At 43.5% G+C, this 102,952-nt stretch overlaps 1 protein-coding gene across 47 annotated transcripts; it reads left to right on the top strand.

Annotated features, from left to right (window-relative positions):
• Positions 1–34,094: 34,094 nt before the first annotated feature.
• LOC110515443 (DNA-binding protein SATB1) lies at positions 34,095–88,131 on the top strand. Of its 47 annotated transcripts, none has more exons than XM_090229141.1 (14): positions 34,095–34,475; positions 48,014–48,258; positions 50,166–50,342; positions 52,524–52,650; positions 55,346–55,394; positions 59,559–59,670; positions 61,893–61,970; positions 64,156–64,646; positions 66,408–66,620; positions 68,559–68,630; positions 69,062–69,292; positions 84,166–84,375; positions 84,562–84,603; positions 86,047–88,131. In XM_090229141.1, the coding sequence occupies exons 2-14, from the start codon at positions 48,039–48,041 to the stop codon at positions 86,641–86,643; spliced, it is 2,619 nt and encodes an 872-aa protein (XP_090085267.1). In that variant the 5' UTR covers positions 34,095–34,475; positions 48,014–48,038; the 3' UTR covers positions 86,644–88,131. The 47 variants fall into 47 exon arrangements, with proteins under 47 accessions (XP_090085267.1, XP_090085260.1, XP_090085256.1 ...); XM_090229134.1 differs by having other exon boundaries at positions 68,556–68,630; XM_090229130.1 differs by having other exon boundaries at positions 66,408–66,635.
• Positions 88,132–102,952: the final 14,821 nt, after the last annotated feature.

Here is a 102,952-nt window from a genome sequence, read left to right as displayed (position 1 = left end):
TTTCTGAACGGCCTTTCAAGTTATGTCGATATAGGACTTGTTTTACTGTGGATATAGATAGACCTGTTTCCTCCAGCATCTCCACAAGGTCCTTTGCTGTTGTTCTGGGATTGATTTGCAATTTTCGCACCAAAGTACATTCATTTCTAGGAGACAGAACGCGTCTCCTTCCTGAGCGGTATGACGGCTACGTGGTCCCATGGTGTTTATACTTGCGTACTATTGTTTGTACAGATGAACGTGGTACCTTCAGGCATTTGGAAATTGCTCCCAAGGATGAACCAGACTTGTGGAGGTCTACAAAAAAAAAATCTGAGGTCTTGGCTGATTTCTTTTGATATTCCCAAGCAAAGAGGCACTGAGTTTGAAGGTAGGCCTTAAAATACATCCACAGGTACACCTCCAATTGACTCAAATGATGTCAATTAGCCCATCAGAAGCTTCTAAATCCATGACATCATTTCTGGAATTTTCCAAGCTGATTGAAGGCATAGTCAACTTAATGTATGTAAACTTCTGACCAACTGGAATTGTGATACAGTGAACTATGAGTTAAATAATCTGTCTGTAAAAATTACTTGTCATGCACAAAGTAGATGTACTAACCGACTTGCCAAAACAATAGTTTGTTAACAAGAAATTTGTGGAGTGGTTGAAAAACTAGTTTTAATGACTCCAACCTAAGTGCATGTAAACTTCCGGCTTCAACTGTACACTTCAAAGGCGTCCTCACTCCTCTCCCTAGCCCCCCAAATGTCTCCTTTCCTGTCTTTAGATAATTACCCGACTGGTTCCCAAGCACTTTTAGATTGCGGTTATGGTGACATAATTCATTAGTGTTGGCCCAAAGAAATGATTTAAACTCTTTAAAGTGCTCCTCCAAGCAGAATAGATATTACTGGAGCCATATGCACCAGCTTAAGTATTAAACGGTTTGTTGAAGTCAACTACGGTACAAGAGATGATAAACATAAATTATGGCTAATATACTGCACCAGTGGTTTTTAGAAAAAATGAAATGTTACTGACACAGGGAAAACACTTTGGAGTCACCGTCGCAGCAAAACTGCCCTTCTAATCTGTGACTGGTGAAGCGAGTGCCTAGAAAACACAACACAACATGACACCGCGTCACCTTGAACATTCAGACGGGTTACTGCATCGTTTATGCCTGGGTACACCAGTGTGATTAGTGACTCCTGGTTTGGCGCAACTTTGATTTGTTGAGATATCTAGGAAAACATAATTAAATAGAATGTATGAATTCTATGTTTTGGGTTGCTCCTAGTAAATCATATTCTACCCTCAATCATATTGTGATGAAAGTGAAGAATGCCAACTATCACCGTCTTGTACGTGTGGTTAAGATTGATCTAATTATTATCCTAAAAAAAAAAAATCCCCTAAGTAATTATGTGTTTTAAATGTCAGAGAAGAAAGGTATTTTTATCATTTAATAGCAGTTACAGTGCCTTGTGAAAGTATTCGGCCCCCTTGAACTTTGCGACCTTTTGCCACATTTCAGGCTTCAAACATAAAGATATAAAACTGTATTTGTTTGTGAAGAATCAACAAGTGGGACACAATCATGAAGTGGAACGACATTTATTGGATATTTCAAACTTTTTTAACAAATCAAAAACTGAAAAATTGGGCGTGCAAAATTATTCAGCCCCTTTACTTTCAGTGCAGCAAACTCTCTCCAGAAGTTCAGTGAGGATCTCTGAATGATCCAATGTTGACCTAAATGACTAATGATGATAAATACAATCCACCTGTGTGTAATCAAGTCTCCGTATAAATGCACCTGCACTGTGATAGTCTCAGAGGTCCGTTAAAAGCGCAGAGAGCATCATGAAGAACAAGGAACACAGAGGAACAACGAGATACTGTTGTGAAGAAGTTTAAAGCCGGATTTGGATACAAAAAGATTTCCCAAGCTTTAACGATCCCAAGGAGCACTGTGCAAGCGATAATATTGAAATGGAAGGAGTATCAGACCACTGCAAATCTACCAAGACCTGGCCGTCCCTCTAAACTTTCAGCTCATACAAGGAGAATACTGATCAGAGATGCAGCCAAGAGGCCCATGATCACTGGATGAACTGCAGAGATCTACAGCTGAGGTGGGAGACTCTGTCCATAGGACAACAATCAGTCGTATATTGCACAAATCTGGCCTTTATGGAAGAGTGGCAAGAAGAAAGCCATTTCTTAAAGATATCCATAAAAAGTGTCGTTTAAAGTTTGCCACAAGCCACCTGGGAGACACACCAAACATGTGGAAGAAGGTGCTCTGGTCAGATGAAACCAAAATTGAACTTTTTGGCAACAATGCAAAACGTTATGTTTGGCGTAAAAGCAACACAGCTGAACACACCATCCCCACTGTCAAACATGGTGGTGGCAGCATCATGGTTTGGGCCTGCTTTTCTTCAGCAGGGACAGGGAAGATGGTTAAAATTGATGGGAAGATGGATGGAGCCAAATACAGGACCATTCTGAAAGAAAACCTGATGGAGTCTGCAAAAGACCTGAGACTGGGACGGAGATTTGTCTTCCAACAAGACAATGATCCAAAACATAAAGCAAAATCTACAATGGAATGGTTCAAAAATAAACATATCCAGGTGTTAGAATGGCCAAGTCAAAGTCCAGACCTGAATCCAATCGAGAATCTGTGGAAAGAACTGAAAACTGCTGTTCACAAATGCTCTCCATCCAACCTCACTGATCTCGAGCTGTTTTGCAAGGAGGAATGGGAAAAAATGTCAGTCTCTCGATGTGCAAAACTGATAGAGACATACCCCAAGCGACTTACAGCTGTAATCGCAGCAAAAGGTGGCGCTACAAAGTATTAACTTAAGGGGGCTGAATAATTTTGCACGCCCAATTTTTCCGTTTTTGATTTGTTAAAAAAGTTTGAAATATCCAAGAAATGTCGTTCCACTTCATGATTGTGTCCCACTTGTTGTTGATTCTTCACAAAAAAAATACAGTTTTATATCTTTATGTTTGAAGCCTGAAATGTGGCAAAAGGTCGCAAAGTTCAAGGGGGCCGAATACTTTCGCAAGGCACTGTAAATCAAGTTTCAACGAGTCTATCGCCACGTACTTTCAATTATTACTATTGTATGATTAAATGACACTGATGTTCTACATTTGCTGTTCTACTCAGAGAGATGGAACGGTATTCTTCTAATGTTAACTGACGTGTATAACTTTGTATCCCACACTTGAACTGTTTGTTCTTCTATTCATCATGATGATCATGACAGTGAATGTTAGCGTCAGAAGGGTCCAGTAATTCTTTCTCTTATCTCCTCACCTTGTAGCTGTACCTTGTCACTACAGCCAATCAGTCATGACATTTAGTTCCAATAATTTCCAGTGATTCTGAGGGAAAAACTAGAGGGTACTTAGTGCAGGTTCGCTATTATGAGGGAACTGATGTGACCTAGCAGCCACTCCCAGTAGCTGAGGGATCTTTGTGAAGGCCTGAGGTTCATTGTCAGCATGGCCTTACTATTACCATATACAAGCATTCATGACTTTGTCTCGCCTTTGTGTGTATCTCTTTTTTAAGGGAACTGCAGGAATTATTAAAGGCTTAGCATTGACAGGGCCTCTAAGTAGCTTGAGGGGTGTAAACCTCTTCCCCAAGTCAAGGCCAACATGCACACTCTGATCCCCAGTCCTATTCAGTGATAATGCACATGTCAGCGGGGACATGCAATGATCCCGCACTTCTCCATGCTAAATGATCACTCTCTTTCTTCCCCTCTTTCTTTCATTTAACTAAATCCATTCCCCTAAAACTCACAGCAAATATTAACATGTTCCCAAACAATAGTCCACAGAAAGCATGAATCAGCAGACAATTCCCAATTCCAGGCACACAACAGGGGACTGTGTAGGGGAGGGGGGAACTCTGTCGAAGCTTCCATCTTAAAAAATTCCAAACTCCGGAATAGGGGGGCTTTTGATCCTGGGAAAGCCAAAGCGAGTTGCGAGCAGTGCCGCACAACTCCGTGTCTCCAGACGGCCTGATTTGGGAACGCCGTGAAATCCGTGGCACCTCTCCTGCTTCTCCGGCTGAATCGGTGCCATATCTGTGATGGACTGAGGCAGGAGAAGGAGGCAGCCAGGGATGAATACGGCTTAATCTTTACCCAGGCCACATGTGTGTGTATGATAACATGGATGCTTTCTTCCTGTGCAGGGCAATACTCAGCCAGCTGCCAGGTTGCTGCTTCACTGCGATATTTGCTCACACTAAAAAGAACTATTGCACCTAAGGAGGGGGTTAATGCATGTTTTTGGAATAGGAGGCTCAAATGGTGGTAATTCCTGACACATTTCGAGAGACAGATAGGGTTGTCTTATGGCTACTGACAATATGTAAAAGCAACTACACATGCCGCTTTCTCCCGTCTAGGTCCTTATATCTGATTTGTGCAGATCACCTCACGTGGGGTTATTTTTGTACACAAGTGACGGTGTTGCCATAGATGCTCTTGTCAATTAGAATAAATACGACGTTTTAGTCTCGACACACGAGGGGAAATGCTACCTGCAGCGTAACACCCCACCAGGATTCTATGGAGAATAAATGTAGGCCATGTTCTGTTCACCTTAAATCCTCTGAGTTCTCAGAATGTAAACAAATGTGTACTCCTAAGCATGTATGGTGCATTAACAAAATACCTTTGTGTGTGTGTGTGTGTGTGTGTGTGTGTGTGTGTGTGTGTGTGTGTGTGTGTGTGTGTGTGTGTGTGTGTGTGTGTGTGTGTGTGTGTGTAACATTTTTCTCCGCATACTTTCGCCTATATGCAGTAGTCACTTGGACAGCTTTGTTTAAAAAAATGTAAACTGCCTCCCCATTCCCCGCCCTTTTCCCACATCAAGTCCCCCCCACTCCCCACCCAGCAACAAAAGCCATTTATTATGATTGCATTACCATAAATGACTTTATAACATCTGCTTGTCAATAATTATCGTACAAATTCCCTTACCCTCTGACCCCTGGTTTGGATGAACCCCAGGTGTATGCCACAGTCAGGCTAATGAGTAGTGCGGAGCTAGCACATTGTCCCCACGTCACTGCACACAGCCACATAGCCACTTCAATTAAAACACAGTGTGGGCCTTAATATTAAGAGGAAATGAGGAATCATGAGCTAATTGAAAACAACACATTCAAGAGATACTGTAGCTTCGGAACAAAAGACTAGGATGTTTCATCTAATATTCCTCAAATAGCTCACCAGTAACACATGGAAAGATGGTATGTATTGTATGTGATAGTTACAACAAGGGGATGTATGAGTATTATTTATTTTATTGATGTATTTTATTTAACCTTTATTTAACTAGGCAGGTCAGTTTAAGAACAAATTCTTATTTACAATGACACACTGCCGTTCAAAGGTTTGGGGTAACTTAGAAATATCCTTGTTTTTGAAAGAAAAGCACATTTTTTGTCCATTAAAATAACATCAAATTGGTCAGAAATACAGTGTAGACATTGTTAATGTTGGAAATGACTGTTGTTGCTGGAAACGGCTGATTTTTTTATGGAATATCTACATAGGCGTATTGAGGCTCATTATCAGCAACCATCACTCCTGTGTTCCAATGGCACGTTATGTGAGCTAATCCAAATGTATCATTTTAAAAGGCTAATTGATCATTAGAAACCCCTTTTGCAATTATGTTAGCACAGCTAAAAACTGTTGTCCTGATTAAAGAAGCAATAAAACTGGCCTTCTTTAGACTAGTTGAGTATCTGGAGCAGTAGAATTTGTGGGTTCAATTACAGGCTCAAAATGGCTAGAAACAAATAACTTTCTTCTGAAACTCGTCAGTTTATTCTTGTTCTGAGAAATGAAGGCCCATCAGAATGGGTGTTTCAATGTGAAGGATGGAGGCTGCAGTAGATATCTCAGATAGGGGGGAGTGAGACCTAAGAGGGTTTAATAAATAAGCATCAACCAGTGAGTCTTGCGACGGGTATACAGAGATGACCAGTTTACAGAGGAGTAGAGAATGCAGTGATGTGTCCTATAAGGAGCATTGGTGGCAAATCTGGCTGAATAGTAAATAACATCTTGCCGCACGAGAGCACCCTTACCTGCCGATCTATAAATGTCTCCGTAATCTAGCATGGGTAGGATGGTCATCTGAATCACACCTGTGGGGAGAGGGGCAGTCTTCTTCTTCTTACCAAACCACTTTACTTTTGTTTTGGAGGTGTTCAGAACAAGGTTAAGGGTAGAGAAAGCTTTTTGGACATTAATAAAGCTTTGTTGTAGAGCATTTAACACAAAATCCAGGGAGGGGCCAGCTGAGTATAAAACTGTATCATCTCGCGCCCAGGCTCTGTCGTAACCGGCCGCGACCGGGAGGTCCGTGGGGCGACGCACAATTGGCCTAGCGTCGTCCGGGTTAGGGAGGGCTTGGTCGGTAGGGATGTCCTTGTCTCATCGTGCACCAGCGACTCCTGTGGCGGGCCTGGCGCAGTGCGTGCTAATCAAGGTTGCCAGATGCACGGTGTAGCCTCCGACACATTGGTGCGGCTGGCTTCCGGGTTGGATATGCGCTGTGTTAAGAAGCAGTACGGATGGCTGGGTTGTGTATCGGAGGACGCATGACTTTCAACCTTCGTCTCTCCCGAGCCCGTACGGGAGTTGTAGCGATGAGACAAGATAGTAGCTACTACAACAATTAGATACCACAAAATTGGGGTATAAAAACTGTATCATCTGCATGTAAATGGATGAGCTTCCTACTGCCTGAGCTATTTTGTTGATGTAAATTGTGAAGAGCGTGGGGCTTAGGATTGAGCCTTGGGTTACTCCCTTGGTGACAGGCAGTGGCTGAGACAGCAGATTTTCTGACTTTATACACTGCACTCTTTGAGAGAGGTAGTTAGCAAAGCAGGCCAAAGACCCCTCAGAGACACCAATACTTCTTAGCCAGTCCACGAGAATGGAATTTAATTAAATTTTTTATTTTACCTTTATTTAACCAGGTAGGCAAGTTGAGAACAAGTTCTCATTTACAATTGCGACCTGGCCAAGATAAAGCAAAGCAGTTCGACAGATACAACGACACAGAGTTACACATGGAGTAAAACAAACATACAGTCAATAATACAGTACAAACAAGTCCATATACAATGTGAGCAAATGAGGTGAGAAGGGAGGTAAAGGCAAAAAAGGCCTTGGTGGCAAAGTAAATACAATATAGCAAGTAAAACACTGGAATGGTAGTTTTGCAATGGAAGAATGTGCAAAGTAGAAATAAAAATAATGGGGTGCAAAGGAGCAAAATAAATAAATTAAATACAGTTGGGAAAGAGGTAGTTGTTTGGGCTAAATTATAGGTGGGCTATGTACAGGTGCAGTAATATGTGAGCTGCTCTGACAGTTGGTGCTTAAAGCTAGTGAGGGATATAAGTGTTTCCAGTTTCAGAGATTTTTGTAGTTCGTTCCAGTCATTGGCAGCAGAGAACTGGAAGGAGAGGCGGCCAAAGAAAGAATTGGTTTTGGGGGTGACTAGAGAGATATACCTGCTGGAGCGTGTGCTACAGGTGGAAGATGCTATGGTGACCAGCGAGCTGAGATAAGGGGGGACTTTACCTAGCAGGGTCTTGTAGATGACATGGAGCCAGTGGGTTTGGCGACGAGTATGAAGCGAGGGCCAGCCAACGAGAGTGTACAGGTCGCAATGGTGGGTAGTATATGGCGCTTTGGTGACAAAACGGATTGCACTGTGATAGACTGCATCCAATTTGTTGATTAGGGTATTGGAGGCTATTTTGTAAATGACATCGCCAAAGTCGAGGATTGGTAGGATAGTCAGTTTTACAAGGGTATGTTTGGCAGCATGAGTGAAGGATGCTTTGTTGCGAAATAGGAAGCCAATTCTAGATTTAACTTTGGATTGGAGATGTTTGATATGGGTCTGGAAGGAGAGTTAACAGTCTAACCAGACACCTAAGTATTTGTAGTCAGAGCCGTCCAGAGTAGTGATGTTGGACAGGTGGGTAGGTGCAGGTAGCGATCAGTTGAAGAGCATGCATTTAGTTTTACTTGTATTTAAGAGCAATTGGAGGCCACGGAAGGAGGGTTGTATGGCAATGAAGCTTGCCTGGAGGGTTGTTAACACAGTGTCCAAAGAAGGGCCGGAAGTATACAGAATGGTGTCGTCTCCGTAGAGGTGGATCAGAGACTCACCAGCAGCAAGAGCGACATCATTGATGTATACAGAGAAGAGAGTCGGTCCAAGAATTGAACCCTGTGGCACCCCCATAGAGACTGCCAGAGGTCCGGACAATAGACCCTCCGATTTGCCACACTGAACTCTATCAGAGAAGTAGTTGGTGAACCAGGTGAGGCAATCATTTGAGAAACCAAGGCTGTCGAGTCTGCCGATGAGGATGTGGTGATTGACAGAGTCGAAAGCCTTGGCCAGATCAATAAATATGGCTGCACAGTAATGTTTCTTATCGATGGCGGTTAAGATATCGTTTAGGACCTTGAGCGTGGCTGAGGTGCACCCATGACCAGCTCTGAAACCAGATTGCATAGCAGAGAGGGTATGGTGAGATTCGAAATGGTCTGTTGGTTGACTTGGCTTTCGAAGACCTTAGAAAGACAGGGTAGGATAGATATAGATCTGTAGCAGTTTGGGTCAAGAGTGTCCCCCCCCCCCCTTTGAAGAGGGGGATGACCCGCAGCTGCTTTCCAATCTTTGGGAATCTCAGACGACACGAAAGAGAGGTTGAACAGGCTAGTAATAGGGGTGGCAACAATTTCGGCAGATAATTTTAGAAAGAAAGGGTCCAGATTGTCTAGCCCGGCTGATTTGTAGGGGTCCAGATTTTGCAGCTCTTTCAGAACATCAGCTGAATGGATTTGGGAGAAGGAGAAATGGGGAAGGCTTGGGCGAGTTGCTGTTGGGGGTGCAGTGCTGTTGACCGGGGTAGGAGTAGCCAGGTGGAAAGCATGGCCAGCCGTAGAAAAATGCTTATTGAAATTCTCAATTATGGTGGATTTATCAGTGGTGACAGTGTTTCCTATCTTCAGTGCAGTGGGCAGCTGGGAGGAGGTGTTCTTATTCTCCGTGGACTTTACAGTGTCCCAGAACTTTTTTGAGTTTGTGTTGCAGGAAGCAAATTTCTGCTTGAAAAAGCTAGCCTTGTCTTTTCTAACTGCCTGTGTATAATGGTTTCTAGCTTCCCTGAACAGCTGCATATCACGGGGCTGTTCGATGCTAATGCAGAACGCCATAGGATGTTTTTGTGTTGGTTAAGGGCAGTCAGGTCTGGGGAGAACCAAGGGCTATATCTGTTCCTGGTTCTAAATTTCTTGAATGGGGCGTGTTTATTTAAGATGGTTAGGAAGGCATTTAAAAAAAATATCCAGGCATCCTCTACTGACGGGATGAGATCAATATCCTTCCAGGATACCCCGGCCAGGTCGATTAGAAAGGCCTGCTCGCTGAAGTGTTTCAGGGAGCGTTTTACAGTGATGAGTGGAGGTCGTTTGACCGCTGACCCATTACGGATGCAGGCAAAGAGGCAGTGATCGCTGAGATCTTGGTTGAAGACAGCAGAGGTGTATTTAGAGGGGAAGTTGGTTAGGATGATATCTATGAGGGTGCCAGTGTTTAAGGCTTTGGGGAGGTACCTGGTAGGTTCATTGATAATTTGTGTGAGATTGAGGGCATCAAGTTTAGATTGTAGGATGGCTGGGGTGTTAAGCATGTTCCAGTTTAGGTCGCCTAGCAGCACAAGCTCTGAAGATAGATGGGGGGCAATCAGTTCACATATGGTGTCCAGAGCACAGCTGGGGGCAGAGGGTGGTCTATTGCAGGCGGCAACGGTGAGAGACTTGTTTTTAGAGAGGTGGATTTTTAAAAGTAGAAATTCAAATTGTTTGGGTACAGACCTGGATAGTAGGACAGAACTCTGCAGGCTATCTTTGCAGTAGATTGCAACACCGCCCCCTTTGGCAGTTCTATCTTGTCTGAAAATGTTGTAGTTTGGAATTAAAATTTCTGCATTTTTGGTGGTCTTCCTAAGCCAGGATTCAGACACAGCTAGAACATCCGGGTTGGCAGAGTGTGCTAAAGCAGTGAATAGAACAAACTTAGGGAGGAGGCTTCTAATGTTAACATGCATGAAACCAAGGCTATTACGGATACAGAAGTCGTCAAAAGAGAGCGCCTGGGGAATAGGAGTGGAGCTAGGCACTGCAGGGCCTGGATTCACCTCTACATCGCCAGAGGAACATAGGAGGAGTAGAATAAGGGTGCGGCTAAAAGCAATAAGAATTGGTCGTCTAGAACGTCTGGAACAGAGAGTAAAAGGAGGTTTCTGGGGGCGATAAAATAGCATCAAGGTATAATGTACAGACAAAGGTATGGTAGGATGTGAATACAGTGGAGGTAAACCTAGGTATTGAGTGATGAAGAGAGAGATATTGTCTCTAGAAACATCATTGAAACCAGGAGATGTCATTGCATGTGTGGGTGGTGGAACTAATACGTTGGATAAGGTATAGTGAGCAGGACTAGAGGCTCTACAGTGAAATAAGCCAATGAACACTAACCAGAACAGCAATGGACAAGACATATTGACATTAAGGAGAGGCATGCTTAGTCGAGTGATCAAAAGGGTCCAGTGAGTGGAGAGGTTGGTTGGGGGTCACGGCGATTTAGACAGCTAGCCAGGCCATCGGTAGCAAGCTAGCATAGGATGGAGGTCTGTTGTTAGCCACCTCTTGCGTTCCGTCAGTAGATTAGTGGGGTTCCGTGTGGTAGAGGGGATTAATCCAAATCACACAACAACAACAAAAATAAGAACAATAGATATAGTTATAGAGGCCCAAGAAGTAAACATAATAATAATACAAATAAATAAATTGTCCGATTGTCTATTCAGATAGCAGCCGGTGAGACAGCTAACGGTTAGCAGGCCGCAGATGGGCGTTCAGGTAACGTCGCGACGGAGGAGCCAGCCGGATCTCCTTCGGGTAGATAACGTCGGCAGTCCAGTTGTGAAGGCCCGGTGGGGCTCCGCGTAGGCAGTAAAACGGGTCCGGATAGGTTACATGCTGCCCCGGAGGGATTGATGGAACTCAGGACTGATTGACGGAGCTGGCTAGCTCCGGAATAATTGATGTTTGCGCCGGAATCGACGAAAGCCGATAGTCACACGGATAGCAGCTAGCTAGCTGTGAGATCCGGGTATGAATGTCCAGAGAGCAGTTGAAATCCAGGGACATGGAGAGAACAATTGGTCTGGTGTGTTCCGTTCCGAGCCGCGCTGCGCCGTACAAAACTGCCGATAGATTTTCGAGCTAAAGGATAGCTGATGACCACAAACCGTGGTTAGCTGAATACTAACGATTTGCCAGTAAAGAAGCTAACTAGCTTCTGGATTAGCTTCTGGCTAGCTCCTGGCTAGCTTCTGGCTAGTTTCTGGCTAGCTTCTTGGAGTTTCTGGCTAGCTTCTTGGAGGATTACAGATGTGAGGTAAATAATACTTTTTTATAAATGTAAATTGGTGAGGCGGGTTGCAGGAGAGTGTTTTGAAGATGAGTTGATGGAAAATAAAAATAAAATGTATGTGAAAAAAGTTGTAAATATATATACATATACAGGACACAACAAGACGAGGACAAAAGACGTCTGAACTGTTATGCCATCTTGGTTATTGGAATGGTCTTCTGTATCAAAAGCTTTGGCCAAGCCAATAAAAATAGCAGCACAACATTGCTTAGAATCAAGGACAACGGTGACATCATTGAGGAGGTTGCAGTGACACATCCATAACTTGAGCAGAAACCAGATTGCATACCAGAGAGAATCCTATAGACATCAAGAAATCCAGTCAGTTGATTATTGACAAGTTTTTCCAACACTTGATAAACAGGGTAAAAGTTGTGTTTTAAATAAAAAACAGTGCTTGGATTTAGGATTTCATTAGTGTTCACTGGATTTATAACTAGCATTTTCCAGACTCTATGTCAAGTTGAGAGCTAATAGCAAACATATTTTGGAAAATTACAATATCTGACAAAGTTTCAAAGCACAACAATGCTCACAATAAAAAAAAAACATCTTTCAAATGCCTAAATAGTGCAAAGTGTGTCAATCTATTACCCAAGTCTCCCTAAACAGCAGTCTAGTTGCTTGACTAGACACCACGGCAATGTCAGATGCAGCACTAATTGAAAAGTTAATTATCTTTTTTAAGCCATCAGCTGTCATTTCGGCAGATCAGATTCTAGCACAGCCTCCTGGGACCAACTTTATTTTCTTCTTAATGGTTCGGGGCCTTCCATTTAGCTGTGTGGGAACATTTGGTCATTGAAAGTACCAGCATTGTTTAATTAAAGTCAAATTAAGAGAACTGTATTCAGAATGACATTTCTGTATAAATGATTGTCTAAAAAACTGGGTGCAACTTAGATAATCAAACTTTTCATTATCCTTCCCATCTCTCGAGGTACATCTGTTGTTTCGCTGACGCCTCTCTGCATCTTGTTGACGGCTCCCGAAACATAAATTAGAGGAAATCACCCAAAATGCTCTGCATATCTCTTCAATGAATTTGTTTTTTTGCAAATACCTTTTCCAAAACATGAAGTGAAATGGGTTGTGAGAACTTGTTTATCTAATTTCCTTGTCAAAAATGTAGCCCTCCATTGTATCACTACAAATGAGGTTTAAGTCTAGAGAAGATAACTGTCACCAAAGTGTTTAAATCAGTGGCTATTTGAAATTCCAGAGGATTTAGGTTTGCAATCCATTTAAGTAAGTAAGGATTAAGCCATCACGATTACAAGGGTATAACAAAATGCATTCTGCCAAAGTTTGAGAGTGGTTTGGACCCAAAACTGCATTATTGAAATATCATTACAGTGCATTGTGTACAACATAAACTCACAGACTATTTCCTCCTGTTCTTATGGTTCACATCATGACTTTAGAAAGGCCTTGCATTGAAAAGTTGCATATTCCATCCCAAATGTTGTCTTGAGACAAATGTTTTTGTGTACCACCTGGCTTTTCGTAGTCACATTCCTTCTGAGGGTCAGCTTCAGTGTAATTGATTTTGCTTCTTCATATTCCATTTGGTATTAGGGCCACATCGCTCTCCATGGGAACGCCTAATTGGTCTTCCCAGGTGGCCACTTGGAGAAACAGACAGAGTCAGTCTAGCAGTCACTCCGTGTCCAGTGGGACAGCAGCTGATAAAAAATGGACTTCATCTTGCAACTATAGGATTCTGCCAGTGTTGCGCTCACATTACAGTATCTCGCTCAAATGAGTTGTGTTTTTTGTTTGTTTTGAGATCTGCATTCGTGTCAACCAATGTTCCCTCAAATTTTTTCGCCACTGAGTACATTTCTTCTGTGCAACTTCCAGCGCAGGAGGCTGTACCCGCTTTAAATTACAGTTTCACCAGTGACCAAGTAGGCTACTGTGGCTATTTGATCATAATGTGGGCCTACCAAAGTGGCCTAACATCAAAACAATGGGGAAAATGCATCCCATAATAACATGGAATCAGCTGTTCTATCATTCAGCCTACAGTAGCAGCCAATGTGTGGTCTTCAATGTAGCCCTACATTCCATGAGACTTTTGAAAAGAACATGCGGGGCTTGACATTAAAATGTTTATCCACTTGTTCTTCAGACAAGGAGGTGACTGGAAATGTTGTTGTGTTGTTTGATGCAAGGAACCACTTTACGAAACAAAATGCATTATTATTCCCATAACATTATTACAGAGAATCAGACAAATTATGTTAGCTACCCTCTGCCTATTGGCTACTTAGTATATTCAAGCATTTTTCAAAATGATGATGTAAAATCTCTTTACCTGACTCACATTTCAAAGTTTTGTGCTCTTGTAGGAAGCAATCACTCCCCTATTGCTGACTACAAATGATCTATATGTGGGATAATAACTCACTAACTAGAAAAGGATATGAACAAAATAATATAGGCCTACTGCAGCTCTGATTGGTTATGCCGCACTGGTCTGTGTAGAGTGTGGGCTAAGTCGGGCTGAGTTGTGCAATAGAATCCTACTCCAATGTGTTCCGCCTACAACAAAATTACATAGTTTTGCATTCGGTGTCTTGCATAGTTCATATTGTTTCGGTATGTTGCATTTAAAGTGGATAATATTGCGTTGATTCAATCACCATTGCCACAGCAAAGGGAAACATTAATAGTGTTAACTAACAGTGAAAACTAGAAAGTTCAGTGATGTTCAATCTCGTGCTTCTCTCAGTAGACTTGTATTTCTTCTGCTTTCTTCTACAAGGCAGTCCCAGTTTAAAGGGAACGTTGGTGTCAACCATGTTCAATGTCCTCGTAAGGGGATCTTTTTTTGTCGAATAACTTAGTTTGTATGTACACACTACACTAGGGTGCAATTTGAACAGATTGATGCTTGCGATCATGCCTTACTTTATAAGGTAGATGGGTGACGACGATATGTGTACATTTATCATTTGCGATGTGTAGGCCTATAGAACACAGTGACATTTTCAGAAGGTCAGAGAGAGTAGCTTGCAAAATGTTTTCTAATATAACAACATTAAACTCTGTAACTGTTTTAAAATCTCCATTGGCCTCATGGTGAAATCCCTGACAGATTTCCTTCCTCTCCGGCAACTGAGTTAGGAAGGACACCTGTTACTTTGTAGTGACTGGGTGTATTGATACACCATCCAAAGTGTAATTAATAACTTCACAATGCTCAAAGGGATATTCAGATATTTTAGTAATTAAGTGCTCTTTGCGAGGCATTGAAAAACCTCCCTGGTCTTCACTACTCAACTGGGGAACCTTACAGATAATTGTATGTGTGGGGTATAAAATAATGTTCACCACTATCCTTGAACACGGAATGAATCCATGCAACATACTTTGGGATTTGTTAAGCACATATTTACTCCTGAACTTATTTAGGCGTGCCAAAACAAAGGGTTTGAATACTTATTGACTCAAGACATTTCAGCTTTACATTTTTTATTCATTATAAAAAAAATTCTACAAACAAAATTCCTCTTTGACATTATTGCGTATTGTCTGTAGATCAGTGACACAACATCTCAATTTAATATGTTTGAAATTCAGGCTGTAACACAACAAAATGTGGAAAAAGCAAAGGTGTGTGAATACTTTCTGAACACACTGTTTGCTCGTATTACTTAGCCAACTAGAAGGATGAAGTAAGAAGTTAACCTTAAATGGGGCCTTCCTCAGCTGGAGCAAAACATTGGATACGAAGTTCTCATAATGACTTTGCTTTACAGTAGGCTACTGAGACAGACAGTGATGTGGCGCTCAGTGGTGAGGCTGAGGCAGGCTGCAATCACTGAGGAGCTGGAGACTGCATCCAAGATGTCCAATTGTTGTTTTCAAGGCAATCTACTCACGTTCTCATATGCCGATTCATGGACCATGTATATGTGGGTTGACCAACATCACATTAGCCCTAGCATCACATCATCTAAAAACCTGACAGACATTGGATGAATATAAAATGTGAATATCTTCGACTGTGAGTTATGAAGAACAAAAATAGGCCTCAGCGACTATTATTTGAACAATTAAATTGATGTTTTGTGCACGGAGGTGATGACTAAAGTGTCTTATTAGGAATTTTCTAATCTGACTTCTCTATGTGTCCGTCTATGGAAATGGTTTTTCTGGGCCGGGCGTCAGTTAAACTGCAGTACTGAAGCAAAACTATAGGAGCATTTGAAACCGTGCTTCTAAACCGGAAACCTGGCTCCTTGGCTGCAATACATGCAGGAGGAAGCAGAGGAGACAGAGAGAGAAGAAGCAAGCAGAGATAGAGGTTAGTACAGTGGTTCTGAATTGAACAAATACTTTCAACTTTCCCATACTTTGTTGTGGCAGTAATTATTTTCAGAACGCCCTCAATTTACCTGAAGTACCTCAACACAATTGTTCCAGTACTTTGCTAGACCACAAAGAATTCAAGGTACAAAGACAAGTGAACTGAGAAACAGAGCCCAAAACGTTTCTGTTTATTCCTCACATGCCATTCTGTGTAAAATAGCATGGGTTTATTCCATGAAATCACATCAAACAACACAAAATGAGAAGAGATTGTGAGATTTGTACAGTGGTTCCCAAACTCGTATTTGGGGCCCCACGTGGGGCGCCTAAGAAATTCTGTTCTAATCTTATCAAACAAGTCAGGAACAAAAAATTAAGAAGATATGTTTCAATATGCTATCTTCTCCGTAGGCCTACTTTGAAATGCAATCAAACAATACAGTTCGAAAAAATGTCATACGATTTCATTTAAATTGGTGGTTGTTCACCCTATCTCGATCACCCACTGGAGTTTATACAGTAGTTAACCCATTACCCACCTTCTTTTTTTTTACCACTACATCACTGATATTAATACTGAATCATAAGTAATATTCGAATACATCATGTGAATGTGATAATGCGATCATCTGTGTGCTCCGTTGATGTCTGTTTGTGCGGAGTTTGATTAGAACCCACACTCCCCCTTTTCCAGACCTGACTAAAACTCAATCCCTGGTTACAGTCTCATTTGCCACGATTACATGCAACTTCCCTCAAATTCAATGTTGCCCAGGTAGCTACTGTTTGTCTGTCTGTCTGTCTGTCTGTCTGGTGCATCGTGGAACATTGTTCTCTGAGCTCTTTATCTGCTTCCTGTCACAATTGTCACAAAAATGTCCTCGGTAGCAAACTTACAATTTAAACTTACACAATCATTTCTCACTCCTCAAATATATCATTACCTCTGCAAACAAAGCAGAGGCTTGGTATCCCATTAGACCTATCAGTCATGATCAAGCTACATAACTGGGTTTTTTTCAAGTCTGGGTTAGGCTCTGTTCATATAATCTCACAGTTTATTGATTTTAACCTTTATTTAAATAGGCAAGTCAGTTAATAACAAATTCTTATTTACAATGACGGCCTAGGAACAGTGGGTTAACTGCCTTGTTCAGGGGTAGAATTGTTACGGTGCGTGAATGAGGACCCAAAAGCGAATCAACTTAAACAGAGCTTCTTTAATTACCAAACATAGGTAGGCTCAGATGGACCGGCAGATTCTGACAGGACAGGACAAGGTTACAGCAAACATGATGACAGTCTGGTTCAGGCATGAATGACACAAACAAACAAGAATCCGACAAGGACAGGAGCAGAAACAGAGAGAGATATAGGGACCTAATCAGAGGGAAAAAGGGAACAGGTGGGGAACGGGGTGAATGGGTAGTTAGAGGAGACAAGGGACAGCTGGGGGAAAGCGGGGGAGAAAAGGTAACCTAACACGACCAGCAGAGGGAGACAGGGTGAAGGGAAAGGACAGAGACAAGACAACATGACAGTACATGACAGTACCCCCCCACTCACCGAGCGCCTCCTGGCGCACTCGAGGAGGAAACCTGGCGGCAACGGAGGAAATCATCAATCAGCGCACGGTCCAGCACGTCCCGAGAGGGAACCCAACTCCTCTCCTCAGGACCGTACCCCTCCCAGTCAACTAGGTACTGATGACCACGGCCCCGAGGACGCATGTCCAAGATTTTACGGACCCTGTAGATAGGTGCGCCCTCGACAAGGATGGGGGGGGGGGGGGGAAGACGAGCGGGGGCGCGAAGAACGGGCTTAACACAGGAGACATGGAAGACCGGGTGGACGCGACGAAGATATCGCGGAAGAAGAAGTCGCACTGCGACAGGATTAATGACCTGAGAGATACGGAATGGACCAATGAACCGCGGGGTCAACTTGCGAGAAGCTGTCTTAAGGGGAAGGTTCTGAGTGGAGAGCCAAACTCTCTGACCGCGACAATATCTAGGGCTCTTCGTTCTACGCTTATTAGCAGCTCTCACAGTCTGCGCCCTATAACGGCAAAGTGCAGACCTGACCCTCTTCCAGGTGCGCTCGCAACGTTGGACAAAAGCCTGAGCGGAGGGGACGCTGGACTCGGCGAACTGAGATGAGAACAACGGAGGCTGGTACCCGAGGCTACTCTGAAAAGGAGATAGCCCGGTCGCAGACGAAGGAAGCGAGTTGTGGGCGTATTCTGCCCAGGGGAGCTGTTCTGACCAAGACGCAGGGTTGCGAAAAGAAAGACTGCGTAAGATGCGACCAATAGTCTGATTGGCCCGTTCTGCTTGACCGTTAGACTGGGGGTGAAAGCCGGAAGAGAGACTGACGGAAGCCCCAATCAAACGGCAAAACTCCCTCCAAAATTGAGACGTGAATTGCGGACCTCTGTCCGAAACGACGTCTGACGGAAGGCCATGAATTCTGAAAACATTCTCGATGATGATTTGTGCCGTCTCTTTAGCAGAAGGAAGCTTAGCAAGGGGAATGAAATGAGCCGCCTTAGAGAACCTATCGACAACCGTAAGAATAACAGTCTTCCCCGCTGACGAAGGCAGTCCGGTGACAAAATCTAAGGCGATGTGAGACCACGGTCGAGAGGGAATAGGAAGCGGCCTGAGACGGCCGGCAGGAGGAGAGTTACCGGACTTAGTCTGCGCGCAGACCGAACAAGCAGCCACGAAACGACGCGTGTCATGCTCCCGGGTGGGCCACCAGAAACGCTGGCGAATGGAAGCAAGCGTACCCCGAACGCCAGGGTGGCCGGCTAACTTGGCAGAGTGAGCCCACTGAAGAACGGCCAGACGAGTAGGAACGGGAACGAAAAGAAGGTTCCTAGGACAAGCGCGCGGCGACGGAGTTTGAGTGAGTGCTTGCTTTACCTGCCTCTCAATTCCCCAGACAGTCAACCCGACAACACGCCCCTCAGGGAGAATCCCCTCGGGGTCAGTGGAGGCTACTGAAGAACTGAAGAGACGAGACAAAGCATCAGGCTTGGTGTTCTTAGAGCCCGGACGATAAGAAATCACGAACTCGAAACGAGCGAAAAACAGCGCCCAACGCGCCTGACGCGCATTAAGTCGTTTGGCAGAACGGATGTACTCAAGGTTCCTATGGTCAGTCCAAACGACAAAAGGAACGGTCGCCCCCTCCAACCACTGTCGCCATTCGCCTAGGGCTAACCGGATGGCGAGCAGTTCGCGGTTACCCACATCATAGTTACGTTCCGACGGCGACAGGCGATGAGAAAAATACGCGCATGGGTGGACCTTGTCGTCAGAGAGGGAGCGCTGAGAAAGGATGGCTCCCACTCCCACCTCTGACGCGTCAACCTCGACAACGAACTGTCTAGAGACGTCAGGTGTAACAAGGATAGGAGCGGATGTAAAACGATTCTTGAGGAGATCAAAAGCTCCCTGGGCGGAAACGGACCACTTAAAGCACGTCTTGACAGAAGTAAGGGCTGTGAGAGGAGCTGCCACCTGACCGAAATTACGGATGAAACGACGATAGAAGTTCGCGAAGCCGAGAAAGCGCTGCAGCTCGACGCGTGACTTAGGGACGGGCCAATCAATGACAGCTTGGACCTTAGCGGGATCCATCTTAATGCCTTCAGCGGAAATAACAGAACCGAGAAATGTGACGGAGGAGGCATGAAACGTGCACTTCTCAGCCTTCACAAAGAGACAATTCTCTAAAAGGCGCTGGAGGACACGTCGAACGTGCTGAACATGAATCTGGAGTGACGGTGAAAAAATCAGGATATCGTCAAGGTAAACGAAAACAAAGATGTTCAGCATGTCTCTCAGGACATCATTGACTAATGCCTGAAAGACAGCTGGAGCGTTAGCGAGGCCGAAAGGAAGAACCCGGTATTCAAAGTGCCCTAACGGAGTGTTAAACGCCGTCTTCCACTCGTCCCCCTCCCTGATGCGCACGAGATGGTAAGCGTTACGAAGGTCCAACTTAGTGAAAAACCTGGCTCCCTGCAGGATCTCGAAGGCTGAAGACATAAGAGGAAGCGGATAACGATTCCTCACTGTTATGTCATTCAGCCCTCGATAATCTATGCAGGGGCGCAGAGACCCGTCCTTCTTCTTGACAAAAAAAAACCCCGCTCCGGCGGGAGAGGAGGAGGGGACTATGGTACCGGCGTCAAGAGCTACAGACAAATAATCTTCGAGAGCCTTACGTTCGGGAGCCGACAGAGAGTATAGTCTACCCCGGGGGGGGGTGGTTCCCGGAAGGAGATCAATACTACAATCATACGACCGGTGTGGAGGAAGAGAGGTGGCCCTGGACCGACTGAACACCGTGCGCAGATCGTGATATTCCTCCGGCACCCCTGTCAAATCACCAGGCTCCTCCTGTGAAGAAGAGACAGAGGAAACAGGAGGGATAGCAGACATTAAACATTTCACATGACAAGAGACGTTCCAGGAGAGGATAGAATTACTAGACCAATTAATGGAAGGATTATGACAAACTAGCCAGGGATGGCCCAAAACAACAGGTGTAAAAGGTGAACGAAAAATTAAAAAAGAAATGGTTTCACTATGATTACCAGAAACAGTGAGGGTTAAAGGTAGCGTCTCACGCTGAATCCTGGGGAGAGGACTACCATCCAGGGCGAACAAGGCCGTGGGCTCCTTTAACTGTCTGAGAGGAATGTCATGTTCCCGAGCCCAGGTCTCGTCCATAAAACAGCCCTCCGCCCCAGAGTCTATTAAGGCACTGCAGGAAGCTGACGAACCGGTCCAGCGTAGATGGACCGACAAGGTAGTGCAGGATCTTGAAGGAGAGACAGGAGTAGTAGCGCTCACCAGTAGCCCTCCGCTTACTGACGAGCTCTGGCCTTTTACTGGACATGAAGTGACAAAATGACCAGCGGAACCGCAATAGAGACAGAGGCGGTTGGTGATTCTCCGTTCCCTCTCCTTAGTCGAGATGCGGATACCTCCCAGCTGCATGGGCTCAGCACCCGAGCCGGCAGAGGAAGATGGTAGTGATGCGGAGAGGGAGGCGACGGAGAGCGCGAGCTCCTTTCCACGAGCTCGGTGACGAAGATCAACCCGTCGCTCAATGCGAATAGCGAGTTCAATCAAGGAATCCACGCTGGAAGGAACCTCCCGGGAGAGAATCTCATCCTTTACCTCTGCGCGGAAACCCTCCAGAAGACGAGCGAGCAAGGCCGGCTCGTTCCAGCCACTGGAGACAGCAAGAGTGCGAAACTCAATAGAGTAGTCTGTTATGGATCGATTGCCTTGACATAGGGAAGACAGGGCCCTGGAAGCCTCCTCCCCAAAAACAGATCGATCAAAAACCCGTATCATCTCCTCCTTAAAGTCTTGATACTGGTTAATACACTCAGCCCTTGCCTCCCAGATTGCCGTGCCCCACTCACGAGCCCGTCCAATAAGGAGAGATATGACGTAGGCGACACGAGCAGTGCTCCTGGAGTAAGTGTTGGGCTGGAGAGAAAACACAATATCACACTGGGTGAGGAACGAGCGGCATTCAGTGGGCTCCCCAGAGTAACACGGCGGGTTATTGATTCTGGGCTCCGGAGATTCGAAAGCCCTGGAAGTGGCCGGTGGATCGAGGCGGAGATGGTGAACCTGTTCTGTGAGGTTGGAGACTTGGGTGGCCAGGGTCTCAACGGCATGTCGAGCAGCAGACAATTCCTGCTTGTGTCTGCCTAGCATCGCTCCCTGGATCTCGACGGCTGAGTGGAGAGGATCCGAAGTCGCTGGGTCCATTCTTGGTCGGATTCTTCTGTTACGGTGCGTGAATGAGGACCCAAAAGCGAATCAACTTAAACAGAGCTTCTTTAATTACCAAACATAGGTAGGCTCAGATGGACCGGCAGATTCTGACAGGACAGGACAAGGTTACAGCAAACATGATGACAGTCTGGTTCAGGCATGAATGACACAAACAAACAAGAATCCGACAAGGACAGGAGCAGAAACAGAGAGAGATATAGGGACCTAATCAGAGGGAAAAAGGGAACAGGTGGGGAACGGGGTGAATGGGTAGTTAGAGGAGACAAGGGACAGCTGGGGGAAAGCGGGGGAGAAAAGGTAACCTAACACGACCAGCAGAGGGAGACAGGGTGAAGGGAAAGGACAGAGACAAGACAACATGACAGTACATGACAAGAATGACAGATTTTTACCTTGTCAGCTCAAGGATTCGATCTAGCAGCATTTCGGTTACCTGTCCAAAGCTTTAACCACTAGGCTACCTGCCACCCCAATGGTATGTCAAATTTGACAGTAGATAGATTAATACTAATACCATCCAAATGTCAAAATGAACTCTGAAAATGACACCCCACCGCTTACAGGACCTATGGTATGACTCAACATATGAATTGAACAAATACTTTCAACTTTCCCATACTTTGTTGTGGCAGTAATTATTTTCAGAACGCCCTCAATTTACCTGAAGTACCTCAACACAATTGTTCCAGTACTTTGCTAGACCACAAAGAATTCAAGGTACAAAGACAAGTGAACTGAGAAACAGAGCCCAAAACGTTTCTGTTTATTCCTCACATGCCATTCTGTGTAAATTAGCATGGGTTTTTTTCCATGAAATCACATCAAACAACACAAAATGAGAAGAAATAGTGAGATTTGTACTTTAGGAAGTTGTTTTAGCATATGTATTTTTTTTACATGAGATAGAGGTCTCAACAGTAACATGGGCTTGTGAAAGGTTTTCAGTACTATCTTTCTTCCCGACAAGAAATATTGATTTGAAAATGAATGTACACATGTTTGGAGGATACAAGAAGAGCACATTTTATTAAAATGCATCAAAGTTTAAAATTACAATATCTGAATACAGAAATCACTGTGGGTCTCCATTGCCCAGCTTTAGCATCTCAGGGTTAAACAGTATTATCTGTTGTGATTAAGGACTGTGTAAAGGATACCTGATCTACCACTGAGACAGCCATGGGTGTCAATAGGGCTAATTAGCTCATTACACTGCTATTTAACTGTGCCATAATCATTCCATGTCATCACTTAAGCCTTGGTAGAGCATTGGGGCTCTGAGGGCTGAATACCCCGCAACCTCTGAAATGATCTGAAATATATAGAATACTTAAGTTTGAGTGACTGATTAACAAGTTTGTTTGAATAGCTTTTATGGACTTCTGTTTTTTCTTTCAGTGTCCCTTCCAGCAACACACCCTCACAAAGAAAATCACCCCAAAAAAGTCAGATGCGATGCTCATGGCTTTCTCTGTGATAATAGCACACGTTTGGGCAAAACATTGGACAGAAAAGTTTCAGTGCAGTCACATTGATGTATTTATCAAACCTTTTACACCCCTCTCTTTTTGTCAACCTGCCACTTGCATAATTCTGTTGATTTAATTCAACATGTGATCTTCTCATATCCCACATATTCCATAGGACAGTCATGCCTTCACTGACAGTTTCTAGTTGAGGAGAAGGGGGATGACTTCAGGGCCTGAGTGCTGGCATGGTGTTGACCGTGCCTCTGTTCTCTGTGAAAGGAATGTGTTTGGTGTGGCATCAGCTCACTGCTGGCATCTAGGAGATGGGCTGCCAGTCCCCCATCAAATGCCACCTTCACACACACACACACACTCACTCACATACACACACACACACACACACACACACACACACACACACACACACACACACACACACACACACACACACACACACACACACAGACACACACACACACACACACAAACACACAGAAACTGACCGTCACACTCAGCTCTCACCCCGTGCAGGGTAGTGATAGCAAGAGGAGGACGACTGAGGCTCCTTATCGACGCCAATCCAGATGAACCTAAAGACACGCTCCCCAATATCCCAAACTCACTCGCACTGTATTTGGCCACCATTAGCCATCTTTTAGCTTCAGCAGTTCTAAGGCAAGGGGGGCCCCACTGCCAAGGTGCTCTCGTGATTTGCTGCTTCTCCCTGGGCTACGGGGCCTGTGGGCTTCCTGGCCCATGGAGACTTAAGCCCCAGCCTCCCAGGGGGCTCTCGGCCAACTGAAGCGCTTGGCATGGGCTGAACCACCCCACGGATCCTTCCCAGAGCAGTGGATGACTATAATACTATCCTTTCACCGAGGGCCATGTCAGTCATGTGTCATTTGAAAGGATGAAGGGAATGTGTGGAGCTGGCCTGCTGGAGAGAGGGAGTTCACCTGCCTACACATCACATCCCTCTCTCATAGGGTTCCAGTCAATGATGGCTTAAAATGGACCCATACTTAACTCTAGAATAATTGCCATTTTGGTATTGAAGTGTATAATGTACCCATGTCATTAGTGAGGCCTGGTTCAGATTATAGTGCAACTGGCTTAGTTGACAGTTAAAGTCACATTACCAAGTACAATGAAAAGCACCTGTTATTTCTGAATCTAAATGCACTCACTGAATCAAAGGTAGTTATCAGCATTGAGTTTTCTTCGTTGTCTGCCTATTGCAGTAGCAACGGCTTTCTCCTTTGTGAGACTTAATATTCTTATAGATAATTACTTGGAGACATATATCATTTCATAAGAACTGTCACAAGTAACAAAATAATTCAACCGAGACTGCGCCACTTCAACACGAATATATCCAAGGAGTTACAAACACATTGAGGGATTACTGTCGTTTTTTATTTAGGCATGTTGTTATTTTAATTCTCTCCGACTGCTTTGCCTTGATGGTTTTGATTAATATCTCTAGGAAGTGTTTGTGAGTAAGACGTATACCGCGATTCATCTGCAAAATAATCCAATCATTACCAGCTAATGACAGGGGGGTGAAAAATGACGCGTCTACACCGGTACTCCCCAGCATGCGCGATGGCCCAATAGACATGGTGGATGTGGGCCCCACCTGTCACAGCATTGCAGTAATTGCGTTGTGGGTCCTCTCGCTCTCTCCTCTTGTCACTATCTCCCTCCATCCTCTGCAGTTCAGCTGCACAGACAATACTGGTCTTAATGAAGTCGTCTGACGAGGTGGCAATTACAGACTTCTGTCGCCGTCACCGGGGGCAACCAGGAGCAGGGGAGGGGCGTGCTGATGCCCTGAGGGCCCTCCACACCCCCTGGTTGGGTTTAATAGGAGGGAGGAGGGAGGCTAAGCTGCTGTCAGAAGCAACTTGGAGCATAGAGGGATGAAGGGTTACTGTATGGGTAAACCAGAACAGGATAGTGTTAATGTGGAGATGGCTGGACTGAAGGACTCAGCAGGACCCAGTGCGATGTAACAATACAATCAGCTTGATACTGCTGTGTAAAACCTTCATCTTTGCATGTTGACTTAACGCGTATGTGATATACAGTGCTTTGAAAATGGATTAAAATTGTTGTTTTTTCTCTGACCCAGCTAAACACAATACCCCACAATCACTTTTTGTGAATGTATTGAAGATGAAATACAGAAATATCTTCTTGATGCACTACCGTTCAAAAGTTTGGGGTCACTTAGAAATGTCCTTGTTTTTGAAAGAAAAGCAGATTTTTTTGTCCATTAAAATAACATCAAATTGGTCAGAAATACAGTGTAGACATTGTTAATGTTGTAAATTACTATTGTAGTTGGAAATGGCAGATGTTTTAATGGAATATCAACATAGGCGTACAGAGGCCCGTTATCAGCAACCATCACTCCTGTGTTCCAATGTCACATTTTTTTATTTTTTTTTAACTAGGCAAGTCAGTTAAGAACAAATTCTTATTTTCAATGACGGCCGAGGAACAGTGGGTTAACTGCCTGTTCAGGGGCAGAGTGACAGCTTTGTGCCTTGTCAGGTAGGGGGGTTTGAACTTGCAACCTTCCAGTTACTAGTCCAACGCTCTAACCACTAGGCACATTGTGATAGCTAATCGAAGTTTATCATTTTAAAAGGCTAATTGATCATTAGAAACCCCTTTTGAAATTATGTTAGCACAGCTGAAAACTGTTGTCCTGATTAAATAAGCAACAAAACTTTAAGACTACTTGAGTATCTGGAGTATCAGAATTTGTGGGTTCGATTACAGGCTCAAAATGTCCAGAAACAAAGACCTTTCTTCTGAACCAGTGGATGATTTTGCTTGTGCTTAGCACAATTCAATTTCTTTTTTATCCTGAAAAACTCCACAGTCCTTAATGATTACAAGCATATCCATAACATGATGCAGCCACCACTATGCTTGGGAATATGTAGAGTGGTATTCAGTAATGTGTTTTATTGGATTTGTGTTCGGGACAAAAAGTAATACTGCTTTTCCACATTTCTTGCAGTATTACTTTAGTACCTTGTTGCAAACAGGATGCATGTTTTGGAATATTTGTATTTTGTACAGGCTACCTTCTTTTCGCTCTTTCAATTAAGTTAGCATTGTGGAGTAACTACAATATTGTTGATCCATCCTCAGTTTTCTCTTATCACAGCCATTCAACTCTGTAACTGTTTTAAAATCACCGTTAGCCTCATGGGTTTTATCCTCTCCGGCAACTGAGTTAGGAAGGACGCCTGTATCTTTGTAGTGACTGGGAGTATTGATAGACCATCCAAAGTGTAATTAATAACTTCACCATGCTCAAAGGGATATTCTGTAACTGTTTTAAAATCACCGTTAGCCTCATGGGTTTTATCCTCTCCGGCAACTGAGTTAGGAAGGACGCCTGTATCTTTGTAGTGACTGGGAGTATTGATAGACCATCCAAAGTGTAATTAATAGCTTCACCATGCTCAAAGGGATATTCTGTAACTGTTTTAAAATCACCGTTAGCCTCATGGGTTTTATTCTCTCCGGCAACTGAGTTAGGAAGGACGCCTGTATCTTTGTAGTGACTGGGAGTATTGATAGACCATCCAAAGTGTAATTAATAACTTCACCATGCTCAAAGGGATATTCAATGCCTTTTGTATTTTTTGAGGTAGTCATTCAAAATAATTAGGGTAAACATTATTACAAGTGAGTCCATGCAACTTCTTTTTTTTTTGTACCCCTTTTTTCTCCCCAATTTCATGGTATCCAATTGTTGTAGTAGCTACTATCTTGTCTCATCGCTACAACTCCCGTAAGGGCTCAGGAGAGACGAAGGTTGAAAGTCATGCGTCCCCCGATACACAGCCGCACTGCTTCTTAACACAGCGCGTATCCAACCCGGAAGCCAGCCGCACCAATGTGTCGGAGGCTACACCGTGCACTGTTAGCGCGCACTGCGCCCGGCCCGCCACAGGAGTCGCTGGTGCGCGATGAGACAAGGACATCCCTAACGATCAAGCACTCCCTAACCCGGACGATGCTAGGCCAATTGTGCGTCGCCCCACGGACCTCCCGGTCGCGGCCGGTTACGACAGACCCAGGGACTCTGATGGCACAGCTGGCGCTGCAGTACCACTGCTGGCGCTGCTTAACCACTGCGCCACCCGGGAGGCCCATGCAACTTATTATGTGGCTTATAAAGCAATGTTTTACTCCTGAACTTATTTAGGCTTGCCATAACAAAGGGGTTGAATAATCATTGACTCTAGACATTTCAGCTTTTATTGTGAGTAGGCCAGTGACCCAAAAATCCAAATTGAATACACTTTAAATTCAGGCTGTAACACAACAAAATGAGGGAAAAAGTCAAGGGGTGTAAATACTTTCTGAAGGCACTGTAAATACTATGTTATGGATCATTTAATACTACTTTGGCATTTCATGTTTCATGTTCTGTATGATTGTAGAGTACAACAGTCTGGCATAACATATAATAAGGCAAAGTATGGAAGCAAAGAAATGACCTGCCACATAGTATTTATATCGCACAAGTCTTACGTCAACATGCAGCGACATTTAAAGGTTTTACACTGGAGTTTTACACTGCTGATAGTTGCATCATTGCAATGGGCAAAGTATGGAAGCAAAGATAAAGCAAAGAAAGTATGGAAAGTAAGAATTGATTAACACGGATACCTTTTATTCTCTCAATTATTTATCTTCTAGGACAAATGTTAATTGAATCAGGCCTTAAATGCTAGGCTGAAGTGTTTTGATGACTTTAATGAAGCTGACACTTGCGACACGTTCACTCACCCCCCCCCCCCCCCCCCCCCCCCATCACGCCATCCCACCCCTGATTGGCTTCAGGTGTGCCCTGATGCTTACAGACGTTGCCATGGTTACATCATGCATTCCACTCCTATATTATTATGTGGAATAACTTGACGTGGCTCCTCAACACAACCAAATAGTGTAAATATATCTCTCAGTACGTTCCACTCTCCTCACAGACTTCTTACTCTTCTCTCTCAAACAATTTGAGTGATGTGATACAATCCATGTCATCTGGAGTGTAGGCTACTTTATATTTAGTCAGATGTGACTTCACTTAATTGACGCTCTTACTGTCTCACATTTTGACAAAATAAAAACAATGACATGAATGAAAGTAACTCTTGGTAATTGCATGAGTAAACTATTGGAAGACATATTGGCGACCTCATTACTTTGAATAGCGAGTCACCCAATAACATACGAGGGCATATTACTTCATGCCCTGGCAGAAGTCAAGGTCCTCATTTTGTTCTGAGATAAGATAGGAAGACTATTGTTCAGAAAAAATCCAATGCCCGGGATATCTTGAGTTTAGCTGGCCCTTTAGTAATGAGTTCATTGTTAAACGACTTCAACAACCATATCCTGAGTTGCAGGAGCAGAGAAAGTTCAAATTGTAACTCAATGTGCTCCCCTGTTACTTTTTGGAACTCTGTTAATTTGCAGAGATACTTCTGGCATTCTCAATACACTGTATGCTACTGTACAACTAATGCACTGTACTGTACTACTACTGTACTGTAAATCTTTATTTTTCACAGTAAGTAACACAGTCCAGTATGTGTTGGTAATTGGGAGTCAGTTGAATTGAGTGATGACTCATTTTCCCTCAATAGCAAGGGAAATTAGGTCACATGGTCAAGCAAAACTCCTGGCCATAGGCTTAAAGTACCCTACCCTCAATGACTCACTCACACTCTCAATGACTCACTCACACTCTCAATGACTCACTCACACTCTCAATGACTCACTCACACTCTCAATGACTCACTCACAATATCAATGACTCACTCACACTCTCAATGACTCACTTACAATCTCAGTAACTCACTCACAAAATATGACTCACTCACACACTCAGTGACTCACTCACACACTCATTGACTCACTCACACTCAATGGCTCACACACTCTCAAGGACTCACTCACACTCTCAATGACTCACTCACCCTTTCAATGACTCACTCACACTCAATGACTCACACACTCTCAATGACTCACTCACACTCTCAATGACTCACTCACACTCTCAATGACTCACTCACACTCAATGACTCCAAACAAATCAAAATCATGACAGAGAGAAAATCTCCTTTGGTGTTCATCAGTCATTGATTGTCAGCATCCTTTGGGCCCACCCAACATATGTTTGACAAAATGAATGTAATTTGCCAGTCGCAAGTTTTCTTGCTTACAATATGAACATGGCTTGTTCCATCAACCTTTTTCCATTGTTAGTTTTACAAAATCTGAAAAACTTCAGATACAGTAGGCTACATCCCAAGCATTTAATTCACAAATAGACACATTATCAACACACAAGCTCTCAAGCTCAGCGAGGAGCGTATTACTGTGGAATAGGTAGGCCTACCATTACTAATGTCTAGCCAGGGGATGTGGCAACACTACTCCTCTCATGGCCGCTTCCTTATCAATGATTCAGTCGTGTGAGTTTGGATCTGTCTAATTACATTAGTTTAATTAAGCACGGCTAATAGACTCTCCTGGAAGATATGATGTCTTGCTGTGACTGGAGCGCCGTGCTGAGATGCATGTCAAACACACAGACAGGGGCATTGTGGGGACTCCAAATGTTTTGTATTGGCAGACATGTCAGACCAGGCAGCTCGGAGTGAAGGGCTGCGGGTTAGATAAAGTTCAACTACTAGGAGAGTTAATCAACGGAACTTACTGTCATTGTCTATGGCATGTTTCAGCATACTGTAAACTCAGCTTGTAGCCTACCAATAACTGAGCAAGTGAGTATTTACATGTAAATGGGATTGCAACAACTGAAAGATCATTGTTTTGTCTTGTTTTTCACTTACAGGAAGCATAAAGGTGACAGTAAGTATGGATTTAGCCTCAGAAGCCCAGGCTTCAACTAGAAGAGGTTTGGAAGGATGGTCTCACATGACTAATTTGGATGACATGGGAATGAAATGCACTGTTGAATGTTCTGTTATTACAACACCTCTCTGACTGAGTTGGTAGCCATACACTTGGGGCGGTAGTTAGCCAACGGCTACAGAGTTGGACTGTGGCCAAAAGGTGGCAGGTATGAAACCCAAGCCAGGCGCTGGAAAAAACGGTCGGAATTGATCTGGCAACTGAAGGGCTGCTGGGTTCACATCCTCAAGACATTCCCCTATCGTTTATCCCTTGGGCAAGGCCCTTAACCCCACAACATGCTCTGCACTGCAGCTTAACGCTGTGCTCATCTCACCTGTATACGTGATGTCTAGGGGGTGGGGGCGGGGGGGGGGGGGGGGGGGGGGGAACAGAGCGGAAGACACATTTCTGTTGTTCGCTGTAACTAATGGACAATAAATTGTATTTGATACACTTTACTGACATTTAGCAGCCATTAACAACCAGTGGGTAAACAGACGTGATAAATACTTTTACTGAGAACCTAGGACTGCGAACCTGACTGACTGACACACCATTAGTGCAGTAGGCATATTAGGCATGTGCAGTTTGGATAGGGCCTCTGTGGGTCAGCTTACTGTTCTGCTTGGTTCTCCTCTTCAGAGTCCTCCCTGACGGAGCACAGCAGCATCTTGAGGGAGCAGATGAATGAGGATGAATAGCGTTTTATCTGGGCTGTGAGCATGTTTAACACAGCAGAACACATCCAGTTAGACATGATGGTCCCATTGCCACATACAGAATTGGGGAAAGGTAGAGGCTGCAAAGAAGGGAGGGTAGGGGGGGATTGAGTTCACATTCCCTATTTGATTTGTAAGGGGTGAAAATAGAGTACGCCCTGTGAAATAGTGAAGTTATCAGTAAACAACATGAAATGCTGGAAAACACAAGTGCTAGTTTGGATTCCTCAGGAATTCATGTTAAGCATAAAAGGTGATGAGAAGTTAATTATGAAAGAGAGTAACTCAAGCGAGCAGTAAACAGTAACCGCAAAATCAAAACAATAAAACACATTCCAGATTTAGACGAGACGTCTGACTCGTGGCTCAAGGCATATTTTTTTAGACAAATTACATTCAGTAGAAAATAGTCTGTAATTAAAATAGACCCACTTGGTGGAAATGCAATGATGTCTTGCTATTAAGTTGGTTGGAAACATTAATTCTGGAGTGTTGAACCCTTGTAATCTTAAAAGTACTGTTTACTGTCTTCAGAAAAACACAGACAATTAAAATGTTTAATGGACCCAGCCCATGGTGTTGCTTGATCATGATTTGTGTTAACTTCACTTCTCACATCTCTGTTATTTTTAACCATATTCCTAGCAAGAGAGGTCTCCATGTTACTATAGCTCAGTGCAGAATAGTTGATGATATGCATTATCATTGCTATTTGGAATATACGTAATACTTCTCCAATACTCACAACTATCAAAGTGTAATGTCTCTATAGAGAAAGTTATTATACAGTTATTACAGTTTCAAACATATTACCATTACATTTAGTAGTTTTGTAAAGTTAATGTGTGGTTTTTGGTCAATGAGATGAAAAGCAAAATAATTGTATAAAATGTCCCCAAACTGATCAGTGAGAAATCAGCATTATGGAGAGAAAAGGTCATCACTTTTCTGCTTCCGTCCTCTGAGTTCTGTCATCTGTCTGATGCCAACGTCATAGTAGTCCCCCTTGTGGCCAAAGTGGGAAAAACACATCAGTGCTTCAGCAACTAATAAAGTTGAGGATAGCCTACATTTGAGTAAATACTTACATTGTTTGTTATCCATGTCTTTAAATTCTACTGAGGCAAATTACAAACTTAAACATAAAATAACAGTAAAAAACGTAAACTCCGAATCCCTTTAACTGTAACTTTGGAACCCACTTCATTCTCCCATGAGAGTGCAGTAAATGTGCGTGCAATCGTGAATCATATGGAGAAACTGATGTTTTAAATGTAGGTTTCAGATATAACTCATCATGAAACCAAAATGGCTTTTGTGGATTTCCAAACCCACAACAAAAACACCTTTCTGAGAAGTATTTCTTCCTGTGCCTTACAATAAACCTGCATCCATATATATCCTGCAACCAGTTGAAATAGTTAACGTTACACTCAATCTTAATTGTTACAAAGTAGTAGGCCTACCAGTGAAGTAATTGTTATGATACAACTCCTTGACTTCTGTGATTTTAGTTTAGTTCTTTATGTTGAGCTGCAGCCACTGGTAGCTCTGTGTGCACATTAAAATAATAAATCAAAGATCAAATTGTCAATCACTTAGTCCAGACAATGTATTCTACACTCACACATGCACGCACGCACGCACGCACACACACACACACACACACACACACACACACACACACACACACACACACACACACACACACAAGAGAGAGAGAGAGAGAGAACATTCTGTAACTATCATATAGGACTATATAGGACTATCATATAGGATTAAAAAACTGTCCTCATTACATCATCCTAGAAGTACCTTAAGCCTTATTACAAAAAGGTATTAGTAAACAGATTCTGAGGAAAAGGCAATTATATAATGAAATGACCACGTCTTCTTGCCCATAGGCTACATAGTTTGGTCATGTTATACAACCACTCTGTTCCTTTGAATGTTTACAAATGCATTCCCTTTGCAGTGCATGGCCATCATTGACTAGTCTTTCGATCACTCATTTTTAAGTCACATTATGAAACATACCAAAGTTACCTACATTTATTTACCTATACTTTACAAAGTATTACGCACGTTTTCACATTGGCAAAATGTTTTCAACCCACTGCATTTATATTTTCAACCCACTCCTTACTATATTTATACATGTGAAACTATAGGATTTAGCTAAACTCATTTAAATTGTTTAACTATAAATTTGAGAAAACCTCTCATATAGACTGCAATGAACTTTTAGCAAATTAAATACACGTACATTTTCTTTTTTTCTCAACACTTATCCCTCCAACCGCATTTTGTTAAATTGTTAACACATTTTCAAACAGGCATAATCCAATAACCTAATAGAGTAAAATTAGATAGAAAATCTAATTCAGTATTTTATTAGCTTTGGACTAATAAAGCCTTATAGGTGGCACTCTATCGACCACAAGACGATTTTCAATTCGATTGTGCCATACAGCAGCCATCAATGCGCAATTTTCGGCTACTGTATTAACTATGGCTGAAGCAACAGCTTGTTATCTTAAGTGATTTAAATGGTAGGTATAGAATGCCAAAGGCATTTTTCTTACATAGAAAGTAGGCTATATTATTTATATGTTATTATTGTTATTTTTTACATTTTATTCGTTGTAAATGTAATTACTGTTATTTTTAAATGTATGTGTGTGTGTGTGTGTGTGTGTGTGTGTGTGTTATCTTTGCAATGCAAAAGCCTTTCAACAAGTTTGTCTCGTATAGCAGTTTTTATGATCTTTTCAACAGACATTGATGGAAATGAAACAATGAAGTGGTTATTTTATCGCGTGTATGGTTAACCATGGATGAAATGTTAGGCTATGATAACCGGTGCTGTAATTGATTTGATACTTGATGTTGTGCTCTGAGACCAGGTTGGATACCAACACTACAAACCACTGCCTAGGAAGCCTCTATGGTTCTATATTATCCGGCAGGACCAATTTGAGAGTTTGGACAATATAATGATCCGTTTGCCGTGCACCATTGTTAAAAAAAATAGGCTATGTGCACCCTCAAACACATGTATCTTATGAACATGCAATGTTTTATATTATCAGTCGTTTTTCTTGACACCCAAACATGTGGCGTATAGATATGAAAATGAATGAGTGTGAACGCTCTCCTGGCAGTCGGCTCCTATCTGCTACTCCCGCGTCGAGCTCCCTGGAGACCCTGGAGAGCGCACCAGGAGAAGAGCGTTGTAAAAACCAAAGTGGGGCACGAGACAAGCTGCGCCACAGCTGGCAAATCATCGATTTGAGCATCAGAAACGGGGAGGGGCGGTTCGTTTACCTGCCACCCTTTCAAAGAAACCCTCCTCTCATGCCGAGACTCAAATCTAGCACACTCGCGCAGCACACGTTGCTCGCATTTGCGCTCAATCCTGGCTCTCCGAAGTTCAGCTTTGCGCAGTCTTTGCGAGTGCAGTTTTGACAGCTCGTGTGTCCCTCTCAACCGTAGGAATTTCCTGAGCAGTTTTGGATCCGTCAAGGTGGAGCAGACTCTTATTAGAATTCTGAACTTTTGATGGAAAACAAGAGGCTTCACGGTAACTGCTAACTTTGAAGGTATTGTGACATTTTCTCCTGAATTCATTTTTTTCTCTCTTTCAATTCAACAGAACCTGCTTATTTTTGCTATATGCTATTTTGTAGGCTACCGACAGACTGGAATGTCCACCTATTTTAAAAATGTAACGTTAGGTGTGATCCTTGAATGAACGGAAGTAGACTTTGACAGTAAGCATTTAAGTCAGTTGACCAACAGTTTTCAGGCCCTTCTCGATAACCGACTAAAGGCCAAAATGCATCTAAATATAGGCACATTTATGTCTTCTATTTAGAGAAGACAATCTCTACGTTCTGAGTGCATGATTTATGATAGGCTATAGATGTAATACTAGAATAGGCTATAATAAGTAAATTACTATACTTTTGTGTCGCGTTTAGTTAAATTGTAAATAATAACTCGGCATATTCCAGACTTAATAGGCACCCATGAATGAGGTTAAACCGATTCATGTATATTGCGCATCTTGAGGGAACGCACCAACTCTGTGCTTCCTTATCTTTTCAGTTCCGTGATGTAGCCTATAGGCTACCTGCAGACTTGGCTAGAAAAATGCATTACATGACCAGTATTTGTTTTGAGTGATGTCTTGGAATAACCACAATAGAAAAAACATTAGTCACCTTTATTGTTATACAACTGTATATAGGCATAGATAACAGTGTCTTTGACAAAAGTACATTTTTTGTCGCGCCAATTGTTTGACATGCTGTTAGATTAATTATATACATTCTGAACGTGACAGTATGCATCGCGTGTTAATAACAAGTAGGCTAAGTAGTCTATTACCCTGTACCAACAGGCCATGATTGCCTACCTTTTTTTTTGCCAATGGGTGTTTTATGAAGTCAAGTGATAATCGTTCAAACTTGAATCTATGCTTATTTTAAGACAGAACTCACACATTCCAATTAATCCATATAGTTTAAGATAGTTATCCAGATAACTTTATATTTTCCAGGATTCAAACAATAGGTGAGCTTTAGTAGTCAGAGAACATAGTTATTCTACCGTACTACTTATATAGCTAACGCTGCACTTTATTAAGAATGGCTTTATAATAGCTTCATAATCAAATGCCTTGTAGTCTAATGGAACTCAAATAATAAATTAAGAAATCAAGTGGATTGCGAACATATTGAATATCCCCTTTTGCAATGGTTGAGTTGACAACATGTATTGCAGCTGATAGTGAGCATATTGGGTAAAAGTAGTAATGATGGCCTTGAGTTTTTGTCTAATTGAGGTTTTTGTAATTGTGCTGATCAGGTGTTTTCATTAAGATCCAGATGAGTGTGTGTGTAAGGGCAGTTATGGGAAGTTGTAGTGTGCCATTGTGTAATTGTGTGGGCATAGTTGTGTTGTGGTTTTGTTCAGGTTCGACAGTCTCTTTCATATATCTCAGTACGGCTTGGATTCTTGACAAGCCATAATCACTAGCATTGCTGCTGACAAAGATGAATCTGATCTGATTCACTGATCACCAATAGGTAATCAAGCTGTCTACTTTCTCAGCCCTGAAAAATGTTATCGTGTCTTTATATCAGCTAATATTAGTAAAATAATGCTAATTGGAAAACATGTATTTATTAAAACAATTATTCCACAGGTACATCAAGTAAAATCAGCATGAAATGGGGAATTGCATTTACCATAGTTACATTTTAAGTCATCTTATAGTTAGGTTTTAAGTATTATTTTAAAGGAGAAAATGTTTGTATGTCTAATATTTCTAACTAGCCTAATAAGCCTATGCAATATGTTATAGAAGAAGTTGATTAGACTAAACTAGAGCGTAAACATTTTGCTTTCCACTACTGACTGTGTTATAGTCCTGTACGCTGAGAGTCTGATAGTCCTGTATGCTGAGACTCTGATAGTCCTATATGCTGAGAGTGTGATAGTCCTGTATGCTAGGACTCTGATAGTCCTGTTTGCTGAGAGTGTGATAGTCCTGTATGCTGAGAGTCTGATAGTCCTGTACGCTGCTGAGAGTCTGATAGTCCTGTATGCTGAGAGTGTGATATTCCTGTATGCTGAGAGTGTGATAGTCCTGTATTCTGAAAGTGTGATAGTCCTGTACGCTGAGAGTCTGATAGTCCTGTATGCTGGGAGTGTGATAGTCCTGTATGCTGAGAGTGTGATAGTCCTGTATGCTGAGAGTGTGATAGTCCTGTATGCTGAGAGTCTGATAGTCCTGTATGCTGAGAGTGTGATATTCCTGTATGCTGAGAGTGTGATAGTCCTTTATGCTGAGAGTGTGATAGTCCTGTATGCTGAGAGTGTGATAGTCCTTTATGCTGAGAGTGTGATAGTCCTTTATGCTGAGAGTGTGATAGTCCTGTATGCTGAGAGTGTGATAGTCCTTTATGCTGAGAGTGTGATAGTCCTTTATGCTGAGAGTGTGATAGTCCTGTATGCTGAGAGTGTGATAGTCCTGTATGCTGAGAGTGTGGTAGTCCTGTATGCTGAGAGTGTGATAGTCCTGTATGCTGAAAGTGTGATAGTTCTGTATGCTGAGAGTTTGATAGTCCTGTATGCTGAGAGTGTGATAGTCCTGTATGCTGAGAGTCTGATAGTCCTGTATGCTGAGAGTGTGATATTCCTGTATGCTGAGAGTGTGATAGTCCTTTATGCTGAGAGTGTGATAGTCCTGTATGCTGAGAGTGTGATAGTCCTGTATGCTGAGAGTGTGATAGTCCTGTATGCTGAGAGTGTGGTAGTCCTGTATGCTGAGAGTGTGATAGTCCTGTATGCTGAGAGTGTGGTAGTCCTGTATGCTGAGAGTGTGATAGTCCTGTATGCTGAGAGTGTGATAGTCCTGTATGCTGAGAGTGTGATAGTCCTGTATGCCTGTATGCTGAGCGTGTGATAGTCCTGTATGCTGAGAGTGTGATAGTCCTGTATGATGAGCGTGTGATAGTCCTGTATGCTGAGAGTGTGAGAGTCCTGTATGCTGAGAGTGTGATAGTCCTGTATGCTGAGAGTGTGATAGTCCTGTATGCTGAGAGTGTGATAGTCCTGTATGCTGAGAGTGTGATAGTCCTGTATGCTGGGAGTGTGATAGTCCTGTATGCTGAGAGTGTGATAGTCCTGTATGCTGAGAGTGTGATAGTCCTGTATGCTGAGAGTGTGATAGTCCTGTATGCTGAGAGTGTGATAGTCCTGTATGCTGAGAGTGTGATAGTCCTGTATGCTGGGAGTGTGATAGTCCTGTATGCTGAGCGTGTGATAGTCCTGTATGCTGAGAGTGTGACAGTCCTGCCATTAGTAGTGCTCATGCATTTTTTAAGATGTCAAAGTGGGACAAGCTGGAGGAAACCAGGTTATGGTTTTAATAGAGGTGATTGTATCTTGTCAAATCTCTCACTGTTTGAGGAGCTGTTGTGGTTAATCTGGTCACTATTTCACAGAACAATGTCACAGCCCTTTTCCTGTTTGAGCGACCGTGTCACTTCTTGTAAGTCCTGTTTAAGATGAAAGACTGAACGTTGAACGTTGAGCGCTGCTGTTAGCTCTCTCAGTCTCACTTTCTACTTACTAAAACCAGTCTTAACACTTAGCTAGCCATTGTGAAAGTGGCACACACACACACACACACACACACACACACACACACACACACACACACACACACACACTCCTTGATCTTTTACCCAAATCTGTTACTTAACCTTATTTGACAGGAACGACACAAGTCAGATGGCGAGCACAGTGCTAACAGTCCAGATACCTAACAGGACCCAGATCCAATAGTCATGCTCAGAAGAAGCCTATCATTGTGCCATAACTGTTTCATTTTCACATACCCTTTTGCAAATTCCTATGACATGTAATAAAGACCATAAGGCGATCAATTATCAAGAATAAATGCAGAAGAAATACCAAGACATTTAACTGCCTGTCTTTGCCTATAGATGTTTTTGAGGTTATCAAAAGTCGGGTTATATTTGTCAGTGCACCAAAGTGAAAGTAGCGCGCGTCTTTGTTATTGACTGCTCTGTAATAGCAGGAAATCATCCTACTGTTTGAGAACTGTTAGAAACACACCTAGAGGGGATCTCTCCCTCTCCTCTCCACCCTACTCATCTTGGTGGCACTTTTACCTCACATCGCCAATAATTGCCACCTCATTTGTCAGGTCGCTCTAGCATGCGGGAGACGATTCTGAGGGAGCGGAGGCTTTGCAGGCTCAGCTGATCGTTGGCTGCTGCTCTTAACATACAGTACAGAAGACAGTAGGGTGTGCAACTCATAGTGCTCTTTCAGATGAGGTCCTCACAGCCGTTGAACAGAGGTTGTGGTAAGGGATGTAGGGTTGGAAGAGCATAGTAATAGATACTAACGTACATAATAGGTGGGCGAGAGGAAACAAACTCTTCAGTTCATGTATTGACCCTAAGAGACCAATTAGGCAGTACAGTACATCATAGAGGTTTCCTCTTTGCTACTGAGGTGGAACTTCTCCTCAAGAACACATGATGAAGGCTCAATGACACTCAACAACACTGACGCTTGAAATGATTCACTCAAGCTTCTTGCAGTTGTAGCTTGTTTTTGAAGAAGAAAAAAAAGATGTGGACTCTAAATGGTAAAACCTCCAGACTTTTGCAGGCTAAACGATGGCTTCAGGTTAGGGTGTAGCGAACAGAGTCTGGGGCTTCTTCAAAATACCTCCTACGAAGATCTCTACATTATTAAAATTCATACAGCCAAGTACTTGGAGAGTTTAGAGTTGGGTTGTGTCTCGCTGTGCTGAGACTGATATCTAGGGTAAAACCATTAATCGTCTTTACCACCCTCGATAATTAGCACTGTAGAAATAACAGCTCAGCAAACAGTGAAATTATACCTATGGTAAGGAGCAGAGTAAATACCTGTTTAGCTGCCAGCAAATGCATTTATTAGACTGTCGCCAGTAAATAAGAGGCCTGTCTGGTTTTTTGATGTGTGGCTCTTTGGGGATTCCACCTCCTCTGAAATAGGTCTGTTATGATTGCTAATAGAGAACAAAGGTAACAATGAATCTGAGACTTTTTGATGACATGCTGCAACCAGTTTTGGTAAAAGGTCTTTGTCTTAATAGGGATTGTTTACACATTCCAGGGCTCAGTGTCAAAAATGTAAAAAGGCCTGGCAATTACAGACATACCACCCTGGATGCGCGCTTGTATGCAACTGCAGAGTTACAGCACATTTTGCCATGATCTGAGACTCCTTTAAAAGGGGGATATGTTGCCCCAGCATGTTGAAAACAATTTATTTTGGCATATGCTTTGCATACTGTTGATCCAGATTCCTTGGCTTAACGATAAAAGCTTGCATTGTTTCTGGTCCTCACAATCAGCACTGTTCGGTTGAATGGGGAGCCTGTCTTTCCACAGAGATAAATAACCAAAGTCTGTCATGTCGATTCTGTCACGGTTTGGCAAAATGACATTTCTGTAAAAAATATTGAATTGTTTGCATGCTTCACGGCACCATAACAAACACAATTTAAAATACATGTTGACTGATACCTTGAACTTTTTATAATTCAAATCACCTTATTTCAGGCCCAACATATGTTTTGATTTCTTGAAAAAAATGTGATTGTGTTTTATTTTTATGCTTGTCATTATCCGATCTGTGTAGGTTTTCCTGAATCCTTTGTTCAGATAATGCAACAAAAAAGGAACCGAGTGCTTTGGTGGAATTCGCATCCTGCTAAGATCAGGTTGTTAATACCCACCCACATACTCCGATGAAACAAATTCAACCGATACTGTATTCTCGTGTACACACAAACACAACCTCAACCATCCCCTTGTCAAATGTTTTGTACAGTGGTGGATGATGCATCCTTTGACTGCAGATTAAATGTGCAGAGGAAAATATGTAGATACAACTGCATTGACAAGTTTGCATTCCTTATCCAATGCTCCCACCCAGGCCTATGGAATGGTTTGCTCAGTAGCCTTTCTGTGTACTGGGCATAGTAAACATTTGTATCACCTGCCCACATTCACTTAACCCTCTTAAGAGTTCTCCTGCACCAACCGTAGTTTTGTCCTTTCACATATCCTCCACAGCAGAGTATATGGCATCCTTTGCAACATCTTTAGCCTCCCCCTCACTGTGTAGCTTAACAACAAAGTGTGGACAAAGCCATCTTCAGTGTTGCTTTCCGAAACACACAACCCTGTCTCTCTAGCTATTAATTGTTGATGTGTTGCAATCCACGAGGCAGAAATTAGAGTTCTAATTATTCAGTCATGTGATGAGCACTGGCCCTGCAACCAGTGACAGAAAAGTCATTTCCAAGGCCCTGAAACTGATGCTAGTTGATTGTTCTGTGACTAATTTGTTTTATAATTCAATAACAGTGAAGGGGGATCAACAAGCTGATACAGGGTCCTCTCACCAGCCTCGGGGACACAATCATTTGTTTTGAATCATTAATAAAGATCCTGTGGGCAGACTAAAACGAGGCCAGCTCTGGCCCTGTGTTAATCATGGCCCGGTCATCGTCGTGGCACCACTGTCGCTACGGCTGCTGTGGCTCGGAACAGTGGTCTTGACCTTATGATGCATATAGGCCCAGACAGACACAGAGCCGAGACCAGCTCACTCTCGGATACTGAGAAACCTGTGTTTCCGTGTGTGGGGGGACAGTGCACACCACACATCGTCCTAGCGGTGGGCGTCAGAGGTCCGTTCCTGTGAGGCAAAATAGTATATTTTGCAAGAGCGTGCGGCTTCTCAAAATCGCCACCGTCTCATTTCTGTTACTCTTTGATGCCGGCGTCTACGACTTGACGCATACTGTGAGACCTGTTCAGAGGAAAGTGAAAAGGTCTTCCAGTGAGTGGGCGGGGGCGTCGTCCGGTTCTACTTTGGACGTTGGCGTTCATTTGAATCTCACTCTCCTTCTCCGACGATGACACAACACTGCCAAATCAGAATTTGACCTTCTTTCACTTTTAATTCAAAAGCATACTGACTATGAGGGTCTAATAGAGAGCCTACAACTCGTTCAGTTTAAAGAACACTAGCCATTGCTGATATGAAATATCTTGCACATTCAGGTTCACTGCTTAACGACTGAGTACTCAAAGAATCTGTCCGTTTCTCACTGATGTCTTTTTAGTAATAGTTAATTTGTATATGTGGCACGCCATGCAGTACTGCTGGAAATGTCCCTTCAATTAAAACAATTTGCACCGGACATTATCCTCTTTAAGTTTTCATGTGACTTTGGTAATTGGTTTGCTGTCTACACACTCTCAATGCAAAGACACACTCTTGCAAATACCTACTACTGTATAAACAATATCTCATTAGTGGAGAGGGAATTTGTGCATGTACTATAATAATGTTTTGACATCAGCACACCAATATTAATAATACACAGATTATTGAATTCCTCATTGGCTTATTAGTGCCTTCTTTTTTTGTGTGTGCTTTCATATTTCCCAGATCCTACACAGCAAGCTGAGGTCTGCACTGACAGCATTACCCCATGCTGTTAGTATTCACACACTGCTAAGACGCAGACAGACTCATTTGTATTAGATAATCCAAATAATCATATTAATGCCCATTAAAGTGGTGAGCATGAAGACATCCCAACACCTACATACTGTGTGTGATGACGCGTTCGACGTCTGGGACAACAAAGAAGCCGCGTCGTCCGAGACGCTAAGCCAACATTGCTGCGTTCGCTCATGCCACTTTCTTTCGCAGGATCTTAACATGTTAAAGAGTAGATTATAAACTGGTTGTCAAAACTGACCTCGTACTTATTTTCTCTCCATTATTTAACAAGGGGCTTCATGATCGTTCTATGTGATGGTATAGTGAGGGTCAAAGAAGGGGCTACAATATGGCAATAACTGTAAGGTTATATAATATGGTGGTGCAAAAGATGGCAAAGCTGATAGCACACTAGAAGGGATCATGAGTAGGTGTTGTAAAATATTGTAACTAAATCATATGGCTCAAGTATTACACTATTTAACAGAGGTATATCTTTAAAGACATTCATTGTGTTGACATCGTTTATTTTATTGAAGATGTGCATGTCAAACCACTGCTTCATAATAAGGAGCTCAGCTATATCATCACCCATCTCTTACAAACATGTAATAACACATATGCCGTGGCCCTGGTAAATCTATCACAATAGCGTGTTTGTAATCAGCTGGTATTGATAGAGGCCTTTCAGTGTGAAAAATATTTATTTTCTCTCTGATACAAAAACCTATATGTTAATTGATAATCAGTACTGTTGATTCAGTGGTGCAGTCAGTGCAAATCTGTGCCCTTCTGGATGTCAGAGGGTTTTCACAGCCATGTTTGTGCCAACGTCGCTGGCAGTGGCAGCACCTGTTGGCAGTGCCAGAACCTGGCTGGCAGGGTTATCAATGCTCTCTGATGGTCTCCCACAATCACAGTGGAAATGACAGCGGCTGCTTGCGTCACGGCAGATAACAATTTGCCCGACTACAGCTCGCATTCGCTGTTATTTCTATTTCCATGCCCACTCTGACAGATATGAAAACGTACACCCAACCAAATGTACAGAAAGTGTCATGTGTTGTCTCGCAAAACGATTGTGATAATAAACATTTGATGTATTTAGCTTTGAACTTTCCCAATGTGTTAAATAAAACCTTGACCCTGCTATTACAGGTGATATCATGTGAAATGAGCAACGGATCTGACCCAAAAAGATTGATAGTTGTTCTTGTACATTTTACTACATCACCAGCAGTAACACTGTAATAACATAGTAATAGCCCCAGAATATCGCTTTGTCCTTTTCATCTCTATTATCATGCACCTTACTTGATTAAAACAAAGTAATACTGCAGTACTCTGTTGATGAATGCAGTATGAATTTAGCAGTTTAGCCAGTTTTTACATCTCTGTACAACCCAACATTTTATAGATAGGCTACTAAGTTTATTGAATTGTGACATACACCTGACTGGTTTGAACCTTAGACAGTAAAGTTTTAACATTGGAGCATACAGTATGGTTTCCGGTGACAGGCCACAGACATGGGACAGCATCACTTATCGGCAGCACAGACTCACTGCTTTGAAAGTGACTGACATTCAGCTAGGTGTTGTTGTTTACTCAAGACAGTGTTCTACCTCAACTTGATACCGCTGAATCTTACCTTGCTCTGTTTACTTCCGGCTCAAAAGTTTTTCAGCAATACATTCATTTTGAATACAGTGACTCGGGTGCTCTTTCTATCAAAAAACATCAAACACTCACATTTGTATACGATAAAGAGGTCATCTGCTGGGTCAATCCTTACAAATCTTGAACACCATAAAGTAACACCTTCTTGGCTTAAAACGCCGTAAACAGGTATGAACTAAGAGTTTCCCTGAGCTCAAGATGTCTCATCTCTAGGAATCATTTCTCAGGAATTTAAGAGAAACCCTCTTTTGAAGAGTTGGACTTTTTATGACAAATGTTTTCCCCTCAGATATCTCCTTCTGCTCGCCTCTATGTGTGTTATTGACAAAACAACAGGTTTTTTTGTGTGGGAGGAGATTTATGATTTGGCTTAACATTTCTGGGAGCTATAGGCCTTACCATGGTTTATGACTAAATACTACAATATATATACACAACATTTTGTTTCTATATGCAGTATTTCCTCTGTGTTTTACCAAAGAGGTAGGCAATCACTGCATATTTAGAGTTTATGTTTATGGTTTGCAAGGTATTAATGCATCCTGTTTTGGTTGGTTTCCTTTTTAGCTTTTTTTTCTGAGTCCTGACTGCCTTGTTTTCATGTTGTGTTGACAACATGCCTGATATACTGTACCTAATATCTTGGTCTGTCTCTGAAAGTATTTGCGCCCACATTTGTTTTTGTTTATTGTCCCCTGCTGACAATCTTTTCATGTAGAATAGTGTTTTATCTCAGGGTATGCAGGATAACTGTAATGATGTACATTCTTTGATTCTGTGGTGACAATTGATGTTATCTCTACGTTGTTTGTACAGACGTATGTTTTATAGCAGTTCTGTGCTGTGCACATTCCCATTTGAGCGAGAATAATTGTGTTGTGATGTATATAGTAATAGACAGCAACATTGCTTTCCGTTATAGACAATACTTTGTTCAACAGAAGTTGTAAGGCACCTACCTTGACAGTGATGTCCTTGAGGTGCGCCTCTAGGGTCTTGGGAAGGTCGCACTCTCTCCCAGTCCCCCCTTTCTCCCGTGCAAGGTTAGGACAGTGTCATATTTGTGGTCAGGGAAAGTCAGTACCGGAATCCAATCTCTTTAGTAGTAGAGGTTTGGCTATGCTCTCTATTGCGTTGTCACCCGTGTAGGGCTGCTCGTAGCATGTGTGCAATGAATGCACTGTGTACATAAGCTATTTAGAAAGGCACCAGAACAGCTTTTGCTCACCACTCTCTACTTCTATGATGTGTGCTGTAGCAATAAGACATATTCAGCCTGTGAGGCACCTCTAAGTGATATGCAAACACAGTTAACAGACTTGTGTTCACACCTAACAGATTGAATCTCTTTTCAATAATCCTAATATCAGATTCTGGCATTATTATTGTAGGCTATTATTCATCTCTATTATGGGAAAAGTTCAGGAAAATAATAGTAACCATGTAATAAACAAACAGCCTATTATTATTCGGGATACCAATTTTGTTTGTTTGTTTATTTATTTGTATGCACAATAAGAATAGCTTACGGGTCGAGTAGGCTACTCAGGACTGACGTAGATCAATAGCCAAAACGGCATGGGAGTTATTCTATTGTGCTCTCTCAGATAGCATTTCAGTGATGTGCGGTTTATATCGGCCTATTTTAACAATTTCCACATGGTCCTCCTGTAGCCTATATAATGTCCATTCGCATAGCATCTCGAATATGTATAGCCTATGCGCGCCTATGTGTATGTGCATGTGTGTGTGTTATTCAGTAATAAATGCAGAACCGCCTCACTCTAATCAAGCTGATTAAAAATTCCTGCGCGCACAGCCGGAAATCGCACCATCCTCTGTTTTCTTTGCACTTTTTACTTTATTTTAGGTTCTACACTCCGCCAGGACATCGGCTGTCGCGAGTGGCTGCCTTCAACACTCGACATGCGGGTTAAATCGTCTTGTTTTAGGGGTATTTTCTTTTGAAATGAGGAGGAGAAAGGGAAAGCACAGGCAGCACCAGCAAGGGGAGTGATGAGTCAATACAACTCATAATTTAATGGGGACACAGAAGGGGAAAGCGAGAAAGAAAGAAGAGCTCCCGTCCGGACGCAAATCAAACCAACAGAAAGAACACACATCGCAAGCAGCTGTTATGCATCCATAGCAAGCCTTAACTCGACATTGGAAAGTAAATCGCACTTTTTAACATGGGTGTGTATATCGTTGCGCCATCGTCTCTACATGAGATAGCAGATCATTGTCGATAAAAAAAATTTCTAGAGAAGCCGAATTTATTGAATACACGTTATTTTTGTATGCGTTTATACATCAGGATTGTTCGCGACTGGTAGAAATAACAGATTTCAGCACAGCTTAACACTATCCGATGTTATATTCACGACTGACTGATAATCGTGGTGGATACGTTGTGTTAACTCGTTGCACTTGTAACCGATGGACTATTCTCGAGACAGTTATCCAGTTTATTGTATCAGGTGTTATTTTCCTCCGCTACTTCTAATAAGACGTAAGAATTACTATTTTTCCAGTGAGCAAATAATTCGATTTATTTAGGCTATACTGTACAGACTTAATTCACTACCAATGTTATCGTATCCCAGTCTGTCTCGACGTCTTCTTTTATATAGATGTGGGTTGCTCTTTTGTATATCAACCTTTCATCTCTCAAAAGAAGAACACATTTCTGTAGAGGACCTATCATTTAAACCTAGAAAGCATCAGACATTGAAGTTTTCTTTCCCTTGACAAAACTTGAAGAAGGCAACGTTCACCAAGACTGCATTATATGCTTTCGAGTTTTGAAGTGCTGAGTTTCAGGTTGGTTTGCCCTAAATGTAACTTAACTTGTGTTTTGCACTCTTGCTTGTCTTTTTTAAAGGTCATTCAGAAATCCTGCCCTGGACCTCCACCATATCCGGGTCTGGATTCTGTTGCCCCTATTTAAACAATTAGTTGCTTCATTGCATATCATGAATGAGATAGTTCATGATCATTTCTGTTCTGGTGGGAAGGTACATTATTTTGACCTGTCAGTTTTTGTTGAAATATATATTTTAAACTTTCTATTACACAATGTAAACACTGTATAATAACCCAAAGGAATGTAGCCTTATTTTTTATTTTAAAAAATGAAACACCATAACAGATACTTATTCAAATGTTGCTAAGCAAATGGTGTGTATTAGGTGTTTAACCCTGTCATTCAGTTGTGGAGAGATTGTCAAGGTGTTGATTGTGTGCTTCCTGCAGTCGGTGGCTGTGTATGCGGGCGGCAGGTAGCCTAGTGGTTGGAGTGTTGGGCCAGTAACCAAAAGGTTGCTTTATCGAATCCCCAAGCTGACAAAGTAAAAATCTGTCGTTCTGCCCCTGAACAAGGCAGTTAACCCACTGTTCCCCGGTAGGTTGTCTTTGTAGAGAAGAACTTGTTCTTAACTCACTTGCCTGGTTAAATAAAAATTTAAATGTGTTTTCAATAATCAGGTGTTTCTGGCATGTCAGACTTCACCTTGTCCTCTGTCCATTCTTTTTTCTGATTGCACTTTTCATTTCTGATAGGCTCAAAGGTATAACAAGTCAGCATTCTTTCCAATGGTACTGCTTTCATTTAGTTTTACCTCACATTTTGTAGTCTTCTCTTACATTTAAAGAGCAATTTAAAGAGACCTCCCACAAAATTCTTATTCCTCATATCATGTCCTGTTTAGGCACATGTGATACAACTCTGTCATAACAATGTTCTTCAGGTCTTTTGCCTTTTTATGCTTTTTTGTCTGGTAGTTTTTTTTGGGGGGGGGGGGGGGAGTGCTGAAAGTGACTCAGGCTGAATATGTTTAGCTCTACTCTCTCTCTCAGCCTTCACTTCACTGTTGCAAGGCTTGTGGGCTTGTGCTGTGAACTGCAGTAATCATCAGAGTGGAATCTTTCTGCAAATTAATGTGTTTGCACAAAAATGGTCTTGTTTGCCCACCATATGGGAATCCGTAGTGGGACAGACATACATAATACATGCTCTGAAAAATGGGAACATTACGATGGCACGAAACATTGTGAGTGCCAAGTAATGAAAGCACAGAATTGGCAGTTATTGTTGTAACTGTTATGTTTTTAATGTGCTTTTTCCCATAGATAGATGTTCATGTTGACAAGTTATCACCCTCTTTTTTCGAACCTTTTCAATGTCCAAACAATCAATCCTAAAAAGATAATTTGGCATACTTCATATCATGCATTTGAATATGATGTGCTTACTGTGGGAAGGCCTTACATGTCCATGAAACCTCATAATGTTCTGCCAGCTAGTTAACACCCAGACTGTCCCTGTCTTATCTCCTCCCAGGTGATAGTGAGCAGAGGTGCTGAGAATGATGGACCATCTCAGCGAGGCGTGCCTGGGGAAGGAGAACTGTGACCTGGTCAACAGCATGGGCGACCGCGACTCCAAGGCCCCCCCAGCCAAGCTGGCCCGGCTGGAACAGAACGGCAGCCCCCTGGGCAGGGCCCGCCTGGGCAGCACGGGGGCCAAGCTGGCCGGGGTACCCTACAAACCCTCGGGACACCTCCTCAAGAACTGCCACAAGAGGGGTGAGTGACACTGGTCAGGGTGGTGTGTGTTTATGTGTGTAGGTGTGTGAGATAGCAAAATATTTACTCTCAGACACTTCAAAAGGACCCTCAGTACAAGTAGGCCCAAATTAAGGCCTGTGTGTGTTTGGCAAGATGGGAGAGAGGTGGAATGTTGTAAGTGTGTGTATGTGCTGTCTGTGTTTACAATTATAATGTCTTCATGGTTCACAAGTGTCATGGTTTTGTTTCCATCTTCCTGCGCAAACCGATTTAAATTTCCCTTAGTCATCTTAGTGCGCACACCCACACTTAGGCCTATCTACGAAGACCCATTGTTTATACCGAGGCTGTTTGAGAATTATTACTGTGTTATTCTGCATAGCACTGCATCACTGTTTCTCTCCTGTTGTTGTTTATTATAGAGAATGTAGGTCCCCCACTTAAGGGGTCTTTATTTTGAGATGATGAAATAGCTTTCTTATATAACTACTGGCCTGATCATTACATGAATAATGTTATTATTTTATGAATTTTTGGGGCTAGATACGAGCATTCAGACCTGCAGATTTTCACGAGTTTAATGAGTTGGCCGTTATGTCTCGTCTGTTTGTTCGGTTGTGTTTGTGGGGACTTTGGAACCAAAGAATGTTGCGTTGAGTGTCTTGATGCGCTGTTACTCGTAGTTGGTTCCTGTCTCATTTGTTGCAAAACACCAGCTGAGAAAGTTCAATTTTCCTCCCCAATCATCATCCTCAGGCCGGCCCTACATCACTCTGTCCTCGCGTTTTTCAGAACGTTCCAGCATATTTTTAGCCTTTTTCGAGAGGAAATTGTGAAATTTATAGAAGCGTCTGTTGCTAAAGTTTCGCATGGCCACAGTGGCCATTGTTTGAGCTGAATAATATTTACTATGGGCTTTTCTCCGTTCCATGAAAACAAAGGCTGTATTGATCCCCAAATGAACCTACACAGCAGTCTTTATTGTTAGATCTCTATCTATTAAAATCAGGGAGAGAAGCAGCGTTTCAGCACATTCCCTGGCATCTGCTGGTGATTACCCCGTTTATTGATTGTTTGTCAGAGATGTTTGCATCTTCAGGATGCCGGACATTAGAAATATTGTTCATTGCAAATGCTTAAACTCCATGAATAATGTGCTGCATATCATCACCACTGAAGGCTATAGAGGAACATTTTAACCAAAAAAGTGATGATGCTCCGAAACTTAAGTCACCGAAACATCAAAAGCCGTTTTTAACCCAAATGGTATCATTTGAAATTTGCACAGTGCAACGTCTTTGGACAAGGATTCCTCGTTTTCTACCTAATAGTAGTGCAGTGTTTACACAGACTAGTAAACCTCAGGGCGCACTGGAGTGTTGGGATTTGGAGCGGTGCATCATGGGAAGGTGATATGGGTTTTGACAGCAGAGGCAGAAGCAGTCTAATGTGATCTGGTCTAATGTGAACTCCTTGACAATGTATCAATAGATCTCAGTCAAAAAGTGGTTAAAAGCAGAGATCGGCCAAGATTCATCTGAACAACATTCAATTTATTTAGACTTTAGTTCAAATCGAATAATGATATCATTAATAATGACTAAGGACATTGAAATCATTACTCTAATCATGATGTCATTGATCATGTTTGAATAACTAAAATCACAGTACCACCACATCTACTACCGCTACCACTACCAGTTCTATCAATGTGAATAAGGCTAATATGGAAATTCTAATAAAAAACAATACAATATTTATCATTGTGCTGTCACTGATAATACGAATTGCACTGACATTCATTCATTCATGAATAGAGGTAGTCTGACTGTATCAGCTGTGTCTAAATGTAATATTAATCCCCCCATTGAAGGTCACCATTTGTCATGTCTGAGCCCCCGCTGTGTTGCTCTGTGTCTCTCCAGGCAACATGCTCCCTGTGTTCTGCGTGGTGGAGCATTACGAGAGCCCCATCGAGTTTGACAGCAAGGAGGAGCACGCCGAGTTTGTGCTGGTCAGGAAAGACATGCTGTTCAACCAGCTCATCGAGATGGCCCTTCTGTCACTGGGCTACTCGCACAGCTCGGCGGCACAGGCGAAAGGTAGGACTGGCACAAGCCCCCACTCTATTGATGACCCGCTCACACACACATACACACACACACAGATACACACACATACAGTTGAAGTCGGAAGTTTACATACACTTAGGCTGGAGTCATAAAAACTTGTTTTTCAACCACTCCACAAATTTCTTGTTAACAAACTATAGTTTTGGCAAGTCGGTTAGGACATCTAGTTTGTGCGTGACACAAGTCATTTTCCCAGCAATTATTTACAGACAGATTATTTCACTTATAATTCACTGTATCACAATTCCAGTGCGTCAGAAGTTTACATACACTAAGTTGACTGTGCCTTTAAACAGCTGGGAAAATTCCAGAAAATGATGTCATGGCTTTAGAAGCTTCTGATAGGCTATTTGACATCATTCGAGTCAATTGGAGGTGTACCTGTGGATGTATTTTAAGGCCTACCTTCAAACTCAGTGCCTCTTTGCTTGACATCGTGGGAAAACCAAAAGAAATCAGCCAAGACCTCAGAAAAATGATTTTAGACCTCCACAAGTCTGGGACATGCTTGGGAGCAATTTCCAAACGCCTGAAGGTACCACGTTCATCTGTACAAACAATAGTATGCAAGTATAAACACCATGGGACTATGCAGCCGTCATACCGCTCAGGAAGGAGACGCGTTTTGTCTCCTAGAGATGAATGTACTTTGGTGCAAAAAGTGCAAATCAATCCCAGAACAACAGCAAAGGACCTTGTGAAGATGCTGGAGGAAAAATGTACAAAATAATCTATATCCACAGTAAAACAATTCCTATATCAACATAACCTGAAAGGCCGCTCAACAAGGAAGAAGCCACTGTTCCATAACCGCCATAAAAAATACCGTCTACGGTTTGCAACTGCAGAAGGGGACAAAGATCATAATTTTTGGAGAAATGTCCTCTGGTCTGATGAAACAAAAATAGAACTGTTTGGTTATAATGACCATGGTTATGTTTGGAGGAAAAAGGAGGAGGCTTGCAAGCCAAAGAACTGAAAAAGGATGTGCAAGCAAGGAGGCCTACAAACCTGACTCAGTTACACCAGCTCTATCAGGAGAAATGGGCCAAAATTCACCCAAATTATTTTGGGAAGCTTGTGGAAGGTTACCCGAAACGTTTGACCCAAATTAAACAATTTAAAGGCAATGCTACCAAATACTAAGTGAGTGTATGTAAACTTCTGACCCACTGGGAATGTGATGAAATAAATAAAAGCTGAAATAAATCATTCTCTCTACTATTATTCTGACATTTCACATTCACTTTTTTCAACACTTTTTAAAATAAAGTGTTGATCATAACTGACCTAAGACAGGGCATTTTTTACTAGGATTAGGATTTCTGACATTTAGTCAGAAATTGTGAAAACGGAATTTAAATGTATTTGGCTAAGGTGTATGTAAACTTCCGACTTCAACTGTATACACACACATATAAACTCAGGCACATGCCCGCTCCACGAATTATAGAACTGGCCCTGCTATGATTTGGCTTCTCCCATAACTTACCCCACACACACTGCCCCCCTTCTATCCATCCATCCATCCATCCATCCACCCACACACACACACACACACACACACACACACACACACACACACACACACACACACACACACACACACTGCCCACTCCCCCACTCTCCCCAAACACACACACACACACAACTGCCTTAGCTGTCCAGGCCTCCGATAGTTTCCCAGCTGATCTGAAGGCTCAGTAACGTAGGCTGACATTGATCCCAGACAGAGGATGTAACTACATGCCTCTCAGGAGTTCTCAGGGCCTCTTTGCTCTGTAAACCTCTAGCTAGAACACTCAGTGGGAGTGAAGGTGGGACCGGTTGCAGCTGAGTGCAACTGCAACACACAGACCTGGGCTACTTCCAGGTGCCTCTGCCCTTTATTACAGGCAGGTCTATCATACAGCAACACAGTTGACCAAAATACCCCACAATCTCTGTAGTAGGACATAGTGTAGGCTCGGATGTTTTCATGCCATTTATTGGTGGTGACGGTGGGGGGGGGGGAAATGTCAACTTTAATGTGACCTTGCTGTGTGACCTTAGAAGCAGTCAATTATTCTAAATGTTTATCTGTATGTGTCTAAACGTGAGAAACATAACATTTACCATTTGATTGTGTTTGTGTTTCTCTTTCCATTGCAGGTCTCATTCAGGTGGGCAAGTGGAACCCGGTCCCACTGTCCTACGTGACGGACGCGCCGGACGCCACCGTGGCAGACATGCTGCAGGACGTGTACCATGTGGTCACGCTGAAAATTCAGCTGCACAGGTCAGTCTCCACACCCTGTTGCCCAATCAACCCACCCAACCACACAACCACCCACCTAACCAACCACCCACCCAATGCCAGTCCAGTGAAGTACCCAACCACACCACCCTCCTGACCCCACCACCCACCTATGCCAGTCTAGTGTGGCATGCGTACCTAGTTAACTTGGGTTAAACACCCAACACATAGGCATACCATTTGCTTTCTATGCTTCCACACTAGCTCAAATTAGCATAATAGCCACAGACCTTGCAGCAGCCATAACAGCAAAGACATACCTGGAATCCAGCCATACACCTGATAGTGATGGATGGGCTGAACATAGCAATGGTAGCTATCCAGTCCATACAAAAACCATGCATGGCAGTCAGGTTTGCTCATAGCACCTACTGTAAAACTGTACTCACCATTTACGTTGACCACAGTCAGTAGCCACACCAACAAGATGTCATAGTATCCCTTCAAAGTTCAACGTGTTATGGATGAATGTCTATTTCTGATGCTTTCATTGTGTGTGGTTACAGGGTTTATTCCACATGGTTACAGGGTTTATTCCACATGGTTACAGGGTTTATTCCACATGGTTACAGGGTTAAAGCAGAAACAACTCAAAGGTTAACAGTTTGGGCATTAATAGTTAAGGTTAGTGCTATGGCTTGGGGAAGGCTTAACCTTTTACTGCAGTGGGTTAAATCAGGGTCACAAGAGTGTCTTAAACAAATCTACTTTGAGTTTGCATCCCAATTTTACACTTTATATACATCACATAAGATAGAAATATACCAAAACCGTTTGACATAGATATACAGATTTTCGGCGTTAAAAAAAAGGTATGTTTATTAATGATGAAATTCTGAAAAATATTTATAGCATTCTACTTATGAGGCCACTATTGCAGGAAAGGGCTACAACAAAATAATACAAAAACGATACAATATTACCATCAGGTATCATCAGTATTCACAGTGTTCTCAAGACTTGCTCGGGCTTTGTGAACTGCAGTAGCACAGTGGTTTAAGCTCCAGCTCCGATCATCATCAGTCTGCGCCCAGTGCTGGGCAATCTTTATTTGAGATTTTTTTTGTGAGAGCCGAGGAAGGCATATAATCGACGTTCTCAGGACGTTTTCAAATATCCAAAATCGGCGTCTATTTCTAATGACCAACCTGGCCACACAACCCACACATACTGTTTACAGACCACATAGCAGCCACAGACTACACACACACACTGAGATTGGTACTGCTGGTGTAGAGGCCTGTGCCAGCTGCACACACTCAGCCCTACCCTCACTAGCTCACTGCTAATGCAACCCTCTGGGGGGCTGTTCACACACACACACACACACACACACACACACACACACACACACACACACACACACACACACACACACACACACACACACACACACACACACACACAGGTTGTTCTCCCTCCCTCCTTCTCTTTTCTCCCCTCCTCTGCACACACACCAGCCAGGACACAGAAGGTTGTGTTTATTTCCAGCAAGCTTGTGTGTCTGCATGGATAACTGTCTGTCTCCACCACTCGCCCTCCTCTCTTTTCCTCCCCTCTGTTCCTTTGCTTTCCCCAGAGGCTCTCTAGCTGCTACAGCCGTTTAAGGTGTTCTGGCAAAGCCTTAACCAGAGCCGTGTGTGTTGTGTGTGTGTTGTGTGTTGTGTGTGTGTGTGTGTGTGTTCGCCCTCTATCTTTGAATCCTCTAACTTCTACCAATCTACCTTCTGTTTATTACATATGCATTACACATGTCAAAGTACCTATAACCTTTAAGACAATAGCAACCCATCTCCCCCACCACACACACATAAACTCAATAGACACCCATTTCCAACTGTGGAGTGTGCGGTTCACGTGTTTCTTTTGTCGTTGCCATAATTCAGGAATGCATGCAATGCGAACACGGCCATATGTCCCACACACGTGACGTCTGCGCATGCTTGATCACATGGAGAGATCCTTATCTGAAGCGAACGGGGCTCTCTCACTGGAGACCTGCTTGTTCTCTTTCGAATTCCCCCTCATTAAAAAGATCTGGTTTTAAAGGGGGGTCCACTTGTCTGTAAATAGAGTACATTCATCTGTATATCACATAGACGCATACATTCTTTGTCTTTTTATCAGAAATGCGTGTTTTTATGTGTGGCGTGTTGTTATTTCCTTTCCCCCCGCTGCAAAAATCTAGCCGGTAACACCTTAAATTGTTTCGCCGAGCACATCGAGCCAGGAAGGTAGAAGTAACATGAAATAATAGTCGCCACATGCAGCTGATGTATAATTCATGCATCAATACAGCAGATGTGTTGTATAAAGTAATTAACTAATCAGAACAATCAGGAGAGAGAGAGGGAAGGAGAGAGAGCGAGGGAAAAGGGAGGGAGGGAGGGAGAGAGAGAGAGCAATCTCCAGATGCATCTGCTTGATGCGCCAAATGAAATCTGTCTGTCTTGGAGGGGCGCTTGCAGCAGGAAAGCAAGGCCCTGTGCTCATCTCTCTCTCTCTCTCTTTCTCCTCCTGTTCTCTCCTGTTCTCTGCCCTCTTTTCTCTCCTTCTCTCTATTCCCCCCTCCCCTGTCTCAATCTCCCTGTTCTCCATCTTCTCCCCCCACCCTCATCCCTTTCTCTTTCTCTCTCCCCCTCTATCTCTTCTTCCTACCTCCTATCTCGTCTCACAGTTGTCCTAAACTGGAGGACCTGCCGCCAGAGCAGTGGACCCACTCTACAGTAAGAAATGCCCTCAAGGAGTTACTCAAAGACATGAACCAGAGCTCTCTGGCAAAAGAATGTCCCTTATCACAGGTGCTGGAGCCGTCCACAAACCCCCACTATTCCATTTGCCAAAGACTGCCAGTGTCCCTTTTTCAAATGCCCAGAGTTTGATAGAGTGGAACACGATGGAGAATTGCCATAGAAAATCCAAATCAATACCCATTGTCGTCCATATAGATGCACGTCCCCCCCCCCCCCCCCCCTTCTTATTCTCTTCCCCCCTCATTTGCAGAAGCAGTACTGTTGATTGAATGCAGGGTTATTGTTGGGTAAACAATGGACCAACCCAGAATAATCTTGATTTTCCTCTTTATACGTCAGGCTAGAAATATGTTTTTGGGAGTTTATTTTCTCTCTCACCATTATGTAATACACTCACTCTCTATTCAAGTAGATTGACTCTATAGAATTTCAGCTTTCGTCGTATTTCATAGCTCATAACAGAAGCTGTTCTGCAGGAAAGAAACGGAAGTATATTTATCACAGGAGCCGTCTGGGTGTGTGCGCTTACGATATAGAGTGTGTGTGTGTGAGCGCTTATGGTATGGAGTGTGTGTGCGAGCTCTTACGGTATGGAATGTGTGTGTTATGGAGTGTGGTATTCAGTGGACTCTCCCCTCACCGAGGCTGCCGTACGGTCACCTAGAGGCCCGTGGTGTGTGTGTTTAGCCGGGCAGAGCGTGGTGATGATGTAAAGAGTCCCCCGGCGGTGTTCAGGCTGAGCCGAGCCGCCGCTCCCTCCCTCTCTCCCTCAGCCCGGTAATCACCCTGTTTACGGTCCATATGTGAACCACTCTCTGTGGTGCGGTCCAACCGCGCAGGCTCAGAGGATAGCATCGCTGCTCGATTTTACTCTGTTGTTCAGCCATTGTTATTTACTCATTGTAAGACGCTCTGAGTAAGTAAGAGTTAACAGGCTAACTGAAATATGAAATGGTAGTTGAGATGTGCATTGTTAATCCCAAATATCATATATGATATACTATATGCAGCGATCCCTTTATTCGCATTGTAGGGGTTCACAGATGGCCAACTTCAAAATATCTGACATCTGTTACACAGTGGGTTCTGCATTGCTATACCCACAGAGAGGTGTGTTGTTGCTTTTAATAGGTCTCTCTATAAGACTCATTTGGGCCATTGAGCCCAGTATTAGACCTGCGTGGCTACTGCTGTTTCTTATCAGTATTAAACTATGGCTCAGGGTCTCTGATGAGAGTGCCTGAGGGGGATGTGATGGGCGGCAGGTGAGAAGCCACATCGGCCACAGCGCTCCTAAGGCTTCTTGGAAGCCAACAGCGCCCGGGGAGAGGAAAGGGTGTATTCGGAGGCAGGGAAGATTGGCAGCTTTTATAGGATTAGTGTCTCCTTGATATTCAGGAGGGTAATCCTGGGGAGAGAAAGGTTAACAAACAGAGAATTTGGGGGAGAGAATGAACCCTACCTCAGAACAGGGCTCAAAGAGAGAAAGAAAGAGGGTGGGCCATCTTGAAAAAACGGCGCCTTTGTTCTCTGTCTTGTCAAACATTTAGTTCATTCTTTTGTGGCGGGGAGTCATGCTTTGTGTGTTTGGCCTACAAATGCCCTGAAGAGACTCCAACTCCAAGAGAGGGGAGGGGGGGCTGAGAGAAAAGAGACTGTGTTCACCACTGTGGCCATTGTTATTGTTCCCAGTGGAATATAATTTGACTGCGCTCAGATGGAGTTCCACTGTAATGCCCCCCGTAGAGGAAAAGTAGATGAGGTCTCACTAAAAAGTTTGACTCCCGTCCACCCCAGGTTCCTCTGAAACTACGGCAACAAAAGAGGCCCCCCTCGCCACTCTGCCCCCCCTCCTTCGCCCACTGGGCGGCCCTGACAGAGCAGCTGTCCTGTTGCATAGCAGCAAAAAGCCATCAAATGCCATCTTTGTGAGCCTGGGCTCTGCTCTAAGGCTGCTAGTGGTTGAGGTAGCAGTAGGGCCTATTGGTGTGTATGTGTGCGTGTGTGTGCGCAGGCGTGCGTACATGTGTGTGTGGGGAGGGGTGGGGACGCTTAACCCAATTGGTGTGGAATTGACTGTAATTAGTTTTAGATGTTTGGGGGGGGGCAAGATATTAGCCACAATCAGAGCTAAGGAACAAGAAAAGGGTGTGTGTACGGTGTCTTAGTTAGTTTATGTGTATGTGTGTGCATATGCTTGCAGGCCATGGCAGGGTTTTACCAACGTGTCTTTTTCATGCGTTTCTCTCCCATGACGGAAAGTGGAGTAGATAGTTGGGGCAGATAACGTCCCTCTGCGACTTCCTGGGGGACACTGATAAGCTCCTGTGCTGTAGATGGCTATCACTTAAAGGGCCCAGGGCAGTCAGACGGCAGCATCCTGGTGCCACACAGTACCCACCACTACCTGTAGATGGCTATCACTTAAAGGGCCCAGGGCAGTCAGACGGCAGCATCCTGGTGCCACACAGTACCCACCACTACCTGTAGATGGCTATCACTTAAAGGGCCCAGGGCAGTCAGACAGCAGCATCCTGGTGCCACACAGTACCCACCACTACCTGTAGATGGCTATCACTTAAAGGGCCCAGGGCAGTCAGACGGCAGCATCCTGGTGCCACACAGTACCCACCACTACCTGTAGATGGCTATCACTTAAAGGGCCCAGGGCAGTCAGACAGCAGCATCCTGGTGCCACACAGTACCCACCACTACCTGTAGATAGCTGCTGGCTGGCAGAGGCTTCGTGGGCGCGAGGTGGCGGTGGTTATCTGCACGGCTTGGCAAATGTGTGTACCGTGTCTGTGCCTGCGTGTGTGTGTACCTGCCTGTGTGTGTGTGTGTGCTCCAGTGAGAGGGTGTGATGTATGGAGGGAGATGCCTGATTAATGAGGACTGTTTATTAGAACATCTGTGTCAAAGATGGAGGAACACAGGCAGTGTGTCTTGGGTGGGCCCTGCTATAGCTGGCTCTGCCTCGCCCAGATACTGTAAATGCAACATGCTACGCCCACGGAATAGCTCCCATTATGCCACAATACGGACTATACTGTACTCACCAAAATAGTGCATTCATATGGACTGGGTTCAGCTGATATATTGTACTGTATGTGCCATTTTCTGTTAACTCTATTGAAGATACCAATCCTCAATTGTCAGATCCTCAATAACTCATCCTCAATGATCATTCCGCAATTCACCGGGCTTGTAATGTATGCTGGTTGTGTAGTGATGTCGAGGTCAGGAGTTCAGCATCAGGTCCATAGTGATCCACAGCAGCAGACTCAATCCTCCCTCGTCTTCCATCTCCGGTGAGGAGGAGTGGGAGATGTGGCTGCGGCTCTGCTGCCAGCGCCGTGTGTTGTTCACTGAAGTGCTGTTGTGCCAGAAGGTTTCCCTCCCGTCCCCAAGTGCTCATATTAAAGATATGATAAAGATGGCATACCTGTAATTTGAAAACAGATGGTTTCATCTTTTGAATATTTATAACAATCAAAACAATTTCTCCTGCTATTCACCCGCAGGCCAGGAAGGTGTTAAAACATTTAATGAAAAGAAGACTGCGCCTTGTTTGCGAGGAATGCGTTCGAGAAATAAATAAGGAAGAGTAGAGTCAATTGTGGAGAAGGCGAGAGGGCACAGATATAAAAGCCTTATGTCTCTTGAAGATGTTTTTTAACATATTGTGGAGAGCCAGAGAAAAAATAAAAGATTCATCTGTTTACATTGCCTGATTTCCAGATGCTAACTTTTAATAGTCTGTTTGTTATTTTACTTTTTGAAAGCAAACTGCTCTTTACCGTAGTACTGCACCCTGATATCAACAAGGCTACTAATTCAGTGAAGCCCTCCCAGAAAGGTTCTCTCAAACTCTGTGGCATTTGCTATAAAGGGACACACCTCTTATATTTCATTTTGATTTGTTTTACATTTGGAAAGACAAGACCAAGATTTGTGCATGACTAATAAAAAATGGTCTTTGCTAGATTATTGTTGTTTGTGCACCGAAATGTTTTGTTCGTTTTGACAAGAAAACACAGCATTAGTGCACGTCACACCAGCGTTAATAAATGCCCTCATGGTGCACATTGCAGATCCTGAAGGTTTTCTCTCTCTTTACCAATCTCTCTCTTTCAGAGTATGATCTCCTCCATTGTGAACAGCACTTACTATGCAAATGTGTCGGCGGCGAAGTGTCAGGAATTTGGGCGCTGGTATAAACATTTCAAGAAGACAAAAGATATGATGGGTAAGCAAAATGTTACACTAACACTGTCTTATCAGACCCTCCAATCACCATTCCAATACGTCTGCCCCATGTTCCCCCCCTCTTCCTGGTACATTAAACACATTTTAATCACATCATCTAATGATGGCTCTTCTCAGATATTTCCCTGTACACTGCTCAGGTGCACAATGTTTTCACCGTTTTTCCTGAATCCCTTCAGAGTAATCTATTATTGCTTATCAGATGTAGTTTAGTATTCAGTAATGGCTGTCAAAACCACAGACTAAATTGAGGTCCGCGACCTTTGTTTATGAATACTGTTTCAGTTACCTACAAATGACATAGGGATGATTTTCCTGGCCATCATCTGGTTTGAAGTCAATCTGTTTTTCATTGTCAAAGTAGAACAAGGCTGGCTTTGTATTTTAGATAACTCAGTTGGTCCTCCTTGTCCCTGTTTGGAAATTAGGTCACATAATTCAGATACTGTCTGTTTGATGTGTTTTGGTCATGAAATACTATACCAGTCATATTAATAGAGTTTAATATACAGTCATTTAGAGTATTGGTTTCAACCTACTGTGTAGAAATCCACCTTCCTATACAAGCTAGTGCTCATGTTGATTACATTCAAGATCAGTGGTGGTCGGTGCTGTTTAAGATTAAGGAGGACGATTAATTTTTTATGAGCATGGCCTTATTTCTATTACAGCATATTAGATAACTGCCATTCATATTCCATTCACCCAGCTCAATGTAACATCGATAGGTTTAGGCTACTAGTAATCAAGATGAAAGACAGTGACACATTCAATACCTTCTTACTCACTGTTGCTTGCATCTAGCTGATCTAGGGTGTTATCATTAGTCCAAACAGTTCCAAACGAGAGTTTCTATTGGACAAATTCAGGTAGATTTGTCGCCGTTTTGTTCCATTTGCTTCCGTTTAAGAAACGTTTTTTCAACAGAATCGGCGGAATTAATATACCCCTGATTATCCGCACACACAGTTCACCTTCATAGCAGCCACATACAAACAGCATCATCACTTTGCTTGTTGTATAATTCCTTCTCGAATATACGCACTCCCCTCCTCTCACCTTTTCCATTCGCTTGTGGACTTCAGTGCACAACACATCAGCTGTCTGTGACCAGGCGAAAAAAACCTTTCCAAGCCAAACCTTCATACCAGAACCGTTAACTGCTACACACAGCCTACATTGTTGTCACCATATTAGCTAACGTCATAGTCAACATAGCTACTAGAATTAACACATTAGTAAACCTGCTACAATCACGCAGTACAGTGTACAGCAAGCAGTTTAGCAGTTACACTGGCTGACCTCTCTGTTTGAGCCAGGTGTTTGAGTAGGCTAAATTAGTTAACTGCATTAGCTAGCTAAGTAAGTTAAAGTGAAAGTGAAAAGAGCTCTGATAGGTACATCCTCTGGAAGTCGTCATAACTACTGTGTAAGTCTATGGAAGGGGGTGAGAACCATGAGCCTCCTAAGTTTCGTATTTAAGTCAATGTACCCAGAGGAGGGTGGAAGCTTGCTGTCCTCCAGCTACACCATGGTGCTACCCTACAGAGTGCTGTTGAGGCTACTGTAGACATTCATTACAAAACAGTGTATTTTAATCAGGTATTTGGTGATGTGAATATATTAAGTATAGTTTTATCTAAACAGGATAACTTTTTAAATGTTTCACTAATTTAATGTTTATGAAATTCACTGAGTAGGGTGATCCTCCCCTTCCTCCTCTGAGGTATCGCCGCTGGTCAAGATATAAGACCAGAATGTTTTCATGGTTTTGCCTGTGGACACGGCTCTGATCATGGACACGTAACACCACTGGCCCCCTACCCATCCTCTTGTGTACATACACACATTTTACGTAGCATTCTTTATGGTTTATGGAAGAGTACATAAAGAATGTAGGATCTCAAGTAGCAGTCCTGTGTGTATTTAGAATGTGATATTTATGTGTACATGGGATATGAGGTGAAGCATAGTGGGTATCAACTCTGTGGCATCCCTTATGTCCACATTAACCCTTTCTTCCCCTGGTCATGTATCATGTAGATGGTAGGGGGTGTTAACCCTCTCTTTCTCTCTCTTCACCTGTGCACTGTGTGTCTTGTCCTCTGTGTGTGTGTGTGTGTGTGTGTGTGGGTGTGTGTGTGTGTGTGTGTGTGTGTGTGTGTATGTTTGTTTGCCCATCTTGCCCACACATCTGTGCAGGCATGCGCCAACCCTCGCAGCTGGAGGGCTACCTGGGGACGTGTGTCCTCCACGACAGCCCGCGTGCCAACACACTAGGTACGTCACGAGGCTAAACACATACCGTCTGTAGGCACACACACTGCACTGTGTCCCTACCCAGTCGCTGCAAAAGCTGGCACCCCACAAGTGACTGTTTGTCGCCCACAGCAACACTCTCAACCTTAATATTCATGTAAGGATGCCTACTATGCGTGCCTGTTGAGTGGCAGCGATGGCATAGAGGGCACTGTTAAAAGGGAGCATGTTAGTCTCTCCTTTGTGCTTCAGTGCCACTGTAGTTTCATAAACATACACTTAGTCTACCACCATGGGCAGTGTAGTTATATTGCCTTACATCGAGACACTGTCTGTAATTGAAAATGCGTCTGGTTAAACACATTGAAGGGCCCTGGTCGACAGTCTCTGCTGTCAGAGTCTGCTTCTATGGGACCCAGCAAAGTGGTCTCTACTCTGTTGAAGTGCGAGAGCAGTCCCCCTATCCAGCAGGAGACAAGAGTTCCATGGGGTTTTGGACACCCCCCACCCTCTCGCTCTCTCTCTCTCGCCCCCCCCGCTCCCTCTCTCCCCCATCTCTCTCTCTATTCTCCATCTCTCTCTCCCTCTCTCTTTCTCTCTCTCTCCCCCTCCCTACCTCTCTCAACCCACATCCCATTCCCATTGTGTGTTTAATCTGGGGCTCTTTTGTAGCAGGATTCCACACAAGGCCTTTTCTCCAGGGCCGGCCGTGCTTTTCTGACACCCTTTTTTTTTCATTTTTTTTTTTTCATGGAAATGTTGTGTTTGTGTGCGTTCAGTATGTGTGTGTGTGTATTTGTGAGCATGCCCCCCAGCAATGTGTGTGAGCACAGAGTAGAGAGACAAGAGCGAATCATCACAGCCAGGGAATGCCGAGGATTATGGGAGAGATGTAGTTATTACCACGTTTTTTTCCCCTTCTTAATAATTTGTTTCGACAAATACTGAAAAGAACAGTCTTGGCCAGTTTTTGTGTTTCCTGACAGTTAAGAAAATATGCTGCTATATCTGTGATTATTATGTGGATTGTTGGAGCTCTTCCAGGCACTCAATCTTTTATATACCTCTGAAATATTGAGTTTGTGGAAAATGTTCTCTTCCTAACACCAATTGGTGCCTCTCAGAAATATGATTTATTTGATTCAATATGATTTTTTGGTCCCATGTTGGCAGTTGCACACATCCAGGTGTAAATGGTACTATATGGATTATTTAAGAGATACTATTTTAAGTTCAGTGAATGTAAATGATTAAATCTGTATGAATTCTTTAGATAGAAAACCTCAGCAGATTCTAGCAGATCCAGTTTGACGAAACCTCACATTCACTCATAGTCACTTTGATATCCCCTTAGATTTTTTAAAATTATTATTTTCATCCACAGACTTGTAATTTAGACAGAGCTCAAAATACTCACAAGCTGCCATTATGGACTTAAATATTCCCAAAATGAGAGAGACACCATAAATAGTACATTCATTTTTCCTTAGGCCTGAACAGGCTGCCATATTGAAGAGGTCATGTCTAGGATGCTCCTTATACTGTAGAGCTCCTCTCTCTCTCTCTCTCTCTCTCTCTCTCTCTCTCTCTCTCTCTCTCGCTCTCTCTCTCTCTCGCTCCCTCATCTCTCCCCTCCTCTCCCTGGGGTTATATTTAGGCCATCCCAAAAAATGTAATATTGGCTAGCTTCCGTACCTTGTTTTATAATTAGGGACATAAAGAGCGATTCAGGGATTATCTGTCTCCCAGTATGTGCAGACATACACACACACACACACGAACATACGTACACACACACACACACTTGTTTTTATTGCTCACATGATTGGGCCATGGACGTTCTAAACTAATTTCGGGAGCTGCCAAGGCTCTGGGGGCTGCCTGCAGGTCGCACACTGAGGCCCTTTATCTGGGGCCTGAATCTAGGCTGGGGATTTTTAGACAGGCAAGTGTCTGAACAGCTAGGTCTTATCACAGGGACACAGGTTTGTTTCAGCTGTAAAGTTTTATTGCTTAGAGATTTAGCCTGATGCACTGTTTTCAATTTCAAAGTCTGTTTTACTCATCTGAGTGGGTTGGACAGTGTGCATTGGTATATTCTTTCTGGACATTTTCTGCTGTACTCTTCAGCCAGTATTCAAAGTGTTTAAATTAACCCTCTCTCTCCTCTCCCCCTGCCTCCCCTCTCTTTCCCCTCCTCCAGCAGACATGGATGGCCTGTCCGATCACTCTCCTCCGGGCCCCAACCACAACCACAACCATCTGACCTTCTCCCAACAGCCGATCCCGGGCAACACGGCCGAGCAGCCCCCCTCCTCCCCGGTTCCACCCCTGCCCCCTCCGTCCCATGGTGGGGGCCAGACCCCCGGCCGCCCGGCTCAGCTCCCCCCCGGCCTGCACCACCCGGGCCTGGTGTCCACCCCCATTAGCCCCCAGCTGGTGAACCAGCAGCTGGTCATGGCCCAGATTCTCAACCAGCAGTATGCCGTCAACCGGCTCCTGGCACAGCAGTCGCTGTCGCAGCAGTATCTCAACCACCCGCCGGTCAACCGAAATGCCCTGACCAAGCCCCTGGAGCCCCAGGTAGCCAGCAACACTGAGGTGTCCATGGAGATATACCAGTGGGTGAGGGATGAGCTGAAGAGGGCCGGCATCTCCCAAGCCGTGTTCGCCCGCGTGGCTTTCAACAGGACCCAGGTGAGGAGGGGCAGAATTTAACACTGACTCTGGCATAAATCACACATTGATGCCAATAGGAGATTTAGGGAAAGATTGCAACATCTCAGGATAGTATTATGTGCTACCAGGACTGAAAATTCAAAACTACACAACTCTTGTCTTTCCTCAAAGCACTCTGACAAAGCGCTCTGACACATCTGTCACAAGGACAGAATTGTTTTGAGTTGTAATGCCTCAAAGTCAAACTCTGCATTCTTGTTGAAGGCCATCATCAAAACAGTTAATCTTATAACCACTTACAACAACCTAGCACCACAACAACAACAATTTAAAAGCTACCGTACACCTGGCAAGCCGCAACGTCAGAGCATCAGGCGCGGTCATGGCTTGCTCTCCCTCCGCTAAGACATGTGATTTCACTTCACAGGCAGGCAGCACAGCAGGGCCCTGACAGAGATAATGTCTTAAGATGTTCTGCATATTTTGGGGGAGGTGGCAGCAAACCTCATTACTCCTCCGCCACTTTGAAGTTGTGTGCGAAACCTCTTGATAAGAATCTATTAGAATCAGTGCATACCGACGCTCTCTCCACAAAAACAGTTAAGTGGATAGCAAGCAGACAGTGGCGTTTTTGTGCAAATTGGCAAGCCTCTCTCCTTTCAGCCTTATCTCTCCGGTATGACGAGTTAGTAATGTGCCTTTTGAGAGCCTCCTCTTGTATTACTTATTGTGCGTTATTTTTTTTATCTTCCTGTTTCTGCCGTTCGTGTTAATAACGTGTGTGATGGTGTCTACGCAGAGCGGGGGCGGACCCACAGAGATCGCCGGCCCTTTTTTGTAGAAGCGGCCGATTGACTGGGGAGATTAATGGAAAGGGTTGATGGCCGGGCCCAATAAACATACAAGCCTGCACATACACAATTGCACACACATGCGCACACACACACACACACACACACACATATTCTCGCACAATCTTCAGAATACCTGTGACATGCACTCAATGTCAGTATGAAAGCTTGTCTCCCCATTCAGAGTTGATACCTCTATCTAGTTATACATACTTGGCTCCGTCATAAAGCAAATTTATTCCATTGTTCTGTAGTGTTTCACTAAGTCACAAGCACAATGTGTTTTCTTAAACTACCATACCATTAGTTAAACAGCGGAGCCACTAGTTCCAGCTCCGGTAGTTGGTGTAATTATCAACAGAACTGACGTCAAGTTGTTTATTACAAAATCATTTTGTTTATTTCCAAATCACACACCTATTGAAGAAGAGAAGCTGAAAATGGATCACTCAGTGTGTGTCCAACGTCGGATGAAAAGCCTCGATCACACAGTCCTGATAATACAGTGATTCCCGTAATGACAGGATTCATAGCTATTGAAAAGGAACAGCGGATACACTGATTGCTACACTGATGCTCACTGAGTCGATGTGCTGTAATAGTTACATTATCCTCTGGGTCTGGGAGAGTTTACTAGTAGAAATAGAATGTTCACAACGGACATGAAGTTCCTGTAGGGATGTCAATGTATGAGTCTTCTCAGGGCTTACAAATAGGGCATCTCTCTCTCTCTCTCTCTCTCCCTCTCTCTCTCTCTCCCTCTCTCTATCTCTCTCCCGCTCCCTCTCCCTCTCCCTCTCTCTCTCTCTCTCCCTCTCTCTCTCTCTCTCTCTCTCCCTCTCTCTCTCGCTCTCTCCCTCTCTCTCTCGCTCTCTCTCTCTCTCGCTCTCTCTCTTGTTCTCTCTTGCTCTCCCACTCTTCCTCTCAGGGCCTGTTGTCTGAGATCCTGCGTAAAGAGGAGGATCCTAAGACGGCCAGCCAGTCTCTGCTGGTCAACCTGCGGGCCATGCAGAACTTCCTGCAGCTGCCCGAGGCCGAGCGAGACCGTATCTACCAGGACGAGAGGGAAAGGAGCCTAACGGCTGCCTCGGCCATGGGGCCTGCGCCACTCATCAGCACCCCGCCCACCCGGCCAGTGCAGGTATGGAACGAACAGGCAAGCACACAGACAGAGCAGCGTGGACACAAACCCACGAACAAACGCATTTATTTTGACCTTAAGTTGTACAGCAAGTGCCACTACCCACCCCACTCTTAAAATAGGAAGCAACTCAATGACGACAAGTTCTGTGGATTAGTGAATCTCCCCCAGTCTGTCAGTCAGTCACTTCCTCATTCAACTGCCTGACCACCAGCTCTCCACTGTCTCTCCCACAATCAAAGTCCTTTATTGGACAGGTATGTGGCAACTTTTCCACTTAAGCACATTTTGAGTGCGGTCGAGTGTGTCTGGGGCGGAGAGAGCCAGACAAAGACCTCCTCTGTTCAGCCTCAGACTAAAGACTGCCTTTTATTTGGGAGAGTGAGAATGTCCCTGTGCCACCCATTGGCCAAACAGGGAGGCCCTTTTTACTGCATGGCCAGATCGCAGTGGCCGTCCTTTCAAAACTGGAAGGAAAGGGAAGAATCAGACTCTGAACCAGTGGTTTTAAACTTGGAAAAGGACACTTTGCAGTTCACAGGTCTTCCTCAACAGTCAGTTGGCTGTGAAAGCTGGACATGGAAAAAGGGAGAGAGAGCCGATAGAGGGAGAGAGACAGACACAGAGAGGGAGACAGAGTGAGAGAGAAAGCGAGAGAGAGATGACCCTCGCACAACGACACATTGACCAGACTCGACCATGTTTCTGCTATCAGACATACCTCTGTTCAGGCCCTAATTCTGTTTACTTCAGTGTCGTCCATTTCAAACATGTGGATCAGGAGGTGCACACACCTTTCTGGATTGAATAATTGTGTTAGTCAAATTCCAGGGATTTCAGTTTGTATTCTAAAGGCATCATTTTATGGGGCAGTACAGGACACACAGACCTTGTAGTTTTGTTATAACCGGTTGATTCTAGATAGGTCACATCTAAACTTCCACCATTTACTATACCGTTTTTTACTTCTTGCTGAACATGAAACATCACGGTATTATATGATCATCAGCCGTAATATGCGTTTTTCTATTCTTCCCTTCACATATGACTGAGTCCTATCATGGTAGGACTAGCCCTGGCCTGGACATATGCCAGACTCCCACTGACAGCTCCTAGAGAGTATTAAGTAATGCATTGGGAGATTTAGCCACATAAATCAGTCAGGGTGGCAATTGAGCAGAGACAGGGAGGCTTTTATAGGCCTCCTAAAAAATGATGTGGAGGTATGTTTCTCATGTGTGCCCATGGGTGGCTCCAGTGCCCTCACCAGTCTCTGCATGTCCAAGGCTTAGCAATTAGAGCTACTAAGGAAAATGTTGGTAGTCAGTACACACACTGACACCCCTCGCCTACTGAGTCATAAATGGTTAAAAAATATGCCCAGGAATCTTAAGACATTCCAGTTTACCACACATTTTGGGTCCATTATCTTTTCATAACCTCCAAAATGGCTGTTAAATGTCTAGACATATGCGTTAAACATTTATTTTAGATTTGTACTGATTGTTTTGGGCAAGTTTGTAAACTGATAAGATTAATACTGAGTAATGAAATTATTGCCTACACGTAACAAAAATATTTGAAAAAATATAGTATTCACACAAGTTTTAAAAGGATTTCCTCTGGACTTTGCATATGAATGACAACAAGCCACGGAATGATGTTGATTCAATTCCATGTGTCTCTCTGCAATCTGATTTCTGATCAGTTTAGCTTCATCAATGAGACTGCAGTGTACTAACGTTGTCATTGCACATGTAATATACTACCTTTGTGTTGATACAGCCTAACAATTTGTTGTTGTGTGTGTGTGTGCATGTGGGTGTGCGTGTGTGTGTGTGTGTGTGCGTGTGTGTGTGCGTGTGTGTGTGTGTGTGTGTGGTTAAATCCCTTTTCTGAGGGTGGAACTAAACAAACATGTCTCTGTTGCCCCAGCAGCCCAGGAGAGAAGACTGTAACAACGTCAGACCTGAGGACTGGAACCCCAGAATCCCTGTGGGCATCTCTCCTGTAAGAAAACACAACAATGAACCATCTCTTTGTGACACTTTCACCCTTACTGTACTGTATCAATAACATTGTTATTCATGGTTATCGTAATAATGTATGTTGTGGCATTTTATGTAAATAGTAGCATGATTTGTTCGTATCACTTTTAGAAATTAGAATTTTAGCATGAAGTATTTAGTTATAAATGTAATAGCTTATTAATAAGTAATTCAATGAATAAAAACACATTTGTTAATAGTTCATCAATTGTTTATTAATGCTTGTTCATAAACGTCATTATAAAGTGTTACCAATATGTTTTCTTATATATTCTTATATATGTTAAGTGAAGTTAATTAGAGAAATTATGAAATGTATGAAATAATTGAATCTGAACTTGTCTCCCATGTTTTAAACATAGTTCTCTTTCCCTCCTTTATCTACCTGGACAGATCCCCGAATCCAGAAAACCCGGCAGCATTACCTTGTTTTCCAACCCTTTTGCTGACACTCCTTACCCTGGCCAGGTGAAGGCCTCTCCGCTCCCCAGCGAGTGGAACGGCAAGACGGAGAGCTGCATCCTCAACATCAACTCCTCCATCTATGACGAGATCCAGCAGGAGATGAAGAGGGCCAAGGTTTCCCAGGCTCTGTTTGCCAAGGTGGCCGCCTCCAAGAGTCAGGTACCATGTAACGACCATGACTCTGGTTGCCATTTTTGTACACACAACATACAATTCTAGGCCAGAGACCAATAAGAGCACTATTTTGGTACAGACACACAGACCTGCAGAACAACACCACACACAATAAGTATTATTTTCCACTGTGCCACGAAGTAGAAGAGGGTTAACTGAGAAACTGGTATCATTTCTGTGAGAAATTGGCACTCAACATTTAAACAAAATATAGAACAAAAGAATGTCTCAGGCGATATTATTGAGAACGTATGTTATTAAACTATTAGTTACAGTTCTGTGGATGTTCCAGCTTCAAATATAATGCACACATCAATATTTACAGAGCTAATATTTTCATTTCATGCCTGGACTTGTCGTGGAGACATTTTGGCTCCTTCCCAGTGTGGTTGATGAAACATTAGAAAACAAAAGAATAAAACACGATATAAAACCAGATCTGGAGACATTCACCAGTTAGGGGGTTCAAAAACTGAAGCGCCACATTGTGCAACTCTCCTCTCTTCTCCGACTGTTGATTTATCGCCATAATGACATATGTCTCCTTTATTGTGGGTTTAGCGAACAGCAGACAGTGTTTCAACACAAAACAAACCTGTTTATATTAGCTGTGTTCTGAATGACTCTCAGCTAAAGCGGAGCCTGTTATCTCGCCCAGGGAACAACCCACTTGTTGAATACTGGTTTGTGTGAGCAAAATTACCATCAGTTTAACTCTTATTAAAACTAATTAAAGAAATGCGGAGCAAGCCGTTATTATTAAAGGTTTGATATATCGGCGGAGTTGAAAATGTTTCCACAATTGTTACTTGATGAAGAAAGAGAAAATAGATTAAACAGGGGCCAAATTATCTGGAAATATCTGTGGAGGTTGTTTTTTTCCGCTGATTGCGATGATTATAGGGCCAGATACCTTTGTTTTAGCAAATTGCAGTTTGATGCACAAACCATTGTTTTTGTTCAGGAGTTCAAAGACTTTTTGGAAGAGAGGAGAGAAGAGGGGGAGAAAAAATATCTTTTCTCAGATTATCATTTGTGAGTGAACAGGTTTCCACTGTCTTTCCCCTCTCCTCTCTCTCTCTCTCTCTCTCTCTCTCTCTCTCTCTCTCTCTATCTATCTCTCTCTCTCTCTCTCTCTCTCTCTCTCTCTCTCTCTCTCTCTCTCCTCTCCTAAGTTTCTCTCTCGTCTCCCTGCTTCACCATTCATGGCGATGGAGGCGGAGGGTGTGAATGTGAATTGAGCAGCAGATAAGAAGTGTGCTAATTATGCCTGTGAAAGGGGGCCTGGGAGAGCACTTATCTCTGGCTCTATCTCGTAATGGGCGCTCCCCGGGCAGCTGGTGCCCCTCCCGGCCCAGGCCCACACCACCACCGGGGGCAGTGGCGGCTCCACTCCGCACCAGGCCCAGACTCAGAACCAGAGACCCAGGCCCAGGCTCTGCACTTTAGCCCAGTGGGGGTTGCTGGTGCTGGGGTTGGAGGGCGAGGGAGTGAGGAGCTGGTGGTGGTGGATGGTGGTGGGGGGTGGTGGTGAAGGAAGGGTCCATCTATTGGGGTGCAGACTGGCAGGAGAAACGGGGGTTTGGGGGCGGGGGAGGCTCAGCCTCGATACGGAGGCTGGCACATGCGTGTCTGATTGGTGTGCCATGCCTCCTCTTCCCACTGCCACCCCGGCACAGTGCAGGAATTCTCGGTGGTCGCACGCTCGCATGTATGCAGCCCACCACCCTGAAAGAGCTGGCGAATGTTGGGGGATTGGAGGACAGGAGAGCTTGGCTCAGGCAGCTATTGTGTGTGTCTGTGTGTGTGTTTGTCTCGTCTAGTCCTGCCACTGTGAAAGATAGATAGAGCGAGGAGAGGAGGGGAAAGGAGGAGCGGGGAGAAGAGGGGAGGAGATCTGAGAAGGGGAGCAGGGGGCTGTAGAATGGGAGAGGGTGGTAGCAGTGGTGGTCCCCTGAGTGGGAGAGCTCTAAGCAGGAGTTTAGAGATTGGCTTACACTCCAGTGTGTGAGATTGGCTTACACTGTGTGTGTGTGTGTGTGTGTGTGTGTGTGTGTGTGTGTGTGTGTGTGTGTGTGTGTGTGTGTGTGTGTGTGTGTGTGTGTGTGTGTGTGTGTGTGTGTGTGGTGTGCATGGGTGTGTTGTGTGGGGGATGGGGTTTGGAACACAGCCATCCCGTCCCCTCTCAGGGCTCGTAACCACAGCAGACCTCTCTTTCTGCCAGTCTTTAACTGGTAGGTCTCTCTCTCATATTCACAGTAGCATTTCAATTACCTTTTTAACCTCAACATTTTGGGTGCAGTGAGTAAGTACAATTGAAAATCTCTATTCCGCTGCTGGTTGGCATCAAGTTCAGTCATGCAGCCTACAGGATATCTTGAGACTGCAGCCTATTTTAATTCATTTGTACAGCTATACATTACATTAAGATAGAGTCCAGTAACCCTTCATATTTCATTTGTATCAAATTTCATTCTTATCAAATTCAAAGTAGAGCCAACATTCAGCTGTGGGAGATGTGCTGTATACTAGTTTGAGCAGGTTGTTAGAGGGTAACTATAGTATTGAGGTAGCCTTTGTTGATGATGTAGCCTATTGGTTTGAAGCCAGCCACAGGAGACAATGCCGCCAGAATCCTCAGCTAGCATTAGGAGACGCCCCTTTAGTTATAGCGTTCGGAGAGATGGACGCTAGATTTTGATGAGAGCCCTTGTTACTGCTAACAAAGCTGCACCGGTAGAGGTGGTGGCTAGGTAGCTATCTGTTTTAGCTAGTGAAATGGAGGCTATCCGTATTGGCTAGGCTAACAGAGAGGGTGTTTCGCTAGCTGTATGTTGTTGGCTGCTAAAGGAGCGGAAGCTAGCGATGGGTGGCTAGCGGTGGGAGGCTAGCCGTGGGGAGCCACTGTCATGGCTTTGGTGTCTAAACTGCCTGACACACATCCTGAGAGGGAGCTGTGATTGTCTGTATCAGAGTCCCTGCTGTCACACAACAAGCGATCCGGGAGCTCCTGCGCCACAGGGCTAGCTCTCATACCCCCCAACACACACACACACACAGAGTGACCAGTGGAATACAAAAAAGAAATGCCACCACCAAGTGCCTATCTCTCTCTCCCTCTCTGTCACTCGTTCTCTCTCTCTCCCCTGGAAGAGGCTACGCTAATTAGCCAGGCTCTAATGAGACAGAATGGCACTGATCTGGTCTGCCGCTGCGCCACCGGGGTGGGGGGGGGGTTGGTGCAGGGGGGGCTGGTGTGTGCCATCTGTCACCCTGCGCCCGCCTGGCACGGAGCTCTCCGGGGGGGAGGGGGGGGGGAGGACACTGACTGCCTAGCTGGTCTGGAATGGAAAGGTGGAGAGTGGGAGAGAGAGAGAGGGGAGGAGGAGGGTGGTGGAATTACTGGACCTGCCCCCCCGCCTATAATTTCTGAAATGATTCATATCCTGGGTTAGTGGAATCTGTGTTGTTGTTTTTGACTGGGACAGCTTGAACGCTGTACATCCATCCCACTCATATGGCCCAACCACCTCCTTAATACTCATGCATGGACCCCTCCCATCCTACCAAACCTGTCAATCAATTCTCACCAGAAATGTTGGGTTCCTCTCTCTGCTGAGTCTAAAGGGCAGATGTTACGGGAGATGATATTTGGAACGTAGACTCACTGCTTTGTCAGAATTTAATAATATCTGATCTTCTGAAGCAGGAAGCGCCTAGGGAGAAACTGGGCTTGACCACCTACACCATGAGTCATGAACCTAAAGATAAAAAATGTGAGGGGTTTATAACTTGAGTCTTTTTCCTTCATGGATAATATGACTGTGGTGTTGTTATAGGGCTGATCCAGAGTGAAGTTATAAATCACCTCCCAAAGTTTCACTTCTGTTTCTGTGGTGTAACGGCCAACAGAATATCTCCATTGTTTGTTTACAGACTCCGGATTTTCTCCCTGCGAAACTGAGGCAGATTAGAAATGAGAGAGCATCACCAAAAGGGAAATAAAGGCCATGACTGTTTATTAATTGATTTATTTATTTATCCGGTTGCTTGGTTATTAGGTTGCCAGGGAAACGGTGGCAGATCTTCTATATTATTAAAGAGACAATTTCTTGAACCGGAGACCCAGATGTCTGAATAATTAATTTAGTGTATGAATTATGTTGCAAAAGGCAGTTCCTCCTCTTCCCTCTGAAATTAGCATTTTTGTAATTGTTTAATGGACAGAGCAATCCCCACCAGCATCTAACCCACTGCCTCTCATTTCATCAACCACCTCTAACCCCCCCCCACTGAGCATGCATATACCTCACTACTGTACTACTCAACTGTCTGGTTCTCTCTCTCTCTCTCTCTCTCATTCACACACCCTCTCTCTCTCTCTCTCCCTCTCTCTCGCTCTCATTCACACCCCCCCTCTCTCTCTCTCTCTCTCTCTCTCTCTCTCATTCACACACCCTCTCTCTCTCTCTCTCTCCCTCTCTCTCTCTCTCATTCACCCCCCCCCCCTCTCTCTCTCTCTCTCATTCACACACCCTCTCTCTCTCTCTCTCTCTCTCTCTCTCATTCATACACCCTCTCTCTCTCTCTCCTCTCTGCCCTTTTGCCCAACTCCATCACACCTACTGTACCTACCTCTATCCCCACATTCCACTCCCCGACATTTGCCCCCTGCTGTCCGAAGTCTTAGGTAGATCTCACCCTCCACGCCCCCGTTGCTTCTCCTTCCCAGGCTGGGCTAACAGTGTGGGGAGAGCCTCGCTCCAGCTCCAGCCCTTTCCCACTATCTCCTCTGACAGACCACACAGGGCTTGTTCTGAGGCCCATTCTGGCTAATCTGATCAGGCAGGCAAATACGCCGGGAAAAGCGCTTTAATGATCCCCCTAATTACCTCAAGTCAATACCAACTGTATTATTAGACTCAGGGAAAATATTCCATTAGGGTGCCCCCTGTGGGAGTCCCCCCCGTGCACACCGATGTCACGCGCCGCGCGCCCCCACGCTTGTAATTAATTTTATTTACACACGCAGGAATGCACAAGGTCGCACCTGCAGCCCGGAGCCGCCCGACTCGGCCCGCCTAATCAGATCTGTCATAATTACCATTCTGCATGCTTCTGACACACGCCGGGAAATATTTCAATTTAACTACAGCCACTAGCTCCGGCAGATGCAGTATGGGGATGTGTGTGTGTGTGTGTGTGTGTGTGTGTGTGTGTGTGTGTGCGTGTGAGAGAGAGAGAGAAAGAGAGGGGAATTGCATGGGGAGACATTAGGACCTATTCGAGTGCTTGTGTACTCCCGCTTTCTATTTTTCTCTCTCTCTCGCTCTCTCACTCTCTCTCTCTCTCTCTCGCTCTCTCTCTCTCCTTCTACTTGTTTCTCTTCAGACCCTGTCTCTCTCCTCTCTCTTACTACGCACATGATGCCACAAAGTAGACTTCTCACACTGTATAGCTATGACTTTCCACATCAGTTCTCATTTCATACAGAGGGTTAAGACGTCCCTCACATCTCATACATATCATTCATTGAGACCCTATTTGGAGATTTGAACAAATGTAACAGTCCCTTCCATCTGAAAGCAGACTTGTAGACCAATTACAGATACGGCTTTAGCTGACATACACAATTTGCAGGTTTTCTGCTATTTTAATCCATAATTCACTAAGATCAGCCATGATTTATCAGCTTAATTATGCTCTGATATTAGCAATTAAACTCCAGCTTTGAATTAAATATCAATCAAGTGCTTATAATTGATGGAATAACACTCCACGTAGGTGATTGGTGTGTTCCTTGTTCAGGTGCTGCTTAGCTCTGAAACTTTCTTCTTCTCTCTTCCTCTTTTGTGAGTTGGTGGTCCTTTGTGCATTCATTCACTCTCTTACTTGTTCTCCTGTTTCTGTAGCTGCCTCAATACTGTGGTAGACTCCATAGAAGATGTAAACTGAGGGATACTATAATGTTGCAGAGATTTTTACTGGACTCTCTCTCTGTTATTTAATAGTTCTCAAAACTGGAATAGCTTGATATATTTTTTCCACAGTCAACTGAACATGCCTCCTAATGTTTGACAAAGAGACCCGGCATACAACATAGTGTTTGGTTTGTCATTTTGTAGCCTGGCAGAGCAGAGCACAGATATGTCAAGTTCTGTATTTGAGGATTTTGACATTTTTATTTGCCTGCTCTGGCCGTTTTAGGAATTCATACTGTGACATTCTGTGACGATGAACCGATTGCCATTGTTCTGAGAGTAAATGCTGAGAAAGAGAACGTTTCCTGCACAATCATGCTTTCACTCCGCAGCATATGTGCAATGGAGATTTTCGAGTCTGCTATTGTTGACAACTGGCACATTGTGATGCGAGAGGGCATGACCTTTCACTCGGTAAACGCTGATATCACATGTTTCCCAGCTGGTGTCTTTGACATCATATACCTTAGTCTGAAATGTGTCGGTCAAGACTTCCCATGTTGCAATTTGAAAATGAATGCAGGGAAACAGGTTGCCTTGTTTGTTTCAGATTGAGCAGATGTGGGTATGTATGCATACTCTACTCTTGACACTCCTGCAAAAGGGGTCAGGTAACCAATCTGGCAACCGATTCGAAGAAATTCCACTTTGACAAAACACAAATGCATGTTTTTATGTAGCTACAGGTTAAACTCTGTATAAATGTCCAAAATAAGGCATTTAAATAACAGATTACATTGTATTCTGTTGAGCAATATGTTTCCTACTTAGGATTCACAATTTGACTGGGTTGTTTTGTGTACAAATCCTTCAACACAAATCATCACTTTTCATTTGTTGTTTCTAAAGAGTGTTAATTGATAGATTTGTTCTACAGTACAAATGCTCGTGGACAGTCAGGCCCCAGTCCAATGAGTTCTATTGCAGGGAGTCAGATGGTTGAGTAATGAACAGTCAAGAGTATTACCGTGTATTTCGATGTGTAGACCAATCCCCTGCAGGATCAACGAGTAAAGCCCAGGACCTGGTGTAAATAATGCAGTGGTGCACATAGACATCTGCGTGAGCTCTTTCACAGTTCACTCTACTTGTGTTACCAATTACTTCAGGTGAATCTTGAAAACAATCACAAAACATAATAGCTGTATACTTACATTGAGGAGTTTTCCACAACAGTCACGGCCTTCATCAATAAGTGCATACAGTGCCTTCGGGAAAGTATTCAGGTCCCTTGGATGTTTTCCACATTTTATTACGTTACAGCCTTATGTGCTTAGGGTCATTATCCTGTAGGAAGGTGAACCTTCGCCCCAGTCTGAGGTCTTCAGCGGTCTGGAGCAGATTTTTATCAAGGATCTCTCTGTACTTTGCTCCGTTCATCTTTGCCTCAATCCTGACTAGTTTCCCAGTTCCTGCCGCTGAAAAACATCCCCATAGCATGATGATGCCACCACCATGTTTCACTGTTGGGATGGTGCCAGGTTTCCTCCAGACGTGAAGCTTGGCATTCAGGCCAAATAGTTCAATTTTGGTTTGATCAGACCAGAGAATCTTGTTTCTCGTGGTCTGAGAGTCTTTTAGGTGCCTTTTGGAAAACTCCAAACGGGCTGTCATGTGCCTTTTACTGAGGAGTGGCTTCTGTCTGGCCACTCTACCATAAAAGCCTGATTGGTGGCGTGCTGCAGAGATGGTTGTCCTTCTGGAATGTTCTCCCAGCTTCACAGAGGAAATCTAGAGCTCTGTCAGAGTAACCATCAGGTCCTTGGTCACCTCCTTGACCTAGGCCCTTCTCCCCCGACTGCTCAGTTTGGCCGGGTGGACAGCTCTAGGAAGCCCAGGGTGTCTTGGGGACCTTCAATGCTGCAGACATTTTTTTGTTACCCTTCTCCAGATCTGTGCCTCGACACAATCCTATCTCAGAGCTCTGTGGACAATTTCTTCAATCTCACGGCTTGGTTTTTGCTCTGACATGCACTGTCAACTGTGGGACCTTATATAGACACGTGTGTGCCTTTCCAAAGATAATCTAATTAATTGAATTTACACAGGTGGACTCCAATCAAGTTGTAGAAACATGTCAAGGATGATCAATGGAAACAGGATGCACCTGAGCTCAATTTGGAGTCTCATAGCAAAGGATCTGAATACTTATGTAAATAAGGTATTTTTGGTTTGAAAAAATTATACATTTGCAAAAATGTTTAAAAACATGTTTTTGCTTTGCCATTACGGGGTATTGTGTGTAGATTGCTGAGGATTTGTTTTAAATGTAATCCATTTTAGAATAAGGCTGTAATGTAACAAAATGTGGAAAAAGTCAAGGGGTCTGAAAACTTTCCGAAGGTACTGTAGACAATGTCATCCTCACAGTTACTATAAGAACATATCCAAAGCAAAAACCAGGCATTACCTACTGGGCGAGAGCTACCGCTTACAAGAAACGGGACACGGACATGGACGCATGCAAGAAAGCCCGCTACGACCTCCGATGAGACATCAAACATGCAATAGGACAATATAGGAGGAAGGTGGAATCCTATTACACCGGCTCCGATGCTCGTTGTGTGTGGCAGGACTTGCAGACGATAATGGACTGCAAAAGGAAACGCAGCCGTGAGTTGCCCAGCGATGCAGAACTCCCAAACAAGCTAAATGCCTTTTATGCTCGCTTCGAGGAATATAACACTGTGCCTTGCGTGAAAGTTGCTGTTTTTCCGGATGACTGTGCGATCTCGCTCTCCGTGGCCGATGTGAGAAAAACGTTTAAACAGGTTAACAGTCACAAGGCCGCCGGGCCAGACAGAATACCAGGGCGCATGCGCAGACCAGCTGGCAAGTGTCTTCTCTGACATTTTTAATCTCTCCTTGTCCCAGTTTGTAATCCCAACATGTTTCAAACTGACCACCATTGTCCCTTTTCCCAAGAGCTCTAAGGTAACCTGCCTAAATGACGATTGTTCTGTTGCACTCACATCTGTAGTTATGAAGTGCTTTGAAAGGCTAGTCATAACACACATCAACACCATTATCCCAGACACCCTACACCCACTCCAATTCACATATCGCCCCAAAAGGTCCATAGAGGATGCAATCTCAATTGTACTTCACACTGCCCTCTCCCACCTGGACAAGAGGGGAAATAACTATGTGAGAATTCTGTTCATAGACTACAGCTCAGCGTTCAACACCATAGTCCCCTCCAAGCTCATCACCAAGCTTGGGATCCAGGGAATGAACCCCTCCCTCTGCAACTGGATCCTGGACTGCCTGATGGGCCGGCCCCCAGGTGAGGAGGGTAGGCAACAACACATCTGCCACGCTGACCCTCAATACGGGGGATCCTCAAGTGTACGTGCTTAGTCCCCTCCTGTACTCCCTGTTCACCCATGACTGCATGGCCACTCACGACTCCAACACCATCATCAAGTTTTCTGACAACCCGACGGTGGAAGACCTGATCACCGACTGGCTGCATCACCGCCTGGTATGGCAAATGCACCGCCCTTGACCGCTATGCCCTACAGAGGGTGGTGCGTACAGCCCAGTTCATCACTGGGTCCGAGCTCCCTGCAATCCATGACCTCTATATCAGGCAGTGTCAGAGGAAGGCCCGAAAAACTGCCAAAGACTCCAGCCACCCAAGCCATAGACCGCCCGGCAACCAGGCTCTGAGACAGCATCTACCCCCAAGCCAAAGACTGCTAAATAGTCAATGAATGATACCTGAACTATCTGCACTGACCCTACGCACACTCACTAGACGATATATACACCCTAATTGACACTCCCACACAAAAACCACACACATTCACGTACACTACATACGTACACACACACACATAACAAATACACGCATTCCGACACAACACACACACACACACTTTTATATTCATCATATGGTGCTGCTACTCTGTTCTTTATTTTAGTCTTATTATTATCTATCCTGATGCCTAGTCACTTTACCCTGCCTTCATGTACATATCTACCTCAAATACCTTAATATTATCTATCCTGATGCCTAGTCACTTTACCCTGCCTTCATGTACATATCTACCTCAAATACCTTAATATTATCTATCCTGATGTCTAGTGACTTTACCCCGCCTTCATGTACATATCTACCTCAAATACCTTAATATTATCTATCCTGATGTTTAGTGACTTTACCCTGCCTTCATGTACATATCTACCTCAAATACCTTAATATTATCTATCCTGATGTCTAGTCACTTTACCCTGCCTTCATGTACATATCTACCTCAAATACCTTAATATTATCTATCCTGATGTCTAGTGACTTTACCCCGCCTTCATGTACATATCTACCTCAAATACCTTAATATTATCTATCCTGATGTTTAGTGACTTTACCCTGCCTTCATGTACATATCTACCTCAAATACCTTAATATTATCTATCCTGATGTCTAGTCACTTTACCCTGCCTTCATGTACATATCTACCTCAAATACCTCATACCTCTGCACAATGATCTGGTACTGCTACTTCCTGTATATAGCTCCACAGTGATCTGGTACTGCTACTTCCTGTATATAGCGCCACAGTGATCTGGTACTGCTACTTCCTGTATATAGTTCCACATTGATCTGGTACTGCTACTTCCTGTATATAGCTCAACAGTGATCTGGTACTGCTACTTCCTGTATATAGCTCCACAGTGATATGGTACTGCTACTTCCTGTATATAGCTTCATTCTTGTGTATTTTATTCCTTGTGTTACTATTTTATTTTATTATTATTTTTAAACTCGACGCATGTGACAAATACTATTTGATTTGATTTGACTTATTTGTACTACTTACTGTACTTATTTGCTTCAAAATCTTTACTCATTGTTTTATTATGGAATGAGTGAGATGGGTAGAAGGCATCCCAACTCTAGTCAGCTCTGGGAATGCATGCTAAGAGTGTAGGATTTTTCAGGATGGCCACATGGTAGCTAGACCTCCAATTCTCCCGGGGAAGAATAGTTGAGTTCAATTAAGGGCCTCGACCCCATTTCCTCCTCGTTCCCACCCCTCTCTTCTCTCCACGCCAAAGACTATTTGAATAGGCACTCGAACCTGCCTTATTTGCATATTCAGATTTCCTTACACACACAAAACATTGGGTCTGTTTTCCACAGTAAATTTTTTATTATTGTTGTGGGAGATTCACATATTCCAGAGCATCAAGCAGGTCGGCATTTCCCGTCAACAGATGGGCATGGCGCCGTATTTACAACCCAGTGCACGTAACTGTGTGGGGTGAACTCGCTCTAAGGTGCACGCTCTTGCAGAGGAGAAACAGGTTTGAACATACTGTGTTATCAGCTGCATTTATCTGCATAGCATTGTCTGCTAGTGGAGCTGGGCCCTATGCCAGGTTCAAGGAGGGAAAGACAATAATGCTTTGTCTCTCCTACTTTTTATTTCTCTCTCCCTCTCGGACACAGAGATGTGAGTCTGGCTCTCTGCAGCTTTCTGCAGCTCTCAATCCCTCCTCTGACAAGTTCCACAAGTCCAGCCACAGCAATGGATTGCAATCTTTTTCTCCCAACTGTCACAGGTTTTTTTTTGTTTCCCCCTCCCGTAAAATATGTTTTGCTTCTACAAGGTCAAATGTGCTTTTGTTTCAGAGTAGACAATGATTGTATAAAGCACCATATTCAATTTGATTGTGTTATAATCCCCCCCCCCGTAACAAAAAGAGAATCAGAGTTGGTCGACATCTGCCGGCTTATTTTTCAGTGGTGGACTGATGGGGCTGATAATGACCAAATGAGATTAGAGATAGGTGTTGGCCCTGCCGTGTGACTGTGGAGGCAGGCCTCTCTATCTCTCTATCTCTGTCTTTTCCATACAGGGTTTCACAGCAGGGTGTTATTTATTGATGCAGTAGTGTGCGTCCATGTTGTGGAGGGGGAAGGGAGGGAGGGGAAGGGAAGAGGGGTGAATACCGGGCTGTTCCCTGACAGAGCAGGCCTATGCTCTCATTGGCAGCTTGTGACTGCTGCAGACACACACAAACATGGTACGGTGTGCCGCTGCATAGTTGGGTGAATCTTGCGCATGAATTCAGCCATTGTGTTCGGAGCGAAATAAATCAGAGTGCCTGGTTGCTATTTATACTGTGCTATACAATGGGAGCTCTGCTGGGCTGCGTGAGGCCTGCTGCTGAGGAGTTTACTACTCTGTCATTCTGCACCTCTTCGCCCCCTCAGCCCGTGTGCTGACGGTCAGATTGGACGAAAAAACAGGCAGGGTGGTCACTCTCCTCACCGCTCCATTCTCCATGCTAATCATTATGAATAATACATTTTTATTTATAGAGAGCGCTTCACTAACTCTGAGAGAGTTCGAGGTAGTTCAGAATTGGTGAGCAGTGTAAGTACGGCGTATCCAAGCACTGTTGTTAGGGGGGAAATTAACAATGTGGAGGTAGTACACAGAGCAACAGAGAGGTTTGGTTCTTATTGAAAGTTCCTGTTTCAACACAGTAACACAACATGCATTGTGCAGCCAACTCAATAACTATTACACCAATTGATGCCGCTTTTACATTTCTGCTAAAGCTTTGAAAGTCTGCACAATTTCAAGTGGAAGTTGAAACAATGGTTAAGTCATAGATATTACGGTAAACTGGAACACCATTTTAGATTTTTCCACCACGTCACATTGTCATTGTGATTATTAGACAGAAATCCTCACTCCAAATGAAGTTTTCACATCACTTTTTTTTGACCGAAACCAAGTTTTTTTCCCCCTGAGTTTGCTGGCAAGAGAGCCAAGTGCCACCTCCTCTGACCAGCTCTCCCACCTCTCTTTCTCCCCTCAATGCTTCTGCCAGGCCTGTGGAAGCAATGCAATTAGACAAACACAAACACAACTTCAGCTCTTTAAACCCCCAGGGAAAATGCTGACTGTCCACTTGTGTGAGGACAACTAAGGGAAGCTGCCATTTTGACATTAGCTACAATTTTGTGATAATTTTACCAGTTTCTGCGGGGAAAAAATGTAAACTTCTCTGCGTCAAACGTCCTTTACTTTAGTCGTAGAACATTCTATCAACAAGTTTTCATCAAAATATAAATAGCATTGTGACAACATATTAAGAATGTACCTCTTGTTTTTACTGTAGTTATTTTTAACTAGCTAGTTAACTAGCTAGTTAATTAACTAGCTAGTTAATTTATGTGAGGACCTACTATGGGGTTCATGTTGGCCTTTTGTTTGACTGACTTTAGTACTTTGGGTTTAATCCTGCTAGTTTGGGGAGTGTTTGAGTTGGATTACTTCATCGTGCCTTGGTAGTGAGGTGTAGTTCTGTCTCTGAAGAGGCGGGGTGGCATGTGGGGGCGAAAAGAGGGGTGTTCCTCAATACCGAATCAGCGGGAACCAACAGACATCAGAGTGGTAACGCGGTCCAAATCCCTCTGCATGCAAATTAAAAAAGGAAACAATAAACGTGGCAGAAGAACAAGGTGGGCACGCAGTCTTTAGGTCCCTTCTACCCCTCTCTCTCTTTTTCTCTCTTTCACTCTCTCTCTCTCCCTGTCCTTCTTTCTCTCTTTCTCTCTTCCTTGGTCTGTCCCCCTCTTTCTCCCTCCCTTGCTCCCAGCTTTCTCCAAAACCCTCCTGGGTTTGATGTGGCTTAGGGGAGGAGTTGGAACAGGGGACAACAGAAATGCTGAGTTATCTCTTGCATGCAGTGTGGTGGTGTGGCTCTGCCCCTGTATGTGTTTGTGTTTGTGTGTGTGTTTGTGTGTGTGTGTGTGTGTGTGTGTGTGTGTGTGTGTGTGTGTGTGTGTGTGTGTGTGTGTGTGTGTGTGTGTGTGTGCGCGTGCGCGCAGTGTAATCCTGTGGAAATGAAAGGTGCTGCCGCACACTGGCTGGGAGATTACAGTACTGCTCTGTCACGCTGCCAGGACAGACTACCGGCTGAACAGCTTCATCGCTCTCCCTTCTCTCCTCTTTAACTCCCTCTCCCTCTTTCTCCCTCTTTCTCTCTCTCACACACACACTCACATTCTCACCCTCCCTAAATGAAGCTGCTTTCCCTCCTTCCCTCCCTCCTTCTGCCTTCTCACCCATTACAGCTCTCTTTCAGCCACGGTCATTTAAAATTCCCCATTTTTCAGTCTGTTTCTCTTCCCTTCTCTCTCTCTCTCTCTCTCTCTCTCTCTCTCTCTCTCTCTATCTTGCTCTCTCTCTCTCTCTCTCTCGCTCTCTCCCTCTCCCTCTCCCTCTCTCTCTCTCCCTCTCTCTCTCTCTCTCTCTCTCTCTCTCTCCCTCGTTCTCTACTCTTCATCTCACACTATTTTCTCTCACCCTCTGCTTCAGTTCTGTCATGGTGATCACCCCCCTGCCCTCACACGGCCTAGTTGAGTTCCCTCCACATCCAGCGCTGTATAACTGAGTCACAGGACCTCATCACAGAGCTCCATCGACGGGCTCCGTCTCTACTGTACTGTACCGCTCAGCTGCACCCACACAGTCACATACACAAGCTGCCTTTGACTGTGGCTTCTCAGATACATGCCCTGTGTAAATTAATGTGTAACTACAGTCCTCTCTCTCATGGCCCTCTGCTGGGCTAGAGTATAATGTGTCATGCGAACTGTTAAATGGGTCCTTCAATTTATGCTACATACTATGAATATATTACATACATGTGTATGTTGTCATACCTAATGGTCACAGAATGTGTTATTCTGCTGCCTTTGGAATTGTATTATATTGGCATGTTACAGGAATGGGCTAAAAGTTATAGCTACGGGTATAATCTCCGCCCCTGGTTAGGGTTTCTTTATGTGTGAGTACAGCAGTTGAAGTGGAGGGTTAGGCTAAACCTCTCCGTTGTTTCCTTTCGGTAAAGGGCTGGCTGTGTGAGCTTCTGCGTTGGAAGGAGGACCCCAGCCCAGAGAACCGTACGCTGTGGGAGAACCTGTCCATGATTCGCCGCTTCCTGAGCTTGGCCCAGGGGGAGCGTGACGCCATCTACGAACAGGAGAGCACGGCCGGCCAGCAGCAGCACCACGCCGACCGACCCCCGCACTTGATGCACATGTCCACTGACCCCATGCAGGTGAGGAGCCAATGACGTGCACATTAATAAAAACACACCCGCACACAAGCGCATAAATACACATAGACATGTACACACACATTTACACACACACGTACCAATGTGCAGTGGACACGCATACACATCCATTGAAGATGAGAGGAGATACACAAGCACAAACACCAACTTTGATGTCTGTACCCACAGAACCCAAATCTGATGTATATGTCCCACACAGATCCACTACAGGTGAGAGAGAGAATTTATATTCTATCATTTATGTTGTGATTTCAAATAAGCAACCAGTATTATCCCTTAGTTTACATTGTAATTATCTGGTGTTCGTAAAAACCAGCAGTAATGGAACATTTCTACAAATTAGCTCTATATTAATCACAAACAGAGTAACAGTCAAAATGTTTGTTTTTAATGAAATACTTTTTAAAGTTACTTTTACCTTAAGTTTTCTTTTTAAAAAGGCAGCTTGCAAATGAACACAAAAACCTGAGACTCACGTTAAACTTTTAAAATTGTGAATTATTAACATCAATACTTATATTAAACATAGTGGCAGCTGAATGGCTGATTGATCAGTTATTTTGTTAGCCAGAAACATATGGCCAGTCCCATACAAAACCACCAGTGTAGGAATACCATAATCAGATTTTTCTCATCGAGCCTAATATCAGATTAAAAAAGTGAAAAAAATGTACCAATTTGGGATACTTCGCAGAAAAGTTAACCGCTAATGAAATAGAAATGATTTGGCTTCCAGTAAAATGTTTCAGTTCTGTAATGCATAGAGGAACTACTGACACTTCATAATACTTATTGGTGTTGGCGTTGATCCTCTGTCAACCCAGGTCAGTCGACTGATTAAAAAGCTTGTTCTCAAGAGAGACCTGTTGCAAAACAGTGACGCACAGATGTGGAGAGAAGCCGGCACTCATTGGCTAACCTTCCCTTATTAAAGCTCCCTATATGTGTGTTGTAGTGTAAAATGGGATCTTTGAGTGAAGATGTGCAGCTGGCTGATAAGCTATTTGTAAAGTGCTGTGTTTTCTAAACTTCATTACCAAACTCCAATTGGAGTGTGTCTGACTCAGGGGGAAAATAACTGTTGCGTGTTCAATAGAGAGCACGAGTTGCCCACTCAACCCTCCCTCCACTCAAACAATGAGACATTTTAGGAGTAATGTGTAATGTGTTTACACTAGCGGGATACTGACGGCAAAGCAAAGCCATCGTTAGCATTCTCACACACATGGCAATCGGCGGCGATCGCGTTTTGAATTGTACACACATTGAGTTTGTTTATCGCGGTCTGGCAATATCATTTGAATGGGGTCTGATAAGCTTGACAGTACCAATCAGAAAGGACAGTTTCCGTGTGAATTCCCAGCATCTCAGTGTCTTTGTACGTGTTTGTGTGTGTGTGTGTGCGTGCAGGTTTGTATGTGAGTACTGGTGCCTCTACCCCACAATGAAAGAGACAATTTCCGCATGAAAAAAGAATCCCAAGAACTGATTACATTCAATAAGATATCGCATGGAAATTCCTCCAGCGGAGCCTGTTCTGTACACAGTGGGCCCATTCTACACAACTCAATTGAGTTGAATTAAGTCGCCGATAAGTGTTCACTGATAACATCCTGCCTCTTGTTTCCCCCCACCCTCCTTTTCCCACCACAGTCTCAGACCCATCAACCGCCCCAGCAACAGCAGCAGCACCAGCCCCCCATGTCCCTCCAGCACCCCTCCCAGCCGCCACTGTCCCAGCAGCCCATGCAACAGCAGCAGCAGCAACCACCCATGGGCCCCCGGCTTCCCCCTCGTCAGCCCTCCACCGCCTCCCCGGCAGAGACAGAGGACCAGGCCCGCGGCGGCGGGGGCACCAAGGCTCGCTCCGGCGGGGGCAAGATCTCCCAAGAGGCCCTAGGCATTCTGCAAAGCTTCATCCAGGACGTGGGGATGTACCCAGATGAGGAGGCCATCCACACCCTGTCGGCCCAGCTGGACCTGCCCAAGCTCACCATCATCAAGTTCTTCCAGAACCAGCGCTTCTACGTCAACCACCCGGCCAAGCCGCCCAAGGAACCCAGCAACAGCAGTAGCAGCAGCCCGGCCTTCGAGGAGGAGCTGTCGGACTTCAGGGCGGGCAGTGCCGAGCTGCTGAAGGAGCTGGAAGAGAGCACACAGACCAACAGCACCATCTTCTCCATCAAGATTGAGGAGCACCTGGCCCGCTCCGAGGCCCTTTCAGAATCTGACCACGAGACCAAGGAGTAGAGAGAGCGTCCCCCAGTCTGAACACTGCTGAAAGAGTAGTGCGACTGTACACACAGAGACTGAAATCAATGCTGAAGGGTAATGGTCTGGCTAGCGCAGTGCGACCACTGCGAGAGTAAAGACTAGTGGTTTTATCAATGCAGAGTCTGGACTCTATGCGTACGAGTAGTATTTATATATCAATGCAGACTGAAAGGCTACGCAACGCTAGCATTCTCACACTGGAACCCCCCCATTTCCACAGACTACAGTAATACGAATACGTATTGCTTTTTCTGATTTTGTAAAACTTGTATTATTCACTGTAAAGACTGATGCATCATTTAAATAACCTGCACAAAAAATTATTCTAAGTATGTTGCCGTGGATATTTGCTGACTGCACTTAATGTCTGTTGTTTTACACTGATTTCCTTTCTTTTTGAGCTACTGATAATATAATAAGAAGCCCCCATGGAGTTTGATAGGACTTTGATAGGTGTTTACGTATGTGGCGTTAACTGGATTTTTTTTAAATGCATATTAAATCGAGGACCAAGTGGATGACAAGGCCTTAATGATGAGGTACTAAGTCTGGAAGCCTGCTGGCAAATTAGTTATTCTTTGAAAATGCGGAAAAACATGACGGTGATTACGGATCACTCAAACTCTGGAATGCAAACCGCACCCCAGGTGCGTCGCCGAGAATAGCTCAATCGTTACATATTATTTGTTAGGAAGAAATATAAATATATATATAGACATTATATTAACTGTAAAAAAATCAAATAAAAAAATACAGTCTTAAAGAAACTATGCCAATAAATGCCTTGTACTATATGGCACTGCCGATTAGATTATTTTGCAAAACCTTTGTCACTGTACTTTCTGAATCAGCCACACAGTTTAAAAATGTGAATCACAAACTCTGTTTTTTGTTGTCTTCTACATTATTTATTTGCAGTTCATGCAGTGTTTCTGATGTAATTACTTTTTTGGGGAAAGTTTGTTACATAGCCTTTTTATTTTATTTCAATGATCCTTTTCTATTTATAAATGTAATTTTGATGGGCAGTAAAAACAAAAAGTGTCTTAACGTTTTAAATGGACAATGTGCTTTAAAGGTTGCCTATAAAAGTGCTGTATGTCAAGCAACTCATGCTACAAGCTTCACAATTAATGTTGTATGCAATTTTTACTATCATGCAAATAAGCTTAGGTAAATTACTAACCTATAGAACACCTTAGAGAGAAAAACATATGCAATCTGTGTGAATATCGATGTCTGCAATGTGTCTTCCTTTGGTTAACAATCCAATTCAAGCTATTCCTGTATAAATATCCTGTATAAAAAAGTGTTTCTTTTTTATGAGTTTATTTCAATGAGAACACCAGTTATTTTGTTACAACTGACTGTTTTATAAGTGTTTCTCGGTTTCTTTATGCAGAAATTGTCTAACTAGGAGTGGTTCTTTATTGTTAATTACACAATTAAACTGTTTGTATTGTACCCCAGATTCTTGCCATTCATGTGACCACTCTACTTGCACCTGTAGAAGAAGATTTCACTTACCATATTCAACAGTATGTATCAACATATAACGACTTTTCAGTCAAATTAGTTCATTTTTTATCCTAAAAAGTGTAATACTTCTAAGTATCACAATTTATATTTGTCCTTTTTTTATTTCTATGCAAAAGTTAACACTTTTAACAATATGTGCATATCCAATACCTTTGAAAAACACTGTACATGAGCTCCACTCTTGCATCTTTTATCTTGATACTCTCCTGAGCGTCGGAAGTAGCTGTGAGACCTGAAAAGTAAATAAAAGTGGGGTGTTAATTCCTGTGCTAACGAAGCCCTCTTTAGGGAGATAACGTGTCAAAACAGCACAGGTGCCCTGACCTTTCCCTGAACCCCAGGTGAACTCAGGTGTTTGTCTGCTCCACACAGAAATTACATTTACCTGTTAACACCCTCGGATATGTGCCAGCCAGTCTGGGCTGGATTCCCTCGCGGTTTTGCTCTTTTTTTCCTTTTTCAAAATAAAGACCAGTGTAACATTGTGTGTGTTTGAAGCAAAGGAGGAGAAATGCACAGATGCTTGAATCACATATTCACATAAGGGGATTCTAAGGGCTTCAATCACCGGAGATTTGAGTTCTTGAGCACATTAGGTTATTTATAATTCAAGGGGAAATGGTCACAGTAGTTTAATATACACTGTACACTTTTAGAAGAAGAGGTGCTATCTAGAACTTAAAATGGTTCTGTCTCCATGGGAGAACCCTTTGAAGAACCTTTTTTGGTTCCAGGTAGAACCATTTTGGTTCCAGGTAGAAAACCCTTTTGGCTTCCATGTAGGACCCTTTCTATGGAGAGTTCACGTAGAACCCCGAAAGGGTTCTCCCTGGAAACAAAAAGGGTTTGCCTAAGGGGACAGCCGTAGAACCCTTTTTTTCTAAGAGTGTACATACCAGGGTTGGGATCAAATCTGAATTGTGTTACAAATGGCTCTTTAATTCAAATCTGAATCTTGAATTTGAATTGGCCACACCCTGCTTGAAGCAGAATTAGAATTGGATTAAAAGTAGAATTGAATGAAATTAGATTAGATTAAATTCAAATGGCTCATTTATCACCATAGAAATGTGTATTTTGACATAATGTATGCTTACCAATAACATGTAGCATACATTTGAAACATTTCATTTTTAATACTCATTATTCTAAAACAATTTTAAGTACACTGGTCTGGAAATATTATAAGATCATGTTATGGGTTGTCTATAATAATTCATATTTCCCATAAAAACATGTTAAAAAATATCTGAAAAAAATTAGATCAAATACTGCAGTATGGAAGGGAACATTATCTAACAACTCATGACAAAGAAAAATACTGTTTTGCGTCTTTGAGTTATAATCAAACTAATATCTGAAATTGTATGTGTATTATCAAATCACACTTCATTGGTCATGTACACAGTTTAGCAGATGTTATAGTGGGTGCAGTGAAATGCTTGTGTCACTAACTCCTAACAGTACAGTAAAATGTCAAACAAGTACATAAATAATAAAAAACTAAAAACAAGAAATCAAGAAATATCAGAACGAATCCAATTAACAACCCAAATAACACTGTATCAGTCATCCAAATGCAATCTATGCGTATATAAACTGAAAATATATACTATAAATGATATGTACAGCAGTATATGTACAGCAGTAGAAGAGAAACGGAAAGTGTGTCTCTATATACTGTGCATCTGGAAAGTATTTAGATGCCTTGAATGTTTCCACATTTTGTAACGTTACAGCCTTGTTCTAAAATTGATTCAAATGTTTTTTTCCCCTCATCAATCTACACACAATACCCCATAATGACAAAGCAAAAAAATGTATACAAGATGTCAACTGAAATATCAGATTTACGTAAGTATTCAGACCCTTTACTCAGTACTTTGTTGAAGCACCTTTGGCAGCGATTACAGCCTCAAGTCTTTTTGGGTAAGACACTACAAGCTTAGCATACCTGTATTTGGGGAGTTTCACCCATTCCACTCTGCAGATACTCTCAAGCTCTGTCAGGTTGGATGGGGAGCTTTGCTGCACAGCTTTTTTCAGGTCTCTCCAGAGTTGTTCGATCAGGTTCAAATCCGTTTCTGGCTGGGCACTCAAGGACATTCAGAGGGTCATTGTCCTGATGGAAGGTGAACCTTTGCCCCAGTCTGAGCGCTCTGGGGCAGGTTTTCATGAAGGATCTCTCTCTCTACTTTGCTCCAGTCATCTTTCCCTCTATCCTGAATAGTCCCCTAGTCCCTGCCGCTGAAAAACCTCCCCACAGCATGATGCTGCCACCACCATGCTTCACCGTAGGGATGGTGCCATGTTTCCTGCAGACGTGATGCTTGGCATTCGGGCCAAGAGTTTAATCTTGGTTTCATCAGACCAGAGAATCTTGTTTCTCATGGTCTGAGAGTCCTTTAGGTGCCTTTTGGCAAACTCCAAGCAGCAGTCACTGAGGAGTGGCTTCAGTCTGACCACTCTACCATAAATGACTGATTGGTGGAGTGCTGCAGAGATGTCTTTCTGGAAGGAACTCCCATCTCCACAGAGGAACTCTGGAGCTCTGTCAGAGTGACCGTCAGGTTCTTGGTCACATCCCTGACCAAGGCCCTTCTCTCCCGATTGCTCAGTTTGGCCGGGCGGCCAGCTCTGAGAAGTGTCTTGTTGGTTCCAAACTTCTTCCATTTAAGAATGATAGATGCCACTATGTTCTCAGGGACCTTCAATGCTGCAGACATTTTTGGTACCCTTCCCCAGATCTGTGCCTCGACAAAATCATGTCTCAGAGCTCTATGAACAATTCCTTCGAACTCATGGCTTGGTTTTTACTCTGACATGCACTGTCATCTGTGGGACCTTATATAGACAGGTGTGTGTGTGCCTTTCCAAATCATGTCCAATCAATTGAATTTACCACAGGTGGACTCCAATCAATTGTCTCAATCATCTCAAGGATGATCAATAGAAATAGGATGCACCTGAGCTCAATTTCGAGACTCATCACAAAGGGTCTGAATAAATAAGCTATTTCAATTTTATTAATTTGCTAACATTTCAAAAAAAAAATGTTTGCTTTGTCATTATGGGTTATTGTGTGTAGACTTATGTGGGAAAAAATTTATTTAATCAATTTTAGAATAAGGCTGTAAAAAAAAAAAAGCGGAAAGAGTCTGAATACTTTCCGAATGCACTGTACATGGGACAGCAGTGTTGGCTGTTTGTGTGTATGTGTGTGTGTGAGTATACACTACTGGTCAAATTTTTTAGAACACCTACTCATTCAAGGGTTTTTCTTTATTTGTACTATTTTCTGCATTGTAGAATACTAGTAAAGACAGCAAAACTATGAAATAACACATTATACATTATTCATGTAGTAACCAAAAAAGTGTTAAAAAAAATCTAAATGTATTTTATAATTGATATTCTTTAAATAGCCACCATTTGCCTTGATGACAGCTTTACACACTCTTGGCATTCTCTCAACAAGCTTCAACTGGAATGCTTTTCTAACAGTATTGAAGGAGTTTCCACATATGCTGAGCTCTTGTTGGCTGATTTTCATTCACTCTGAGATCCGACTCATCCCAAACCATCTCAATTTGGTTGAGGTCGGGGAATTGTGGAGGCCAGGTCATCTGATGCAGCACTCCATCACTCTCCTTCTTGGTCAAATAGTATGGAGGTGTGTTGGGTCATTGTCCTGTTGAAAAACAAATGATAGCCCCACTAAGCCCAAACCAGATGGGATGGCATATCACCGCAGAATGCTGTGGTAGCCATGCTGGTTAAGTGTGCCTTGAATTCTAAATACATCACAGACAGTGTCATCAGCAAGGACCCCCACACCATACCACCTCCTCCATGCTTTATGGTGGGAAATATATATGCAGAGATCCTCCGTTCACCCACACCGTGTCTCACAAAGACACAGCAGTTGGAGCCAAAAATCTCAAATTTGGACTCCAGACGAATGGACAAATGTCCACCGGTCTAATGTCCATTGCTCATGTTTATTGGCCCAAGCAAGTCTCTTCTTATTATTGGTGTCCTTTAGTAGTGGTTTATTTGCAGCAATTCAACCATGAAGGCCTGATTCACACAGCCTCCTCTGAACAGTTGATGTTGAGATGTGTCCAGTTATGATGGACTGTCGTTGTACTTTGCTTATTTGATCTGTTCTTGCCATAATATGGACTTGTTCTTTTACCAAATAGGGCTATTTCTGTATAACTTCCTACCTTGTCACAACACAACTGAGTGGCTCAAACACAGTAAGACATTTTTAAACAATCCACAAATTAACTTTTAACAAGGCACACCTGTTAATTAAAATGCATTCCAGGTGACTACATAATGAAGCTGGTTGAGAGAATTCCAAGAGTGTGCAAAGCTGTCATCAAGGCAAAGAGTGGCTTTTTGAAGAATCTCAAATATAAAATATATTTAGATTTGTTTAACACTTTTTTGGTTACTACATGATTCCATATGTGTTATTTCATAGTTTGATGTCTTCACTATTATTCTACAATATAGACAATAGTAATGAATGAGTTGAATGAGTAGGTGTTCTAAAACTTTTGACCGGTAGTGTATATGAGTGCAGGAGTCTCTGTGTGTATGAGCTGTGTGTGTGTTTTGTGTGAGTGAGTGTGCGGGAGTACTGTATGTGTGCAAAAAAGTGCAGGACAAAGTACGGTGCAGGTAGATGGCTAGTTATGGCTGTTCAACAGTCTGATGGCCTGGTGATAGAAGCAGTTGCCAAGCCTCTTGGGCACTGCTCTGATGCACCTGTACCATCTGCCAGACTGTAGCAGAGTGAACAGTCCGTGGCCCGGCTGACTGAGGTGCTTAATAATCTTCTTGGCCTTCTTTTGACACTGAGTGCTGCAAATGTCCTGGAGGGCAGGCACCGTGCCCCCGTTGGTGCGTTGGGCTCACCTCTCCACCCGCTGAAAAGCCATGTGGTTGAGGATGGTGCAGTTGCCATACCAGGCAGTGATGCAACCCTACAGAATTCTCTCAATGGTGCATCTATATAATTTTTTGAGGGTCTTAGGGGCCATGCTGAATTTCTTCAGCCGCCTGAGGTTGAAGAGGCGCTGAGGCGTTGTTTCTTTTTCACCCCGGTGTCGATGTTACGGGGCCATTGATGTGCACCCCAAGGAACTTGAAGCTTTTGACCCTTCCCACAGCCGCTCTGTCTATGTAGATTGAGGCATGCTATCTGATCTGTCTCCTCTAGTCCACGATCAGTTCCATGTTTTTGTTGACGTTGAGGGAGAGGTTATTGTCCTGGTACAACTCCACCAGGGCTCTAAACTCCTCCCTGAGCTAGAGTCGTGCATGGCCACGCAGTCGAGGGTAAACAGAGAGTACAGGAGGGGACTAAGCACACACCGCTGGGGGTCCCCCGAGTTGATGACCAGCATGGTGGGGGAGTTGTTGCCTACCCTCACCACATGGGGTCAGCCCGACAGGAAGTCCAGGACCCAGTTGCACAGGGATGAGAGCTTTGCATTAAATAAGTTGCACATCCTTACGATGAAAGATTTGTGAAATGAATGTCTCAATTGGTTTGAATTGCTATGAATTAAATTATGCTTCCTTTAATTCTAATTCTATTCAAATTGCTTCTTCCTGTGGGGAGTGGTCAATTCAAATTGAATTCAAATTCATCGTTTGAATGGAATTAAATTAGGAAATTCCGAATTGACCCCAACCCTGGTTCATATAGTAGACCGACAGAAGGCGTACCTCACACTTACTCAAGTACACACAGTTTAAACAGTTGTTTGACTTGATTGACCTATGAGAAGCTTTAATATCTTCACATCCTTAACACGGGTCTAACCTGTGTAGTTCCAAGCTGTCTCCAACATATTCTCCAACTCCATTCTCACTGGTGTTGACCGAGGGCTCTAGTTGTTTGTCTCAGCTTCAGAGTTGGTTAGATTTGTTCTATTAAGTTGGTAGTATAATACACAGGGCTGGCCCCAGGCATAAGTGGCATAAGCGGTCGCTTAAGGGCCCCCGGCCGCTAGGTGGACTACGAACTCACTCAAGATTTCAACAACTGTTACGTCAGTCACTGACAGTCACTCAATTAGCCCATGTCAGCAAAACATTTTTAGATTGGTAAATTAGTCTAGCCAGCTTCTAAACATGGCATCCCCAGCCGCGCCCTCAGAGCATGCGCAGACCAGCTGGCCGGTGTGTTTACGGACATATTCAATCAATCCCTATACCAGTCTGCTGTTCCCACATGCTTCAAGAGGGCCACCATTGTTCCTGTTCCCAAGAAAGCTAAGGTAACTGAGCTAAATGACTACCGCCCCGTAGCACTCACATCCGTCATCATGAAGTGCTTTGAGAGACTAGTCAAGGACCATATCACCTCCACCCTACCTGACACCCTAGACCCACTCCAATTTGCTTACCGCCCAAATAGGTCCACAGACGATGCAATCTCAACCACACTGCACACTGCCCTAACCCATCTGGACAAGAGGAATACCTATGTGAGAATGCTGTTCATCGACTACAGCTCGGCATTCAACACCATAGTACCCTCCAAGCTCGTCATCAAGCTCGAGACCCTGGGTCTCGACCCCGCCCTGTGCAACTGGGTACTGGACTTCCTGACGGGCCGCCCCCAGGTGGTGAGGGTAGGCAACAACATCTCCTCCCCGCTGATCCTCAACACTGGGGCCCCACAAGGTTGCGTTCTGAGCCCTCTCCTGTACTCCCTGTTCACCCACGACTGCGTGGCCACGCACGCCTCCAACTCAATCATCAAGTTTGCGGACGACGCAACAGTGGTAGGCTTGATTACCAACAACGATGAGACGGCCTACAGGGAGGAGGTGAGGGCCCTCGGAGTGTGGTGTCAGGAAAACAACCTCACACTCAACGTCAACAAAACTAAGGAGATGATTGTGGACTTCAGGAAACAGCAGAGGGAACACCCCCCTATCCACATCGATGGATCAGTAGTGGAGAGGGTAGCAAGTTTTAAGTTCCTCGGCATACACATCACAGACAAACTGAATTGGTCCACTCACACAGACAGCATCGTGAAGAAGGCGCAGCAGCGCCTCTTCAACCTCAGGAGGCTGAAGAAATTCGGCTTGTCACCAAAAGCACTCACAAACTTCTACAGATGCACAATCGAGAGCATCCTGGCGGGCTGTATCACCGCCTGGTATGGCAACTGCACCGCCCTCAACCGTAAGGCTCTCCAGAGGGTAGTGAGGTCTGCACAACGCATCACCGGGGGCAAACTACCTGCCCTCCAGGACACCTACACCACCCGATGTCACAGGAAGGCCATAAAGATCATCAAGGACATCAACCACCCGAGCCACTGCCTGTTCACCCCGCTATCATCCAGAAGGCGAGGTCAGTACAGGTGCATCAAAGCTGGGACCGAGAGACTGAAAAACAGCTTCTATCTCAAGGCCATCAGACTGTTAAACAGCCACCACTAACACTGAGTGGCTGCTGCCAACACACTGACACTGACTCAACTCCAGCCACTTTAATAATGGGAATTGATGGGAAATGATGTAAATATATCACTAGCCACTTTAAACAATGCTACCTTATATAAATGTTACTTACCCTACATTATTCATCTCATACGCATACGTATATACTGTACCCTATATCATCGACGGTATCCTTATGTAATACATGTATCACTAGCCACTTTATACTATACTATGCCACTTTGTTTACATACTCATCTCATTGTACATACTGTACCCGATACCATCTACTGTATCTTGCCTATGCTGCTCTGTACCATCACTCATTCATATATCCTTATGTACATATTCTTTATCCCCTTACACTGTGTACAAGACAGTAGTTTTGGAATTGTTAGTTAGATTACTTGTTATTACTGCATTGTCGGAACTAGAAGCACAAGCATTTCGCTACACTCGCATTAACATCTGCTAACCATGTGTATGTGACAAATAAAATTTGATTTGATTTGATTAGTAATCATGGTCAATTATCGACCAGGCACCCAGGGCACGTGACCATGGGTCCTGACCTCCAGGGTGCCCACATAGATTTTTTCACTTTTACTCAGATATCATCTGAACATGGCATAATTCATGGCAAAATGTGTAGAATGGCATGAAAGTAGTTTAAAACACTGCAACATTTTCTCTCTCCGCCCCATAGCAAAATGTGTATAATTACAGAAAATGTGCTTTAAAACCACAAAACTCTACACCCCATGGCAAAATGTGTATAATTGCACTAAATTAACTTTAAAACTAACAAAATTCTCTCCACCCTTCAAGGGGGGACCACTAAAATGTTTTACCTGCAAGGTGGGGAACCCCAAACCAAATCTTGCTTAGGGTCACCAAAAAGCTAGGGCCGACCAATATAATACAGATACCTAATACTTTGACACTTGCAGTGGGATGGTTTGGGCAGGAATCTCCAGCACATTGAAGGATGTTGAGTATCATCATGGGCGGCCTTTGTAGGAGGAGGAGCTAGAACCCATAGGGCTAGCGTTGTCCGGGTTTGGCTGGGGTAGGCTGTCATTGTAAATAAGAATTTGTTCTTAACTGACTTGCCTAGTTAAATAAAGGTTAAATAAAAGAAGAAGAAAAAGGAAGAGATGTAAGATCTTAATTTGATCACTCTTTTGTTTGCTGAGAATTTTCCTGCAAATTAGGAAATGCAAATTTGTGGGTATTTCAGTTTTACAAAGACTTCTAAAGTGTGTTGAAATGTCAGAATTTGCCCTAACGAATAATGTATCAAACCCTGCAAAAATTTCAATTAATTACAATAATTTCCTGTTGCTGCAGGATTATTTTCCTGCTGTAGCAAACTGGCTCAAATTAAGATCCTTCACCTATAAGCCCCCCACAGCCTTTTATTGACAGAACTCACTAAACCCTCTTAACACATTCTCTGGTGCAATATGCCCCTAAATAACACTCTGCCATCTCATAAACACATAAAAAATAGACACAATGTTTTCACAATTACAATGGAGATTCTGATGATTCAGTGGCTTCCTTACCTCAGGCCTCGACCACTGCCATTGGCTATGTAAGAAGTTAGCGGGCTATGGAAATACTATGAGGAAATGCTTTACGTTGAGCGACATGGCTTCTTCCACTTTTCCCTCTATGGCCTTACAATTGTGGGGATGAGGTAGAGATAATAGTCACCTTAATCATACTTGTCGAGGGAGATTTGTGTCATTGGCACCCAACGTGGGTCTAGCGTTCCCCTGTTCTGTCTGTCATTTGTTGATGTACTGAAAGCTATTTTAAGATGGAGATATCCAACCCATAATGCGGTTCAATAACCCAACAATGCTCTATTGTTCCTTGAAAACAGCAGAGGATACCTTGTTGTAGGCAGTAATGGGGAAGCCAGGGAGGAGCGCACTGAGGTCTAAGTGGAGGATGATCATTTAACAACACACCATTTACACACCAAGCCATGCATGTGCTGTATTTAAAAGCCCGGTGGTGCTGATTTATCGGCTAAGGCCTTGGTAATGTTTCTGCAACGTTTACCTCCAGATTAATAGGGACGTTATACTCAGGTTGCTGCACAACAATGGCAGCCAGGTCTGCCACGTGCAGAGTCCTCCTTGGCTCAGCAGTCTACCTACAAGCCTCTGGGACTGCGCAGTAAATCAAACAGGAAATGCAGCAGAAAGCCTAATAAAGTTATTCTAATGATAGCAATCTCCGCAGAATCGCCCAGTGTATATCAGGAAGTTATCCCTCTCCTCTCCTGCTGAATCGTTTGGCAAAGCCAAAATGTTTTAGATGTTGTTTTTGTATTCCGAATTGAAGGAGCAGAAACAGAAGGATAGGGTTTGAGAATTAATAACATCAATGGCCATGTTACTTTTCCACGCTGCGCTCTTGCCCTTTGCCCTCCAGTTTTTAGCAGAGCAGATTAAACATAGGATCAGCTCAGGGGGATTGAGCATCTTTCTGAACACATTAATTTGAGCAACACTTACATGAATATGCATGGCAATTCTTAGAAAAACTGGCACAAGGCTCCATATTATCATAATACATTTTATTATCATGTTTTAATTTTCTTTTCAGTATGCGCTAAACATGTTTTCACTCAGGTGGCATTGCTATAACTTAGTGAAGTCCACTGAAGGATTCGTTTCAGTGGTAAACAGTGATGACTAGGCCACAGAACTGCCCCACTAAATAGAGCTCAAATTTGTTATTTCTCCGGGGACGATAGAAACGTATAATTCAGTGAATAGTTTATAAACTGAACATATTCAAGTAATGTCATTCAAAAAGGTAACATAGAGGTCACATTTACGGACATAATAGTGTTTGCAGGAAACACAGGTTATAGGTCACACGTTTGACTTTGTTTACCCTTATGTCCTTTGATCCATTGCCCTGGGAAAACTTAGGTCAGTGGCAAGTTGTATATTGTCTAGGCTTTGACTGATCCCTGTTACAATATTGAGGTTTATCGTCAGGACAGACAGGCACATCTCGCTCTTTTATCGCCCTCTCTGCTCCCAGCCAAAACAACGTTTGTGTGTAAAGTGAAGCAGCCATAACAGCATAGCCATGTTTCCTCTGCACACTGAGGCTATTCACCTCTGTGTTGACAAGTCATGTCTGCTGTGCGAGACGTGGAGCCACGGACAGATAGATGCCTGGAGCATTAAAAAAAAAAATGCAGCTTGTCTTTAAAGACTTGGCAGAAATCATTGTGAAAGTGAAGTGTTTTCTCTGACGAATCAACAGTTTAGTGTGTAGACCTTGCATTCCAGATGTGGAATAACTGAATGGCCACTGAAGCCCAGAGCTTAGCTGCACTAACTTACCTCAGCTCTCACAATGCCATAGCCTGTATTGTATACATTGAATACAATAACTCCAAGCACCTACTGTTTAAGTCCAAGCACCTTGTCTATCAGTCAATATTAAAATGTTCCCCAGCAACTACACAGTTGAAAGACCCACCATAGCCATTTCTTTAAGTCTATAAACAACACATTTTCTATTAACACGAGGAAGTTGACTCGATACACAATTGTATGTGTAAACCTCACCCTGCATACATATGCAGCCCACTATACGCTCATCATTGTGCAACATGTCTCTTTAAGAGGATAAGCTCTGGTCAGCAGGGTATTGTACCCACAAACCATGGGATGGGAGGATGAATCTACCCGTGGTAGATTCAAACAACCTCACAGTACTTACTGTTCACCCGGTGAGGGAGACCATTACGCTGAACAACAAATCATCCCTATTTACAGTCTGTGGCCTGTTGTTCACATTCTAGGAATTTAGCTCAAGTGGCCTCTTGTTATTTGAAGTAATCATTGAACCCATTTTCCTTTTCTAAACCTGTCTCCCCGCGTTCATTTTAAAGCAATAACTCATCGATGAACAACACCACTCGACAGTAACCACTCGTTTCGATGGCTCCACTTAGGCAGTGACCAAAACAGACTCCACGCAAAAAGTCACATCACAATTCACCGCCATCGCTTCATTATCTAACTGTAGTGTGTCACCACTTGTTCCATGAATTACAGTTAATATATTCAAGGTTGAGGTTATTTTGTAAACCGACATTGGCGTGGTGTGTTGTACTGGGGACTTTATGTTTTTTTGTGGAAAGAGTGATGACCCACGTGGGCAAAAACAGCTTGGATCTATGTTGTTTCCATGTCAATTCAACCCAAATAATCTGCATGATGACGTTGAATCAACGTGGAAAACTGATTCGATTTGCAAAAAAATAATCAATCCCATGGGCATTTCGTCTTTCGCCCAACTTTAAACTAACGTAAATACATTTTTTGTTGATTTCACATTGAATTCACAGGTTTCTACTAAGCTAAGATATGGAATTGTTTTAAAATGGTCATGCCATGGATCATTTAGCTATTTCTCTTTGAATTTCAGGACCCCTGTAAGTATAAATGTTTCTTATTTAAAACGTATTTGATGGATTTAATTTGTCCTTACTGCTATTAGTCCATAGAAACGTATTGAATTACACATTCATACATGGCAAAAAATAAATGAAAAATGAAATATATTTTGTCTGTCCTATATCTGAGCGATATAAGAAAGTTCAGTGTTGTAGAGCCAAACTTGTTAGTGAGAGTCTCACCTTCTAATGGTGGAGTCATATTAGTATGTAGCCCAAACCGTTCGGACGCTACAGACAGAAGTTGGCACATCGACGGTACCGACTTCAGACGAGTCCCGTGACACTTGTGGGGGTCATAGAATGTCTCGTCTTTCCATAGAGGGGTCAATTTAGTTTGTAGCCCAAACCGTTCGGAAGCTACAGACGTTTTCGGTAGAAGAACGATTTTCAGGGTGTCTCATGGTCTGACAAACACTGCTGTAGCTCTGCCACCTTCCACTGCAGATGCAAAAGACTGACATCGGTGGATGAGGTGAATTGAGATGTAGCAAATGCAAAAACCAGATATCTCTATCTTAAACAGATGGATTTTGATGTGGATTTTTTTATTATGCTAATTCGAGTAGGCCTAGATGTGGCCTAGATGTGACAGAGTATAGGGGACAGAGTAGGACCTGGATGTGACAGAATAGACCTAGATGTGACAGAGTATAGGGGACAGATTAGGCCTAGATGTGGCAGAGTAGGTCTAGATATGACAGAGTATAGGGGACAGAGTAGGCCTAGATGTGACAGAGTATAGGGGACAGGGTAGGCCTAGATGTGGCAGAGTATATTGGACAGAATAGGCCTAGATGTGTCAGGGTATAGGGGACAGAGTAGGCCTAGATGTGACACACCTGGGCTACTGTAGGTTTCAATTAATAACTGTGTATTACTATAAGATACTGCTAATGTTAAGACAGGGATCTGCCATTCCAGGTGTCGTGACCTGCTCCTCTCTGGACCAGGCAACCCACATAGCAGGAGGTCTGAATGTGTGATACTCCTCTTCTTTGACCATCTTTACACAGAGACAGATGGGAAACGCTGCAATACACCGGTATACGTCTTTATAACAGGCACCACGGTCTAACAGAGCTCACGCAAATAATCAAGTGGTCTTAACACCCGCCTTCACTCATTATTGCTTTTTCACAATTTTCCTAGAGTGACATAAGTTATAAAAAAGCACACATTTTTGGATCTAATTCCGGAATTGTAAGTTACAGGTGGCTATTATACTGTGGCCCGTTTCTGGACTTAACTGCGGCCTTCCTCAGGTTCCCAAGATGCTGTAACAGTTGTGAGGCCTTCAGCACTATGCTCCTCTCCTTCGGAGTAGAGGCGGTTCAATTGCCTTAACAGCTGTGGAGGGGATGAACAACTCGTTAGCTCTGTGCATTTTAAGTCATCAAATCCCGAACCTCCTCACCTACTCCTCATTTGCAAAGGGGACAGTTGTGAGGTGCTAATTAACATGGTAAAGAGAACAAATCTGATGGAAGCCAGGATTTCAGAGGGGCATCTGTATTCTCATACACTCACAGAAGGTGTTACTTTCATGTTTAATTAATTAAGCATTCTCTTTAACTGTATCTTGACAAATAGGAGCCAATTAGAAATAAAGGAGAAATGTTTATAGCTAATTAATGGTGGATTTCAAGGGGAAAAGTGTAATGTGCAGGTACAGTATAGCCCTCTTTATTACTGTTATCGTGAATCTGTAGTTTACACCTATACTGAAGTTGGGTATGGAGGCTTTATATGTTGGTTGGTTGTTCAAAAAAGTTAAATCAAGTCAATTCTATGATACCGGGTGGTTTTGGACTCATGCATATGATGCAATCCATTTTCTGTTGTCGGTCTCTGCTCCAAAGGGTTTGAAGGCAAAAGGTTTGAGTCTTTTATATTGTAACTTTTGTGAGGCAAGTAATTGTCAACGGAATGTGCATAAAGATGGCAGAATTCAGATATGATGTCATTGTTTTAGCACTCTCCACTATCCAACTACAGTGTGCAATATGGTTTAATGTGCCAATAAAACAGTACAATCTACTTTCCCGGTTGAAGAAATTGCCAGCTTCTTGGAACTAAAACTGGAATCATGTATACTCTGCTAATAACCACTCTAAAATGTGTATTGGTGAGCAATGTATAATACAACAAACAAGGAATTTATAGTAAGTGCATGGACCGCCGCTATTTCTCCGTCCCCACTTTAAAGTAGTAGGAACAAATGTTTGTGTCAGTGTTTCCCAGGGGGTCTCAATTAGTAGGGAAAACATCATTACAACAGGAACAGGTATGACACCTAGACTGCTGCTTTTATTTTGATTCAGCATAGTGATCTTATGTAGATTGGAATGGCCCAATGAGCTAGTTTACTTTGGGTTACTGTATTTCTGAATTCATCATCTGTTGTGGTATTGCTTTACTCTTTTACCATGACTATGCTGGTGTATCATTCATTTCTAAAAATCCATGCAAGTCATCTGAGTTGAGCAGAGCTGGTATAAGAAAATATGACGACCAAGAATTGTAGAATGGTTCAGTCCGTTTTCCAGTGAACTGTTACGTCACCATTTAACATTATTTTCCCGCCTCTTTCCCATTGGAAGAAGGTGTGTGTTTTTCTGATCTGCTTCTGACATTAAAAGTATGTAAATATTGTTCAGTTTCTAGGCTACTTAAAAGTAGTGTAGGCCTAATATGTTCCTTGTGAACATAATTTGTAAAGTCTGTTTGTTTAGTAAGTTATATTTGTACATGAGCTTAATGGAATGTT

This window comes from Oncorhynchus mykiss, chromosome 3 (genome assembly GCF_057628025.1).
Source record: "Oncorhynchus mykiss isolate SJ-2025 chromosome 3, ASM5762802v1, whole genome shotgun sequence".
Taxonomy (NCBI): domain Eukaryota; kingdom Metazoa; phylum Chordata; class Actinopteri; order Salmoniformes; family Salmonidae; genus Oncorhynchus; species Oncorhynchus mykiss.
The sequence above is the reverse complement of the archived record's forward strand: the minus strand, read 5'-3'. Positions and strand labels throughout refer to the sequence as shown.

Bases quoted from the DNA above. Each gene is read 5' to 3' on its own strand.
- LOC110515443 (XM_036973179.2), top strand. From the start codon at position 48,039: ATGATGGACCATCTCAGCGAGGCGTGCCTGGGGAAGGAGAACTGTGAC. The intron at 66,636-68,558 runs GCAAGCACACAG...TTGCCCCAGCAG, and splicing joins TGCAGGTATGGAACGAACAG to CCCAGGAGAGAAGACTGTAA. The intron at 84,376-84,561 runs GTGAGGAGCCAA...CTGTACCCACAG, and splicing joins TGTCCACTGACCCCATGCAG to AACCCAAATCTGATGTATAT.